The 144,179-nt window shown below is 39.5% G+C and overlaps 1 long non-coding RNA gene across 1 annotated transcript; it reads right to left on the reverse strand.

The window, feature by feature from the left end:
* Positions 1 to 35,366: 35,366 nt before the first annotated feature.
* Positions 35,367 to 114,115, reverse strand: LOC122793762. The gene is made up of 2 exons (XR_006363529.1): positions 114,007 to 114,115; positions 35,367 to 35,511 (listed from the first exon to the last, which is right to left on the reverse strand). It is a non-coding gene; the product is annotated as an uncharacterized LOC122793762 (long non-coding RNA).
* Between the last annotated feature and the right edge of the window lie 30,064 nt (positions 114,116 to 144,179).

Consider the following 144,179-nt stretch of genomic DNA (forward strand, 5'->3'; position numbering starts at 1 on the left):
TACAGTTCTGAGATCATCCCAGTGATTTGCCAGGGAGAAAGAGGAATAGGCCAAAATATGAGCCAATTATCTGGACATTCTTGGAAAGTCTGTACATTTGAGAGTTATGATTATGCATACAGCTTACTACCACTCCCAAGATACAAACCATGGCTGTGTGTGCTAAAATGCTACACTTTGTGTTTCATCCGAGTGAGCTATTTAGAAACTATTGTCTGTTTTTTTAGTGTTTGCTGTCTAAGTCTCTCTTGGTTTGTAAAATCTGACCTTGTACTTACAACAGTCTTATACAGATATTCCTAGCCATATTTTTTATGTAGCACAGTGTGGGTAACAGTGGTTAACACAACATTACTATTCAGAGACTGCAACACTAAATGCCATACAATACCAGAGTAAACACAACCAGTCCAGGATTTAGAACTGTATTGCCAGGCAGTTACGGTTTTATTTAAATAATCACCTATATGGGACTATTACTGTCATATTGTCTGGTTTATTCAGTACAACCCATATTTTTATACTACCAGGTGACTTTCTACTACTTTATATTTACTTGGTATGAATACTACAAGCAAGATTGTTACTCACCAGCCTCAAGATGCAGCCTTAGCAACCTACTGGCATGGGCTTCCTGATTCACAGCCCGCTCAGCTGCAGCTGTAAATGGAACAGAGAAATATTTAGGCATACCTATCCATCACATACACAGGCTGGACTTTGGTAAACAGTTACTGATATGAATACTTACACACTGCTGGGACATCACCCCTCTGCCTTGCTTCTTGGACCCACTCATCCAGGAGCTCCCGCTTCCTCCACTTCAAGTCAGCATAGTGATGCTGGACTTGGTCACCAGTCCATGGGATACCAGTGGCACTAGTGTGATCACGGGCAAGATGGTCCCAGGCTTCCACTTTATATTGGGAGTCCTGGTACTGGTCCTGCAGCAAATAAGGAATGGAATACATTTTTAGCATTTTCTGATTTAAAGAAACTAAAGAATGAAAAGCCAAGAGTAGTTTATAAGAATTCAAGTAATTTAAAACTTTTATTGGAAAATGGTACAAACCAAGAAGTTCAGAGATGGAGAAAAAGGAAGGGAACGTTCAAATGTGGACATTGTTGTCAACAGTGTGCATACATTAGCAATGAAGAAAGTGTGTATTTGGAAAGCAGGGGAATCACCTTGGAAGGCAAGGATTTTAATAATTGTGACTCCTTTGGGCTTGTATATTTAGCAAAATGTCAAACCTGTGAAACATTCTATATAGGGAAGACAGAGCACAAGCTCAGGAGAAGGGTATACGAACATATGTTTGACCTAGACACAAACAAACAGATTAATGCATTGTACAAACATAATCAAAGCTGTGAAAATGCATACTATACATTTTTTTGAGAAAGAAAGGGTGGAAAAGAGTGGCAAACGGGGTTTATGGGAGGAATGTTTGGAGTACAGAGAATTATGGTGGCAGATAACTTTGGAGGGCAAAAAGCCACCGGGTCTCAATGAACATATCTCCATAGCCCCAGTATTAAAATTGAGAGTGGCAAAACAGTGATATGCATTTGCACTTTATGCTGAATTTTATCATATTTTTATCCATGTTTTCCAATAGTTACAGTTGGTCTTTAAGCTTTTTTGTATTTGTATTTTTATTAAAAAGTTGGGTTTGTAATATGTTATAAACACAAGTGTTACACTCATTTATCAAAGGTATTGAATTTATTTTCCCTTATATTTTCCTGTTTTTAACATTCTTTTAACTGAGTGATGCTATACAATTTGCCTTTGGCTTGCAATGCAGTTTTTATAATATCTGTAATTTCACGATTTATCCGCTAGATGAAGGATCAAGTTCATTTAAAGTAAATATTCAACTTGGTAATTTTAACCATTGAGTCCTATTAAATGTGTTTTTTATAGTATTTTAACTTTATCATTTATTCTTTGTAGTCAAGTGTTTTAAGGATGTTTATTTAAAACATATTTTTATTCATACATATTTATTCATCGAACATTGTAGTATTAAATGTGTTTTAATTGTGGCAACACAGAGAGATACAACAAGAAAAGTTTTTGGTTTTAAACTAAATTAAACTTTTAATTAATTCATTAACCTAATCAATGTAATTAAGTAAATGTTATAAAATCACTAGTAGTTTGAACAGCCCACATCTGAGGAAGTGATTTCTAAAATGAAAATGTATGGTGGAGCATTAATGTGATGTGTTTCTGTGGAAAAAAGCGAACTGAAGTGTGCTGAGCCATCAGTGTTTTTTTTTCCCAATTTTCTAAGCTTGCCCTGCTCAGGGCTTTATTGTTTTGCCTGAAAAGCTGCTTCGTTTTGTGGAAAACTATATGTTTAACAACAATTTATAGACCATCAGGAAATAACATTGACACTGTTAAAAGTATCTCAATTGGATAGCTCAACAAATTAGCCATGAAACTATAACACTCGGAGACTTAAATACAGATGGGCAACTCATAAATTTCACTACCCCCACTGAATGCATAAATCTGTACAATGTCAGACAATTAATAGCCATACCTACTAGAATCAATAAATCTTCAGGGACACACTTAGCATTAGAAGGATTCTAACAAACAAACCAGACAAATTTACAAAAGTTGGCTGCCTCTCAGACACCATAAGTGGCCACATACTAACATATGGCATTACAACTCACCATAACCTAAATAAACATGTTATCTATAATCAAATACAAAATACAACCACTTTCAGCAAGAATATTTTCAATGAAACACTAAAACAATACAACTGGAATGTACTTAGTATAATGCCACTAGATACTGCTGTAGAATACCTTAATAACATATATTTACAAAAGTAATCCAGCACCTGTACCTAATAAAAGAGTAAAGTCCAACCCCACACCATGGATGACAAAATAAGCAAAAAAAAAATCAAGATAAATAGGGATAAAGCCTAGAAAAATTGGTATAAAATAGAACTCAAAATGCATTTCAGCAACGCAGACATCTTAGATACCTTGCAAAACTCTATGTCAAACAGGATAAGCAAACATACTATACCACTTTATAGGACAAATGTAAAAACAACCCAAAACTTTTTTGGTCATCACTAAATAAACTACTACACCCGGGCAAGATCATCACTCCCTCTCCAAAAGCAGACAATATGACAGACTCTGTCCTCATGCAGTTTAATTCCCACATTATGCAATCAATATTATCTCTCTCAGACACTAATACATTTGCCCCTCGCTCTACCTCTCCAATCAAAACCACCCACAGCTCCTCTGTTTTAGCCCAGTACCTGCCTCACTCATAATGAAGATTCTCCATAAACTAAATACTACTTCTGTAGCTGTAGACCAACTAATATCAGACTACCTAAAATGGCCTCACAAGTCATAGCCTTACCTGTGTCCATATTAATTAATAGGTCCATAGCAGAAAGATATATCCCATCACTGTGGAAAAATCCTACATCTTACCACTGCACAAAGGTGGCACATCTACAGGGTTTAATATCTACAGACCAATACCGATTCTCTCCCCTTCTCCAAAATATTAGAGAAATGCAACCATATGAAGCTGATATGATACCTAAACTCAGATAACCTGCTCTCAGAAACACAACATGGCTTTAGGCCCCAGCACAGCACCACTACTGCACTACTACATTTTTCTAATATAATAAACTAACATAGAAACAATGGACTACTTTTGTCCAGCATGTTCTTAAATTTGTCAAAGACATTTAAAACTGTCTCGCACCAGCAGCTGCTTGTTCATATCTCCTCAATAGAACTTTCACAATATTCATTGTTGCGGTTTCTTATTTATCTGTCCTGAAGGCAACAAGCTGTTAAATGCAATAAAACTACTCATCCTTTAAGCCATTTACTACAGGTGTCCCTCAGGGCTCTATACTGGGTGCCCCCCTATTTAATATATTTACTAATGACCTCCACACCTCTACTCACCATGTTAGTTTAGTTCAGTATGCAGATGACACAACATTAATATGTGCAGCTTCAACAATAATTAAGCTCCAAGACATTGGCTAAAATCTTTCCCCTCTGTAGAAACCTGGCTCAAAGAATCAAACCTCCTACTCAACTCCAAGAAAACTAAGTTAATACTTTTTATCTGAGAAAGTTGCCAAAATCAGAAGGAATATTTTACCATAAAGTCAGCAAATAATGCTGTCATTAAAACCATAGCTCACAATAAATTTCCGGGCACTATAATAGATGCCAGTCTTAAATATGGTCAGCATATACTTCACACTATTAAATCCTCACACCAGAAACTAGGATCCCTTTATAAGACCAATAGATTCCTTACAGATACTCCACGGAAAAACTGTAGCCATCACCTTCTTAATGCCAGCTCTCTTATGTACTTCTCCTATTCTAGCAAATATAAACAATACCCATAGAAAGAAACTTGCCTTCTACTATAACACAATACCTACATTTGCCACCAGTCTCCCTCATATGACCCACCAGTGTCATCTTAAAACAATTAAACTGGCTTGAACTACAAAACTACCTAACATATTCACAATTAACTACAACACACAATTCATCATCCAGAAAAATGCAATGCAGTACAAAACTTATAACTACCCTTACTGTCCAGCAAGGGACCTCTGCTGTAGTAACAAATTCTTATTACTTACAAATAAATACAATAATGTTACAGGAAACTCACTCTACTCCCAGTACAGTGCTAAACTCTGGAATAGAACCCCGCACAAATAAAATTCAACTACAAACTCAAAAGTTTTAAACCACTGCTTAAATAACATCTTAACCAATCCTGGTCCTGCACATGTTCATCATAAGGTTATGACTGTGATTGTGCTCAACATACAATTCTCTTCAATAGTCTCCTTAAACAGAAAGGTCTCAAGATCTCATTGAAATGACAAAACAAGTGTTATATGTAACTGCTTGTGATGCCCCTGCACTGGCCCAGTAATCAAGGAGCCTCAATCCTCACCACTAGCAGCAGTGAGGGATGGGCACATTGGGAGGAAGACAAGTACACACAAGGTAAAGTACAATTTCCCTTAAGAGCACACAGAGATCACAGTCAGTCTGGAGACGGTTTCTCCCTCTCTCTCCAGATCTTCAATAAGAATCCCCACTGGCACAGCTATAGGGCTAAGATCTCAGCTGAGTGATCAAGCCAAAACCTCTAGCACCCACTCTGTCCAACCAGTGCTTTGTGTCCTTGCCCAAGTAGCTGATGCACACACACTTTGAGATTTGATTTATATACAAATAGACAGACACTCCTGGGGAAGGCTGGCACAGGTTTACTAGCTATGCCCCCTAATGCCCAAAGTATAAGGTAGTAATCACTGCCACCATGCACACTTACCTATCAGGTACTATAAGACCCTTCCCAAACAGTGAACAATTCTACTGTGTAATGTTACTATTATCCAAATGGTAAGTGTGACCAACAGCAAGGCTATTTAAGAGTGGCCTGTACAGTGTCACCAAATACATATGCAAGTACACTAAGAACTTAAATATCTCTAAACAAACCAGCCACAATTAAAAGTTTAAATATATTTAATAAAAAATAATAAAAGCACAAGACAATACTCAATAACTCATCACAGTGACAACAGAGTTCAGAATCACAGGAAATATTTTAAAACAACATTGCAGGACAGTCTCATATAAATACAAAAACATCTAAACTAATCTTGCTGTATTCCTATCTATATCCAAGAGATACTATGCACTAAGTGACTTACTTACAGTGCCATGCAAATACAGATGAGAAGTTCTGATGAGAGGATGTTTCTAGGTCCAAAGACAAATACAAAATGCACAGACTCACTCTCTGAGATAGTTCTTAAATTACTATAAAATATTTCTTCTGGGTTATCAGATTACATCATTCTTTGTCACCTCTGTGTCAAAAATACTTATCTCTCAGAAGCTTGCCTGAAATTGGAAGTTGTAAAACAGTTACACACATTTATTTTTGAAACGTAATTATTTCTGTTTCCAGACAATAGAAAAAAATTCTAGCTGCAGACATTCTATCTCTTAGCTGAGATAAACACCATCATAAACAATTCACTTATTTTATTAGAGTTTGCAAGTTAACTCTGTTCTTTTCCAGTAGGGTACTCTGTGGTTACATTCTTGAAGCTCATTACAGAACATACAACTCAACACACACTTCTGCATCAGTAGTTTAATATACACATAACATATAGTTTTCTTACATTTGTAAGACAAGCATACAAATCATATTGCTATTCCCAAATGACATCGAATTATTTATAAAATTCCAGCTAGCTGAGCAGGCAGCCTTCACAACCCCCCCCCCCCAAAAAACTCAAGCTAGTTTTTCAAGTGACCTTTGAGAAACGTTGCTTGAAAGGGTTGAGCCTATCTGGGAATACCTAACCGCATTCCCTATTTTGAAAGCCCATCTGTGTTGGCAGTGCTAACCCCACTGCAGTGCTGCACTGTCATATCATATCCTTGCAACCCTAGGCTCCACCTTAGTAACTTGGCATTTTGCTGGCTGGCTCAGTGTAGCAATGTTAAGGGATTGTGATCTATAACTACAGTGAAATTTCTTCCATACAGATAAGGCTGAAGTTTCTGCAGTGCCCACAGTATGGCTAGACATTATTTTTCTGCATGTTCATAGCATTCCTCCTTGGGTAGGCGCCTATGACTGAGATAAACCAATGGGTGCTCTACTCCCTCTGAAGAAATCTGGCTTAGTACAGCCCCTACCCCATGGTTCAAAGCATCCACCTGCACAACAAGTTCTTTGCTGTAATCTGGACTGGCTAACACAGGGAATCCTCCCAAAGCTTCTTTAAGCTTCTGGAATGCCTGCTCACATGCTGGGGTCCACAATACCTTATGTGGCCTGTTTTTCCTTGTCAGGTCTGTGAGGGGAGCAGCTATGGTACTATAATTGGGGATGAACTTTCTGTAGTACTCTACTGTCCCTAAAAATGCCCTCACCTGTTTTTTGGTAACATGTGCAGGCCATGCCGGAACAATTTCTACTTTGGCAGGTTCTGGCCTGATCTTACCACTCCCCACTCTATGTCCTAGGTAGGAGACCTCTGCCATACCCACCTGACATTTCCTAGGCTTAATGGTCAACCCTGCCTTCTGTAGTCTGCCCAGTACCTCCCTGACATGCTAATGGTGCTCTTGCCAGGAATGGCTGTAGATGGCAATATCATCTAGGTACGCAAGGGCAATATCTCCTGTTCCTGCTAGGATATGATCTACCAGCCTCTGGAAAGTTGCTGGGACATGTTTCATCCCAAAGGGCATCTTTGTGAACTCATACAAGCCAAAAGGAGTCACAAAGGCTGACCTCTCTCTAGTACTGGGAGTCAAGGCCACTTGCCAGTAATGCTTGGTAAGATCAATGGTGTTAAGATACCTAGCCCCACCCAGGTGCTCTAGGGCTTTATCTGTCCTAGGCATGGGGTAAGCATCTGTCCGTGTGTGACTATTTGATTTCCTGTATTCCACACATAACCTGGTGCTGCCATCCTTCTTTGGTACTAGCACTACTGGAGAGGCCCGGGGACTGCTGGACTACTGAATCACCCCTAGTTCCAACTTTTTCTGTATCTCTCCCTCAGAGAATGTTTGACTCTCTCAAGCACCCTATAAGGAGCCTGCTTAATAGGCCTTTGGGGTCCTGTAGCTACATGGTGTTGCAACAGGTGGATGCACCCTGGTTTCCCAGTGAACATGTCTCCAAACTGTTGTAACACTGCTCGGATTTCTCAAACTTGGGTAGGGGATAACTGCTGGGACATTGCTACCCCTTCCATTGAGGTGTCAGTCTGAGCCTCACCTAAGGAAAGAAGTCACCAGATCTCCCTCAGACTCCTGCTACAATCCACTGCAAGTAATCAGCACAAGGGCCTCCCTATCATGGTAAAGTTTTGTCATGTTAACATGGTACAATTTGTGCCCCTGTCTTCTGCCTAGAAGTTCCAACATGTAGTTAACATCGCTGACCTCCCTTACTACCTTGTGGAGTCCCTCCCAAGCTGCTACCAGCTTGTTGTGTCTGACAGGAATGAGAACTATTACCAGCTGCCCTACATCATACTCTCTAGCTCAAGCATTCCCGTCATACCAGACCTTTTTCTGCAGCTGGGCTTCTGCCAGGTTCTCCTGGGCCAAGCCCATGGGTTCCCTGAGCCTTGTCCTGAGGTTTAGGACATATGTCATAACAGACTCCTTGTGGGATTCACACTCAACCTCCCACTCATCTCAAATTAAATCTAGAGGTCCTCTCACCCTATGCCAATACAACAACTCAAAGAGTGAAAAACATGTGGATTCCTGGAGTACCTCTCTGTAAGAAAACAACAGATGGGGCAAATATTTGTCCCACTCCCTCTTAAACTAGTCTGCAAATGCCCGTATAATGGTCCAGAGTGTAGAGTTTAACCTCTCAACAAGACCATTAGTTTAGGGATGGTAGGGGGTGGTCTTTAGGTGCTTCACCCCACAGAACTTCTACAGACAAGCCAGCAGGTCAACAAGAAATTGGCACTTCTGTCAGTCAGTATTTGTTTTGGGAAATCTACCCTGCTGAAAATCTCTAAAAAGCATTTGCCACCTTTTCGGCCTCAATAGAGGACAGAGCCACCACCTCAGGGTATCTGGTAGCATAATCTACTACCACTGGGATATACTTTTTCCCTGTAAAACTTGCGGTACTCAGAGGCCCCACAATATCCATAGCTACCATCTGAAATGGCTCTTCAATCACAGGCAAAGGCATCAAAGGAGCTTTCATCTTGTCTACTGCCTTGCCTACTTTTTTGCACTGCTCATAGGTCCTGCAATACCCTGTTATATCTCTGGAAATCCCTGGCCAATAGACATTCTGCATAATAGGTTTCTTTGTATGTTTTATGCCCATATGACCTGAAAAGGGAATATCATGGGCTATGGCTCGACGTGCCAGATGGTGGGTTCTGGGCACTACCAACTGCTGTATTCTCTCACCCTCTAGCCCTCCCTCAGGGGTCCACTCTATATACAGTAACTCCTTGTCCCAGTACACAAATTCCCCCTTCCCTTGCAAATCAGGTGGCTTACTATCTACCTCTCTCATGCCCTAAAATATGGGGTCTGAGCCTGTCTCAACTCTTTCTTTGTAACCCTTCCCAGCTCCCCTTCCACAGGAAGTCTGGTATCCTCTGACAGCAGTGCCTCACTGTCAGCCTGGGAACTACTACTCACATCTGTCCTTGCAGTCAGCCTCTCCAAGGGAACATCAGTACCCACAAGCAGCTGTGGGTCACCTTCAGTCTCACAGCTACAGGGTAGCTCCCTCCCTGCAGTAACCACCTCAACAGTCCTGGCTGCAAGTGTGTGGTCTGTCTGGGTCTCCCCCAGGCTACCACACCCAAATGCCTGTCTCCATGCTTGAGTGCATGTAACTGCACATGCTACTGCATTACCAAAATCATTCCCTATCAGGAGATCTGCAGGGTGGTAGTTTGGAACTCTTGTTTTCTCAAGACAACATACCGTTGGCATTTTGTCATTCCCACTTACTGGCTCTCCCACCTTTTATTCCCCACCTTGCCTCCATGGACATCTATATGCTACATGGCCCCACTTATTGCATTTAAAACATTTAACAATAGGTCCTGGATGTGTACCTGGACTAGTGGCTTCCCTTTCTACTGGTGGACTCTGTTGGAGCAATCTGGGCTGCCCACTATGGATTCCCTTTGACCCATGAGCAGCATTGGGTGTCTCTTTCCTGTGTAGTGATGCCCTGCTTTCTAGGTACAGGTCTCCCTTCTTCCTCAACTCATCTGCTGTAGTACATTGTCTATCAGCTAACAAGATTTTCATGTACTCAGGCAAAGTGCTAAGGGCTTGTTCCCTCACCAAAAGGTCTGCCAGCCCTTCAAAAGTGGTGACCTGACATCCACTCACCCACCTATGAAAATAAGTGCTTAGTTCAGCGACATATTCACACACACTTTCATCTGCCTTGCATCTATGCTCACAAAACTTTTTCCTATAAGCTTCAGGTGTTAACTTAAAAAAAATCTAGCAAACAATTCATTACATTATAATTTAAACAGTCAGTATCAGATAGTTTGGACATTACAGTTACAGATTTCCCATGGAGTAAGGGGGTCAGGAACCATACCCAGAGCCCTCTGTGATCATCATACTGTTTACATACCCACTCAAACATATGAATGAAACTATCAACATTATCCCTCTCTGTAAATTGTGGAAGAATTGTAATGACCTTTGTTGCTTCTGGGTTTCAGTTACTCCCTTCTCCATTACCGCCATATCTCTGGCAAAGAGTCAGCATCTCCTTTTCATGTTGCCTCTACCTTTCCTTCTTCTCAGTGTCCAGGCATTGCAGGCTCTCATTTTCCTCAGTCTTCACATGTTGAAGTTTCTCATTTTCCTCAGTCTCTAGATGCCTCAGTCTCTCTGCTGCTTCTGTTTCCAAACTCTTGGCCTCCAACGCAAGTCTCTTTAACTCCAGATTGATTTTTAAGTTCTCTGTGGAAAGGTTGAGCTGTCCATTTTCTGAGAGTTGTACATCTCCATGGCCAGTCTTATTGTCTTCCTGGTTGTTATTCTCTGATGCAGCTATGAATAAAGCTGCAATCATGTCTGCTTTAGTCAGGTTGGTATGCACAAGTCTTTTATCCTGGCACATCTCAGCCAACTGGATCCTTGTCAGCTTGCCATACTCCTCTCCTAACATACTTGAAGGCTCTCCCTGACTAACTAAGCTAACAATAAATAAATACAATAATTGTGATATGAACTCTGAATGTTCCCTGCGTAGCTGATTTAGAGTACAAAAACACATTCAGTAACCACTGTACACAGGTTACAGGAATTCAATATCCACACCACTACAAGTCAATTAATATGTGATGTGGCTAACTCACCACTATCAACCAATTAATATCTGATTTGGGTATCCCACCACTGCCAAACAATTAATATGAGAAGTGGATACCCCACCACTGACACCCAATTAATATGTGATACCCCTGCACTGGCCCAGTAATCAAGGAGCCTCAATCATCAACCACTAGCACCAGTGAGAGACGTGCACATTGGTAGGATGACAAGTACACACACAGTAAATTACAATTTCTCTTAAGAGCACACATAGATCACATTCAGTCTGGGGCTGGTTTCTCCCTCTCTTTCCAGATCCCGATAAGACTTCCCACTTGCACAGCTATGCAGTTAAGATCTCAGCTGAGTGGTCAAGCCAAAATCTCTAGCACCATTTTTGTCCAACCAGTGCTTCATGTTCCTGCCCAAGTAGCTGACACACACACACACACACACACACACACACACACACACACACACACACACACACACACACACACACACACACACACACACACACACACACACACACATACACACACACTTTGATATTTGATTTATATACAAATACACAGACACTTCTGGGGAAGGCTGGCACAGGTTTACTAGCTATGCCCCCTTTTGCCCAAACTACAAGGTAGTAATCACTGCCACAAACCACCGTTACTTATCAGCTACTATAAGGCCCTTCCAAAGGGTGACTAATTCTACTGTGTAACATTACTATTATCCAAATGGTAAGTGTGACCAACAGCAAGGCTATTTAAGAGTGGCCTGTACAGTGTCAACAAATACATATGGAAGTACTCTAATAGCTTAAACATCTCTCCACAAACTAGCCACAATTAAAAAGGTTTAAATATATTTAATAATATATAATAAAAGCACAAGACTATACTCAATAACTCAACACAGTAACAACAGAGTTCAGAATCACAGGAAATATTTCAAAACAACATTGTAGGACAGTCTCAAATAAATACAGAAAACATCTTAACTAACCTCACTGTATTCCTATCTATATCTAAGAGATAATATGTCCTAAATGACTTATTAAAGAGCCAGGCAAATACAGATGATAAGTGCTGATGAGAGGATTTTTCTAGGTCCAAAGACCAATACAAAATGCACAGATTCATTCTCTGAGATAGTTCTTAAATTGCTATTAATCATTTCTGCTGGGTTATCTCAGATTTCATCATTCTTTGTCATCTCTGTGTAAAAAATACTTATCTCTCAGAAGCTTGCTTGGAACTGGAAGTCATAAAACAGTTACAGTTTTACTTTTGAAACCTGTAATTATTTCTGGTCCCATACAATAGAAAGAATTCCTAGCTGCAGTCATTTTCTCTCCTAGCTGAAATAAATACCATCATAAACAATTTGTTTATTTTCTTAGAGTTTGCAAGTTAACTCTGTTCTTTTCCTGTAGGGTACAGTGTGGTTACATTCTTGAAGCTCAGTACAGAACATACAGTTCAACACAAAATTCTGCAACAGTAGTTTAATAAACACCTAACATATAGTTTTATTACATTTGTAAGACAAGCATACAAATCATATTACTATTCCCAAATGACATAGAATTATTTACAAAATTCCAGGTAGCTGGGCTGGCAGCCTTCACACTACTACCTGTACATTCCACAAAGTTGTATGGTGGCATTCACTTTAGTAACTTCCAGTAAAATCTTAGAATGTATAAATATAACTACTGTTTATGTATAAATGTAAATAGAAATGTAACTGCTTTTAGTTTAACTGGTATTTGGTATAATGCAATGTAAGCAAATCGAACATTTCTCCCAGACCTCCTCTGAAAATGGGTATTACCCAGTCAGACTTTCCCAATAAACAAAGTAAAAAAAAAAAAAAAATATATATATATATATATATATATATATATATATATATATATATATATTAACTGGGGTTAACATTTTGGTGAAGTTGAACAATTAATTATCAATAAAACAAATTAAGCAAATGTAATTAGTAAAACAATAATAAAGTACTAAGTAATTAGGATTTAAGGTACCTTTAAGAAAATTATAAAAAAGTAACTGATGTTATACTGGAAAAAAAAACAAATATATAAAAAAATGTAACTTTTTATTTAATTTGGAAGCAGAATAACTTTAACAAAAATGATAGCATTGTTTCAAATCACACATGTATATTATATACATATATATATATATATATATATATATATATATATATATCACGAGAGAGAGAGAGAGAAAGATCACAAGTTATGTAATTAAAAATTAATAAATAAATTAAAGAAACAATTTTTATCATTTCTTTGTTTTCCATCAAAAGCAACAGAAGCTTTCTAATCATATAATGACTTGATAAAATGGGGGACTAAGTTTTCCATACATTACAATAAAATGGTGTGACATATTAAGACATATTTAGAGAATGCAATAATTAATTAAAACTATACATCTTTCATTCTTTAGGACATCAGAAATTACATGCATAATTCTTCCATTACAAATATTTTGTTTGCATTGTTCCCAATAGCAAATACTTTGAGTTTTTTATAGTAGTAACACAGCTGATATGAAATTGTTAAAGGACAAGGGTTTAATAAATTGGCCAGACTGTTTCCAGTAAAGTACAATATTAAAAAATAAATAGTTGACAGATAATATAGATTTGAGCAGTTCTAAGCCAGTTTTGGCTTGGGGGGGGAGTTTTAAATTATAAATTATCAGTCTCATCAGAAGATGAAAACAAAGAAATTCCAAATCTTATATCTGTTTATCTGCTATAGTTAAATGAGAATATATTTCTTGAATAATTCTATCAAAATATGTAAGTTAGTAAGAAACAAGTGTAACAAAATAAAAAGAACTAATTATTTTTCAAGCATGCAATTAATCTGAATTAAAAAGAAAAATAGTATTTTGATATGGAAATCAGTAAGTCTAACATCTATCACTATATTCTGCAAAGCATTTATTTGAGAATATATAAATCAGGATTTATAACTCAATATAAAAATTAAAAAAAATATATATATATATATATATATATATATATATATATATATATATATATATATACAGAACCAATAATTGTTCCTGCAGGAGAAGTAAAAAAAGAGACTAAAGCAGATTGGATATATACTTTTATTATGAATGTGAAATGCTGCAAAATACTTCGTTAATATATAATATAACTTTAGTAAACCAGTGCAGTCTGAGAATTATAATCTAACAAGACAAACATTTCTTATGAATATATATCTGTATCTGTTAATAATACTGGTCTGGATTCAATAAACTCTGCTAAGGTTCCACACAAAGTCTACATGGAGTGTTTTTGCTTACATAATACTACTCATCGGGTGGCATAGTGTGCCATCATGCCATGATTATTAATAATGTGTGGTGCACATAAGCAAGGTTTCATGACTCACACCAGTGTTTCTATCTGTAAAACATGTAGTCTGAATGTGGAGTGTACCATCCAACCTTTTAGTGCAAGAAATCTGGACATACACTAAAGTAATAGGGGGACAAATGACGAAACAAAGGACAGCTCTACTATATTCTTCTGATAACTGTAAAGAGTACGTAGAATAATAGGATTTGCTTTAACATACATTTTTCTGAAGGATATGAAGTATGAAACTGAAATGCCTGTCATTAGGTATTGAATTCAGTCCTCAGTGATATCCCAGTAAACCACACATTTTAAAAGGAACAGCAAAAAAATATGATGTAAACATCTGAACATTCTGCAAAAAAGTCTGGATAGTCTCCCTTTTGTCTTTTATTTATTTTTGTATTTTATTTTGTGTATTTTTTTGAGAACAGTGTTTGTGTGATGCACCACTTGGCACAAATGGTTTGACTCTGCTTACCTGGTTTGCACAAAGCACAGTGGCACACAAACTGGAGGAATGGACCACCCAGTTTGCAGACAAGACCCAGACAGCCATAAACATAAACCGGATGCATCCAATTAATACTATTGGCTATTGCGCAAACACAGTAAGATAAGCCATATCATGTCACTTATCCTGTGGCAGCAGGTGTTGTGTAGGTATAAAAGTACATACAAAAAGCAAGGTTTAAAAGAAGAAACAGGCCAGTGCATGGCAGCAGGGGTACCACCAAAGGAATATTATGTATACACCACAACAAAAGGACTACAGTTGTCTTATGTGCCATACCAGTTAGTGTATCAATTGGTCAAATTAAATCGCCAAACATTAGGGCATCTAGGACCAGATAAGCTATGGGCAGTTGTAAAAGAAAGGTATTGGAACCCAGGCTTATAAAAAGTCTGTAGGCTAATTGTAGAAGAATGTCTAATCTGCAGGTAAATGCTAAAAGTAAAATACCTCATTTAGATAGGGTACAGCCAGCAGATGGGCAACAATGGGATATTACATATATCTACAAGTAATAGTGGATGTTTTTTTCAAAATGGGTAGAGGCAATTCCCACCAAAACCATGACAGCAAAGGCAACAGCAGAAGCCTTATGGAAAAATATTTTCTGTCATTGGGGTTGGCCAAGAATCATTGAATTGGATAATGGTCTGCTGTTTGTTAGTGACCTAATAAAGCAAATGTATAATTTCTTAGGAATTCAGCAAAGGTTTTATGTGCCTTATCAACCACAGTCAAATGGAATTGTAGAGATAATGAATCATACACTTAAGGAGCATCTCATAAAAGCATGTCTTGAAAAGAGAAACACATGGGTGCAACACTTGCCAGGTATCCTTATAGGCATAAGAGCAACACACAATAGTAAGACAGGAATATCTCCTTATGACATTATGACAGGGAGAAAAATGCCACTACAGTTACCTTTTGATCCTGACACACCAGACAGTAGACCTGTGTTAGAAATCAGTAAGCATCAGCAATGGTTAAAGCAGCTTACAGAAATATGTGGTTACTATACAAGAGAGCAAGTGTTTCACCTATGGAAAAAGATGCCAATATTACAGCCTGAAGAAAGCCTTCCCTGTGAAACAAAAGTATTGGTGAAAACATTCCAAACAGAAGGGCCATGGTATAGCAATTGGCAAGGCCCTTTTGAAGCAGTAGAAGAAACTGGACCATTATTGTATAAAATTAAAGGAAAAAAGAAAAACAAAACAATGTTGGTACATGAAGGTCAGTTAAATTTATTAAACCTAGTGAGCAATGTAAAACTGACTAAGTGTATTCCTTTGTAGGTTCTTCATAGATGAGGCATAATGAAATTGACATGGTTTAAAGTGCATTTTTTCAGATGTCCAAAGGTAAAATGATTCAGCAATGAAATCTCTATTTAAAGGATTTTTTAAACTAATCGTAGCTATCATTTTAGTTATCATTGTACTGCTTAGCATTACATTGTATTTACAACCTGTCAATCAAACTGTAAAGTTACACAAGAGAGATATAAACACATGTGGAAGGATGAACAACATTGGTCACCATATTTTAATACATTCTTGGCAAGACAATGTTGGTATGCAAAAAGTATGAATGTTTCTGATTGCTGGGTATGTAGTTTAATACATAAAATAGCAGGGGTCATGCCCTGGTGCTAATTCCACTAGATGATACTAGTAGTTGGAGGGTATTAATAAATGAAACAGGAGTTCAAACTATAAATGTACAATTACGTAAAGCAAGAGTACAATTGTTTGCTATAGTACGGGTAATTACATTCTTTCAGCAAAATAGGACCATTCAAGTGGGTAACAGTAACTGTACAGAAATTATTAAAATTGTAAACTTTCATGAACATATACCACAACGTGGTGTATTTTGTCATGGTTTTCTTATTTTACTAAAAGCTAAGGGTCATTTAATACTAAGTGACACAAGGGTATTTCATTATTCACAAAGTACTAAAGATGTCTGTAAAACCAATATTAAGTGTTGGAAAAACTAATAAATAAAAATTTTACAGCTGTACATGATAAATCTCCTACTATGGGACAGGTAAATGGCAGCATAGTAAATAGCAGCATTGCTCCGTCAGACAGGTTGTATTATATCTTTGGTAAATATGCTTATAAATGGTTACTCAAAGTGATAGTGTGCTACCTGCTATATAGGATTTGTAATACCAGCAATGCTTCATCTAAAAGAGTTACCAAGGGGAAGTATTAGAAATGCAAGAAAAAGAAGAGACATATTACCTGTAATTCAAACTCCATAGAATCCAGTAGACACCCTAGATGCATCAGGTATTTATCATCAAAATCCCGATTATTTAAAAATCAAAAATATTGATCTAGGAGATGGTGCGATTGCAGGAGAAGGTATTTTCCCATGGTATGGAGCACAGAAAGCCATGTGGAAGTTAAGAAAACTACCCAAACTAGTTGAAGTATTGGCAGATGCCACTTTCAATGCAATCTCTGACATTACAACCGAAATGACAGCCATACTAACTATAGTGTTACAAACCTGCATGGCGTTAGATTGCATACTAGCATCCCAAGGGGGTGCAAGTGCTCTAATAGGAGAACAATGCTGTACATTTATTCTGGATAAATCAGAGTCTCTCAAAACGCATTTAGCAGTTACTGCACAAGTGTCACAATATAGCAAAAAGAAATTGGAATGACAATTGGAGCGAGTGGTTTAGTAATTTATTCACAGGATGGACAGGAAAACTCAATGTATTTAATTGCTATTATTGTTATTATTATACTTGGCTACATGTTATTCATATGTGTTAAAGTTTTCTTAACAAAAGTCATTCAGCAAGTAACTGTTGCCAATTGTCATAATGAAAATATTCTACCAAACAATGATGAATTTGTATCCCTGGTTTAAAATAAAAAGAGGGAACTGGTAGAGTGTACTAAACATTAAATAAAGGATTAAAATAAATTTTGCTGTAAATAAGCTAAGAGTGTGCCAAACAATGAGTAAAGGGTTAAAATGAATTATGCTGTAAATAATCTAAATAAAAGCAGTGTTAGATAATCTTGGCATCCATTCTGTGTAGTAACATGTGTACAAATAGTAAGTTTGTGTTCAAAACCTAACATAAAGAAAACAACTGAAACTTGACTAGAAAAAAAGAACTATGTGGTAAAAGTAACTTATGCTTCACCAGAAAAGAACTTTGTAGCAAAAACAACTGAAACTTGACCAAAAAAGATTTGTGTGGCCAAAATAACTGAAATTTGACCAGGAAAGAAATACTGCATGACAAAACAACTCTTGAACAAAGCAAACATATGCTTGGTGGGCCTCAGAGAAACCAACGGTGTTCCTTGTAAAAACAGTATATAAAGACTGTTAAAAGCAAGCTCTGTTATGGTATGTAGGAACTTAGGTTCTGAGATAAATGGAGAATGAAAAGTTATTATCGATATATGTGTTGAGAAGCTAACCTTGTACATTAAAGCAATAGCTGTAACAGTACAGTATGTGTTGTCTGTTATAGAAATGAGTTTATAGTAACTGCACATAAGTTAATATAGTACAGTGCAGCAAAGTATATTTTCTTATCAGTGGCAACCTGGAAGACTCTTTGTCATAACCAGATTTTGATTCCAACAGCAGCAGAATCATAATTAAGTTTTCAAGTTGAACCTAAACAAGTATCATGATGACATGTGCAAAATTTAGAGCTATGCATAGGATATTTTTTTGTGGGATAGATGCCCATTATTTTTTTTGGGACAGAGACGAATATTGGGGAAGAGATGTAGGAATGTCTGGGTGAGGTATGTTGGGCAGGTGAGGAAGCAATTGCAGACAGACAAGACAAACAAAAGACAAGACAGGGATTGTAAAGGACACAAGACATGGGTGAACAACATGGTTGTGGTGAGGGTGAAGACATCGCTAACCCATGGAAGTCAAGGTGGGTGACAGTGAGAGTTGTCATCACCTAGTGGACTGTTATCACTGGCACTTCACTGCACTGATGGCTGCACTGTCTTACATCTATATCTCCTTGTGTTATTTAATATAGTGATGGAGAGCACTGTCTCCATCCGGCATAAGTATGCACCATCTGTGTATTCCACAATCCCACACACCAACTCTGGCACTTTATAGTGTGTGATAAACTCACCATCTCTGCCACTTCTTCCAGAAGGAATCAATGGCCTATCTTGCAAGGCAGAACTACCTAAGAGACCAGGTAGTACAGGGGGAGCAGAGGGGCTGCTACCAGATTGCACAGCAGATGCGCTGGACAGTGGTGCTGTAGCTGGTTGAGTGGGGCCAGAAGATCCCATGGGACAGACCTACCCCACTTTTCTCTGGGAAAAATAAAACATAATAAAAAAGTAATACAAATAGAAGATAAGAGTTGGGGTGAGAGGAGAAGAAAAGGATAACATTAATAACTTCATATGTGACATGCAAGGCATTGATACAATTATTTGACTCTACTCTGTTACCTTTACTTTTAACTCATTACATCAATGTTACACCTCCAGGTGCATCTGCAATTAATTCCTACTGATGACTCTAGGCATCAAATATTGCTTGTTCATGTTTGTATCAATAATTCCAAAACCATGCTATGTACGAGGTTTTAAAAGATTTCATCTTAAAACTTACACAATGGAAAACACAACTGCATTAATATTTGACCCCAGTCTCGTGTAGTTAAATATATATTAACTGTTGTTTTTAATGATACTAATTTATATAAAAATAATTTTCACATTCTTCTAAATATCTCAACAGCCAAGTTACACAGACAGAACTGTTTAGCCCTATATGAAAGCTCTAAGCTAGATGAATAACATTATGTTGACAGTAACAGAATACCATTAAGCATACCAATCCTGACTATATAAAGCTTTTAACTCTTACAAGTAGTCTCTCTAAGTGATACTTACACATCTGTGGGGTGTCCCCAGTCCTACACTCCTCGATCCAATGGTTGGGGGCATCCCTCTTCCTCATCCTGAGGAGGACTCTGTAGTAAATCCTACATTGTTCACCTGTGTGGGGGATATTGATAGCACTGGTCAGAGCCTGGGCCAGACTATTCCATGCCTCTACCTTGTAATTTAAACCATGATAGTCCTTCTGCAAAAGTATGGGCCCATGTTCATTCACTAGGAGTCCAATAAACACTTTGGACTCCTGGACACCCTTTCTTTGAGAAATGAATCTCAAAACCTCTACAGGAATGCCTGCCAAACCTACCACAGTCAAGACCAATGTGCAATGTTTTCCCGACAATTGCAGATATCGTCCTTACTGAGAATGCACATTTTCTAGTTTTGCAACATTTGAAAGTGTTGTGCATCGCTTATCATTGCGAAAACACATTGAGTGAGAGCGCACACTGCTGGGAAATGTGTTTGCATAATGGCCAATAGTATTAATTGAATGCATCCGGTGTATGTTTGTGGCTGTCTGGTTCCTGTCTGCTACCTGCGTGGCCCATTTCTTTAGTTTGTACACTGCTGGTCTACTTCCAAAAGAGATGCGCAAAGCCAAAGTTGCTTGTGCATTGAGCAAACACTGCCCCCACAAAAAAATATAATTATAAAAAAGTGAGAAATAGATGGAATGAGGAAATTCAGTCTATGACATACACAGCAGAAAATGTCAGTACTCGTGAGATATGACTATACACATCTGGATCTTAACTCTCATTGCAATGCACTGTCAGAAAACAAGAGTGGGGACTTATCCACCTTTGTCACACAGATGGCTTTGCAGAAAATACATAAAGTAATTCCTCACACAACCAAGTGCAACTGAATGTGCACTGATATCAAGGCATGCCCTGTTATTTGTAAATGTATTATATTTAATATATTTGGATGTAGTACACTTAGTGATCATACAACCTGTTATGATTATTTCTTGCAAATATGCAGCTGTGTCCTATCTTTCTGTGTTTTTTGGTCATTCATCAGATATCTGACCAGTACTCAGAGACATGCAGTGTGTAAGAATGTCTATATCATTTACCTTAAAATGTGTGAGGATATTAACTGGGGACACTATGATATGCAGTTGCCATCAAATGAAGGGCAGGTTATATGGTGCAAATAAGCATAGACTGCTGTTTTTTGGGAGGAGTAAAGGTGGGTTCCTGTCATGGCACATGTAAGGGTATACTGTTTTTTCAAGGTTGGTGGACCCAAGCTGAGCTACTGTTATGGCACAAACAAGGATATTTTGCTCTTGTTTTCCATTCTGTCTGATTGATCTTGTGAGAGTGGTGAAGCTGGAAACTGCTATGTGCCTTTCTAAGTTCTCTCTGTTATGATTCCTCATTACAAATGTATGGCACTAAACTGAGGGCATGGAGTAATCATCAGTACTTTGCTGAGGTATCAATGTCTGAATATTTGAGGACTGAGGCCAATTACTTGCCACTGGACACATACAAGTCAAATAACGCTCTGCTGTCACATGTTAAATTAATTTCTGTACAAATCTTCCGACTTGTAGTTGCTTACTGTACAAAGTCAGGAAGTCCTTCTGTGTGGCACATTTTATTACAAAAGGGTTTTCATCCAGGAAAAAATAAGTCATTGTTCCCTCTACTCGACATTCATTAGACGCATTATAGAGTACAATGCCCCTTTTAGAATGCACCTCACAAGAGATCTGCAGCAACTGGAAGGGCCACAGAAATGCCTCACAAAGAGGATTATTGGCCCCAAACAGATGCCCTACACTGACCGTCTCAAAGAACTCCAGCTTTACTCCATAGCATATCGCCTACTCCGAGGTGATCTCTGCCTAACATATAAAGCTATGTCAAACCCAGAGCTGTTGGACATGCTACACTTAAAGAAATTACAAACCCTCCAAGCTACATGCTCCAGGAACCTAAATCTTGTTACCACAATAAACAGGACATAGGTTCATAGGTTTATACTAGGCTATCTGCCCTAAGGCATTTATAAGCCTAGCCCAAAGTTTTGTGGCTTACGCCACCCCTTATATGAAAAAATACTGTGCCCATTAGTTTGTTGTGCCTCTGTCCAGCAGTGACACAGAGATGATTCCCAGGGTAAACCTACGATCTCCCATCCACAGGTCAAGATTTCTCTTGAACAGAGCCAGCGAGGTGCACTGCCTCACATGGACCGGGATTTTATTCCACAGCATAGGGAGTCTCTGAGTGATAAATCTATCCCTCCAGCACTTCCTATTTATATCCGTGCTAAGGTTTAAGTCGCTTGCTCTAGTGGTTTTGGTGGATTTGGATTTTTTGAGGTGGAGCATGTCCATTAATTCCAGGTTGGACATGGCCTTGTATGTCAGGCACATGACAACTCTGAGCAGACGGTATGCGACTGGATGGGATGCTGGAGGGATAGATTCCTGTCCCAGAGACTTCCCATACTCTGGAACAAGCTACCCATCTATGTCAAGAAAAGTTCCTCATTAGCACTCTTCAAGAAAAATCTTGATGAGTGGATAGGAAATAGGAAATACATCCTGGAGATCACTTCTGTGGCTCTGCTCCACAGGGGCACAGGAAAATAATTTCTTGGGTGGCATAAGCCAGGGAACCTTGTTCGCTAGGCTTACTTAGGCCCTTGGGCTGATAGCCTAGTACATACCTATGAACCAAGTGATGAAATACATGGACATACCATAATATTATTATACAGTACAGTGAATGTTCAGGACTTACCTTAAAAATGCAGCAGCTGCCACAGTGTTAGTTCAGGGCTTATTGTGATACAAGCAGTACACAGCCAATACATAGGGAGGTAAAGGCTCTGGCTCTGAGTTGAGGCCAGCAAAGGTCACAGAGTTCTTGTATTGTGTCCCTTTCCACCCTGTAGCACTCCACAATGTACATGTGTATGTTGTGATAAGTTAAATGTGCACCGAAAACTCTTCTCTGTCACAGATTAGGTCTATTGGCAGCAGCAGCATTGCCTGCAGCCTGTAGCACATACAAATGGAGTTAATCAGCAGCAGCAGGTCCTAACATTCTGTTTGTGTAGACTTTCTGTGTCTGTACTCCATGACGTCTCAAATCTATAGGAAAAAACAGCATGGAGTCTGCATGGTTGCTTTATAACTTATTGAATAGCTCCACCAGATTGGTTGATTAGCATGCAATTCAGCTTCTTATGCTATAATTAGCATCTAAGCTTAGACAGCTGAACTCCACTAATAATCTACTCCATTATAAAATGCTAGTCAAACTGATGTTGAGGACACTTGCTACGTGTTTGCAGGACTTGGAATAAAATATTTCCAAAGATATCTTTACAGAGAAGTATTGCATTCCAGGCAGTATGCTTCCACTTTGTTAACTACATAATGGATATGCTGCAATATATTACCAAATAATGTGAAGCAGAACTTTTTACAGTGTTCTGTATGCATTAGATAGAAGTATGCTGATGGCATGGCCATGTTTGTCAAGCCAATTCAGAGGTACAAATGATTAACAGTACATGAAAATAGAAAGCTGTGTGATATATATGTACAAATGTTTCAAGGACAGGTCCTTTGAAAGCACATTTAGCATTTCAAAGATATTTTATTAGCAAAATGGTTCATGTGCCTCTTCTTTTGACTTCAGTGAAGCCGAACATAATATCATGTTTGATGCTCTTTCCAGTGCTATCAGTAACCCCCTCACTGAGGGAGCAAAGGGAAGCTACTGTTATGTCACAAACTAGAATGGACTATTCTTTTTTGGGGGAGCACAGTTGTGTTACTGCTATGGCACATACAAGGATGTGTTGCTCTTGCTATTCCCCTTGTTTTGCATCCTGCCTGTTGTTAGTATTTCACATCTGTAGACAGTTTCATGTTTTTCCAGCGGGTACTACTGACTTCCTACCTTTACTGTTTTATCTGGTAACAGTTACTTGTAGTTATGTGGTACTTATGTGCATTATTATTCTGCTATCCTTTAGGATACAAAATGTCATTGAGGCAGAAACTCCACCATCAGTGAAGCTGAAAATAATATCATCTGTGAAGGTCTCCATCAACATGGCACATTTCTTCTAGAAAGGGGTCATCCCAATATGCCAGAAAGGCTCAGAGTTTGGCACTAGTTCATTACCAACATAAATTCTGAGGGCCACTACAGCGAGATGTATGAGCAAGTGCACCACAGGGCCATTTACCTCTGCACATAGGCATGTGGCTGTTGTTGCCTGAGACCAGAGTGTAACCAAGGGTGGGTCTGGTGCAGAATCACCTCTCACCCCCAACAATGAGGAATTACTGACAAACATCCTCCAACAGGACAACTCACAGCAGAGTAGATCACAACATGTCATTGACGTAGGTGCTAATCTTTTGCAGTCCCAGGAGGAGCTTTCAGGTAGACTTTGTTATATGACCAGTTGAATATTGCTGTGTAGTAAATCAACTGAAATAAAAGTTACTTCTGTGTCACGTCTTTTTTTTGGGGGGGGGTTTGAAGATTGGTACAGTGATAAGCTTATTTTGGAGTTGTCAGCCATGTTTTTGTTGAATGGACACCTAATGCAGATATAGAGGAGTACATGTAGTACACCCTGTCTTACTGTTAAACGTTATGGTTTTGCCCTTACCTCTTGATTAATTTATTTCAGGACCATCAGAAATCCACCAATGTATGCCTCCTGTAGATGATAAGCCAAATACATTTATTTCAGTACTGAAGATCAATTTAAAAATATCATATTATGTCATTTTAGGCCTGTTGTATGTATTGCTGTACTGTCTGTAATAGTGGCAGCACTGTTATTTGTTTAATATATATTGCACCATAGCAGTGCAGCAATTAATGTATGTCTGTGTTTCTCCCTTTTTATCACAGGTGATCATGACAGTGGGAGTGTGGACCCTGTGCCACCTGATGTTGGTGGCAAAACTGAGGCACAGTTAAGGGATACAGAGGTTGAATCTGACACAGAGGTTGACATCCAGCCAATCCCTTAATTTTCCCCAAGCACAGCCAGTAGGTCTAAGCCTACCCAGTCCACTGAGCCCATAGATATAGGACAGGTGGAGAGCAAGGACTTTGAGCAAGGAAGTGTGGATACTGTGGCTTCAATGCCTGTTGAGTGCCAAAGTGTTGGCAAGGTGCCACATAGGGGGGGTAGAGAGAGGTGCTCCAAGGGGGCCTGCTGTCCCTCCTCCACCTGGTACAGGTGTCTCTTCCCATCTCACTCAATATATGTTTAGTGCCATCATGGAAGCACACAAACTTTCAGAAATGTGCTCCAGATGAATGTTCAGGGTTGTGGAAGTGGCACTATCTGTCATGCTTGACTGCCTCCATCATATCACAGATTCACTGGATTGGATGAATGACACATTGGAACAAGGGGTGTCTAGGATGGACTGAGGGGTGCCTGTCATGGAACAAGCAGTGTGTATGTGATGGAACATCTGCTGAGAGGGAAATGGTGTCCTTGTGAGCATAGGTCAGTCACAACATCTGCTGATAGCCAACGTGGCCATGCCCAATCACTGTCCCGTAGTGGCAGCACTTCTGCTGGTCCATCTGTGAGTGTGCTGTCAACACCCAGATGTGGCAGCCAATGGGGACATAGTCCTCGGTGTTCCATTGAAGGTAGCATGTCAAGCAGACATCAGTCATGCTCAGGTAGCAGCACTGCATCTACCTATTAGTCTTGCAGCAAGTCCTGATCCATCTGTCCCACTTCCCACTAGTTACTATAGTATATACCTTCCACAATGGATGTACAGTTTCCTACCATTTCTCCATGCAGCCTGATTGACATGGGCATCGTGAGACAATGTAGCAATTGCCTCATGTATATTGACAACCAGTTACTTCTAAAACTAATCCAACATGTGAGAGATGTATCTATACTATGAATTTGGAATCAATTCACTCACATAACAACAAACCAAATACCAAACATTTTGTCAGCACACACACTTCATTGCTTGCAAATAACAAGCTCAAAAAACATAAACCCACATACATGGATGTACTCACTAGAAGCCTACCTAGACATCAGAAACCTCCCATGTGCAAAGCTACTGCACACACTGCAGACCCAACAGAATCCACTACACATAATAATACACACAACAGTGTCTCAGCCAATAAGCCCCAAAGACAAAACACCTCGAAACCAAATGTCTCAGTCAAAAGTGACTCCATAGCGAGACACACAAATGTCCCCCTCACCAGTCTGGACAAGAAGAAGGTCACAATCAGCTGCCTGTCAGCTACCAGGATCCATCAGATCATCGACACACTCAAGTCTCTCAACCACAAGTACCATTATGACTCTGTCATAGTCCATGTTGGAGTGAATGACTGGAGACACACCTCACTGTACTATATGAAGAGAGACATGCCTGAGCTCTCAGATTATTTGTCCCAGGCAGGTATGTCCCTAGTCCCAGATAGCATTCTACCTTCACCCAGGATGATGCCGCAATATAAACAAAACATAACTGACTTCAGCAATTGGCTTAGCTTCTGTTGTCAGCCCAGGGGAATCCAGTTTCTGTCAGCCTAGGAAGATGTAGTCTACAAACCATGCTGCTTTGCCAGAGATGCTCTTCACCTGTCACCTTTTGGTTTTTGGTTTCTGGCAAAGGTACTTGTCTCCCCCATAGTGCCTTTTTTATGCAATGTCAGAACAACTAAAATCGTGATGTAAAAATAATCCATTAGAGACAAACTCAAGGTTATGCTGCTTAATGCAAGGAGTGTAAATCAAAAACTGCACTCACTGGAAACACTCCTTACTTTGGAAGATGCGCATGTCTGTGCAGTCACAGAGACATGGTTCAAGGCCATAGAGAGCCCCCAGGCCATGAAAGGCTGCAATGCCTTCCACACATTCAGACCTCAAAATGAGCATGAAAGAACCAAGGACAGTGATGTATACATCTTCATTAAAAACAAATACACCTCAAGACTGCTCAGACAGTATGACTCCATAACACTACTCCAAGTCCAACTAACTGTACGTAAAACTCACTGCCATATCATTGCTAGCTATCAGTTCCCCATTGTGAACAACACAAACCACTCTGCCTACTTGGACCTACTTGAGTTACTCATTATACATCCAAACACCTTGGTCATGTGTGATTTCAACTATCCTTCCATCAGTTTGGAGTCATATATGAGCAGAAACACGCTTGCCCTAAGGTTCATGGACTTTGTTAATACAAATGCTCTGGAACAGATAGTCTGCACCCCCACAGAGGGCTTGAATGTCCTAGACTTCGTGCTTAACAATATAGGGGGTTTCTGCACTACCACCTGTGTGTTGCCCTCCCTAGTAAGGCCTGATCATAAATCAGTCTTGTTCAAAGTAACAATCAGACCTGCACCCTCCAAGAGCAAAACGGATGAAAAAAGTTTCCAAAGCAAACTATAGCCTCCTATGTGATGCCATAAATAGTTGCAACCCCCCCCCCCCTCATTACCACTGTCAACAATGACTGCTATACAGAGATGTACACAAATGGCCTGTATATATTTGGCTGAACATGAATAGATCCAAGCAAGGTCCTCACAAAAATGCAAGCCACCCTTGTGGGCAGGAAGCACATATAGCTTATACAACAAGTGGAAGAAACTAAAGTCTAAGAATAAGAGGGCACTGACTAAGCAGATGAAGGACACCCTCCATAGCTTGAATAAGCAAACTGGGTATCTTGTAAAGTCATCTAAAGCCAAGTATGAAGCTAAACTAGCATCCCTAGCTAAAGATAAGCATGAGGCATTCTTTAGCTACATTAGAAATCTAAAAGGGAAGGGCCAGCTTTGTGCCAAACTAGTAGTAGATGGTACCACTCATATTGACCCTGAGGACATTGGAACCTGCTAGTAGACAGATTTGGGGCAAAATTCACCTCCCCCTGTCCCCACCAGACATACCCCAAAGCATAACTTTCACCAGTCCTCTGCCTAGTATCTCCAAAGAGAAGGCCATAACCACACTCTCCATGGCCAGAATCACAGCCTGTATGGAACTGGATAACATCATAGACTGCCTACTAAATGGTATGAAACAGGACCTAATGTAACCAGTTAGCACTCCATTCAACCACAGTGTAAGTACTGGCTTTGTCCCGGCTGAGTGGAAAACAGCAACAGTAATTCCCTTGCACAAAAGAGGTCCATCAACCAACCCTGGAAACTATAGCCTCATAAGCCTAACCTGACTTATCTGCAAGGCCATGGAGAGAATCATCATGGATCTGATCAACAAAGAAATAGGTGACCTTCAAACTCGTGACCCAACACAATTTGCCTTTATTAAAGGTAGATCATGCTTATTAAACCTGGTGGACTTCTTCAAGAAAGTCAACAAAGCCCTGGATGAAGGCAAAACACTACATACAGCCTATCTTGACTTAGCCAAGGCTTTGGGCACAATCTCCCACTCAGCCATTATTGAGAAACTCACACAGCTGGGAATAAGCTGGAGGTTGTTGTTAAATAAAGTCATAGTGGAGAACTATAAAAAGGGGAAGAAAAAAAATATGGCATGGACTGACTACAAAAAAAAATTGATAGTATCCCACATTCATGGATAAAGGAGTACTTAAAAATGTATAAGATACACCCTGCACTGATCAACTACATTACAGTGACCATGAAACAGTGACAGACCACTTTGCAATTAATCAGGTTAAAGGACAAATTATTATTCCACGGATAATAATTCAAAGGGGGGTATTCCAGGGTGACTCTCTGTCACCGCTTTATTCTGTTTTGCCCTTAACCCATTAAGCTGTCTACTTAACAGCTTAAGCCATGACTACAATTTGGCTCCTAGAAAAACAACAGTGTAAAAACTTTTCATCTTCTCTTTGTTGATGATTTATAGCTGTATAGCTCATCAGATGAGGAACTGAAAGCACATCTGTAAGTTATTAAAAATTTTTCAGATGATATAAAAATGTGATTTGGTCTTAATAAATGTGCAAAAGCAACCTTTAAAGCAGGAAAACTGTAGTGCCAAGAAAACATCAGTTTGGGACAAGAATGCGATATAAAAGAACTTGAGCAAGAGGGAGTGTATAAATATCTGGGAACTGATGAAGGATCAACAATAAAACATGAACAAATGTGAATAAAACAGTAAGGAATATTTTAGAAGACTTAAATTAATCCTGAAAACAGGATTGACATATAGGAACAAAATTCAAGCTATAAACCAATTTGCTCTTCCTGTCCTCAATTACAGTTTTTGAGTGATTGACTGGCCCCAAAATGTGTTGGATAGATTAGACAGGAAAACAAGAAAGATGCTTCATGCTCACCAAATGATTTATAAAAATCAGTACATACCAAGATTATATATTCCCCATTCCGAAGGAGACAGGAAAACAAGAAAGATGCTTCATGCTCACCAAACGATTTATAAAAATCAGTACATACCAAGATTATATATTCCCCATTCCGAAGGAGGTATGGGGCCTCCTTGAAATTGATTACATGTATAGGTCTGCAATTGTGGGACTGCACACATATCTGCTGACCTCACAAGACCCAAATGTAGTGAAAGTTTTGAAACATGAGGAGAATAAATCTAAGATGACTTCCCTGCTTAGTGTAGCAGAAGCATATCGGCATCAAGCAGGAATGGAAATCAAACCAGAAGTAGATAAAAATCAGGTATCAACTGAATGTGCCAAAAAATAAATGAAAGAATATAATGTGAAGGATCAGATGAGAAGACTAGAAATGTAGAAATGAATAAGTATAGTTGCAAGTACAGAAAACTTCTGGAAGAACCTGATATTGATCTGGAACAAATGCAGGAATGGTTATGGAGTGGTGAATTCAAACCAAGAGATGAAAGGTTAGGACCAAGATAGTGAGTTATGTACATGTTGGTTTACAATGTCCATTTAACATATGGAAGAAACAGACAAATGTAGGTTTTGTAAAATAGAACTGGAAACAGTCGCACACCTCATTGCTGGTTGTAACATAGTAATAGCAGCAGGACTGTATACTGAAAGGCATAATAATGTGGCAAGACTGTTGCACCGGGGATTTTGCAAACATTATGGTACTGAAGTGACTGAAAAACAATGAAAACATGAGCCACAAAGCATCATAGAAAATGATGAAGTCTACATCACATGAGATCACCCATTACCAACAGTTCAAAAGACAGATGCGAGAAAACCGTATATAGTGGTCCAGGAAAATAAGACAAAAGTAGCATCGGTCATTGAAATCACCACATCCAGTGACTACAGTGCCTTGTATACAGAGATGCACAAAGTCATAAAATAACAGGACAGGATTTGCAGGCAGAAAATACAGCACTGTGGAAGAAAGACACCCAGACAGTTCCAATAGTAGTTAGAGTAATGGGTCATATAAAAAAATAATCTACAATTGTATTTAGATATGTTATCAGTACATGTAACCCCGTACAAATTGCAGAAGGAGTCATTAATGGGCACATTGTGGGTGCTGCATAGAGCACTTCTGGCTGACATCAAGGATTAGAACAATACTAAATTCATGAACTTTTATCATACTTTGACTTGGGAATGGGGTCCATTCCCACTAAGGTATTAGAAACCCAAATTATTTAGAGAAATTAAAAAAATGGGAATTAACCCATATGTCACTAAATGGGTAGCGAACTGGATCACCAACAGAAGACATATAGTCAAAGTTGAGGATTCCACTTCTACCAGCAGACAATTTACCACTGGTGTTCCACAAGGATCTGTGCCGGGCCCCCTACTGTTTTGAAATGTATTTCTCAGAAGTCCAGGGGAAAATATATGGCCTGTGGCTTACCATGTTTACCAATGACTGCAAATTGGGTGCAATCATTGAGTCCCACAATGATGCTGACATACTACAAAAAGGGCTTACACAGACAAATGATTGGTGCCAAAGCCACAGACCCAAAATAAACAAAACTAATGCAAAAGCATCCCTTCCACCAAAGGGGAAGTCCTTGCAAATTACAATATTAACAGTACCCACTTAGCTCAAACCCTGTGGTGACAGGATTGGGAGCTCAGGTTGTTAGCAACCTTAACTTCAATCACCATGTGTCCACAGTGGTAAGAAAGGCCTTCTGTGTTGCACATCTCATAAGTAAGGGTATCACATCCAGAGCTAAGGATGCTATAACTATCCTGTACTCATCCCTCATCAGACCACTAATAGAGTGTAATGCTCCCTTCTGTATGTACCTCACCAGACACTTGCAGTAGGTCACAAGACACCTGCATCAGCTGGAGAGACATCAAAGGTTTCACACCAAGAAAATTCAGGGCCTGCAACATGACCTCCTTGGACAGAATGAAGGCCCTGTCACTTTACTATGTAGATTATAGGCTCCTGAGAGGTGACTTGTGCCTGTTCTACACAGCAGTCTCAGACACTAGCCTAATGGAAATGCTGCACATCCACTAGTCCCACGAGACAAGATTAACTCTAATGTATGATATTAACATGATACGCTGGGGAGACAGATACATCTCCCAGAGATTGCAGTTCTCTGGAACAAACTCCCAATTTGCATAAAACAGAGCTTCTCAATGACCCTATTTAAGTGTATTTTAGACAGCAGGACAGGAGACTATAAGTTTACCCCAGGTTTGCCATCCATGTCCCTCTTAGATAAGGGCAGTTCGTGCTGATCATAAAGTTGTGCTACAAATATAGACCATACAACTTGGTCAATAAAGGAACAATAGTATAACATGGCTAGGCTTATAAAGGACCTAGGGCCAAAGCCTAGTAACCTCCTATCAACCTACGGTGACGTCTGCCTGGGCTATAGGCCAGGTCTGATCCTGCTGTGGTGGGATGGCTGCATATGCAATAATCTTATACAGCTGATTACATCAGCATTGTCTGTTGAGCATTTTGTGATAACAGTGTCCCACATGCTGGTGTAAAAGGGTCTCTGTAATGTCAGGTAACAGCACACACACACACACACACACACACACACACACACACACACACACACACACACACACACACACACACACACACAAAATTGACTGCAGTGAGTATAAAACCCATACCTATCTAAGTACATAGACTACAGAACACAGTACTTTATGCAAGTGTCACAGCACAAGTCTGACTTTTATATGTCTACAAGTCAACGTATAGTGCATAAGAACAGCAGGCCATGTGGGAGACAAGGAGATGGGAGGTCTGCATGAAATAGATGTGTAGGCTTGTGCAGGTATAAAAAGACTAGCAAGCTGGGCCATTTCAGAAGTAACTGTTGGACAGCACATCTCTTCGGCTGACTAGCTATATACACACACACACTTGACTGCAGTGAGAATTGAACCCTGCCTATGTAAGGAGCACAAATTACAGAACACAATACTTTAAGCAAGCACCATGGCACAGGTTTGACTTTTACATGGCTGCAGGTTAACTTATAGTAGATGACATCAGCAGTGCATGCTTGAGAGAAGAAGAATGACAGGCCTGCCTGAAATGGATGTGTAGGCAGGTGCAGGTATCAAAATACTTTCAAATGTTTGGGATTGAGGCAGTAACTGCAGGATACACACTTGGTCTTCTGACTGGACACACACACACACACACACACACATATATATATATATATATATATATATATATATATATACAGTTGACTATAGTGAAAACAGAACCTCTACCTATCTAAGTACTGAGATGAGAGAACTCAGTATTTTACACAAGTATCATGGCACCAGTCTAACTTTTACATGGCTGCAGGTGAACTTATTATAGATGACATCAGCAGGCCATGTGGAGCACAATAGGTTGTGAGGCCTGCACTGGCACATGGATTCATAAGTTCATATAAGGCCAGTAGTCTAACCTTAGAGTTTGTCCTAGGTGTGTAGAAGCCTAGCTGTGTAAAAACACAAGTACCCTTATTGAGCATAATTGGATGTTTGAGTTTAGCAGAACAGGATTGTCAGCACCACTGACTGACCCTGTTCATGAGGAAGCGCACAATATTATATATTACACTTTGTAGTGTGGTTGATATATGTGTGTAAAAAAAATGCTAAGCCCCCAGGGTTGTACTGCTTGGGGGGGGGGGGGCATGAATGTTTTGTGTATAATATGATGTATGCTTAGAATGTGCCCTGGTTTTGCAATGTTTCTATGTGTAGTTTTATGCCATACAAAGGAAATGGCCAATAAACACCAGTAAGAAAACTTCATATATACAGTTCCAATGCACAGTGAGCAGCGGATTTGCGAGATGGTTAGCAAAGTGTACACATATGGGAGTTACACCTGTTTGCCCATAGGTATGCAGTGAGCAAACATGAGCTGTTTTGCTAATGTCTGCCAAGCTGAATGGAAAAGTGGCAAGCAATTGCATGTATAGGCAGTTGTGTATGTGTTATTCAGAAAAAGCTAAATCCATGCTGTTCAAGATAACAGGAATACATTTACAGGACTATACTAAACAGTATACTGGAAGCCATACACTTGATCATAAATGTAATAATACATAGATTACTCTATCTGTAAAAAAATACTACAAGGAATATAATATTCAAACCCAGGACCATAGTCACTGCAGTCTTACACTTACATTTGTTGCCACAAGACTGTTGAAGCAACAGTTGTCTATGTTGCACTTCATTGCTGTAAACTGCAATGTCACAGTAGTAAAAGAAAGGTTGCACACACTGTACTAGAATCCAGTGCCATCTCTACTCCAGACTAGATTTTCACGAAGGCCAAGGGCATTAGTCGAATGTATCCAATTACTGTTTTTGGCCATCTGCTTTGTAGGTGACCCACTGTGCTTTGAGCAAACCAAATAAACACAGCCATTACCTGCTTATGCTATCTGCACTATGCGGCACATCACACAAAAAGTAAAATGAAAGACAAGAGGAATAAGAAAAGCAAAACCTCAGTAATGGACACATATAAGTAAAATAAGTATTTGCTGTCACATGTTAAAGTACTTTCTGTACAAATCTACCACTCTTTACTTCATTACTGCACCAAGTTAAGATATACAATGATATGCTATAATATTATTAAAGAATTCTGTCTAGGGTCAGGACTTACCTTGCAAATGCAGCAGTTGAGACTATTTTATTTCAAGAATAGAATTCCCTTGTCTCTACTCCCATGGTATTAAAGTATGCATGGAAAACCAAAATGTAGGCTACACGGATGCTTTATAGCTAGTTGATTAGCTCCACTGTACTGAAAATCACCTGTTTATGCTGTACTTAGCACCTATGATAAACACCTGCTACTTTACTAAATATATCAACTCTGTTGGTGGGCATCAGTGCGTGATGAGCACCTATGTGACTCTGTGTACACTGATGCTGAAATAAGGTGAACACAGGTGATCTTGTTAATGCTTTTGTCCGTACCTGTGATATCGTGCAAACATACAGCTCAAAAAGTGGAGGAAATGTTGCAGACCCTGTACTAGAAACTAAGAACTTCTATACTGTTGCTCTAGACATACACATGCTGCCACAGTAATAGTTATGTGACAAGCACTAAGAAAGCTGCCATTCATTCATCCATTTCCCATGGTTGCACTAAGCACCACATCATTCAAACAAGGACAAAAATTAAAAATTTAATTTGAACTAAAATTGGACAGAGACAATACCTATTAACAAACATTAAGGAGAAAGAGAATGAAACAGAATTTGTGAATTGTGCACTGCTTGCATGCACTTTTGCACTTCACAGACCTACATGTACACCTCTGTAGATGTAACATGACACACCCTGAGGTCATCCTTCACTGTTGCCATGCATTCAACATAGATGCTGTGGAAGTGCTTACACAAAATAAACATGCCTACATGGTTACAGTTTTTTTTTTTTTTTTGGATTAAGCAATTCTAATGAGTTTTGAGCTAATTTGCATCTTCACCATGCTGACAGCTGTAATTCTACACAGTTGGTAACCTTGTAAGCAAGGAAACTGAAGGGAAGCCAATGTTGTATAGCCAAGTGAGGGTATTACTGAGGTATATATCTGCAGAGAGGAATGCAAGTTTGAATTCTATGTTTCATGGTGTTTACCCTTTTTGTTGTCTACATTTGTTATGAGTACATTGTTCATTTGGGGGTGGGGGTGTAAAACTGCATTTATGTCATGGCACTTAAAAGGAATTGTTACCATTGTTAATATAATTTTCTAGCATCAAACATGTCTAATAATGTCATAATGTGTGTGGGGTTACATGTTAGGGTCTGCTCTGTACAAATGTATCAACATTTACTTGCTCTTGTTTCCATGTAGACTCCTTTCTGTGGCTATATTCGAAAAACTTTTGAATAAGCAAAACAAGCATGGAATATATTTGGTTGGGTTACAGCTTGTTGAATCACTCCACCATGTCAATTTGCTTCATTAGCATACAATTCAGCTATTTATGCTGTAATGTGCTGTAATTTGCATGCCACAGAAGGTTCCATGTTTGCACATGAGTACACACTGCTACACGGAGTTTACTGAATCTAATACTCATCACATCACACAGTCAAAAATGATTGTACAGGCTTTATTGAATCCCCCCTATTATTTAACAATGTTGTGGTTTGTACTGACAATTTCCAAGAAGGCAATTAACAGAACGTGTAAAAGCAAAATGTCTCCATTGTTCAAAGATTTTGTTGATCTTGTCACAATTCTCTGTAAAAAAAAATCAGATGTTGGATACTGAACCAGATTAGAATCTTTATTAGATAAAACAGATAACCATGATTACCAAAGACATGAAGTTCATGCTATGTTATATTTAATGGAACTAATTTTAAGTGGTAATGATGTTCTTTTTCTTTATAAACATTTTTTACATTCTGAAAACTTAATAAACATTTTTGGAAAATATGAACACAATAAACTTTAAACAAATGAAATGGAGCAATGCAGGTAGGGAGAGGGAGTGATTAAAGTGTATAGCTGTCCAAAAATACCAACTGGTTCTGTTTTTTTTTTTTTTAACTGTAAAAAAGCTACAGGAAGTTTGTCCTCGCCTCTACATATATAGAGCCAATGAGAGAAAAAAAAATTCAGTGCTTTTTGCATGCCAAAGCTAAGTATCTGAGTAGTGACTAGGTTGACAGATTCTTTTTTTTTTTTATAACATTTGTGGGCTCCCCCTCCCAGTTATCACTGAGCCCTAGGCAGCTGCCTAGGTTACATTATGCTGCATTGGACCCTGATGTACACTGCATTTTTATCACTATATCCACGTTAAAAAACAAAAAGTAAATTTCAAGACAAAATGGGTTATTTCAAGAAGATATTCTATGAAAAACAGTAAGTAAGTAAGTAAGCTATTGTTACAAAGTCTCCAGAAACAATAAATGTAATATAGTGTATTGCCAATATAACTGCAATATTTAGTTTCATTTCTAGAACACTATATATATATATATATATATATATATATATATATATATATATATATATATATATCTACTTTGAAATAAATTTTAAAAAAGAACCAGAAAATATTGAGACTAGAACGTCAAACACAGTATTTTCTGAAAGTTTAGTACATAGAATGTTAGAATGCCAAAATGTAGCTAATACTTTTGTGGTATATGTGTAAAGTATGTGGTATCCCTTTAAGGTTTAGTAGTTTGTGAAAAATTGTTATGGTGGCCATTAAGTTGTGAGGTAGTGAACCTTTGGGTAGGTACAGATTTTTACAAGCTTTGGAAGAGAATTTCTAGTTGTTTTAATTAAAAGGTAAGTATACTATATAGATCAGACTGTATAAATGAAAACATTTTCCATTTTAAATGCAAATGTGAAGAAACTGTTATGGGTAGAGGTGTTTCTTTGTGTTTAGTAAATGGTGAATTTTCAAAGAACTACATTGTTTATACTTACAGAGGGGATTCTATTGAACTTTAGACATGAAGCTGTACCATGCTTAACAGTATATTTACCATTTTGTTTGTGGGAGCGCGATCTCGGAGCTGATATATTTAATTAGCAGCGGGTAGGGGGTTGTGGGGGGGGGCTTGCCACCCTCCTTAAATTTAGAGGAGTAAACAGTGATTTGTTTTACTTGGTGGTGTATTTTATACTGGTGGAGGTCAGGAGGATAAGATTTGTTTTTTGTTTGTAAATGTTTTGAGAATCAGTGTTCTAAACTTTCAGGAAATAGTGTGCTCAGTGTGTTGGTTTCAATGTTTTGTGGTTCAGGTTTTTGGTAATTTGTTATTTCAAAGTAGATCCATACACACACACACACACATCTATCTATCTATATATAAATATGTATATATATATATATATATATATATATATATATATATATATGTGTGTGTGTGTGTGCGTGCATATATGTTGGGTCCCTATCAGTTCAGCAAAAATTAGTTAATTGAATGGCATTTTTCAGTGCAATTACATCGAACATGCTATTTGTCGAATTGTTCATACTGAGATTGTGGTACAGAAAAGTTCAGCAAATTTGCCTTTTCCCCACTGTAGCATGATCTCGGAGTTGGTATATATAATTAGCGGGGGGTATGAGGAGCACAGCTCCCCACATGAGTGGAATTCAATGAATGGCATTTCTGATGAAATGCCGTTTGTTGAAATGACAGTTCGGTGAAGTGATATAGACCACCCCACAACTCACTGAAAGCTCAATTCGATGAAAACACAATTCACTGAAACATATTTCATTGAAATTTATATATGGCCTTTCCCCAGTGTAGTGTGACCCTGGAGTTAGAATATATAGTAAGGGGGGGGGGGTGTGGGGGCATAGCCTCCCACCTATTTTAAATATTTTGAGCTATGCACATGGATACTTGCAATTTCAATAAATTACTCTTTTCTAAACTTAATATATAACCAAACTATGCGGGTGGTGCTCCTACACCCCCCCTTACTATATATACTTACTTCAGGGTCGCACTACACTGGGGAAAAGGCCATATATAACTTTCAGTGAAATGTGTTTCAGTGAATTGAGTTTTCAGTGATTTGTGCACAGTCATTTGACTTTCAGTGAAATGTGCTTTCAGTGAATAGTCCTGGACCCATATATATATATATATATATATATATATATATATATATATATATAGATATATATAGATATATATATCTATATTACAAGTACACTATCTACGTACTTATACTGTACCAAGTCTTCACTTTATCAACACAAAAAATGCGTAGATGCTATTCAGTTCCCTTAACTTTCTCCAGTTTTAACCTGTTCTTATTATCATGTCAGATATTATGAAGCATGGAGTTGTTAACTTGTGAATGAGCCTACAGCCCAAGCCCATCACAAACAACGTATCCTGAATTTTACTATTATGTGCATCATCATAACACTGGCATGCCTTAAAATATATTTCAATTAATGTTGGTGTCAAAATATATGGCATTTCAGAGCTTAGTTTCCAAATTCAGTAAACACCCTACTCCTTTTTTATCAAGTTATGATCCTATACCGATATGAAAAATACTGTGTAGTGGATACTGTAAAGTAACAGGCTTCAACAATTTACTAAAGACTCAGTATCCCTCTATTACAGTAAAAGTAACTGTAGACAGTGCTGTGTCTACTCTAGAAGCAAGTCATGTTTAGAAAATGATTACAAAAAGGTGATGGCAGTCATTTATTGTGGAAGAAGCAATGGTATTACTGTGTAAGCAGGTAAAACTGTTGTATTTTTAAACAACAGTTATGAAGAGGTGGTGGAAGCCATTTACTCTGGGAGTAGCCATGGTATTACACTGGAATTAAGCAAAGCTGTGGTAATTTGGACAGCGGACATGAGGTGGTAGAAGCCATTTACTGTGGACACAACTATGGTAGTACTGTGGAAGCAATCAAAATGCTGGACAAGTAATTTGGAAAGCAATTAGACACAGTAAACACAGCTTATGAGACTGGCTACATAGTCTCTGCACTCTTTCTCGACCTATCAAAGACATTCAACATAGTTTTCCAATCCCTTCTGCTTACCAAACTCTCCAGCTTAGGAATTTAACTCTCAACCATACGCTGGTTTTCTAACTATCTTACCAATAGGCAGCTGTCGACTATATGGGAACATTCATTCTCTTCCTTCCTCAATACAGCTACAGGGGTACCCAAGGATTCTATATTGGGTCCTCTCCTATTCAGTATAAGTGTATACTAGGCAAATGGCCCTGGGGCCTTTACAAGCCTAGCCATAGGATTACCCTTGGGTCTTGCCACCTGACCTTAGTTCCCAGTGCCTCTGACGGGCCACTGGAGTTATAATTTTGTCAACAGCTTCCACACCCCTCTTACCCACAGTACTGTTATCTAATATGCAGATGATTCTACTATTATCTGCACTTCTAGATCAGTCTCTGCACTACAACATATTACTCAAGAAGCCTTTACTTCAACCAAAAACTTGGATGTCAAAGAACCATCTCACTCTAAACCCCAATTAAAACAAAACTCTCAATATTTATTCCCAAAAAATCCAACCTTGTTAACAAGTCTGAATTCTTTGTTCATTCACAAAACACCACTATCATTGAAGTCGTTCCTAACACCAAACTGCTTGGTGTCATCGTTGATGAAAAATTAAACATTCGGCCTTCACATCCACTTTAACATCAAAAATATACATAGGTGTCCTTTATAGGCATGCTTGCTATAGCCTGCAGTAGATTTGATTTCAAAGTACCTGCAATGTAATGCAATCAGTTACTCAGTCAGACAATAAATCAATAAATAAAGACAGCTGTATTCAAGTGACAGGTAAGAACATTAAAATGTTGAAGTATCCGATTTTTGTATGGCGTGTAGTGATTGGTATATAGTGCAATAAAACCAATGTAAAACTAATAAATCATTATCTACCAATGGAGGGACATCACTTTTAGTTAGAAAAGTACAGATGTGTGAATCACCTTAATGATACACTGTTCAGTGAGTTTGTATGTTATTCTGTAAAGAACTAGCGCTGGAAAGAAAACAGTTGGACCTGTTTTCATTACTGTGAATATGAAGCTGCAGTAAAGTGATCATTCCATAGTAGACAGCTGTTTACCAGTGGCAGCTGGTGACTTCAAATTAAAAGGGGGCTGCAGCAGACAGCTGAATGGGTGGGGCCAATGGAAATGGGTGTGGCCAACTAGAAAGGGGTGGAGCTATGCTCAAAAGCACAATAACTGGAACTTTAATTAAACACACTGCCCTACATGCCAAACCGTCATTACGAGAGTCCAATCAAGACAAAATGAAGTGTAGAAGAAAACATATTTCAATGCATTGGCTACATGACAGTTTACTTAATATCTAGAAGGAAACAAAAAGGTTGTGAGGCATGATAAAATAAAATACTTTTTAAATACATTACTGAAATCAGTGGCAGCTGGTAACTTCAAATTAAAGGGGGGCTGCAGGAGACAGCTGAATGGGTGCGGCCAATGGGAAGGGGTGTGACCAACTAGAAAGGGGTGGAGCTATGCTCAAAACCACAACTGGAACTTTAATTAAATACATTGCCCTGGGTGCCAAACTGTCATTTCGAGGGTCCAATCAAGACAAAATGAAGTTTAGAAGAAAAAAAATGTTTCAATGCATTGGCTACATGGCGGCTTACTTAATATCTAGATGGAAACAAAAAGGTTGTGAGGCATGAAAAAATAAAAATTACTTTTTAAATACATTACTGGAATACTAGTCAAAATCAAGTATAAAAAAAACCAAGCTTCTCCTTGCACTGCAGTTCTAATTATAAGTTATATTCAGCTTTATAAAAGTACCAAGTAACAAGCTGAAAGTAGAAATCTCTGTGATACCCCCACTTGTAAAAATGTTTCTTATCCAAAAAAGACCTGCTGCCTGACAACAACTATTTGTTTCATGGGGAAAACATGATCAAAGTAAAAAATGAACAGCAGACAAGAAACAAGCTCAAGATAAATTGCTTAAAGGATTACTGCACAGGTTATAGACCACACATGATAGATTGGCACTTTGTTTAGTTTACGGGTAAAGCCTGCAAAGATGACTGCAAATCTCCAACAAATGTAATGAGCTTCTGAAAATACTGTAATCCTGTTTTTTATTACAAATGCTGTCATATGCATTTCAATACCTAAGGTTTGTACATTATCTAATTATGTAAATATTATCTGCATGGCAACAACAAAAAGGCTTTCAGTGTTGGTAATTATTTAACAGTATGCCTATTAAAGGTTACTTGCATCTTACAATCTCAGACAAGCTTACCCAATGGTCATTAAAGCATTGCTACTTAAACACAAAGCAACAGGTCACTGCAACAGCATGCATTTTTGAATAATAAGCATAAGTCTAAAAATATGACAGAAAACCAGAACATTCTGCAAAATCAAGGACAGATGAAAAGCCACTGTTGTACTTGTGTCTATTTTGGCTGGGGGAATACTCTGCACACTTACACTGCATAACTGCTCCTTGCCTTGCTTGGACACATCCAGAGTCACTACATGGGGGAGTGGGATGCAACAAGTATGTCACAATTTGAAATGTCTCTGGCTGATGGTGATGGCTCTGACACTCATGCCTCTCAACCTCAGACCAAGAAATCTGGACAAAGCCATACATAGAAGTGGTACACAGGCCCAAAAATAAGGACAATGTTCAAATATTGTTCTTATAAACTTAGAAAGATAATAGAATAGTAGTAGGTCTTGCATTAGTATGAATTTTCTGAAGGGTATGAAATCTGAAACTCAAATGTCTGCCATTATTTTCTAACTTTAATCTTTAATGATCTGCCACTAATTTGGCAGAAAACCACAAGTTTATGAAAAACAGGCCAAAAATGTGATGCAAAAATATTAAATTGCCACACAATACAGCTGGGAACCTGTCAAAGAAGGGACAACTTTTTAATATTAGTACTGTTGACTTGAGCAACTGACAAAATAAGAGCATCTACATGCATTTCTGAAATAAAAGTAATCTACAACTCTAATCATTATAGTTATTTATAATTGCAAACCCTCCACATTTTCTTCCAAGATTGCCATTTTGCGGAGGGGTTATTAGGGGGAGAGCAACATTTTGAGCCAAAATTGGGGACAGTTGAGAGGTTTGGATATTCCTAATTCTATAAAGCAATTTATTTGCATGTACCTCTCAACCTCTTAATGCAGGAAATCTGGACAAGGCCAAATAAATATATTGGGAGAACATACAAACAGTACTAAAAATGCTCTTATATAAACTTAAGACAGTTGATAGAATAACAGTTCTTGCTTTAGCATGCATTTTTCTGAAGGTTATAACTTCTGAAACTCAATGTCTGTCATTATTTAGTGACTTCATTCCTAAATGATTTGCCAGAAAACCACACATTTTATGAGGAACAAACCAAAAATAAGAAGCAAAACTCTATTCATTCTGCAAAAATCTGGACAGTTGAGAGGTATAGTTCAGCCGGGGCTGTCTGAGTTTGCTGACCTTCCCCCCTCACAAAATCATGGTAGAATGGAGCCTCCCCCCTGCAGCCATTACAATGTCCCATTCCTTGTTTTTTTTTACCCCATTTCTCTTAAACACTGTAATGTGCATACTGCTTCACTTCTGTGAATATTTGGATTTCATTTGAAAGTTTTATTTTGCATTTTACAGCACAGACCCTCATAGATATTTGCTAAGCAAAGCAATGCAGTCTCACAATGAAAATAGACTTAGCATTAAAACTTCTCTGCCCTTGAAACTCACATTCATTGAAACAGCAATGAAGACTCACATTCAAAGAAAATACATTTTGCCAGTGGCAGATAAAGATTAACTTTGGGCTGTTTTCAAATCATAGGCCCCTTAAACATGAAACACACACATGCTTTTTGATACACCTTCCTGATTGTATTAAATTATATTCCTTGTACAATACAGTACAGTTGTTAGAGTGCATTTTAAATTTATTGTTTTGAACATTTTTCCAGTAAACAATGAAACAAAATGCATGCACCAATAATGACAAAACTGCCCAATTCAGAACATTTCCATCATAAAAGTCTATTCAAACTTACATTTCCATCATAAAAGTCTACTCAAACTTCTACAGTCCACCAGTATCAGTAAATATGCACAATCTCTGAAGAAGTAAAAGTCATCTAAATAATTCCACATTAAAGAAATCTGTAACTAATGAAGAGGTTGCTGCTAGAAAACAACTTTATATGTCATCGTTTCATTTACAAATAAAATGGCTATTGCTCTTGAGGAATAAATTGCCCATGTTGCATTAAAAAATGATAAGCAGTAGGGAATGGATGGCAAACTGATAACAAGGTTATAGTTGCTAGATATCTTCACCAAAAATTGACTGCAGCATCCACCCCATTTACAACACAGTACAGTATCAGCAATGCAGCTACCTACTGTGGAAGTAGAACCCACAGCCTTCTGCATGAAAAGGAAGTACACTACCTGTTGTACTATTAACAATGCGAGTAGACTCATCATAAGCAGTACTAAACTTTTGTTCCCAGCTCTCATCTGCTTGTAAAATCTACTTGACACTCTGTTGTATCTCTGAACTTTGCAGCACAAGAAATCTGGAAAAAGACAAAATTTATTGGGGGGGGGGGCACAAAAGGCCAAAAACCAGGGACAAATTTTAAACATTGCTTGTATAATGTTGGAAAGCTGCTACAATAAAATGCTGTGTTACCATCATACATTTCACTGCCAAGTCTTGAACCCAGGGGAACTGTGTGTAAAACACTCAGAGCAACATACTACTATGCCAAATAAGCTGTTTTGTGAGAGAGAGGAAGACTGAAACTTAAATGACTACCATTTAGTGAATTCAGTTCTCACCATAGCTGTCAACCTCTTAGCACAAAACACCTGAACAAAGCCAATAATGGGGGAATACAGCCCCCAAACATATTCAGTAAATTCAGTTCTCACCATAGCTCTCAAACTTAGCACACAAAACCTCAACGAAGCCAATAATGGGGGAATACAGTCCCAAAAATAAGAACAAATTTCAAATATCCATGTTATAAACCATGTACGTTCTGAAAAATATGAAGTCTGAAATTCAAATGCCTGTTATTTTTATTTAACATTTGTTAACCAGGAAAGTCTGACTTGGAACAAAAGTCTGTTTTCAGCAGGGCAGGGAGAAACACTCCAGACATGTCTTTGTAAGATAGGAAGACATGCAGACTCCCCACAGAAAGCACCCCAGCCAAGGATCAAACCAGAGAACTTGTAGCTGTTAGGCAACAATGCTACCAGTGAATCACTGCACTACTGACTTTGCCAGGAACAACAAACATACAGAAACCTCAGATTTTATGAGGAACAGAACAAATATGGTGCAAAAACCTGCAAATTATTTGCAAATGGTGGTGAGTAGGGAATTCAGGCCCTTACTACCTGCACCCAAGGTACAAGGTTCAAGTCTGAGTATTCTCTACCCACCAGTATGTAGCAACTGGTGCATTACACATACACACACGCACCAAGCAAGAGCAAACAAGCAGGTTGCTACTGCCCCTCCTAAAAAAAAAAAAAAAAAAACTGTAGTCACATTCACTTATACATGACACAATACAGGCAAATCAAAATCAGAATAACCAGATATCAGGAAATTTGTCACCTGGTGATTTTACTGTCCTATTCCATCTTTAGACATATTTTTTATCTGCTACTGCTTCTGCATTCACTGATTTTGATTATTATTGATTCAAAAATGAGCAAAAGGTTAATGGGAAATGTGGGTGAAAAATAAAGAAGATTGATATAGAAATAAGGAATAGGTTAAAGATAATCAGATATGTCGATGACTGCAAATAGGGTAACATCATTACTTCACTGAAAGATGTTGACGATCTCAAGATGGTCTACAAAAAATACATACCGAATGCATTGTAATTGCCTTCTCATTAATGTGAATGTGTGTATTATTATGAGATATGACATAAAAGACATCAACTATCGTTACAAAATGCATGTCCAAATTATAAACAAATAGCACTATAACTAAAGATCCAGGGGCAGTGGTAGACAGCATTTTAAACTTTGACTAATGTGTAGGTACCAAGGTTAGAAAAAACATGCCCCGGGATTCATGAAGCTTGCGCCAGGCGCACGCATAGCGTATGCATTATAACGCCAAATATGCCCGCCGAGTGATTCAGGTACGATCTAATTCCACGTGCACTACCGGCGTACGCCAGATCTGCACAGCCCCCGGTGTAGGTATGCAAATCACCCCATGTGCAGTGTTGCACCATGCAAATGAAGGCATATAGCGATTCATGAAGTGGTGCAGGCGTAGCATAAGCCCACGGAAATGTAAACCAAAAAACACGGTTTACATTTTCCCAAATATAACATCGGAGCTATGGAAGAGGGCCAGACTCAGGTATCACAACGTGAACATATGCCAATGGCAAAATACACAGCCAATGGCATAAGAAAAGATGCACAACACGTAAATAACAACATTTAATGTCATGTCCACAGTAACGCACAGCAGAACCGCAGGGCATGTGTGCGGAAGCTGTAACATAAAGAAATAATATAAAAATGTCATAAAATCGCAACATAATAGAAATCAGGTTTACAGCATAACACACAATGGTAGGCATGGAACACCACAACCAAGGTGCAAGGGTTGCTAAGGGCTTGCGATAGTGTTCAACGCGGTAACTATGAATTAGTAGTCAATGCCATGCAAATGAGGCAGATAATACTGAATCGCAAATGTCCTGCCGGAGGAAGGTTGTACCATACGGCGCAGCGGTATAACACCGAGGAGTGGCTCAGAGGAGATACATGACATCAGCAGAGGGGTGTGCTACTGTAGCACTAAGCACATTGGAGCATTGCAAATCTGGCCTGTCCGTTGCTAAGCAAAGCTGCAGGATAGGGGTGGGGAGGAATCGTTTAGCTGAGAGCACACATGGTGGCCAAAAGCACATGTGTACGAGGATGAAAACGTGCCCGAAACCCAGTAATCGGACGCACGCACCGCAAACAATAGCAGAAACAGGAAGGTCAGGGGAAGGAAAGGAAATGCGGAAGTAGGATAATTGGAGTACTAATGAGCAATCAACACCAATCAACCCACGAAGGCCATTCGAAGGCAGCTGACAAGTCCGCTTGCAGAAAACTGCAAAACAGGATAGGGGATGCATGTGAATGCAAAGAAAGGAGGGGAGGTATTGGATTGCAAAGATAGGAGACCTGACACAGCAGAGCAAAGCAAACCGACAGCAGACCGGCAGTAGCACACATAATGCAAGATATGCCAGGTGCAGGAAAGCACAAATGAAAATAGGCTGCAGGATGCACGCCAGAAAATGGTAGGTGCAACGCGCAGAAATGTAAAGGGAAGGTCAAGAGGTAATCCACGGCAGGCAAATGTAATTCAAAACAAAAGGCATCACAATAGTAGTTCCGGCAGTAAAACACATGATATAACCTGTAGCTACGGACGTACATACACACCCTATGACATCATCGGTCTTCACAGCACAATAGTATAAAGTGTGTAAGCACCCAACACACACCTGTGTATTCCCAAACACTGCACCATAGGTGTAAACACACGGGGAACTTTTAAAATGTACATGTTGGGAGCTGCCATAGCTGTGATTCATCAGCATGCGTTAGAGACTGACGGTGTTGTGGAGGATGATGCCGACAACCACCGCAGGCCTCGGAGGAGAAGGAGAGTGTTCAGACCAAGGGTAATCTACCAGGGGCTACATGACCTGGAGATAGTAGAGCATTACAGGGTGGACAGGGACATCTTACAGCAAATAGTGGAGCTGTGCCGGCCACGCCTGAGAACCAGAAACAACAGAGGGGAACCCATCCCAGTGGACACAAAGGTATGTGTAAGCCTGCGAATACTGGCCACAGGTACCTTTCAAAGGCCAACTGGAGATATAATGGGTATCTCACAGGCATCAGCATCCAGGGTACTACACCAGTTCCTGGATGCCATGTTACCACATGCCAATGAGCAGATATACTTCCCCAGAACTCAGGAGGAGTTGGCCAGCAATATGCGTCACTTCCACCATGTGGCATAATACCCGGAGGTACTGGGTGCGATAGACTGCACGCACATACAAATCAAGTCACCACCCGGTGAGCAGGGTATGCGCTACATAAAATGCAAAGGATTCCACTCCATCAACTGCCAGGTCGTGTGCAATGCCCAGGGCATTATCATGGATGTGTGTGCTGGCAGCCCTGGAAGCTACCATGACTCCCATATCTGGCATGCCTCACAGCTGTATCAGGTATTTGTCAGGGGGGACATCCCACATGGTCATCTCGTGGGGGATGCTGGCTATGGACTGGAGCCATGGATGATGACTCCCATCAGAAATGCACACACACCCATGCAAGAACGCCATAATGAGTCACACGCACAAACCAGAATTAACATAGAGCGTGTGTTCGGGATGCTGAAATCACGGTTCCGGTGCTTGGATACATCTGGTGGAGCCTTGCATTACTCTCCAGGCACGTGTGCCCACATCGTCATAGTTTGTGCCATGCTACATAATATGATCCTGCGGAAGCAGCTGCAGCAGGGACAAAATGGTGAAGGCCCTCATAACCCACCGCAATTGCCAAGGACAGTACAGGCACAGAGGGATTCAGACCATGAACACACTGTGCCAGCCCCAGTAGGCAGACAGAGGCATGTCCAATATGCCTACGCCTTGGCAAAGAGGGAACGTATAGCACATACACTGACCGTGTAGGCCCCTATGGACTGACACCTCTCCACCTGCACACACAGTAAAATGGATGGCACACAAACATGACCACCTGTAAATTGTAATGTATAGGTGGCCCATTGTGTGACTCCTACATAGGCAGCCCTCAAACATTGTAAACACAACAGCCAGTGCAACATGGAATGCCAACACCTGAACAGTACATGAGTCTTACAGCATATGGTGGTGCTGTGTGCCTGTCACGTTCCCCGCCAGATAGATATATATATATAGATATATATATATATATATATATATAGATATATATATATATATATATATATATATATATATATATATATATATATATATATATATATATATATATATATATATATATATATATATATATATAGATATATATATATAGATATATATATAGATATATATATAGATATGTACACATATGCATATATATAATACAGATAGAAAGGGCAATAGAGGGATATATGGTGATATAGATGGATTCAGCTATATCTGCAAATAAGATAGATAGTTCAACGACATTCATAACATCCTGGAGGTACAAATAAATAGGATACCGCCAACCATGGAATGTGTAACATACCGATATGCGTAACCACGAGGCTGAAAGACCGATAGAACACAGTACCGGAACAGTACATCCGCGAGTAACAGTATGATGATATGAAGGGACGGTTAGTCACAGCTGACGGTGTCGCGATCCACATAGGTACTGTGTTCAACCGTGTCTGTGAGTGCCGTAGTCTGTGTAAGTGTGCGTTGAGGGTGCCGTGTGCGTTTCTGTGTGACTGTAATGTGTGTGTGTGTCCGCAACATGTGTATGTTGGTGCCAAGTCAGAGGCAGACCAGTATGGTAGGTGTGGGTATAGCTAGCCGTAGGCATATGGTTACTACCTGTACCACAGTAGGAGGGACATCCCCACCCTGGGCAGGTGTGTCCTGACATAAAACAGTACAAAGGGCAAATGTCCGAGATGGTAGAACATAAATATGTCCCATATATAACGTAACAATCGTATTTAATACTTATGCCTGTATGTAAGAAACTTAAATGTTACATGCAATATGATAAGTATCCAAAGTCACAACAATAGGTATGTAGTGAGGATAAAAGTATGTGCTACCTGTGTACTGACCGTGACTACGTGTTGGCCTGTAAACACTGCTTTGTGTCCCACAAGTGTCCAACAATGACCATATGATAAGGTGGCAACCCATGGCAAACAGGCTCTTTTAACAAAACAACCACAATGACTGCAAATATCTGGGACAGAAATACAAGGGATAGCTGTCACCTACACATATCCCCTGATATATCGCTGCAATTACGGAGGTATACAAGTAGCAAGCTCACCTGCAGACGATATAGAAACCAATTAACAACGGCCCAACATACAATCCCGTAACATAAGTCTACTAACTGTTAGCTCTCTAATCAGGGACAGAGCCCACACACATATATACGGATTATGTAGAAATGCAAGGCCCACAAACCGTATATGTTACGTACAACCACCGACATCCCCCACACTAGAAACTAAAGCAATACAAATTGTAATAGCAGCACAAACATCCAGTCAGTCAATTACATCTGCAGAATCCTCAACATACCGTGTGAGAGACACAATTAAAGGCGACATGCAAAATTCCAGGTGTTGTATAATGGAACAAATAGCCATGTTACAGGTATTGATTGCAATACTCCGTTAACAGACGTCGGGATGACAGGTACACCCACATGTTGAACCAAATACTCTACCTGTCACACACAATCCACGGGGGACATGAATCCAAACTATACTTGTCTCCATGCATAGCAGTTGCAGTTACTCATAACAAAACACGATACAGACCGTCTCCCCGAAGGTAGGGCAAATAGGCAACGCCCAAGTGAAGAATCCAATTATACCCCACTGTCACCGCGTAATGTGCGAATGGAGTAGCTGCACAGCTGATATGCAAGTAATTAGTCACTCAGGAACACCAATTGGCGGGATGAATCCACATGTTTCAGGTATCGACGTATATAAGGATGACTTGCCAGACCTTCAAACCGTATGCTCATACTGAAAAACAGTTGAAACACTGTGAGAGAGATAGAAACGAAATGCCGTAACGACAACAAGGTATGTAGAACGCCCGATATGTAAGGTTATGTATAGCATGATCTGTATTAATTAGTTTTACTGTATGTATAGCCTGGTTTGCATTAATTAAACATGTCCGCAATGCATAAAGTGGGGAAAGGTATTGATGTAGTGATGTCTTGCTGAGCATACTAACGCTTGCAGAATCTGTGCGTCCAGCAGTGGGACACAAGGTACACAGCACAGACACCAGAAGGGATGCTACATGAGGCCATTAAACAGAACAATGCCATACAACCCGCCATCAGTGGTAGGGTATGTCCAACAATGACATGCCATAGCAGGGGATAGTATATGTTGATATACTGTCACAGCACGCATGTGTATGGGTAAATAATGTTAATGACATATGTAAGGTGGTCCCGCTGAGCAAGTATGCTTTGCATCATGGGATACTATGTGAATTATGTGTAATGTATAGTATTATAGGTAGATATGACAGATAATCTACACAGCATAACAGGCATATCATGCATACCACAGGTATCGTCTATTGGTATGTACAATAACAGGATACATATGGCCTGTAGGTATGGGACATAGTAATAGCATGATAGCTAAACTAAATGGAAGGGCTACCAAGTAACCATGCACAAAGGACATGTAATAGCTGCACAGGTGCATAGTGGGGTACTATGCAGTCTGTCAAGTCCATGTGTAAGCACAACTACAGTGTTCACACTAGTGGCACCTCTCCAGGGTAGTGTCCTGTGAAGAGCAGAGCCAGGTGTCATCTGCACCACTGCACAGTACAGTCACTGCAGTGATCCCAGGCCTACATGTGTCTCCCAACCACCAAGGGAGGTATCACATGAACAGTGCTACTGAGTGTCCCTGCATGATGTACAGAGGACTTATGTTCCACAGCATGGTGAGTGTCCTGTTTGGGAATGTAACCCAGAAGCACATCCCACTCACTGTGGCGTGTGTGCACATATCCATGAGCATGTTGCTCACAGTGGCCTCTGCTTATGTTGCGTATGAGGAGTATATCCATCAATAATGTTGTGGACATGGGCCCAGTCTGATCAGCAGAGGTCACCCCTGAGTATGTAGTATGCAAATGTGTACAGATGTGGTGTCCGTAGTGCAGCCGCATATTTAAACTGTCAGAGCTCAGTAAACGTCATGGCGTGTTAATGTTGTGGCATATAAAGCTGTAGCTGTTGTGTAAGGTACACCCTAAATGGGGTGGTGTACCCTTGAATGTGTGTAGATGTCTTGGGTTCAGAAGTACAATAGGTGCCTATGTACCAGTTACACACCCAGTACAGATAGGTGTGGCCACGTAGGAAGATATCCATACCACAGTGGCAATACAGTAACCACAGGAGTGGGTGCGACATATGTGTGTACTGCAAACATGTACAATGTGATATGTATGTAGGGGACTACCATCCATGTGATAGTCAGTGGGTGAATGGTGTAATGCAAAGGTGATGTGCACGCACCTTGTGTCATGCAGCTTGATGCCATGATAGTCATATTACGTATCTGTCACAGCGACACCCGTATGGTTGGAGTCAGTATCAGCAGGTGGAGCAATCATGGCTCCCGGTATGTAGGGGTTCTAAAGCTAGGCAGGGAAAGTCCCCTGTGCCAGCCTGTTCCACAGGGAAGCATATACTTAACATGAGGGGCCCTATGACTGAGGACTGTGGTATGCCAAAGTACCTGACATGTAGTAGGTACTATGGTATGCTGGACTCACTGTGTGTCCTGTCCATGAGCCACATAGCATAACATCCTGAGACACAGGGTACGATGTGCAGGTGGATGTGTATGTTGTCAATACCAGAATGTGGAATGGTGCTGAAAGGCAATGAGAGGACAATGTAGGATGTGTCGACTCCCGTACCATCAGCAACTGCCCTGGTAACTGTATGAAAGGAGTCCACCATGTGTAGGGGCCATGCTCTGGCCTTAACAAGCCCATCCTGGGTGGCAGCAGAGGACAGGAGACCAATAATGTCTCTGAGAATGACGTCCTTGACGATGTGCCCCACAGCCACGCAGAACAGTCCAGTCAGGTGTGTAGGACTATAGTCCCACTCGTGCAATACGGTGCCACCTGTGTGTAGTGTGATAAATGCTGCTGTGTGCCATTCAGGGTCTACAATGTCTGAAACAAGGCTATTACTGAATATGGTGGCCTAGTGGGGAGACAGGTAATTCAGAGGTTGGTGGACATCACAGCCTGGGACATTGGAAGGTGACATGGGGCCAGTGTCCCAGGACACACAGAGTGTAGGTCAGTACTGTGAAGGTGTGACCACAGGGACACCACAATGTTCATGTATGGATTGCGGCCCTGTAGTGAGTGAGAGGGTGTACTGTCAGCATTGAATCCATCCTCCAGCATGTTGCCAACAATACCTGGGTCTGCAATGTTCCTGAGTGACTGTTTACGTGACAGCAGATGTGGGTGTTGCTATCGAATACTGACATACCACCATAATGCCTGGTGGTACACCCCGGAATGTGTGGCAGTCATGTTTACGTAGCTAGTCTTGGAGTATGTGATGAGGGACCCTGTGGCCCCACCACGGCTGACCAGTGAGCCACCCCACACATGGGAATGTACACCACTGTGCAACAGCCTACACCTGTTGTTGTACATCATATGTCCATGGAACATGACCACCAGAGTGGCGTGTGTTATCTGGTGTGTACCATCATGGCTCTGTGTGGAATTGCATGATCCATGCAGTTGTGTACATGCTAATTAAGTGCACTGGGGTATGTGTCAGCATTTGTATGTGCATTGTCCATCTGCATGGGTGCCATGATGTTAACAACCGCTGTCAGCAGACGTCTGTAGTAGGTGTAGTCGTACACATGTACTGTGTATGCTGTGATGGGTGCGTTTCCGGGATGTGGCTAACAAGGTAGATTAGCATATGTTCGGAATCCACCAATGAGGGGATAACCCCAGGTGTGTAACACCAGTCACATGGTGGTAGTGTTCATGCCAAGGGTAATGTAGGTCTTGGAGGTGGTGTGTATGTGTTGATCCAGCAGAGTGGAGGGTATGACTCATGGATGTGTCGGTACATGAGTGGCTATCCCAGTGAAATGTGGGGTAGTGTCAGTCACACATCAGTAGTAGCTGAGGCCCACTGTCCACTATACCACCATAGAAGGTATGTTACCCGTGGGGTATGATGTTGACTCTGTCGCTTGTTACAATGTGTATAGCGGTCCCGGACACAGTTAGTTGCACATAGAGCACCTCTGATGCATTGTGCTAAGCAACTTGCCAGGATGTGTGCAAAACATAGTGGGATATGGGAACCCCTCAGCTGTGGGTGTGCCGGTCCAGGTATGTGCCTGGAAGGTATGGTCCGTCTATAACCTGTCATTGCAGGTGTGGTCTGCAGACCCTACAGGCAGGTCCCAGTCACTGCAGAGATGTTGGAGTGGTGCACTATAAGGTGTGCCTTGCCTGCGTGCGTCACAGCGGAAGATGCAAGCAATGTGTCACATGACCCCATGTCACGCATGCCAGTTACCGCCCTGCCAGTGACAGTTATAGGAAACTGTGCAGGACAGGCAGTATAGCAACAGCAAGAGCCTAGCATGTGAGCTGTACTCCCAGGGCTGACAGGTGCAAGTCATCTGTGCCACAGCATTGTGTTTGACCAGGACAGTCATAGCGGAAAGATACCACATGCCTGTGGAATGACAATAGGAGCATAGGCAACTGCTGAAGTGACACAGTCGGTCATTGTACAGTGGTATCGTGTCTGGACAAATGCAAAATGCTCCCCAGGGCTAGGCCCACACCCTCAGGGCTATAAGACTGGTGAGCTATTGTATGTCCCTGCACACGTAGTCTGTGAAGTGGCATCATAGGGCAGTCACACTAACATGGCGAATGACAGACATATCGTACCTTATGAGGTGTGGCATGGGTGCATAGGTTATGTTGTAGAATCAGTTACCCGACAGCAAGATGTAAGCGACTAACGCCTTGTGTAGCCTGCTGTGTGGAACTGCAGTGTGACACCCTACAGAGTCAGCTATGACTGGTGTATTGTGAATGTTATAACACACAATTGGCTGTATGTGGTGCGCACACATGAGTCTGTGGGCTATAAGCTGGTGATGTTGTCTTCATTGATGGGGGCTACCTCTGGTGCCTACACTGAGTATGGAGACGTACTGCACAGGTTGTCCTCGTAGGTGTGGCCAGTGGTGTAGATTATGTGAGACTATGTGATGGGTGGGGTGTGTTGTGAATGTTACACATCCCCAAATATCTGTCAGGTGCAGTCAGGGTTGGCGACAGCATTACCCCCAGCCATAGCTGTCAGCCTCCTGTCCCCAAAATGAGGAACATTAGCCCTCATACAGTGTGACAAATGGGCGAAATGTGGAACACTTACAACTGGCTTACTAACAGCGTCAACTAGGAAGGGCATATGATGACTAAAATAGGCTGGTGTTACATATAAAACAGACATTCCAATGAATTACTATGATTCTCATCTATCTAGCCATGGCTAGCAGGTAAACTATGTACAACAATGAATGTGTGACAGACCCTTCCAATGTGGAACCTTGAGGAACATGCACCTTTTAGAACCCCAAATGAGGTACGTTCCCCATAATGAGGTACACCTGAGAGCTATGGGCCCAGCACGGCTGCAGACGTGCATCCCCCACAGGCTGTAGTGCTGTATGTTGGGAAGTGAGCATTGAATGTGTACACGAGACAATTGCTCTATTGCCACATGTATGACATATCCCTCATATAGACAGGCAGTAGCACTGGTACGTGACAGTTGGACATGCCTGCATTTACAACCATGTCCCACAGGATATGTGCGTTACATGTGTACAACAGCTGTCGTACCTTAAGCAAGCTGGGAAGTGTAGGACAGCCAGTGTACTTGTGGAAAATGGTGTGGAATGGGCGCTATAGTAATCATTAGCTCATGACATGCTCACATGTTCTGAACAAGTGCCTAGCATGACCATACAATACAGATAGGGTGTTGGATAATATCAACCCACAAGTGGTGATGACAGTAATTTAGGGTGGCACCGCACTATAACCCTGCTGAGTATGGTGTGCATGTCCATGAACTATTAGCACTGTAGATGTTAGCAGTACAGATGTACAAGATAGCACGGATATTTGATTACAAATACCTTTGCATGTCACAGGTGTGTTCTACCAGTGGCCTGTTGACAGACCCACAACTACAAAAGGTGCAAGAGTGACATGTGTACAGCACATCTGTGCCAGATACAGTAGAACAGGGTTAATGTGTTGTACCCCACCCTCATTGTAGCCCATACCACACACACAAATGTTAGGCATCTGTGTATGTAAGGCTGTGAATGGCCATGACCTATCAGTTTAGCTGTGTCAGTGTTGTGAACAACATACAGAATGGGCTGTGTGTGTGAGGTGTGTGACATATGTGCACAGTCTGATGGATGATACCAGCAGTGTCACCGCTAGGTGAACATCCCTGTACCCATAAACTGCTACCTAGGCTGTGGTCAACATTATGGACACTGTGTAAGGGATGGTGCTGTGCAGTGCACCCCCGACATGGTGATGTCTCCAGGCCCCTTAGGTAGTCATCTGAGGTACCCATGTCATGTCAGGGTGCCAATCCATGAGCACGGAGATCAGTGGCCAGGCATATACAGCACTGTGGTGACCAATATTGGATCACATACCACCTGTAAGGGGTAATGACTATGCATGGATGTGCAATAACAGCCTTCACAATCACACCTCCACTATGCAGCATGCTGTCTACCTTGCAGAAGGACATTTGCTACACCATGATAATGGACATGCTACATGTCCATATCCTGATCTATATGACATATGTCATGGACAGCCACCATCCTAATACTAGGATCGCCACAGGCTGGACAGATCCCTGTGCCATATATGTGACATACTCCCACCATACCATGCAACTCTGTCCATCAAAGCTGCAGATGTCATCCCAGTCATGCATGGTGTGATGGCCGCATGGTAGATGTACTATCAACTGACTGGATCAGTAATGTGGCACTGATGCAGCTTGCGGTGGCACAATGTCTGTAACAGCGTGGAAACCGTGCCCGTACATGCTATGGTTGATGACCATCCCTGCGAATGTCGTCTGACTATCTATTGTCCCATGTCTATCACATGTGTAATACAGGCGATCCGAGTCAGGATGTTGAACAGTTGTACAGTGCTGTGTAGATGTATATGGCAAAACACATGCATGTAGAGGTGTCCATGCGTATGTGTGCACTGTCACTGCTCAAGTCCATTTCGGCTGTGTCTGTGTTGATATGTGACATATACACAGCATCCAGGTCAACAGTAGTACCGTGGACACATCGAGGCATGTGCAGATAGGAAAGAACACAAGTGCAGGCAAATAGACATACCCACATCAAGACAGCATGTACATGGAGTATGAACACTGTAATGAGGTGGCACACATATATGGTGATGATATCCATTGCATAATGGGTGTGACATGTGTGACACAAACACGTCAGTCATGTCAGTGTCATGGTGCTTTGCAAAGATAACTGTGCAGATGCAGAAGATGTCATAGAAATGTATGTGCAGCAGTATCTCTGTACATCTCTGAAACTGTGACCTGTCACCATCATTATGTTTTACAGATAATGCCCCGTACACGCCTCCCAGCATACACCCAGCAGGAGGATGATGTCCTCATCCCACAGCTCCATGACAACTATGACTTGCTGTTCAGCCATGTGCCACAGCATGCCCAGCAGCGGGATGACCTGTGGCAGGATCTACGCAGGAGGGTGAGCGATGTGGGTGGCCATAACCGCACCTACCAGCAGGTGCGCAGACACTGCACGGACCTGATACGACATGCAAAACAGCGTGCCACTGCAATCGCCAGGGAACAAGGTGGAACAGGTGGTGGGCCACCAACCCAGCCCCCACTCACACACACCAAGGAGCTACTGGCCAGTCTGGGGACACCCAGGGAACAGCATCTAGAAACACTAGCTGCCATCATGGAGGTGGGTGTCTCCCAACCAATGAGCCTGGAGTTGCCTGGTTAGTCAGTAATACACATATGGCTATTATATCCCATGTAGTTGCATGTGTCACTGTACATAATGTAAAGTAACAACATATGCCAGGTATGTGGACACACATGCTGCATACTACAGTATTCTACGTTGTGTATGCACACGTGCATACTATATGCTATTACACAGGTGAATGTGTGCACATGCACAGTGCAACCTGTGGCTGTCATACAGTCATGGATAATGTTCATACTGGTGTGTCACCCCTATACAGGTACCTCTGGCGTGCCGCACAGACATGGGTCTGTTGCAGGTGAGACTGTCATCAGTATCAGGCATGTTACAGTGTAGATCTATTTGCCATGTGGCCAGTTAACACTTGCACACCTGATGTTTGTTCCAGTCACGATATGCAGGTTGCACCACCATGCATTCACACACGCCACCCATGTGCAATATATTCACACGTAATGATACACAGACATGAAACCACAGTACTTGTCATTGTGACATGTGTGGTCAGCTGTGCATACAACGGTGGAAGTGTTCTACAATGGAGGCATATGTAGTATGCATTGGAACAACATGTGTAGTATGCACACAGTACCACCCAGTGAGCTGTGATATGGGCAGCCCACAAGTGTCACCATTGTGTCATGTGCCCCTGCATCGGCTGCACACATTGTGATGTGCCACCTGACATGTCCCAGACATGTAGTGTTCTGTCTGCAATATTGTCACACTATCACATGACCTATACCCCACATACCAAACATACAACCCATTGTCTGCATAGACCTGTGGAATGTGACATATCTGACATGTATGGGTGTATGTCATCTGGGACTGCACAGACATGTGGAGAAGATGCCCATCACACACAATTGGCCACCACATGTGCACACATGGCCATGGGGGATGGCCAGAGACATGTAGCCACACAGTACATGGGATGTGTATACACCCTGTTGCACATTGTCCACACATGGTACAATTATAGCCTTAGTTGACCGATTATACAGTTGATGTGGTACAGTGGACAACCTAAAAGCCTGTGCACAGCTACTGGAGGTGTCACTGAAGTCTACCATATACGATCTGTCGAACATCACGACTGTGTTGCAGTTATGGCTATGCAATGTGTACATATTATGCATTCTACAGCAACATACATGCCTCATGTTGCCATGCAATGGCACAGTGTCTGTACTTCACACTGTATAGCAATGTAGATGGCTCACACTACCCTCCCGTGCTCATGCACATTTGCTAAACATGCATTCTATCTGTAGGACATACACACAACACTGCAATGTGAAGCCCATTATGATGCTGTACATGTGTCAGGACACCATTGTGTCAAATATGTATACATGTTAATGCACATGTCAGCAAATTACATGTCAAGGTCACATCAGCCATGTGTACTGTTATTCTGTTCTGGGCCACATGGTGTATCACGGGGATGCATGCATACTACCATGATTGTGTGAACTGCATGGCTACTGATATGACACCTGCTTGCTGTAGTGTGCACCCCAGGGAGGTATGCTTACTAACACTATTAATGTCTGAGCTGCATGCCCTCTGCTCTAGTGCAGGCATGCTGTATGCCATCTGACAAATTACATGCATGGTGTGTCTGTGTGTCTGTGTGTGTCTGTGTGTGTGTCTGTGTGTGTGTCTGTGTCTATTGTACTTTACAGTATTTATTTGCATTCACAGGTGATGTAGGTGCGTTACCCTCCTGCGGTCCATCTGATGTTAGTGTCCCCACAGATACTAGCAGTGATGAAAATATGCATGAGGTACAGGCAAGGTTGTCAGGGGCTGAATCTGTGCCAGTGGTTACCATCCCAGCTATGTCCCCCTCTTCCCCGTACACAGTTCTGCCGCCAACACATACTGCATCACCGGTGGCCATAGAGGAAGGACAGTCAGCGTCAGTTGGCATGGAACAGGAACGTGTGGTGGCTACAGAAGGTGTGTCTACACACCATAGTGTCAGTGTAATGACTGCAGATGTGCCACACAGGCATGTGGCCGGTGCTGCTCGTAGGAGGACCTCTGGCAGACATGCACCTGCAGGACAGAGTGCAGCAGCTGGTATCACCAGATGCATGTTCCAGACTGTAATGGTGGCACAGGCATGTGCTGAACGGCAGAACAGAGAAGGGCAGAGGCTGCAGAGGGCTGCTATCCATACCCTAAATGACAACATCCAGGCATTGTCAAATGCTCAACAGCAGATTGCTAATGTTCTGGATAGGCAACTAGGTGAAATGGTCGGAATCCTTGACCGAGGCATGGCAAACTGGGAGCGGGAGCTGTCTGTGCTGGAACACCTGGTAGGAGTGAGGTGTAGGCCACGTGGACATAGGCCAGCAACACCACCTAGTGTAGGTCGACGTGAGCGTGCCACCTCACATGCCCGCTCCCATAGTGCCGGTAGCAGTAGCAGTGCAGCTGCTGCTGCACTGTCAACACCAGGATACAGCAGGCCACGTGGACGTGGCCCTGGATGGTCTCAGCAGGGACACGTTTCCAGCGAACATGTGTCGTTGGACAGTAGCCACTCTGTACCTAAACCTGGTAGTGCCCGTGCAACCCCAGGCAGGCACAGGTCACGTGGCCGTGGACGGACACAGTGAGCTGTACAACCTGCACTGTACAATCTGGGGCTGTCAATTATACCCTGTGTAGGCATCACAAATGGCAGAACTGTGTACACACATACACGCACACAGCAAATTAACTGTAGGGCTCAACAACATCCACATGCATTCTGCACAGACATGTCCAGTCAACTCACTGGCCCTTACACACAAACATGATGTTATCCATTGGTGCAGCCTATGCCCCTGGCAAACATATCACCCTGTGCATATGATGAAACCTGTGCCGCATCCCTGCCATCCACACCATCGGTGCAAGATTATGCACAAATATTCTGATGCACAGGGTGAACAGCATAGTGAGAGGTGTATGTAATACCTGTGTATGCATAGTGAGGGATGTGTATGTTGCAGTGGTTGTGTGCAGCCTATGCCCCTGGCAAACATATCACCCTGTGCATATGATGAAGCCCGTGCCGCATCCCTGTCATCCACACCATCGGTGCAGGGTTATGCACAAATATTCTGATGCACAGGGTGAACAGCATAGTGAGAGGTGTATGTAATACCTGTGTATGCATAGTGAGGGATGTGTATGTTGCAGTGGTTGTGTGTGCATACTGAGTTGTGTATGTGACATAGGTTGTGTACTGTTGACATGCACCAGTCACACCATGTAGTGCAGGTGCAGCATGCATTGTGATGTGTTCACGGTATGTGTCTCGGTTACATCTGTAGCACCATGTTGGTTGTGATACCCTAGTTCCGTCCTATGGTGTACTTGCATGTGCCTACAGGTAGCAGTGTTTGCAGTCCCCCATGTGTAACTGTGGAGTACACACAGGCACGTCTGGCAATATCAGCATGCTACATGTACCTTCATCCTGACTGCTGGACACACAAACATGACAAAGATGTCCGCACATATACTGCACCTGACGCATGTGGTCGGTGCCACAGGCTACACTGGACAGAGACGTGACATACATAGCAGGACACATTACAGGTATGGTGACATGGTGCAGGGGTTGTACACAGCGGCCTGGCCGATGATGATATGAGGTGTCACTTGGTAGCTGGAGGCCACACTGTGCAGCAGTAGGACCCTGTAACAGTACATGAACATGGCAGCAGTCATGGGGTGTACACCACTATAACGCACACCACATAGTGTGCAGCTGGGGACCCTTGCCTTTGTGGTCATCGCCCTCACAGTACTCTGCACCCACACGATGTGTCACAGAGAAGGGACATGCACAGGTAGCCAGTATGGCTGGGACCTATGGCATCAACAGGGTTGTGCAATGCATCACCATTACGGGTTGGTCAACACGTGGGGCCAGTGATAATTTCCCACCGTATATTAGCAAACACACCCACACCAAGCACCAGACATACATACAGACACACACACACGCACACACTGTGGTGACCACACATGTGTATACAGACAGCCGATGTGTGTGATGCACCTCACCGGTGAACGTCATGCTTCCCACACTGACATATGTACAGTCCTCTACAATGGTGTACAGGGATGTGTAGCAACTGGGACATATTCTACGCGATATGTGGCATCCCTGGTCACACATTCGGACACACATGGCAGTGCTGGGAATGATACACCAGCCATATGATGACATGTTTGATGGACATGCAGTGGTATTGATTGCATTATGTGTACCAACGCTATATATGGCAAATGTGCTGCTATATACACACGAGAGGTTGTAGGTGTTACAGGTGCCATATGACATATAGTTGTTAACACCTGACCGCTGTGTATGCATTATGTCAGCACCGTCACGTAACAGCGACATAGCGTACAGTTAGCACATGGCATGATAGGATGGTATTTGACACAACTGTGAGCCACCCCCTGCACACATACATCAGGACAGGTGGTTCACCACGTTATGTACACACATCCCTCCATACGTGCTGTTTGTATGTCACCGTATACAGATGTCAATAATGGGTCTGCATTGCGTCTACATGTCGTACGTAGGTGCAACTATGTTACGGACATCGGCCACTGCACATGCATGTTTGCTGCATGCACAGTACAGATGTCACATGTGTCTCCTGTTGCCATGTTTGTATGCATTGCTATTGTTGGACATGTGTGTTGACATACATAACACATGGACTGCGGTATGATATCACGGGTGTCACAGGCGACCAGTACAAGGGTATATGTTCCGGTCAACACTGCTACCCCCTGTAGTGTGAGCATTGAACAGACATGGGCCCACATTCAATTCGCGAGTGTAGCATTGATTAGGCCAGTGTTATGCATGAGGTACATCAAAGGCCATGTATGTATGTGTTGTGTGTGCAGTCCATGCACACATCCACACAATCACATGTATGACATACCCAGACATGTGTTCATTCGTGTACAGCAACAGTCATGTGTCACAGCTGTGTAAGGGCCATGGTATGTCTTGAGCCGACCTGTTCATGTATACTGGTATCATTGCAATGCATAACACCCATTGGATCCCTGCTGGTACGTGTGTACTCTGCACAGCTGGTGTACACCACTGTACAGCCCAGTGGTCATGTGTCACATGGTGTTATTGGACCGTAAGGCTGTGTAGTGCTGCACCAATGACATGGTGCTGACTTGACAGCTACAGTGTACACTGCAGTGTGTACGTGTGTGACCTGCACCTGTGACAGCTGTGATGGCAGCTGTGTGTATACAGGTCACTGCATGTGTGACCACCCTGTGCATGAGGGCAGTTATACCTTACTGTGTCCTTCTGTGTGTACACTCCATCTGCATGCAAGATTGCCCTTTGCAACAGCTAAGTGTGTGAGCATGCCCAGTACGCCATTGTGTAGATGGACACACAGTACATTCCACACTGCGCCTCTCCGTGATTAGACTCCATGTGCATGCAAGATGGCCCTTTGCAACAGCTGTGTGAGCATGCCCAGTATGCCGTTGTGTAGATGGACGCACAGTACATTCCACACTGCGCCCCTCTGTGATTAGACTCCGTGTGCATGCAAGATGGCCCTTTGCAACTGCTACATGTGTGAGCATGCCCAGTACGCCGTTGTGTGGATGGACACACAGTACATTCCACACTGCACCCTTCCGTGATTAGATTCTGTGTGCATGCAAGTTGGCCCTTTGCAACAGCTGTGTGTGTGAGCATGCCCAGTACACCATTGTGTAGATGAACAAACAGTACATTCCAAACAGACATGTGATACTAAGCGTGTGGGCATGGCCATTGACATCCTGTATAGCCATGGTGGTCATCCAGGCACCAGATGTCCAATTTCAATGTCACGATGGATGCCTACATTGAACACACTTGTTGCTCTCTCGAAGGGTTTACTGTCTGTGGCGTATCCCATATCTATTCAGTGTTGTTGTGCTCCGTAGATATTTAGTTGGCCCGTTGACAGCACTGGCGTGTTTGTGTACGTCTACCTTGGGACGGTAATATGCTTTCAGACTGCTCACTCTCTAAACATTCCCTATCGGCATCTTTGCCTTTGCGGATGATGTCACCCATCTAGAAGTATGCCTCTGGGAGTGCTGTGTTCAGTAATCTTGGTAGCGCATTCTGTAAATGTGTAATGCTGTAGTGTGTTAAGAGTAGGTAGGTGTGTGTTCAACTCCCGGCCCTTCCAAGTGTGTGTGTGTTTCCAGCTGCCTGGGGACACAGTAAAGCTTTTAGATGCCTCACAACACATACACTCCCTATCGGCGTCTTTGCCTTTGCGGATGATGTCACCCACCTATCATTATGCCTCTGGGAGTGCTGTGTTTAGTAATCTTGGTAGCGCGTTCTGTAAATGCATAATGCTGAAGTGTGTTAGAGTAGGTAGGTGTGTGTTTAACTCCCGGCCCTTCCAAGTGTGTGTGTGTTTCCAGCTGCCTGGGGACACAGTAATGCTTTTAGATGCCTCAAAACACATACATTCCCTATTGGCATCTTTGCCTTTGTGGATGATGTCACCCACCTAGAAGTATGCCTCTGGGAGTGCTGTGTTCAGTAATCTCGGTAGCGCGTTCTGTAAATGCGTAATGCTGTAGTGTGTTAGAGTAGGTAGGTGTGTTTTCAACTCCTGGCCCTTCCAAGTGTGTGTGTGTGTTTCCAGCTGTCTGGGGACACAGTAATGCTTTTAGATGCCTCACAACACATACATTCCCTATCGGCATCTTTGCCGTTGCGGATGATGTCAATAACCTAGAAGTATGCCTCTGGGAGTGCTGTGTTCAGTAATCTCGGTAGCGCGTTCTGTAAATGCGTAATGCTGTAGTGTGTTACAGTACGTAGGTGTGTGTTCAACTCCCGGCCCTTCCAAGTGTGTGTGTGTGTGTGTGTGTGTGTGTGTGTTTCCAGCTGCCTGGGGACACAGTAATGCTTTTAGATGCCTCACAACACATACATTCCCTATCGGCGTCTTTGCCTTTGTGGATGATGTCACCCACCTAGAAGTATGCCTCTGGGAATGCTGTGCTCAGTAATCTCAGTAGCGAGTTCTGTAAATGCGTAATGCTGTAGTGTGTTAGAGTAGGTAGATGTGTGTTCAACTCCCGGCCCTTCCAAGTGTGTGTGTGTGTTTTCAGCTGCCTGGGGACACAGTAAAGCTTTTAGATGCCTCACAACACATACATTCCCTATCGGCATCTTTGCCTTTGCGGATGATGTCACCCACCTAGAAGTATGCCTCTGGGAGCGCAGTGTTCAGTAATCTCGGTAGCGCGTTCTGTAAATGCGTAATGCTGTAGTGTGTTACAGTAGGTAGGTGTGTGTTCAACTCCCGGCCCTTCCAAGTGTGTGTGTGTGTGTGTTACCAGCTGCCTGGGGACACAGTAATGCTTTTAGATGCCTCACAACACATACATTCCCTATCATCGTCTTTACCTTTGCGGATGATGTCACCCACCTAGAAGTATGCCTCTGGGAGTGCTGTGTTCAGTAGTCTCGGTAGCGCGTTCTGTAAATGCGTCATGCTGTAGTGTGATACGGTAGTTAGGTGTATGTTCGATTCCCAGGCCTGCCAGATGTGTGTGTGTGTGTGTGTGTGTGTGTGTGTGCATGCTCCTGTCCACCTGGGGACTCAGGTTATGCTTTTAGACGCTTCGCAACACAGATGTATCCTGCTGACGTCTTTGTCTTTGCGGATGTTGACATGCACCTAGTAGAATGCCTGTGTGTCTGCTGTGTTTAGTAATCTCGGTAGCGTGTTCTGTAAATGCGTTATGCTGTAGTGTGATAGGGTAGTCATGTGTAGGTTCAATTACCAGCCTTGTCACATGTGTGTGTGTGTGTCTGTATCTCTCTCTCTCTTTATATATATATATAATCTATTTTCTTCCCATAACTCTGCTCTTGCATGGACAGCTGACTGTTTAATGTATCGCATATTTGCATAGCTTTCACATACCAATGGGGTATGTTGCAACTCCCAACATTGTCCATGCAACGTCCATGTTACGGGCGGTGTTACACGCCCTTACAGGCATTTGCTGTATATCTTGGCAGACATCTATCCTTGCTGTACTCTCACTGTACTCGTACACGCCGGAGGCTTCAAGTATCATGGCCTAGTTTTGATGTGTGTATGTCTATTTGTGCTGTGTGCATGGCTCTGGGTATGTCCCACTATCATCATTTGTAAAGGTGACAGCCCTATAGGTTCTTCATGTAGACTGCTGTGTCATTTGACATGTCAGCACATACCTGCGGACAGTACTGCACGTCCTACTGCAGCGCATTTCATACCTTCTGCGTTATCTTGCAGTCGATATTTCTGTTTCCTCACACATGGATCTGTTTCTGTTCATACCACTCCATCTCCTAGAGCAAGTTGCTGGACAAGGCCTTATCTGATAGTGGGACACATAGGGGCAGTATTGACATGTTGCTCTTACAAACGTAGATAGTTGACACAATAATAGGTTTTGCATTAGTATGGCTTTTCTGTCGGATTTGGTGTCTTACTCACATGTTTGTCATTATTTCATGTCTTCAGTTATCATGAAAGTGCCAGAATGTTACTGTTGTTACGTGGAACACACCAAACATATGAGGCAGAACCCTGTACATTCTGCGTAAATCTGTACAGTTGCGGAGTATGTGTCTGTAACAAAATATCAACTTTCTGACACCAATACACACACTGTATGGCGGCATCACAGGCCACATGCCATTACATTTATATTGCAGGACACACCCACCCAGACAGTTGTATTCCTCACACAGGCCAACAGCTGCTTATCCACACTAATTGGTCTATCATGTACCGTATGTGTGCACCAGTATTTGCGCTTTCCGTCAGTGGCAGAGCTCATGTACGTGTCTGGGGGACTTGGCATTGTTACAGTGACACTGCATGACACCCTGAGGGACACATTATTTTGTGTCTATTAACCTTCCACATTGACATTCACAGGGCATACGTTGTCATTCACATTTGTCAGAGTACATGCGTGTGTCTAGTACATGTTTACTCATTTGTCCTGCTGTCTTTCTTCTCACCTGTCCACCTAGTATCACTAGTTCTGTACATGTATTTTGGACAGGTTTCCTTCATACCTCTAACCTGTACACATTATGGGTAAACGCCCTGATGTTTGACCTTGTTACATTTGTCAAAGTGATGCGCCTTTCGGGTAAATTGCTGACAAGGCATTACGGACTGTGCGGTAGATAATAGTGACTGACATTTCCATTACATGATTAGTAACACTCATAACATCCATATTCATGGGTACGCCAGCATTCTCACGACGTTCTGACTTTGTCTGGGGGTATATCTAATATAGTCCCTATTTGTATTTCATGTACTATGCCTTAGGCAGCTGTGTTATTCTGACAGTTTGCCAGTTATGGGTACCATCTTGGTCGTACGCATGTCTATCCATGATAATCGCCTACATGACACTGATATAGGGCCCTACACATTGCCAAAATGGTTTCCGCAATATCCAGTGGATGGTTTGCCCCTTTATTGAGAATATAGGCGTGTGCTATAGCCACATCACTCCCACGGGGCGGGCCTACGAAATCCCTGCCAAACAGCACCTAGGCCCATTTCTGCATACCCATGATTCCCATACCTGACAACCCTCTACAGTACCCATTACACATGTTTAATGTGTGTGGTACTGAAGTGTGGAGACACTTATATGCACTCTCCACTCTCTGGATATCAGTTCGTACGTCATACATTCTATCGACACATGTGTCGTCACCCTTGCACCTGATACTGTTGCATGTACAGCTATTTCGTATTTGCTGCGGTCACTTCTTTTGCGTCAATGTCGGTTGACACTACGTAAGATTCAATTTTTGGAGTCCTGCAATGGACACCTATCTGCATGTTTAAAGTGTAGAACTTGCTGGACTGTCACTTTCTGGCCAATGGTTTAGAATGCTGTGGTTTATTCACCTTTCCTGCATGTCTGTTTGTCTATCCATATTAGATATAATGTCGACTATTTATGTACATATGTCATATCTACGGGACATAAGTCTGTTGTGTATACATATATACATGTACAATCCTCATTTCATAACTTGCTTTGGTTTACGTCTGTGGATTATGTGTATACACATATATCTATATCCATATCATACCTTTCCACTATACAGATTGTCGCAGAGTGTACAGCTGCTTGCCCCTTTATCTTCGCTGTGTTTTAAATAAACCTGTGTCTATCTGGCAATGTCGTGGCAGTTCATTTGAGACTTACAGTGGGGATTTCTGGCACGCAGTTCAGGTTACGACTGCACACCCTTCAGAGAATCCATGCTACTGACACACCCGTTATTCTATCCACTTTCTATGTTTGTTCTGGCACATATCTGGTGTTGGTCCCTATTTGTACTGGTAGTTTGCATGGCTTTGTCCGGTTTCATACTTTACGAGGTTAACAGGTTTGAGCCATGTATAACTAACATGGGGGAAACAGCATTCATTTACTATGCTGTGAGCAGATCACACACTCACAGGCGCACTTACATTTCCTTATTGTGGATTACGCGCAGGCGCGCATGCATATCCTTATTGTGGGTTACATATGTTTACTAAGTCTTTGTGCTTACGTGGGCTTTATTACTTGTGACAGTCTGTCACTGACTTTTTGTTTTTGTCAGGGCTAAAAACAGTTCTCTGACCACACAACATATCCAGTTAATAAAGCAAAATATACACAAATATACACAATATACACAAAAGCTGCTATCTCTTCTAAAGCATCTGCAGCAGTGTAAGGATAACTTGTTTAATTTATAGCAGTGACTAGACAGCTTGACTTGTAGTGCTTGTTGTTTTATGCATGAATATAGTTCAACATTTTACAACAGAACAGGCACTTAAAAGCGCATCTTGTCACTTACGGAAGAACAGAAACACCAAATGGCAGTTAACATTTCCCTAAAAGTGAGTTACTGTTTATTTACTAGATTTCATATGGATCAGCCAAAATACCATATTACTACACACACACACACACACACACACACACACACACACACACACACACACACACACACACACACACACACACACACACACACACACACATACACACACACACACATACCTCGTGAAGATTTATTTTCATTTTTTTCAACAATCTTATGAATGATGAGCAAAATAAACTGTAATTCTTACAATCAGGGACAGATGTCCGACAGTCCGACTAAGTAAATTAATTAATTTTCTTTTTAATAAATATTTTGACAAAACTAAGTAAGCTAAGATAATAGGTTATTAATTTATTTCGTTATTTACAGTACTTGCAGCAAAAAAAAAAAAGGGTACAGAGCTGATTCCAGCAGACCAGCACCTACCTCAGTTAGTTTATGCATCTCGGTCTTCCTCTCTGCTCTCTCACGGCAGTCAGTGCAAGCCCTTAGCCACCCAAGAAGACAAAAAAAATAAACGAAGTAGTAAAGCACCACCAACGAGGCAACGACCTCTTGATCAACACAAGTACAGTACTACTGTGCTGGTGCTACTGATTGTTTCTCACTCTCTTGTTTGAGAAGAGAGCGAGAACCAATCGGTAGCAATCCAGCCATCCACATCATGTACGTGCCTGCGGACGTGGCAGTCCGAACCCCCTTCTAATTATGGTGCCGTTAAACCTGCTTAGACTTCTGGGCATGACATTGATGCTTTTTCTTTTATCTGGACTGCCTTTTACAGCAGTCAGATATTAGATGCTGCTTTATTATGTTGTTAAAAAAATGGAACTCGACGAGCATGCGCAGTTCGAGTTCCGGCCGGGACAGAGAAAACGTGAAATAATGGAAATATTTTTTTTTTGGCAAATGAAATGAAATAATGTATTAAATCATGTCAACAGAGTCAACTACACTTTCTTCTTTTTCCTAGGAGGGCTGCAGTCCCACAGTTGGATAGCACGAGCCACCCCTGTTGTTTACTACAGTGTGACATCTGTGTTATTACACTGTATGCCAAGTATAATAAACTTTAGTAGGCATTAATTTGTAGTACATGGAATGCCCCAAAACTATTCCAAAATCAGGAAAAAGATAAAAAGATAAAATTGCTATACACTTCTCTAGGGTAAGACCTGAATATGAGAGCCATCAAAACACTTTTATTAAGCACCCCCTAATACTATTAAGATTCCAGCAAAATATGTTGTTTTCTATTTCTAAAAAGTTAAAGATTGCATGTATGGAGGCTGTTTCTTGGCACACGTACCATACTTTCAACCATATGTGGACAATATTGTTACAGCTGACCCTGGGTGATTTCACTTATTAGTATTAAACACACACACACACACACACACACACACACACACACACACACACACACACACACATATATATATTTATACAATTTGTCATCAAACAAATAGCACAAACAGAACACTTCCCTAAATAAAATGAAAAAGGAAATTCACATGACTGACAAAATATGCATAACTAATGGAGTCATATTTTACATGGGTAATTTTGCCTCCATGACCCCTAAGTTACACATACTAGCTCAATAATCATACAAACATGACCAAAAGGAAATTGTCTAGAATTATGTTATAGATGACAATCCAACCTAACCAGTGATACATTGTGAAGGAAAATTGGAAGATGATGAAACAAGCCATGATGAAATAAAGTCTTACAATATATTACATTGACACATACATACACACACACACACACACACACACACACACACACACACACACACACATATACATGTATACACACACATAAACAAACACAACTATGTCTGCCAGGTTAAGTGCATAAAAAGTCTTCATTGAGTGCATATTTCTTTTCATCAATCAAGGTGATTATTTGATAACCTCTCAGGTCGTTCTTTCCCTTTAACTTTTTTACAGATAACATGTCATTGTTCTGTACAAGTGAAAAAAATGACATTGCACTTGGTTCAGTATGCAGACATAAAATACAAAAAAGGCATAGTCAGAACATACAGAATATAAAAAAATGTAATTATCTCAGAACATATGTCATAAGGGGCAATTACAAGTCTAAAAGTTAGAAATTCTAGTTAGTAACTTGTGCTTTTTTAACTAGAACAGAAGTTATTCCATGAGCAAGCCTGGCAGGTGACAAAATGAACTCCTGACCAATGATTGCCCTAAGCAATGGTGGGGCACAGTTATAGGAGATTATACTAATTGGATGGTGATAATGTTGTCATTTAAAGGCTACAGGGGTATATGTCCTGAGGGCAGAGATAAATAGCAGTTATTACTCTGCTCAGACTAGGTTATGGCAGTTTAAGGCATGCACTGTCTGTTACATTTTCCTGCTGTCTAATTGACAGTCGGTACTCTGGATGCCAGAAGCATGTATTAAAAGTACTAAAAGGTATGACAATTCACGTTCAGTCATATACTCACAGGGACGCACACACACACACACACACACACACACACACACACACACACACACACACACACACACACACATGCACACATTTTTTCTTACTCTGTGTGAGTTAAAAAAATGGAAAATGTCATAATTATGATAATGTAATTGTGTCAGTCCTAATATAATTGATTTTGTTTGACCTATTTACGACCTTGTCCCAGCTGTATTACCATTTATGTAACATGCAGCCTTGCAGAAGTGGGCATTGTTTCTCTGTGGAAAACCTGACTGTAAAAGGAAGTTGTATTGAAGTAGCTAAGAAAAAGGAGCAGAACTTGACATATTTTCTTAACAAAAGTAGGGACAATTAGTGCAAATAAATGGTTTTATAAAATTAAAGACAGTAACATTTTTGTAATGATTTAGTAATTCCTTGTGTCTAATTAAGCAGACAGGCCATAGTGGCCAACATAGAGTGATCTTGGAGAAATAATGAATGAGAGATCCCAGTATCAGCAATAAACAAATACATTTGCAAATATCTTGGTGTGTGTTTCATTTGAGATGGTCTATGAGTCTTTGATGAACAGCTTAGTACATTAGTGTCAGATGTGACCAGAGAATATCTGCATGACAAAATATACTGACTATGCAGACTTACAGTATATCCACATATAATTTATGTTATAGAGAATTCTGAATTATTCACAACCATTTTAGAGACCTTCTTGTTTCTTTATTGTATTTGCTCTGTGAGTTCTAAGTAGGGGCAGAAGTGAACAGCGGCTATTCCTTTATTTGTTCAAAAGCTGTAGTTCAGATTTGTGTTTTATATCTGAAGGTGTTTACACTGTTTATTTTTTTCCTAATAGCTACTGGGAGATGAAGCATGTTAATTAATACAGTGTATATCTAGTGTTTCAACCATTTCTGTAAACCTGTATACAATGTAGCTATGCAGTTTTTGTCTGGGTTCTTGGATGGGGACTCTATTTTTGTAGGTGTTTTCTTGTGTTTCATTTACAAAGACTTGAAGTAGTTCTAGTGGAAAGGTCTATTTAACATTTTCTTATGTATATTCTGTATTTAGTTCAGTTTACAACTGACATTACAGGTCCTAAATGACGCAATATTTTTCACCAGCAGGCATGCTGTTCAAGTTTACTGTGTCATCTGCTGCTCATAAAGCTGCTGCTTACTATCTAAAACAGTCTATTATAGACCATGTTCCAAAAGGACTCGGGCATTGCATTGGCATGCTAGTGTGAACAATTGATCTGTCTCCAAGTTCAAAATCTAAGATTTCAACAGTCTTCATTCACATATATTACTGGAGACTGCTGAGGGTTTGATACTCTGAAGTACTTCAGAGTAGTACTTTAGTGAAGGCAACTAGTCTACAAACCTGAGCAGCAGAGTAGCCTATTAAAAGCTTTGGTCAGTTTTGGAGATGCTACTGCTACAATATCATAAGGGACTTAATGATCTTCTTCTTCTTTCGGCTTTTCCTGGTTAGGGGTTACTACAGTGGATCCCCTGTCCGCTCATGATTGGCAGTGGAGTTTTACGGTGTCGAGTTGCCAGCCAGATGCCTAACCTTCCAGAGATGGCACATCATAAGGGACTTAATGATATTGTAGGCAATTTCTGTTAGGAATTCAGACTGCCAATAGTACCAGTTTCCATATACAGGTGGAGCTGTGGCACCAGATTTCATCTAGATTCATCAGGCCTGCTGAGTTCCTTAGCAGTTTCAGACTACTTCAGGAATGGGTAATGATATTCATTGCATAGAATGTCTTAGAATATATTTAACAGCTCAAGGAATTGTGTGATTCCTAGTCAATTGGTTCCTCAGCTGAGTGTCATAATTGCAGTACATGAAGCGATAGCTATGTGTGTAGGTACATATCATATCTCTCAACCTGGAAACATCAAACATCTGGAAAAAGCACATGAAAAATAGGTACAAATCTGTAAACTGGTTAACATAAAATCTGCATACATAATTATGTAACCCCACCCACTCCAGTGGAATTGTGGGATACCAACATTAAAATGCAAACTGAAGAACAGACAACCAAAATATGGCCCCAGAGCCCAGATGCTATTGTAAATGATAACCATTTTTTTTAAATGTGTAGCAATGATGTTCACTAGGAAGAGAAAAGATGATGAACCTTAGGATTTTGTTTTTGGTGACTTGCAGTATGTGGGTTTTGTGGTAAAAGTAAAGCATTTAATGGTAGGCAATAGTCTAATCTTAGCAAAAGAATAATGTAGTTTGCTAGGACCTGCAAAAGTCATTCTCCATGGCCTACTGATCAGTGGCATAGCTAGAGTTTGTGCCTTCCTGCACTGTCTGAGTTTGCCGCCCTTCTTCCCTTACAAAATCATGGTAGAATGGGGTTCATTCATACACAACCCTCCCCCCTGCAGCCATTCTAATGTCCCATTACTAGGCTATTTCACCCCATTTACCATAAATACTGTAATGTGCATTATGCTTTACTTCTATGATGATTATTTGGATTTCATTTAAAACATTTATTTAACATTTTATAGCACAGACCTGAATAGACATCTGCTAAACAAAGCAATACAGTCTCACAATGAAAACAGACTTGGCATTAAAATTCTTTGCCCTTGAAACTCACCTTCATTGAGACCTACATTCAAAGAAAATGTATCCGGCCAGTGGTTGATAAAGATTACCTTTGGGCTGTTTTCAAATCAAATGCCCTTTGTACATAAAACATACATGTGTTATTTGATACACCTTTGTAACTGTATTAAATTATATCCCTTGTATAACATAGCACACTTGTTAGAGCGTGTGCTCAATTCATTGTTTTGAACATTATTCCAGTAAGTAATGAAACAAAATGCATGAACCAATCATGACAAAACTGCCCATTTCAGAACACTTCCATCATAAAAGTCTACTCAAACTTCTACAATCCACCAGTTTCAGTAAATATGCACAATCTCTGCAGAAGCAGAAGTCATCTAAATAATTCCACATTAAAGAGATCTGTGACCAATGAAGAGGTTGCTTTCTGCTAGAAAACAACTTCATATTTCATTGTTTCATCTACAGATAAAATGCCTGTTGCCCTTGAGGAATAAATTGCCTATGTTACATTAAAAAAATGATATGCTAATAATATTGCAATAAGGAATGGATGACAAACTGATAACAGGTTCATAGTTACTAGGTATCTCTGCCCAAGAGGACATTCTCAGGACTGCAGCATCCACCCCTTCAAAAGTATAACACATAGCAGTATCAAAAATCCATCTGAGTACTGTGAGAGTAGAACCCATAGCTTTCTGCATCAAATGCAAACATTCAACTTGTTGCGCTACTAACAACATACACTTACTTGGCATAAGCAGCACTAAACTTCTCTCCCCCTGAAGAACTATGCAGCACAAGAAATCTGGAAAAAGCCAACATTTAATGAGGGTGGGGGGACAAAAGGCTCAAAACCATTGACACATTTTAAACATTGCTTGTGTAATCTTAGAAAAGTTGCTAGAATAAAATGTTTTGTGTTACCATGCATTTCCTGAAAGATAAGAAGACTGAGACTTAAATGGCTATCATTATTTAGGGAATTCAGTTCTCACTGATTTGCCAGAAAACCACAAATTTTAAGAGGAACAGACCAAAAGTATGAGCCAAACATTTCAAACATTTGGGTAGAGACTGGCTTAACAATACAGCTGTTCAACTACGCATAGAACAGTAAACAGGGAAACACACACTCTCTTTCTGCTGGCTTAACAACAATACAGGCGCTCAAGCTTAGCGATGTATTTCTGCCGTTTGAACAAATGCAGCTATTCCACTATGCACTATGCATGGGAAGGTAAACAAATGCTGCTGTTCCACTTAACTTATGGAAAAGTTAAACTTAATGCAGCCGTTCTACTATGCTTGCTTCACAAAGAATGCTGTTCTATCACACATGCAGCAGTGCCTTACCGTAATACTGGAATGCATGCCTGCTGTTTGTGGAAAGGTAAACAAATGTAGCAGTTGAAAGTTAACTGCACTTAGGGAAAGGTAAAAAACAAATGAAGCGTTCCAAAGTTTAATGCAGCCCAATCAATCACATAACATAGGGAAAATTTAAAGAGCATGAGAGTTCCACATAAGCTCAAGCTTAGCGATGTATTTCTGCCGTTTGAACAAATGCAGCTGTTCCACTATGCACTATGCATGGGAAGGTAAACAAATGCTGCTGTTCCACTTAACTTATGGAAAAGTTAAACTTAATGCAGCCGTTCTACTATGCTTGCTTCACAAAGAATGCTGTTCTATCACACATGCAGCAGTGCCTTACCGTAATACTGGAATGTATGCCTGCTGTTTGTGGAAAGGTAAACAAATGTAGCAGTTGAAAGTTAACTGCACTTAGGGAAAGGTAAAAAACAAATGAAGCGTTCCAAAGTTTAATGCAGCCCAATCAATCACATAACATAGGGAAAATTTAAAGAGCATGAGAGTTCCACATAAGAAAGTTTAACAAATAACATGATGCTGGCTTAACAAATAACAATACATGACCCACGTTCGTTCACAAAACAGAAGCCTGCTGTGACTTAACAGAGCACAAAGACTGCTGTTTCTCTAGCACACTTAACTTACAGAAAAGTTAAACTTATGCAGCTGAAAGTTAACTGCGCTTAGAGAAAGGAAAAAAAACAAATGCTGCTACTCCAAAGTTAAACTTAATGCAGCACAATCACATTATATAGGGAAAACTAATCACATAACATAAGTAAAACTTAAAGAGTGCGAGAGTTGCACATAGTGAAGTTTAACAAATAACAAGAAGCTGCTTCTGGCTTAACAAATAACAATACACGACCCACGTTTGTTCACAAAACAGAAGCCTGCTGTAACTTAACAGAGCACAGACTGCTGTTTCTCTCACACATGCAGGCACCCCAATATTTTGCCCTCAAAACTGGTATTTACCAAGGAATTTGGTACAGTTGAGAGGTGTGGTATACATTAACACATTAATCTTAACAACACACATGTACACACACTCACACATATTTTGAGAGTGTGTGTGTGCAGATGTGGGCGTGTGTATGAACTCAGGTGTGGGGATCTGTATATTTGTATATACTCTATCTATAGATATCTCCCCCCTCTTTGTCTCCATCTATCCATATATCATATATGTATTGTCATCAAATAGCTGGGTTTAGATGTAAGTCTGAGAGTGAGCTAAACAAGTCTGGATATATTCCTGATAGGACTAAAATGGAATATGAGATTGCTCAGTTTAGTTAGGTATGTGGAGGGTGGGGATCGGGAAAGGTAGCTAGTTTGCATGCATAGGCCTTTAGAACTAGGTGGGTTTGAAAGTGAGTTCGGTTAGAGAGTTTCTGAGTCTTGGTTAAGTGTTCCAGCGAGCCACTGTAAGAGAGCTGCATAAAAAAAGGGGTTTCCTGCTGTATTTGCTTGTTAAAACTAGGAAACTGTTTGCCTAGTATAATCTGGAAACTAAGAATGGGCTGTTTATCTAGTAGGACTTGAAAGCTACAAGAATGTGGTTCTGCCCTGTGAACTAAGAAGTTGCTTTCTGCCTTGTAGAACTAGGATTCTAGAAGAGTTTCAGTATTTTCTCTAGAGAATAGGGGACTAAATAAGGCTGATGTTGTGTCTTGAATAGAGGAAAGAAATTACTCCATCTGCAAATACTCAGGAGTCACTAAAATTATGTATGAGCTTATCATGATGTGCAATGCATTAAATGGAAATTGCTGACTAAATTGTGCAGAAAGCTTTACCTTTCCAGCCACGGAAATTGAACATCAGAACTGTTTGTGAGATCAGCATATGGAGTAATGACTTTCAGTTAAATGAATTGACTAGACCTAAGAGTGGCGACATCTCTGTTTCAGTGTTTATATACCAAATAGAGTAAATTGCTTGCCTCATGTGTGACCAAGCCAATTTGCGATGGACTGTAATTATTATATTTGTGCTGAACACTGGTAAATGAATTACCTGGTTTTATGCCAAGAATATCCATTTTGTGTGTCTTTCCTGGATGCCAGAGGCATTAACCTTGTTACATATTGCACTGAGTGCTGGGGGGACTTGGGAACTATCACTGACCTACAGAGACTTTTGAACTTTGTGTGGGGAGATGGTACACATGTGGACATTTGAGAATTATTAATCAGGCATAGTCAGCTAGTCCAAGCCAAATTTTGGAAGAAGTAGTGATGGCATACAGGTTTTTTTTTCAGATCATGACTACCATGCCGCAAAGTATTACCATGATGCAAAAATATTTGCAACAAAATATTTCTGCACAATAGGAAACAAATGGTCAACATCAAAGGACTAACAAATACTTACTACAGACTGCTACAAATCTGCAATGCAAACATGGGAATATATGTGTTAAACATGTAAAGCCCTATCTGAGTTTTGTTTCTCTAAAGAAAGTGAATTAAAGGGCAAAGAAGGAGAAAGAAGCTGCAGTAACTAAAGTTGAAAAACACCAAATAGAAACAAGTTACTCTAATATAAAAAAAATGGTGGGGGGGTCAGAAGCTGCAAAGACAAAAAGGTACAGAATCCACTGCTGCAGACATAAAGAGGTCAATAAGAACAGACTACATCAGGCCAAAGGGACCCTAGATGTGCTTCATTTATGGGTAGTTTAGAAATATTCAAACTGAGAAAAGTTTTTGCAGACTGAAGGGAGAGCAGAAAGGTTTGGTAAGAGCGCTTGACCAACAAAAGTGATAGCATGAAAGCCAAGGTACCATTTTATGCATGCAGGATAATAAAATGCGATGATGTGGGATCTGTGCACTGTTTTCAGTAAGTATCAGATACTGTTGGCTGAATGAGTATAACAGAATAAAACCCACGTGAAAACTAATTATTAAAAAGTTCAACTAACAGAGACCAAAATAAATTTCAGCCCTAAAAAATAGGTATTAACTCACCATTAGGCACTGTTTGAGAATAAAAAATGGCCCTAAGACAATGCAACACCTTTTTTCCTAGCTAGTACAGCAAATAAAATCTGTAGTTTGGAATATAAGTATATAAGTTACATTTCTGTATGAAATAAAGGAGAGAGATATTCAAGAAAAGGAGTCTGCTTTATTGCAATATGAATGTTTAAAATTAAAGAGACACATGGAGTTTGAGTTAAATGCACTCAATCAGCTGGTAAAAGGCATATAATAAAACTGTAAGAGGAAATGAATTAAAGTTAGTAGGTTATAGTAGCAGAAAAAAACAGTTGCCATTAAGGTTGGTGAATATAATATTGCTATTTGTGAAGTAACTGCTAAGTGCAAAAACTTTGGAATTGACAAAAAGATTCAAACCAATGTCCACATGGAATCTTTGAAGATAATAACATGTATTTTACATGAAGCCAACAATAAAGTGAAGGAATATTAAGAAATACTTTCTTGTCAGAGTGAGTTGACAGAAGAAAATCATGCTTCAAGGCACGGAAGTGGAATCTTAAATAGGTGGTAAAAAAGGGAGGAGCTTAAACGAAGGATAAACTAATGACAAATACAAAGGTTCTTATCCAGCTATCTGAAATCACTGAAGAAAATGAGCTCTATGATACCTAGATCATATTCTTCAATGGAAGCTGCATAAACAAATTAATGAGAGGAAAACACAGGCTATTTACCTATTAATGGAAGATGAGCACGAAGCAGTCACTTGAGCTGTTGGTTACAGCCATTAAATTAAACCATTGTGTATTTATGTTGCATGCCAAAAGTGTTTATTTGAATATGCAGACATCTAATGTAGTTGTAACAGACTGTGATAACTCAGATTCTGCTCTTACATACATATGACAGAAGGATGAACAGATTTTGTAGTCACAGAAAAGAAACTGTCCTAGATATACCTGTGACTTATATATGGACTGTGCACCTGGGATAGTAGCTTGTGTATTTATGTTGCATGCCAAAAGTGTTTATTTGAATATGAAGACATCTAATGTAGTTGTAACAGACTGTGACAACTCAGATGCTGCTCCTACATACATATGACAGAAGGATGAATAGATTCTGTAGTCACAGAAAAGAAGCTGTCCTAGATATACCTGTGACTTATATATGGACTGTGCACCTGGGATAGTAGCTTGCTTGAAGAAATGTAACTTGAAGAAGTACTAATTCAAATAATACTTCAATACAGTGGGAGACTGATGGACTATAGTTAAGAAATGCTACCCTGAACTTTAAACTGAAGAATGAAGAATAAAATGGAGAGGAAGTTGAAAGTGAATTATGGTCAGCTTGTTTGCCCTTAGTGTCTGCAATCCATCAAAAAGGAAAATACCGATAAAGACCCTTAGTCCAGTCTGCATAATCAGTTAACAAACAAAATAAAGAAGAAAGAAAGAAAGAGAAAGAAAGAAAGAAAGAAAGAAAGAAAGAAAGAAAGAAAGAAAGAATTTAGATGGCAAAACCTTAACAAAAAAATATATAACCCATGTAAAGAAGCTATTGTTTAAAACATTTCAGCTGGAGAAAAAAAGAATCAGATAGCAACTGTAACAACATCTCAGCAATTTTGCTGTTTGTTCTGTAAACATTTTTAATTTCAGCAGATACAAACTTGGATAAAAGAATGTTTTATATATATATATATATATATATATATATATATATATATATATATATATATATGGATTCCCTTCACAAGCTTGAAGTTTCAAAACTTCGAACTGCAAATGGTTGAGACCATGACATCGAAGTTTTGAAACTTCAAACGTTTTGAATGGAGATTGCCATAAAGCGAGGAACAGGAAATTTACCTCAATCTCAGAGTTGGTATATTTATTTAGCAGAGGGTGTAGGGGGTGCAGCAGGGCAGCCCCCTGCAAAAATCCAAACAAATTTTGTTTATTACAATTTCGAAGTTTCAAAACTTTGATTTCTCAACTCTCTCTCTCTCTCTATATATATATATATATATTTTTTTTTTAAATTAAAGTAGCCAGTCATACTTGGTGGTGTGTGCACAACATTTGCAATTTAGCATTAATGTCTTTATATAATCTAGCTCATTATTAGTGTTACCACCTTACGTCACTCTCATATTCTAGAGCAATAAAAAAAGTAAAAAAAATAAAAGTACAAATCTGTCCAATGCTCTGCATATGATCATGATTTCACCTAGTATTACCTCATCGAGGGGATCAGCAGCTAGTAAACCCAGCAGGGACAAGTACTGGGTTGCTGCTCCAGTAGAATGATGAATGGTGGAAAAATAAGGAAAAAAAAAAGAATTACTTCTTCAGAGCTCCTGAGATCAGCCAAGGGGAAAGGGATATGCTGTTTGCTGTTTTTTTATAATGAGCCTAGAATAAATGGAAGTTTAACATACTTGTTTTGGTAAAATAACAGTCCGAAAAGTAAGTCCCAATAGGTTAGGTGAGCAGATAAGTGCAAAAATATCCCTCCAAACCAAGTAGAAGGCAGCTATGGCAAGTAATAGTAGCCAGAGAACTCCAATCAGAATGTAAAAAACTTAATAACGTACCGTAAGTGCTTTCATAACATCAGTTACTTCCTCAGACACATAAAAACAGTGCATAAAGATCATATGTATATATATATATATATATATATATATATATATATATATATACATGATCTGGAGATAGTAGAGCACTACAGGATGGACAGAGACATACTTCAGCAACTCATCGAGCTGTGCTGGCTTCATCTCAGACCCAGAGCCAGATAACAAGGTATGTGTAACCTTAAGCATACTAGCTACAGGTACTTTCCAAAGACCTAGTGGGGACATCACGGGGGTCTCACAGGCATCTGCATCCGGGGTACTCCACCAGTTCCTGGATGGCATGCTACCATATGCCGGTGAGCACATTTACTTCCCCGGCACACGTGACGAGAAGACCAGCAATATGCACCTATTCCACCATGTAGCAGACTACCCGGATGTACTGGGTGCCATAGACTGCACGCACATCCACATCAAAGCACCACCTGGTGAAAAAGGTAGGGTCTACTTAAACCGCAAGGGCTTTCACTCCATCAGCTGCCAGGTCATGTGCAATGCCCAAGGCATTATCATTAATGTGTGTGCTGGCAGCCCTGGAAGCTATCACAACTCTCACATTTGGCATTCCTCACAGCTGTACCAGGGATTTGTTTTGGGAACATCCCATATGGTCATCTGGTGGGGGATGCTGGCAATGCACTGGAGCCATGGATGATGACTCCCATCAGAAATGTACACACACCCACTCAAGAATGCCATAATGAGGCACACGCACAAAGCGGGATCATTATAGAGCATTTGTTTGGGATGCTCAAATCACAGTTCTGCTGCCTTGACATATCTGGTGGAGCCCTGCAGTACTCTCCAGCCACATGTGCACACTTGTTCATAGTATGTGCCATGCTACACAATATGAGCCTGTGGAAACAGCTGCAGCAGGAACAGCATGGGGAAGGGGCATAGAGCCCCCCACCATTGCCAAGTTCCCCACAGCCACAGAGGGACTTGGAGGAGGAACCCCCTGAGCCAGCTCCTGTAGGCAGATGGAGGCATACCCAGTATGCCCTGGCCTTGGCAAAGAGGCAACACATAGCACACACACTGACACTGTAGGGACCCATGGACTGACACCTCTCTCTGACTTACATACACAGTAAAATGGATAGCAGACACATCACACCATGTGTAACTTGCCATGTGTAGGCAATGTACTGAGTGCATATGACATAGGCAGCTCTCAAGCACTATCCTTACAACTGCCACAGGCACAAGGTAAGTCAGTCTTCTTACCAACAGATTAATGGATTAGTATGTTTTGGTAGCATAGCTATGGTATTGCTGCATGCATGCAAGCGAATGGGGTGGCCTACTGGGATAGCAGTAGACAACTGACAGCTATGTGGGACACCAGGGAATGTTTGCCCAGTACTGGCCTCCTCACACTATGCAGTAGTCCCCAAGGTGACAAATCCCACTGTAGTATATGTGAGGGGGCCAACTAACTGAGGAGTCATAGGTCACAGGTATGGATATCATTGTGGGGGTCCCATACTCACCCCTCAGCCTCACCCAGCAAGTCAACCATAGAAAACCATAAAGAAATGTCTGGCAAAGGCCCATAAATGGTGACAATTATTAAATACCCCCCTACACACTTGTACAGTGATAGCACAGCAGGTCTTGCAGTTGTAGTAAAGCTCTGTAGGGTATGAAGTCTGAAACTCAAATGTATGCCATTACACTCTGACCTGTAGTCTTTAGTGATATGCCTCTAGTCTCCAAGACAGGGCACAATACTATGCTAAATCGAACCAAAATGTAAAGCAAATAGCACAGTCTGTGCAAATATGTACAGTTGACAGATGTGCCCCCCATACATCCATATCCACACATAAATCCAGTAACATGTATGTGTGCAGAGAAATAGTAGCAGAGCACACATTGCCAGGGCTGTCCCAATCAACATGATAACTTGTTGCATGTCCACACTATACAGGGGTCAATGAGCTATGTATATGTGTGACTAATACTGTCAGGATGTGGCCAGCACTTACTCCCGGCTGTTGTGTTGTAGTGGTTTAGGTACAATGCTGTCTTTGACAGGGTCATGTTCCAAGAATGGCAGTGCCAAGTATTCTGCATGTCAGCTACACCTACGGTAAGAGTTTTGTACACTGCCCAGATGTGAATATCTGTTAATGCAGGAAAGCTGTACAGGTCATAGACAGGGGGCCGCACATATGGACAGTACACAGCATGGAGTAATCTATACAGTGCATACCATACCTCTCAACTGTACAGACCTATTGCAGAATGTCCAGAGGTTTGTATCATAAGTGTGGTCTGTATAAGATGAAGTAGTGGTTGTCTGGCAATTCACTGGCAAATCACGCAAGACTAGGGTCAGAAAATGATGACAGATTGTAGTGTCAGACTTCATACACTATAGACACATGCATGCTAATGTAAAATTTGTTATTGAATAATCTTTGTGGGTCTGTAAGCCAATATTTAAAAATGATACCTATATTTAGGACTCTGTCCTCTAATCACTTATGGCTCTGTCCAGATGTCTGGCTCTCAGAAGTTGAGAGATATTATGCCTAGTAGGACAGCAGGTACCTGAAGGTCAGTGTGCTGCCAGTGTATAAAAGGCTACCACCTTTCTGTGTTAGCACTGACAACATGTCACTGGCCAAAAGCCATACCCCTGGAATGACACAGGTTGTCACAGAAGGAGCACAAGTATGCCTTGCATATCTGTTCTGCTTGTCCTAACATTGCATTTGCCTGCCAACTATTTGAAAAACAAGAAAGGGTCAGATCAAAAGAGCAATGGCAGACAGTAGGGAAGCAGACATCAAACCGATAAGAGCAAACAAGTAATTACCAAACCAGTCTCCCAACTATCTATGTTTGGCAAAACAGTATTAACACCCTGTCCCCATGTGTGGGCCTTTGTCTGACAGTCATCTTTGGGCCTGTGCAGATGTCAGTCTGTGATGGTATGACAGCTAGGCCCACATGTAGCCTCATAATGACATATAGCAACACAAACCATCTAAGGACAACAGCAAATGGAGTGGTGCAATGATGAACAACCTGCTAAATAGGTACACTCAGAGATGTGAAGTCCACAACCCTGTGTGTGATATAATGGCATGTACCCCACCCACATCAGAATTAGAAATACATAACAGAAGCCACTGTGGCCAAAGCCTGAGACTGGACTACAGAAGGACATAAGAGACACACATAAGGGGAACCACTGTCCAGACAAATGGAGAATGGGCACAGAAGAACAGATTGTGCAGTAATATAGGTGCCATGCAGTGTAAGGAGTCAGTAAACATCACCTGCAAATACACAACACACACCCATATAAGTGGAGGTCAGCAACAAAACAAAACCCAAACAATGGACACCTCAGCGGCAAAAATCACATGAGAACTCCACAAACCTACACACCACAGACCATGTAGACTCCACACCAGGGTTTTGCAAACACTAAGGCCTTACCCCAAACCCCAAACACCTACCCTACACATATAGGCTAACAGCACTGTCCCTCTACCCCATTCCATACAGACTCTGCTGAGGTGAACCCTGTCTGGCATACAAAGCAATCCAGACCCTGCCTTGATGGGACTGTTGCACATCTGGAACTCAAGCCCACTCCATCAACCTGTAGGCACAGCATCAACCTGGGATGTGATATCAGGACAGCTTGTTGGTGTGACAGATACGTATACCACATACTACCCCATTTGTGGAATACACTCCCTGTTAACAGCAAGCCAAGTGCCTCAATACCCTAGTGATGTATACCCTGTATAACTGCATGGGAAACACAAACTACAATCCTGTGAACCCACCTGTGTCTCTGCTGGATAGGGGCTCTGTGCGCTGACATGTTCTAACATGGGCTACACTCTCATCTGCATGGGTTATAAGGGCTTCAGGTTCAATACCCTATTAATGTCATAGCAACCTATCAACTGTCTGTCAGTGGTTCACCACATTAATCTGTACTGCTCTGCCACTGATATACTTGGAAGTCACAATGCTATGTGGAAGATACTACACATATAATGGACATTTCTGCACAGTCGAATGCACTCTGTACCCACACCCATACCTACCACCCTCTGACAGCAAGACATCTGGACAAGGTCATAAATAAAAGTGGGACAAAGGCACAATGATAGGCATGTGCTGTAAATATTGCCCTTACATACTGAGAATGTTGGTAGGATAAATGGTTTTGCATTAGCAAGAATTGTCTGAAGTTTATGAAGTCTGAAACACTAATGTCTGCCATTATTTTGTAACATCAGTCTTCAATTATATGCAACTAAGTCTATGCAGACTGGATTAGACCTCTAGACAAACACTTGGACTTTCTGCCAAAATATGTACAGTTGTGAGGTATGGCCACACCAGAATATGACTTTTCAGGTAAAAAGAATACCACACAAGCAGGAGATCCCCAGCCAGTATATCACCAAGTTGCTGGACTGTTTACACAGCTTCATCAGTCAACTGGCTGTAGCCACACCTCTCAACTGGCCTTTCTGGGCAGGAATGTATATAGTCGGGCTCATAATATTGGTCTGTGCATCATATATCTTATATCCCTTGGGTAAAGCACTGTGATGATCTCAGGATGTCTGTCATTAGGTAATGACACAATACATTGCAGTGTCAGACTTCAGATATGTCAGAAATTGTCTGCTAAAACAAACCCAGTATCTCTGTTTACTTTTGAGAGGTATGGGTCTAGCATCCAAACCCTGGACCGGAGTACACCTATCTCTGGAATGGAGTCTCACTCTCACTATAAAAGGTCACACTGGGCATGGTCCTACACTTAGAGAATCACAGGCCATGTTGGAACCCACATCGGACTGTGTAACTGTATTGTGCATATATGTCTTTGCATACAGACAGCTATGTACAGCTTAACTGTCCATACACACACCCATCAGACAGGATTACCCCCAGCTAGCTGTAGGTGGCCCATATGTGATATAGCTGCATCTGATGGGTGTGATACATAGACATATATATGGGCAACAGATAACAATATGTCAAGCATACACACACATAGGTGTGGGGAAGAGAGACACAGACAGTGAGAAAGAGAGAGAGACAGGGGGACACACACAGAGTGAGTCACACACATGGATATCCTGAATGGAATAGAGTGATGTCCTGCCATGGACAGTGGCATACCAGTTGTAACCAGTCACATGTGCCAGCATGAAGGTGAGCTACACTGTGAAATAGTACTGAAGTGGGAGTTATTATATCACATCACTTGCCTGTGTGTGTGTGTGTGTGTGTGTGTGTGTGTGTGTGTGTGTGTGTGTGTGTGTGTGTGTGTGTGTGTGTGTGGGCCAAAGTATTAGGAGGCTGTTCCCACTCAGTTTACTTCCCATTACCCTACTTCACAAGATCTGCTGCTGTCACTCACATTAGAAGAACCATTGGACATCTATCAGCCTATAAGCTCTGTAGCTCGTGTGATAACTGCATAACACTATAGTAAAAATAACTAGATAGGTAGGGGTTCTAATCTCAGTCTTGACAAATGTAAGTGTGTGTGTTTGTAGGTGATGCAGTTGTAGGCCATTTCCACAGTCTTTTGCAAGGAAGAGTAGGCAAATATTGCCAAATCAAGATGTGCCATACTGATAGAATCCTACCCAAGAAGACTGAATGCTGTAATTAAATCAAAAGGTGCTTCAACAAAGTATTAGCTTAACGGTGTGCACACACAACAAAGTATTAGTTTAAGGGTGTGCACACATGCAACCAGCGTATTGTATGCTTTTTTATTTTTTATATTTTTCCCCTAACAGATTTGTTTGTTTTTCAATTGAATTGTACAGGTTATATATAGATCACATTAAGGGGGGGGTTGAAATTATTTATTGTGGTCTCATTTTTTATATATATATCACAAAAACCTGGCATTTTAACAGGGGTGTGTAAACCTTTTATATCCACTATATATGTACAAGAGCTTGTAAGTCTCTGTGTTTGTAGACTAAAGTATTTTGAGGACATCCCCACCCAGTACACATCCCAGTGCCCAATTTTAGCAGTCCTGCTGATGTCATTCACCTTAGAAGCACCTTTGGGCACATGTTAGCCCTTTAAGCTCTGGCAAATGTGTGTGTGTGTGTGTGTGTGTGTGTGTGTGTGTGTGTGTGTGTGTGTGTGTGTGTGTGTGTGTGTGTGTGTGTGTGTGTGTGTGTGTGTGTGTGTGTGTGTGTGTGTGTGTGTGTGTGTGTGTGTGTGTGTGTGTGTGTGTGTGTGTGTGTGTGTGTGTGTGTGTGTGTGTGTGTGTGTGTGTGTGTGTGTGTGTGTGTGGGTGTGTGTGTGTTTAAGTGTATGTACAAGCATTTGTAAGTGTGTATGTTTGTAGGCTGAATTATGTTGAGGACTTTCCCACCCAGTACACAATCCAGTGCCCAGCATTAGCAGTCCTGCTGACGTAATTCACCTTAGACGTACCTTTGTGCACTTCTCAGCTCTGTAAGTGCTGTAGTGTGTGTGATAACTGTGTAACACTATAGTACAAATGACTAGATAGACAGGGGTCCTATTCTCAGGTCTGGCAAATGTGAGTGTGTGTGTATAAGTGCATGCACAAGAGTTTGAAATTGTGTATGTTTGTAGGCTGAAGTATTTTGAAGACTTTCCCACCCACAACACTTCCCAGTGCCATACTTTAGCAGTCCTGCTGATGTATTTGCTCTTAGAAGCACCTTTGGATAGCATTCAGCCCTATAACCTCCATGGCACATGTAATAACTAAGTAATAGTATATTACAGGTAACTAGATAGGCAGGGGATCTACACTCAGTGTGCCAAATGTGTGTGTGTATGAAGGTTTTTGTAAATATGCATGCTTGTATGGTAATGTATTGTGATGCCCTTCTAAACTAATACATTTCCAATTGCCATACTTTACAAGGGCTTTTGAAGTAATCACCTTAGACATAAACTGCGATACTGTTAAGTCCTATAAGCTTCATGGCATGTGTGACAATTGGTAAAACTCTAGTACACATAACTACACAGGTAGGGATTCTAAGCTCAATTATAGTTTCATAGGTTAATACTAAGCTAACTGCCCTTGCAAGCCATTTTAAGCCTAGCCAATTATCTCTTGTGAGACTCAAACCCTGCACCTTGTGTTTGTAAGACAAACCCCTTAACCATTAGGCTACCCTCCCTGATACTGTGTGTGTGTGCGTGTGTGTGTGTGTGTGTGTGTGTGTGTGTGTGTGTGTGTGTGTGTGTGTGTGTGTGTGTGTGTGTGTGTGTGTGTGTGCATGCGCGTGTGTGTGTGAGACCCACATCATCTATGTGTGTATGTTTGCGTGAGTATCATATCCTCTGGGGTGTATGTTATAGCATTTTGAGGCATGTGCCACTCAGTACACATCCCATTGCCCTACTTTACAAGGCCTGCTGATGTCATTCACCTTAGATGTACCTGTATACACTTGTCAGCCCTCTAAGCTCTGTGGCATGTGCAATAATTGCTTAATACTGTAGTGGAAATACTTAGATAGGTATGAGTTCTAATCTCAATGCCGCAAACTATAGTAGTGTGTGTGAAACATATCCCTATGGCTGGTGTGTGTGTAGGTTATACCATTTTAAGGCCTGTTGACCACCTACCCATGACATTACTTTAAAGACCCTGTTAATGGCATCTGCCTCACATGCACCATATAACACTATACAGCCCATACCAGTCATCTGTACAGATATACATTGGATATCCACGTTTGCAACCTATATGTGGTCTGTGTCCCCTGACAATGAGGATTCCTGTGATATCATTGCCAAATAGGTAACAGTTACTGTACTGACACACATGCCAGCATCAGACATTGTACCTCACACACATCATGACACATCATGCTGATATAAAATATGTCTCTCTATCACTTGTGCAGGTTTGTACGAGCAGTAGAAGAGACCAATTGCTATGTCTGGTGGGTTATCCCACCATCCATGAAGGCATTCCCAAAAGTAGCTGTTGTAAGAGGTTGTGTCCCAGTAATATAATCTATGTGGAGCATGCCATTTATACACAGCACTATAGTACATACAGATGGATATGTAGGGTTACTAACATGTCTATTGGCAACTGTGTATGTGTTTCTGTATGCACAGCCTATGTATGCTGTCTTCAGTGTGTGTATGTAATGGCTATACCATTTAATGTGCCTCTTTCACCTTGTCAACTCCCTATTTCCAACCTAGTGTCAACCCATATAGATGTCATCCACAGTACAAGCAGAGTTACACAGTTTCTAATACCAAGCCACTGTGGTGCAATGGTCATATCACTGTGAATTGTGTGTCTCAATGCATGTCCCCATGCAGCAGTGTGTGTGTGTGTGTGTGTGTGTGTGTGTGTGTGTGTGTGTGTCTGTGTGTGTGTGTGTGTGTGTGTGTGTGTGTGTGTGTGTGTGTGTATGTCAGATGGCTCTAACATGTTAAGGGCCTCTGAACCCACCATTGGCAATCAACACATTAAGGGCCTCTGAACCCAGCATTGGCAATCCTAACCACCCCTGCAATTGTTAGCCACTTCAATAGTAGTGTCAGACACTGCCACACTACAGTATTGCTGTGCTATCTGTGTTATCTATCTAGCGCTATCATTCATGAGACTGTGGAGGTAGGGCCTGTGCTCAGTCCTTCATCCGCTGACCCATGTACAGGACTATGACTTTATGTGCACTACCAGCACGAGAGGCCAGACATGCATATGAAATACCAGACACACATGTTGGTGATTGTCAGGTTAGACTAACACAGGCTGACCTGTGTCAGGAATACATACCCCAAACCTGTCATATACAGTATCAGGCATACCCTCATCAACTGCATGATGGTCCAGTGGATGTGACAGAAATGGAAGGGGCAACAGTGTTGATAGCTGAATCTGTTGCAGTTATAGTACTGGCTAAGCTTGTGAGGGACCTATTACCAGTACTGAAGTAACCTCCTCTGTATGTGTGAGCCTGCAGTCCTACAGAGCACTCAGGTGACATGTATGAGGGCTAGGTGGCTGTGTCAGGGGTATGTATGCAAGGTCACACTGTCTGCCACAATTGCCCCTCACACACTGTTGCATGTAAACACACCTGGTAAACATGTACATATACAGCTGTACCTTGGCTATGAAAAGGTCACTGTGTTTCCACTCTGCCTTACTCATCATTGCTACTGTCAGCAGGCCCACAGCCTGCAGACACACAGACACCTGGAACACAACCAAAATACAGTACATGACACTACAGTCAGTCAGCAGTACTAACAGCAGTACTGCATCATGGCTATCAAGGTACATACACCTCAATGTGTACCCATAACTACTGCCAACAGACAGCACCTTACACAGCATGACATTGCTACACTGTACCATAGTCACCCTGTGTATCAGACCCATATGAGCATGTCTGTGCATAGACGGTTTGGATAACAGGGCTGTGGCACATGTATCATCACTTGCACAGGGTGTAGTGTTGGATTGCCAGAGGCCTAAGATGGGCCATATGGTTGACATAGTGTGTGTGTGTGTGTGTGTGTGTGTGTGTGTGTGTGTGTGTGTGTGTGTGTGTGTGTGTGTGTGTGTCTGTGAGTGTGGTTGTGTATCGGAAAACATAATACTGCAGGGTATTAATTCAAATATGCTGTCTTCTCCTCGCAGATGAACACAGGGGTTGGTGTCCCACCCCTTCACAAACTGATATCACTGTCTTAGATGACTCCCATGATGATGGTGGTCATAGTGAGACACAGGTGGGGTTGTTGGTGCCATAATTTGTGCCATTGTTTGATATCCCACTTTCACCCACCATGTCCCCACACACAGTCAGTATGCCCACACATACCAAGTTCCCAGCAGCCACAGATAATGGACAGGTTAAGGGTGGTGGCATGGAACAGGCTAGTGTGTTGAGTATGTGAGTGTAAGTGTAGACACCAGTCATAGGCAGAGAGCAGGTGAGGTCACACACAGGCAGCTGGACAGGGGTGCCAACAGAGGACTGCTGCCCAACATGCCCCCTGTTGCAAGTCCCACAGCAGGTGTCACCAGATGCATGTTATGGTTCATCATGGAGGCACAGGTGAGTACTGACTGCAACACACACACACACACACACACACACACACACACACACACACACACACACACACACACACACACACACACACACACACACACACACACACACACACACACACACACACACACACACACACACACACACACACACACACTCCTGGTACAGTCTGGCACAGCTGTGATGTCTATGGGCCCTTCAGGGCAGACCTTACTGTAGTTCTGCCTGTCACAATCCATCTATTTCACTGCTACTGTAAGGCCCACAGCAAAGGGTGACAAATCCTACTGTGTGATGGGCCTAGTAGCAGAATATTAATTGTGGCCAAGACCAAGCCTATTGGAGTGAGCTATACAGTGTCACCAAGTGCATATGCACATACAGTAAGAGCTGACCTACTGCTATACAGACCACACACAATGACAAAGTGTAATGATATGTGATGATAACTGATGAAGAGACAAGAGTATACACTATCAGTGCAGTACCTGCACAGTTCAGACTCACAGGGATTCATTTCAGACAACATTGCAGGACAGTCTGCAATACATACAGGAAACGTAAAGTACTAGGTACATAGCCTTATAAGATGATACCAGACTATTGACCCTGATGCCCTCATAAGCTTTGCCCAGACTTTTGCCTATGTCCCTTGCAAGCTAGCACCTGTTTCCCTGTACAGCTGGTAGACCTGTGGGATCCCAGGGGTGTCCCTTCCATTTCCCATGCAGTTGTCCAGCCTCTTCTTCAAGAGGACTATACACACACTCTGCTAGACATTGGGAGGGAATGTATTTTACAGACAGTGTATTGTGTGGGATACTATCCCGCCAACAAGTACTATATATGTCACAGACCAGGTGAGGACTTTGTGTGCATGATGCATGAGTGGGTTTTGTCTTACTGATATGCAGAAATGCCATCAATGCTGGTTTGGAAATGGCCTTGTATGCCAGACACATGTCACCTATGATCAGTCTGTATGAGACTGAGTACAGGGACAGGGCTTTCATCCTACCTCTATTGGATAGGTGTTACAGACCCTGGATTTGCCTGGTCAGGAATCTCTGTGATCTCTGTAACTGCTGAAATTGCTTGGCAAGATACATGCTAAAGGAGCCATTGTACTTGGTAATGCATCTGATAAGGGTGGAGTACAGGGATGCTGTGGCCTCCTGGTTCCTGGATGACATACCCATATTTGTGAGGTGGGCCATGTAGTCAGTTTTCCGTATAATGGTTCCCACATGGTGGGAAACTGTCAGGTTGCTATCAACCTTGGTGCACAAGTAGCCTCACACCTGATTTTATGCTCAGTACATTATTACTGTCATAATTAGTGTAGATTACATCTATCACAACAGGGAGAATGATACCACTCCTGGCATTCAATTTCTAGAAATGCTTCTTACAACAGTCAATAATTTGGTGAGGGCCTTTTGGAGGATGCTTACATCAGTAGGGGAATGTAAGACAGTGGCCAGCTTTCTAGCAACTGTACACCTGGTCAGCCACAGACCACTGCTTTTGTCCTGTACCTCAGATACATATATCACAAACAGTGGAGGCCCCCAGTCCAGTCCTTGGGGTACATCGCTTTGGAGGACTCAGCTACTATAGGAAGGTTCCACCACTTTGACCAAGTTGATACTATTATTGGGCCATTTAGCTTTCCATCTGGTAATATACAGGTTGATATCTAGCTGTGTAGGCGTACATATGCTGGCCACCTGGAGATTATTGTGAAAGAAGTGGGCTAGGTGAAGGTAGGCATTGTTCACCATCTTCCCCTTGGCCTTGTGTTTGTTGACCACTTCAGAGAGGTCGACCAGGTTTAAGAGGCCTGATCTTCCTTTGACAATACCATGCTGTGTGGGCTCAGGCATTTTGATGTTGCCAATGTCCCTGTTCATAATGTCCTTGATATTGCCTTCCATGCCCTTGCAGAGCAGGCTTGTTAGGCTGATGTGCATATGAATGGCTGGCTCGGTGGATTGCTCCACTTTTGTGTATAGGGATGACAGTGGCTGTCCTTTGTGCAGATGGGATGACACCAGTGCTCAGAGTTTGGTTGACTACAGTGCAGAATGGATCTGACAGCCCATGCCTGTGTTCATGTAGGAAGCAGCAAAGGATGGTATCAGGCTAATGGAGACTTCTGTGTGTTGCCTTTTAGAGTGCATTATGGACCTACTTCCTGATGATGAGGGGAGGGGGGCAGGTTCTGTGCATGCACATGGGTACTGATGGGGGGACAGGGGGTGATCTTTACACTTCAGCTGTCTGCAGCTGGTTGCCTATATCTATGCCGTCTGTATATGTGGTGTAATTGACCACCACTACAGAGCAGATTTGTGTGTTGCCTGTGGGATTGCAGACATGTGTGCAAGGCCCAGAGACTGGCCTTGGTGGATGTGTCCAATTTGCACTCAAAGTTACCCTTAGGGTAATTCACCTGTTACTTTATTTGCTTGTGCATACCAAGGTGACACTGCTTCCAGTAAGGCACCTGTTCCTTCTTGGCTCTGTCCAGCAATTGTTTCCACCTATTATGGTGTTTGTGAATTGCTGCTGTACTCCACAGATGTTTAGCCTACCTTGAGGGAGATGATGTTGTCCTGTCAGGTATTGCTGAGTCCATACAGCTATGTAGGTGACCACATAGTATTGTGGTGTGGCCCTGGACACTACTGCTAGTTACAACAGATGGGAAGTTGGCTGTAAAGTTACTTCTACCTGTTCTGAGGAGATTTATAGTAATTTGTGTAAAGATAAGTTTGTTTGACTCTGACAAGGGGGGGGGGCAGGGGAGATGGTGACCAGAACAGTGATGGCTATGTGGTCAGATCTTATCAAGGAGAATGGCACTGTAGGAGTGCTACAGTGGCTACTCATGTTGGTTAGGACCAGGTACAGAATATTTCCACCTGTCGAAGGAGTGTTGACCAGCTGATCCAGTGCATTGCCATTGACAAAGCTGGGGAATCTATGTGCATTCATGTTCAGGTGGCATAGGTCATACACACTATGGTTGGGTAGTTGAAGTCACCCAGAAGCAGGGTAGATGACTGAACCCTGACAGATTCCAGCAAGTCCCAATAGGTGTGGTGGGTGTCCATAGTCATGGTTGGAAACCTCCAGCTAGCTATGATCTGAGTAGGTATTTTGTCAACAGTTAACTGCACCCAGGATATCTCTCATGTGTCATACTGTTTGGCCAGCCTGGAGGTGTGTACGTGTATGATAATGTTCAACACTCCACCTCCTGTGGCTTTGCAGCCCTCCATTTGGGATCTAAAGGTATAATGGGATGAGTAACCTTTCAAGATTAGTGTGCTCTCCACAAATACAAAGCAGGTGTCCATGACTGCACAAATGTCAGCATCCTACAGGACAAGGTACGCCTGCATTGACATGGATTTCATGCTAAGACACCTAGCTCCTGTTAGAGCAAGACATTTGTAGAAAGGCACACGTCACTGGTGGGCAAAGACCGGAAAATAGGGTCACTTCATGAATCTAGCTGAAACACAAGTAGTTACCAGCAAAGACGGTGTCGCATTCACAGGTCTCCTCCAAAGGATATGACATCCGACAATCAAATGTATGCTATTATGTTATGACTTCAGTCTTTAATGGGTTGTCAGTGATGTGCCAGACAATACACAACTGTATGATGGACTGACTGCAAATATGAGGCAGACATGTGGTCAGTCTGCAAAACGTTGGACAGTTGTCAGGTATGGGCTCAGTATATAACATACAGTTCAACACACACTTCTGCACCTGTTGTGTACTATGCACATACCCTATATAAGTCTCTTACATTTGTAGAACAAGCACATGTATCATAGTAGCATTTACAGATGACATATGAATATGTACAATATCCCAGGTAACTGGCCTATCAGTGTCACATTCAGTACTGGACAACAGACACTCCAGTAGTAGTCATACATGAGATGACTTTTGTTGGAGTGACTCATGGGCCAGAGAAGTGATCCATGTCAATGCAGACAGGGTAAACAGGGATGGCCATGGGTGCCGGACAGCAGCATGTGAGTCCAGCAGGTCTTGTTGCAACCTAGTGTTTAAATTCCTATTTGGCATTATTACATCCCCCTTCTGCATTTCGTTACTAGCTTACGTGATTGACATACCTCTTATAGTGCTGAAGAGTTTCCTCATAATAATGGTAATGGTTAGGTTTGTGTAGCCGCAGTCTGTCTTTCTGTGGATGGGTTCAGACCTGTGTTGCATAGGCAGCATCTTACCTTTTGTAGATAATGCTCATGAGCAGGTGATGGCTTGTGCACCAGTCAGTGTCTCCCACTTGCTACTTGCATCCAGAGCAGCTGGGTTGTCTTCCCATTAGCCAATTCCATAGGAACACAGTACTATAATTAAGTCCTTCATGTGGGCCTTGCCCCTTTTCCTTGCCTGTGTGGAGGACATTATGGAGGTGTGGGGGCTATGCATGTATATCAGAAGATCGAATGCTAAAAACAGCGAACGCACTTCTAGCACACTTAAAAACGCAAAACATTAAAATGTCAAAGGAACAGATTAGCGAATTTTTTCCCAGGGAAAAAAAATTCTGATCCAAAAGAAAAAACAATGTAAAGGCAAAATAAAGTTGGGGGCTTTGTCCCCCACACCACCCAATGTGGGGGGCTCTGTCTCCCACCCCCCAATTTAAATATGCCAACTCTGAGATCACACAACAGTGGAGAAAACAGCACAGTCCGGAGAATGGTCCATCGAGTTTTTATCCTGGGAAAAACATTGATGTTCCGTGCCTTCGACATTTTCAGGCTTCGCATTTTTAAGTTCGATATAAGAGTGTTCAGTAATTTAAGCATTCACTCTTCTGATAGGAACTGGGGGCCACAGCTTCACAGATGGTAGGTAGAAATACGTCTCATGACAAGACATGTGGAGACAGCCCAACAACATGGGGAACAAAGCTCCAGAATTGGGTACAAATTATTGCTGTTATACACATAGAGGTTTGCTAGATTACCAGGGTTTGTCTGGACATGCATTTTCTGCATGACTTGATGTCTGGCAGTACTATGTCTCTGACATACCTCTCAACTGTCCAGATGTCCACAAACTGCCCAGAGGTTTGCCTGTTATGTTTGGTCTGTTCCTCAGGCAATATCTGTTTTTGAGAAATCAGTAGGATAACGTGAGGATTTTAGTCAGTAAAGGTTGACATCTGTTAGTGTTTCAGACATCATATCCTTCTGGGATGTTATGTTATAACAAATCCTGTAAAACCAGCAACTGTTTCAGTTTATAACACCATTATGTGAGATATGTCCCTCTTTCCATCCCCCTGTCCCCCAAGTATGCAATGCTTTGTCCAGATGTCTTGCAGTAAGAGCTTCAGTGGTATTTAGTGACTGCACTCCTGATATCATCCCAGTGACTTAGCAGTCTCCTGGAAGTGGTATGCAGCAGGTCCCACACCCTGGACATTCTGTGGAAATCTGTACAGTTGAGAGTTATGTATGTCTGGCCATTAACAGACTGCCAAGATCGTGTAGCAATGTTTGTTGGGCTGATTAGGGAGAGTAGCAGATGGGAGTATCATAGATCCATTTCTATCTGACTTTATATGCTGCTAGAATTGCTGTTGGTCTATCAGGTGTATATGCTTGCAGGACAGACTGCAAAATGTCCTATAACACCTCAGGATTCCCAGTAGACTGTGAGTTGGGCCAGTATATGTCAGTGTAGTGTGTGACTGACAATCAGAATATGTTTATTCAAACAGTCATTGTACCCTAGGGTTAATTTGGGGTACTGGTATGTTGCTGTGACTGTGGTACAAATGAATGTGGGTGGACATTTCCACACCAATATCTGCTTTTCCCTACAGTTCCATCCCTGTAGTGTATGATATATATGGAAATACATGGGTAATTCCCCAGAGATGATTTGGGGTAGTGTTGTGTTGGTCTTACTGTAGTTCAGAAGGTGCTGGGTGAAATGGTTGCACCTCTGTCTGTTTTTTTCTCTTCTGTTACATGACAGCAATCATACCTCTCCACTGTCCAGATGTCTAGACACTGTCCAAATGCATGACTCATACGTTTGGTCTGTCCCCCATAAAAGATGTGGGTTTCTGATAAATCACTGGGATGATGTCAGCATTGACATCAATAAATAATGACATTCGTTTGTGCTTCAGACCTGGAATCTATCAGGAATTATATGTTAAATCAAACCATGCAACTCTAGCAGACTTCTATGTGTATAACAGCCATATTTCGAAGATGTCACTATTGTTTGCCCTTTACCTCCCCCCACTTTGTCAGGCTTTTTGCAGATATGTTGCAGTAAGAGGTTATCTCTCTCTCTCTATATACATATATATATATATATATACATACATATATAAATATATACACATATATCTATATATATCTATATCTAATCTATAGATACATATAAGCATATATATATTTATGGGTTCACTACATAATCTCAAAAGTTGGAAATACCGAATTTCAAAATCTCGAGACTATATAGCCGAAAGCCCTAAATGCCGATAGACCAGAAGCATGAAATTCAAAATCCCAAACGTACGACACACATACAGCACACACATGCACATACACCCAACTTCCCCCCAAAATCAAACATATCATTCTACAATACAAATAAGTAGGGGGCAAGTCCCCCTGCACCCCCATGTGGGGGGCTGCACCCCCACCGCACCCCCTACTTAAATATACTGACTACGAGATCACACAGACACACAAGGGAAACTCACACCCACACATTTTACAGTCCCTCACACACACACATCACAGTCACAACACACACTGACACACACTAAAGCCCCAAACCAACACACTTACACACAGATACGTACCTGAATTCCACCTATCCATCCTCAAACTGCAACACCAGAAGCGCTACTTCAATATCTCTGTACATCGGGATTTGAATTTCACGCTTCTGGTCTTTCGGTTTTTATGGCGTTTGGCTATACAGTCTCGAGATTTTGAAATTTGGCATTATATATATGTATATAAGAGTACTACAGATATATATTTCACTTATGTTAAATGACTGTAGTGCATGATATGTTTGTAAAAACATTCCAAATTCTTACAGCTCAGATGGTGTAGAGGTATGTTGCTGTGATTGTAGTGCACAGGGTCCTGGGCTCAAGGCTTGGAAGTGATGACTTTTTTTTCATTAATGTTAAATGACCAGAATGCATGATATGTTTGTAAATGCATTGTACATTTCCACAGTTCAGATGGTGTAGTGATACATTGCTGTGATTGTAGTGCCAGCATCCTGCGTTCACAACTTGGCAGTGTTGATTATTTTATTGCTGGGTAGAACAAGGACTGATAGAGATAGAGTGATTAAGGCAAGTTTAAGCAGTTGTAGGTGGGTTTGCATGGCTTTGCGTAGAGCTAAGCAATGCTAACAGACAGTCAGGCCCTCTTTGCATCACGTAGCACCGCTTACTCCTTACATTGCTTAACAGTGCGCAAATTTATTTAGCTGAGATGACTGCTGCTTAGCATTCACAGTTAAGCAATGCTTACACCAACTAACCGTAGCTGAGCACTGCTCACTTTTCATTTAAAAAAAATATCAGGATACTGACTTAATTAAACATTACTGACATATCTGTAAGTGTATATGATTTACTTTACATGATGTCCCTCTATATGCTTTCATTACATTACCATGGGGTGTGAATATAATGTATGGGACACTTGTGGATGATTTCACATGTTATATGCACTCACACATACATTGTAGAGCATCTACACTACCCTGGTTGACAAATATCAATTACTACATAATTTCAAATTAAAATAACAATTTTAACACTGCTTTTCCATGTAAAAATAAAGTGCCTCACTTGGTATTCAAACCATGAATACATGCATGCAAAGTCAGTACTCTAACCACTATGCTATCTTGTTGTGAAGATTTTAGCTGCATATTTTTATTTATCTCCTATGGGATGTTTAAGCAATGCTGAGCAGATGGCCATAAAGCGCACATCCACTCAGCTGTGCTTAGACATATCTTAGAATGGTTAAAAAATTTTAATCAACCCACTTTATTTACATGTATCTGTACACCTTGTCAGTCACAGTTACGGAAATTGTAAAGGGAGACATAGGGACAGATTTTAATTATTGCTCTTACAAATGTAGGAAGTGTGACTGTGGTTTTCTAGCAAATCATTGGCAAATCACTCAGGGTTTAAGTCAGAACATACTGACAGACCTTTGGGTTTCAGACTTCATACTCTTCAGGAAATATGTGCTAATGCAAACCTGTTATTCTATCAGCTTTCCAGGTTTGTAAGTGCAATATTTAAAAAAGTGTCCCTATTTTTATTCCTTTGTTCCCCCCATTATTTATGGCTTTGTACATCCTTCTTGCTCTAGGAGGTTGAGAGGTATGTGAGGCAGGCATCTGGGCATTCTGCAGAATCCTGTATAGTTCAGGGCTATGGCCATACATCACTTTTATAATGCCAGATATTTGGGTTTCAGTTTTCATACCCTTCAGGAAGTCTGTGCTAATGCAAACCTTTTATTCTATCAACTTTCAGGGTTTGTATGTGCAATATTTAAAAAGTGTCCCTATTTTTGTGCCTTTCTCCCCACATTATTTATGGCTTTGTACAGCTTTTTTGCTCTAGGAGGTTGAGAGGTATGTGAGGCAGGCATCTGGGCATTCTGCAGAAACCTGTACAGTTGAGGGCTACGGCCATACGACACTTTTACAATGTAGGGGTGTGCGACAGAACCTGTCACACACCCCCTGCATTGATTTCTTGCTCCCCTATCCATTTCAGTGTCTGTGGATACTGAAATACTCATTCTATTTGATTTTAGTGTCCGCGGACAATGAAATACTTTTAAAAAGTGCCATACAGCACTTTCTTAGTGCAGGGGGCATGTTAGATGTGCGTGCACTACCTAACCATGCCCCCTGCATTCAGTAGTGTTTATATCCATTTAGCATTAGCAGCAGCATGCCTTCATAAATATGTAAGGTGCTCTGCTGTTAAAGCTAAGGGTAAATGGACATGGTTCACTCTGTGTAGGAATAGCACTACACGGAGTTTATTGAATCCAGGGGAATATCTTTTTCATTAGGCAGCCTTTATATTTATTTATTTTATTTATTTATAACACATGTTGACTGGAATAGCCAAATGGGCTATTGTAGATCCTTTCTGGTAGTAGCTCACTTATAAAACACGTAATTTTATACAACCGAGAAAAGTGTCAAGCTTAAAATTACAGTATGCACATACAAAACTGCCAGGCAGCTGTACTAGAGAAAATCAGCAAGCAGTAAAATATAGACATATCAATAAAATAAAGACTTATCAAGAAAATAGTGTATACATATATATATATATATATATATATATATATATATATATATATAAAAAACAAAGTTTAAAATTTAATTTACAATTTTACATTTATGGGTAGGTGAAATATAAGAAAGAGGGTGTGGGAGATAAGAGCAGAAAGCAGACAGAAGGTTTATAATATGCAGGTGGTATGTATATTTCTTAACAGCTAAAGTGATAAAGGAAGTTGTGGTAAAAATGAAATGGATCTGGGAGGCAGTGAATGTGAGTTGAAATTTTTCTGGAGGGGAAAAAAATAGCCATAGGCTGAGTAGAGGCAGTAGAAGTGACAGTAACAGCAAAAGAGTATAAGGCATTAGAAGAGTCATATTGAGAATTTGCTTTGTTGAGGTATATACAGGTAATGTAGGTGCATGAGGGCCAAGGTAGGCTAGCCTGGGGAAGTACAAAATCAGAGCCAAGAATTTGTAAAGTTCTGATTTAGCAAGTAGTTTAATCTGTGTAAGTCAATTTGTTGTCTGATATTGGTGGGGCAGAATTCCAACATTTTGGAGACATAATTTGAGTACAAGGACAGAACAACAAAACAACCCACTTTTTACTATTTACAGCACACTATTCGGAAGCAGTGGACATAGAATGTTTTATGAGATCTAATACTGGAAATTAAGTACCAGGACTTAAAAAAAGCAGGCAGATGGAAAATCATGTTTACTTACATTACAAGTGCTCATCCAGAACTCCTAAAAATGAATATAGTGACAGATCAGATGATCGGGGTTTCTAAGCTGGCCACTGAAGGCAGATTTTGAAGATAAGATGAGAAAATTAAAAAAAAAATATTTATGTAAAGTTGCTGTGTGGAAAATGTTAATGATACTGAGGAACAAGAGAGGAAAGAGAAGACAGGGAAATTCCAAACTGAGAGGGAACAAAGTGTGCAATGTGTGATTAATGATGACAACAAAAACTATATCAGGTTGGAACCCTGAGGATGGGAATATATTTCTGTGGTCATGATTTTACTTTAAGATCTAGTAAGAAACAATTGGAAGTTCAAAAACAGTGTCTGCGTTTTTCTTCCTTATTAATATTATCTCTACTGTTCACCTGCTAGAAAAGATTTCTCTGTGCTGGTGATAGGCCCTAATTCTGTCTCTGCACATGCAGATTTACATATCCTACTGTGATTATCATCTTCTAGATATATTTCCTAGATGAGATGTTTAGATAAATGTATGCATGCTATTTATAGATTGAGATTACTTTCAGTGAATTTGGAAAAATGTAGCTTGGCTATTTTGTGAGAAATTTCACTTTCCAGTTATATTTTATGTGCCATGTTTACATAATGTATTCAAAAGGGAATCAGACATCATTTTTGGTGAAAAAAATTTGTTTTCATCTGATTTTAATAAAAAGACAATGGGCTGGATTCATAAATGACATACTTATGGTAAGGTTTTGCAATTCAAACTGCCCTAATGTGGTGCTTTTGCATGAAGATGTACAGCACCATGATGGGCTTTCCCAGAGACTGTGCAAAATGCTAATAAGTCCGGGTCAGAGTCATATGCTGATTAGCCATGTGCCCCACCCTGGAACTGCAACCATGATGGCATCCATGAGACTAGCAATTTATAGAATTACTTAACTGTGTGTTGATTAGCTTGGTCTCTCCTTGCACCATGTAGAACTGAACACAAACATAAGGTTGTCTTCATCCATCAAAGTAAAGGAGTATGTGTGAAAGTGAGTCTATCTTGGAGGTAACAGAAAGTGGGGGGTTATGTGGGGACATGTTAGGTGTGTGTGTGTGTGTGTGTGTGTGTGTGTATGTGTGTTGTGTTTGAAGGTGGGTTGGGGTTGTTGTCATACTTCAACACATGCCTAAACTAACAAACAGACTCTGCAATGTTGGAAGGAAGGAGCCACCGGGGATAAATGTTAAAAGTTGCACCTGAGTCTCACTTAGAATAGTGATTAGAGGGGATGGAGTGGTCTAGACACCAGGAATAACACATTTATCTCATGCCTTACTGGCACTTTAACAGTATGGAGACGAGGGAGTAATTATCAGTAAATTATGTGGGTCTCTCTACTGTCTGGCATTACATTTGTGACAGCAATTTTCCATGCTTTAACAGGGCAGTAAAAAGACTTCATACAGTACATTGTATAAGTTATTGCAAGCTGCTTGCTAAACTGTAGCAAGTGGTTTATTACATATTTTAAAAGTTCTTTTAGCGTCTATTGGATTTTGAGTTGAGGGCACAGATTTGGAAATAAAAGACATGTCTCTTGCTGCTCCTTAGGTATGAAGCACTAGATTGGAGTATGTTCCCTTTTATTTTGTTCCTCAACTTAGAGTTGAGGGGTTCCAGATTGGCGAGCAGCACCAGATGCTGCATGTTCACTTGTTTGTTTTTATTCCTGCAGGATCACTAAGTAAACTACATAACCCAGCCAGCTGTTTGTTATTTTTATGAAATGAGAAAAGCTATAAACTTTAGGAAAATAAATATCAGATGGCTTTATGGCACAAATTAGAGCATGTTGTGGTGAAGATTAGTTTACCTTTGATACATATTACTTTATAAAAGCAATTAGTAAACAGAGAAATAAACCAAATATTTACTTCACTGAAGATTTCTTAAACCACACAATTAGAAAACTGAGATTAATCATAGTTATGCATATTGGAGAACACTGTAAACATTCAGCTTCTAATTAGTAACTGGGCTTTCTAGGTAAGATATTGTCATATTACTCCCTTATTAGTCCCCACAGTGTCAATTAGTACAGTAATGTAGAAAAAAATAACAGGCATCCAAGATCACTTGCATTTCTTATTTTCATTTTACTGCAGTCAAAATGATGTTATGCATTAGCTATATCAAAAGAAAACCTGTTTTTATTACTGAAGAAAACATGTATTTTAGTGGTGTGGTTCTTTCAAGGGCTACCACTACATTATCACATTACTTGTTCATATTGATCACTTCTCATTTCTGTCTCCATACAGGAAGATACAAACCTCAATAAAGGCTAACAAACACAAGTGAAAGATAAGGATCTGGAATAACATTAGAAGTAATTTTCCAGTATATCCTTTTAGCTTCCAGCTCACTAAGTCATCATATTTTAAGCTTAACTGTTTATGCACTGCTGTAGAACATTTTTTCAGTATTAAAGTACAGTTTTGTATCTTTTTCGCTATGGCCTTTTCTCTCATGCATATGCTTGATCACGTATGCTCCTACCTTCAGGTGCAGAGATTATGTACACAGGAAAATATTTGCTTTGCAATTATTTCAGTTAATTAGCTGGCACAGTCTGAATATGAAGCAGTAATTCTGACCTCTAAGTCAATGCCACTGAGGAATAAAATGGAACATGCAGATGCAGTGACATCGCATATTGCAATATTTGAAATTTAAAAACATGATTCTAATCCACATCTATGAATATTAAACAATGCAGTCATGTTTTAACAACCTGGGTTACTACTTAAGATGTTAACCTGGCCAAGTGATGATAGCAATACTGAGTTCATCTGTTATGCAATATTAATTATTAGAATTCAACGTTGTTTACAAAATAAAGTGGGAGAAATGAAAGAGGGAAGGCAGAAAGGAGGGGAAGCAAGGAAGGAACTGCCTGACCTACCTGGGAATGCTCTCATATCACAAGAATAGCATACACATGATTTAAATATTGAGATGTTTATTAAGATATTTGTCCAAAATTTTCTGCACTAGTACTTCAGCATCAGGTTTCACTTTTATGTGGTTCATGTGATTTTACTGCAGTCCGAATGGCAATCTTATGTGTTAACTCTACCAACAGAAAACCAGTTCTCGATACTGAAGAAAACATGTATTTTAGTGGAGTGGTTGTTGCAAGGGATACCACTACATTATCACATTACTCACCCTTATTGATCTCTTTTCATCTGTGTTTCCATATAGCAATATACAAATCTCAGTGAAGGTCGATAAATATCAAGCAAAGATAAGGATATGGCAGTAAGATTATTTCATTTCATCAAACTATTTAAGAGGTATGCACTTAATAATAGCATGTGTTGTTTTGAACTTTCAAACATACTCCGTATTAAAGTCTAGTTAAAGTAGATTTGTCAGATGCTGCCTATGATTCATAGAGATACACTTCAGTGAGGCAGATGGCTTGCAACTCTAAGAGAAACAACACTACAGTACAAAATACACACAAATAACATACTGAATGAGCAGACAAGATGCTGGCCTTTAACACGATCGAATGGGAATAAAGAAAATGCTGTAACTGAAGCAGACTGATATGGTTGAGAATGTACAAAGAAGGGAAGTGGGTGTGCACCACATTGAGAGAAATTCCTGAGAACATGTACAAGTGATAGAGCAGGTAGCACAAGCTCTCTCCAACAATGACAGACTGCCAGAATGCACTACAAAGAAAAATAATACACAGGAGGCATGAAGAACCAGTGATAGACTGCCACAGTACACTACAAAGAAAAAATAAATACATAGGAGGCATGAAGAACCAGTGAGAGACTACCACTGCACACTCCAAAGAAACAAAATATATAGGAGACATGAAAAAAAACAGTGTTAGACTGCTACAGTGCATTGCAAAAATATATAGGAGGCATGAAGAAACAGTGAAAGACTGCCTAGCAAGCTGGACTTCTTACAGATTACAAGAGAGGGGAAGAAAGTGGGAAAGTAAGAAAATATGTATTGCAAGGCAACACACAGCAAGAACACAATAAGGTAATGGAGGGTTAGGGTAGGGTCATGTAGTACTTTTTTTGTGAAGAACAGAAGAGAGTAGGATATGGAGGGGTATAGTCAGAAGAGCCACAATAGTCACACAAGCAAACATAGAAAAATGCAGATGAACAGATGCAGATAGCAGAAACAGGAGGGAGAGATAAGATAAATATAAAAAAGAGAAACAGAGGTTAGAGAAATGGCTTGGGACAGGGGTGGGGGTGGGGAGTACAGGTACTATGATAGCTGCTGGGTAGTCCAGTGTGATATTATTGGGAATGTATAGAACGTGGTCCTGGATCAAAATGACCTGTGGTGTTGAACACAGCTGCTTCTTGTAGCATAATGGCACTTTCCAGTCAGTTCAGTGATTCCAACATCCATTGTCTGACAGGCTGACGTATGGTGATCCAGTGTGCACTCATTTGGTGAGCTGCTGTCACCACTATACCAAAAAAAGAAAAAAACTTTAACAAATTCACTATTACTACTACAAAGTGAGTACCAGCTTACAAAACTGATTTAGGAAAATAAGAAGGAATCGTATGAAAATCCAATATGGACAGTGTAGGAGAAACATGAAGACGTGAGATATAACAGAAAACTTAGTTGGATGTTACATTCAAACAAGGTTAACAAAATTGAGAAACACATGGTGCAATCAAAAAACAGTTCCTGTAGGAAGTGTGGTTATAGAGGGAAATAAGCTATTCCCTAAGTATCTTCTGCAAATCAGTATATAAGCAAATGGGAGGACAACAATGGCTAAGTACTTCTTGTCTGTTACCCAAACTGATGCTTTTGTGATGGCTTGGTAAAACACATACATAGTATGGCAACCACAGGAGAGTTCTTTTGATGGGAAACATTATGTTGTTCCATGGTATGATGGTTGGCACTCTGGATTCTGAATTACTTTATGAAAATTCAAATCCTGTGGAACCCATTAGCCTTTAAAACAGTGTACTTTCTTTAACTGTCAACTTCAATGTGTCCATGTTATTTCTGCTTTATTGGCTCAGGTCAGGCTGATGGGACCAGCCCACCTTCCCAGTTTGGAAAACAAATAGATGTTTACTGAAACACCTTGGATGTAGTCACAGCTAAGGGAAACAGCCTTCCTGAAGCCCTGCAATGAGTAGGAATGAGGCATATGGTAGAATTATCCTATGAAACAACAGTGTGGGATTTGCTTTCCTAACATCATGACATATACAGGATATCAGACCTGGGATTGGGTAGACATTTGAGAATAAGTGGGGCAGAGTTCACTTCCAAAGGAATGGCTCCAATGTTACAAAGATCTGTGCAAATACTGCCAATTTCTACATTGGTTCTGCAGAATAGTGTGACTGTGCCCTGACTATGACCCAGAAAGTTTGGAATTGATTAGTGATGGTGGTGTTGATGGATATGACTGCTCGGGGAGAATAGAAGGGGTCTGAGTGAGGAAAGGTATGGGTACAAGTCCAGGAATTGTGTTCCATCTAGGGTACAAGTCCAGGAATGTTTGTTCCATCTGAGTTCCTCAGTAGAGGCTGGTATGCCAGTGAAAAGGTTTACCTAAAGGGGAAGTTGAATGTATGGGCTTATGTCACATGAGTGACAGACCTGTGCAAAGCCAATTTCATGCCCAAGCCTCAAAGTGCCACATTACGACATAATGAAAAATACAGTCCTCTACAAAGGTGATGATAGATTACATCATGCTGAGTATGCTTGCCCTCATACCAGTGGTAAGAAAGGGACAGACAACACTCAGTCTAGGACAGGGCCAAGGGAATATTCAATGGTTAGGGGGAGACTGGAGCAAATGGACCACAAAAAAATGTATACTTATGTTTGTGTGAATGTTTGTGTATGCATTCCATTCATCAGTTTGTACATGTATGTATTTTTGGAGTAAGTTCAGATTTATGGTGTAATATAACCTAATGATCTAGACCAAAAATCAACCTGACATCTGGAGAAAATATACTCAACATTGGTTTTGCACATGTTGTTGTTGTTGTTGTTGTGTCTTTCGGCTTATCCCGGTTAGGGGTCGCCACAGCAGAACTCCAGTCCGCTAATGTTTGGTAGTGGATTTTTACGTGCTGAGTTACCAGCCCTGACACACAACCTTCAACGAAGGCGCACCCATTCATGCATGCCTCCACACAGAAGACACTCTAGCTGAGAATCGAACAGGACAACATCTTGCTGTGAGGTGACAATGCTACCACAGTGCACATAAAATCCAAAAAATCCAAACTGTTTTAAAAAAGTCTACCTTCTTATTATTCCTGTGTCTTAGTTATCCCATGAAGAAATACCATGGGGGGGGGGGGGTTCTTGTCAGTGCCAGTACAGTTCCATAGGCCTGAAACATTAGAACTTCTGCCAAGGCTAACAATTTCACAGCAGAAGTCTTAAAACTTAATTTCTCTGGCAGTTAGCATAGACGACTAAAGCTCTAAGCTGTTGAAGAGATAATTCTAGTGACCCAGGAACAGGGTTTGATTCATTCTACCTCAGTTTGCCCACTATGTGACTCTGAGCAATGCAATTAACCAGACACTGATCCTGCAACAAAGCTGGAAAGGGACTCTTGTGTCCATTGGGCTTACCCAGACAACAGATATATAAAATAAAAAAGTACCTGTAGACATTTAATTCCAGCCAACAGACTGCACTCTTGCTAAGAATCTGGAGACCACACTAAGCATGCAGCCTAGTTGCAGGACTTCTTTGTACAACTTTGCTCACATCATCAGGATATGTTTCAGCTTTTAATAGGAAAGGGATAGCTTGGAAAGAGGGATCTATACAACAGCACCTATCCCAGTGGAATAAAAGACAGATGTAATGCTATCAGCATTGTCAAAAACTTCAATTATCCACTCCTCTAATATCTTTGAGCAACAGGGCCTTAAAGCCATGTACAGCCATTGGGAAGAACATTTAAAAAAAAAAGCTTTGTACATAAGGAATTTGTATCTGATATTGCAAAAGAGTGAAAATCATTTTATCTTAGAGGATCAATGGTCAAACTATTTCTAGATTATAATAAAAAGTGAACGGCTGCTGTGCAAAACAATGAAGGGTGCTAAAAAATCCCAAAGTCTAAAACAGAATCAGTGTAACAATCCAAATGTTCACTGTAGAATGCTCCAAGGATGAAGTAGTCAAATAGTATAAAAAACTCAGGTTTATTGTGACAGAAAGGTAAGCGCTTTCGCAAACTTGCTTTTTCAGACCTTACTACATAAAAGACAAAGAACTAATAATTTAAATACATAAAAAGGCGCCAAAACCAAATGCAACATTTAAAAAGACAGAACTTATTTACAAAAAGAATTTAAAAACATTGCAATGAGGTCATAGCCGACCATATAACTATACAAAGTCTATAGAAAACTCTTAATCAGTCAGGACACTATGTAATTAATAATAAATAGATAATCAATAAAAAATAAAAAATAACAAATTAACATTTCTGATGTCCTAGTCTTCTAGATTTCAAAAGTGGACGTATAGGGACTTTACCATTCAACCCTGGTGGTAAGTCAGCCCTGAACTTAATGACATGCAGTTGCATGTCCAAGGATGTGGTATACCTTGCATCCTATACCTCATGTTCAGCCTACTATGTAGGCAAAACGAACCGTGTTTTGAGAGACAGGATACGTGAGCATGTATACCACACAAGGAGGGGCAATCTTCACAATGCACTAGCCAAACATACATGTGAAGCAGGTACACAACATCAGTTTAAGTTTAGAATTTTAGAGCAGATTTTTACCACCCATAGGAGGGGGGATATAGACAATTACACGGAGACTAGGGAAATCAATTGGATCATTAAGTTCAGGGCTGACTTACCACCAGGGTTGAATGGTAAAGTCCCTATACGTCCACTTTTGAAATCTAGAAGACTAGGACATCAGAAATGTTAATTTGTTATTTTTTATTTTTTATTGATTATCTATTTATTATTAATTACATAGTGTCCTGACTGATTAAGAGTTTTCTATAGACTTTGTATAGTTATATGGTCGGCTATGACCTTTTTGCAATGTTTTTAAATGCTTTTTGTAAATAAGTTCTGTCTTTTTAAATGTTGCATTTGGTTTTGGCGCCTTTTTATGTATTTAAATTATTAGTTCTTTGTCTTTTATGTAGTAAGGTCTGAAGAAGCAAGTTTGCGAAAGCGCTTACCTTTCTGTCACAATAAACCTGAGTTTTTTATACTATTTGACTACTTCATCCTTGGAGCATTCTACAGCGAACATTTGGATTGTTACACTGATTCTGTTTTAGACTTTGGGATTTTTTAGCACCCTTCATTGTTTTGCACAGCAGCCGTTCACTTTTTATTATATTTTTTTCGATTCTTGCTGCAAGCTGCTGAGCATTTACTCCGCAAGGCTTTTTTTGTTTTGGTTATTTCTAGATTATGCTTCAGAATCTGTAAAAAGTCAGATGATCCTTCACTAAGGTTTTCAAAGTGCTGTTTCCAAAAGGCATCACCACTCTTCTTAAGTAGCTTATGAATCTGCACATCAAATGACAGAATAAAAATCACACACTATTTTGCCCAGAAGTAGCCATTCATTTATTCATGGACAGTCTCCTGTTGCAGGCTTTAGATAATATCATACCAAATTCCCCTTCAGATGCTTCAGGAGAGACACATATCATGGCCGGTGTGAAAAGGATAACACATCCAAACAAGTTGCAATAATACATGTTCCAAAACCCTATTTTTATATCCATATTACATGAAATGGTGATTTTACCTGAGATCAAAAGGAAATGCAAAGAAAGCCAGGAACTAGGCAAGTGTCCCAGCCAATGATCACATATCTAACAAATGTGAAGTACTGGCATCAAGAGAAATAAAAAAGAAGGATGTAACTGTCTCATTGTGCCCTGAGACTCGCCAAGGGGCAGTATGCCTTCAATTTTCAAGGCTCATGGCCTCCATACGTAAAGAAGGACACAATCAGCACACAAGGAAAGCAAAATAAATCTTCTTTGATATGCCCTCATACTGATGCACCCAGAACCCTTTCAGTGTTACTGATCAAACAACCACAGAAACAGCTTTTATTCTGTAGTGACTTGCACCAGTAACAGATATATCACTTGTAGGATGCCAGGCTTTGCTGCATCTTTGACGTGCTCATGCTGTTTATTTATTTTTTATGATGCATATGTTTGCCTTCTAGGTTCATAAGTTCAAAGGTAACTACTAGGTTAGCTGCACTTGGAGGTCATTTTAAGCCTAGCAACGTTCCCTTTTTCTGCTCCATATGCTCCAGCTAAACTATCCCACTTAGTTAGAGATTGCCTTATCCATTTCATGGTGGATAATTATATATTATCCCTAATGAGAATAACTGGGATCATACCATAGATAATTTGAGGAGACCCATCCATGAGATAAAGGATTTAGGAGCTGCCTCTGTCCATGAGTAGTGGAGGGGCAGTCCTGGGGTAAATTTTCTGTTTCCCATACATAGATCCATGTTGTACTTATATATTGACAGGGAGGAAATTTGTTTTATGTGGATGGGGGGTTTATTCCAAAGTAGCAGTATCCACTGGGAGATGTACTTGTTCCCCAAACTGTTCTACTGAACTGCAGAGGAGGTTTAGATTCCCAAAGTATTTCTGATGCCATTTGACTTGCTGAGGTGCAATAAATCCAGACGTATTGGGTTGGGCAATGTCTTTTATGCCAGACACTGGTCACCTGTTACCAGTCTGTATTAAATATTAAATAAATATTTGGGGGCTGAAAACCTCTATGAGATACATTTATTTAAATGCAATATAAGGATAGGGAAATGGGATATAATTTTCATGCAGGAGTTAAAAGGTAGCCTGCAAACAAAAAAAAAAGTGACATTATAATTTCTGGCAGTGTCAAATGCTTCAAGTTTATCTTAGGCTCTGATGCTTTTTTTAAAAGAATGCTTAACTGATATAGATTAAAGACAGTTGCAACATCAAAAAGTCCCATAGCGTTATGTAAAATGTAGGTGTCCAAATGTGATTGCCTAAGATTTTATTCAAAACTGTACCAGTCCATTCAAGCTTTAAGCAATGACAACATTTCTAGGGTAATGAGCGAGGGGGGTTCTAGTGCAATTATAGATGAAACACTGGGTATGACAAAGTTAAGTTCTAGATTTATTTATTCAGCATTATTTCTGGCCTGAAACTTTAGACAGCCTGAAGACCCAAGCTTCATTTTTATAACACTAAGACTGAATGCTGCTATGAAGATATCTACTTTCTGTTATCGTGCCATCACATGTTATAGCCTATGTTATTTTTGTTTATATGCTTTGCAGGATCATGAGACTACAGTGCTTTCAGTTGTTTTAACTGTTCAAATCTGAAAAGGATATATATAGAGAGAAACAAAGGTGCTAAATCTTTACAAGTTTGTAGTATAAGACATTTCCAGCAGTGTAATCCTATTAACAGCATGCCCTCACTAATATTGTCAGAGTTACTGTAACTACCACTGGGGTTAATTTTTTGTTTCCCATACATAGATCCATGTTGTACTTATATATTGACAGGGAGGAAATTTGTTTTATGTGGATGGGGGGGTTTATTCCAAAGTAGCAGTATCCACTGGGAGATGTACTTGTTCCCCAAACTGTTCTACTGAACTGCAGAGGAGGTTTAGATTCCCAAAGTATTTCTGATGCCATTTGACTTGTTCAGGTGCAATAAATCCAGATGTATTAGGTTGGACAATGGCTTTTATGCCAGACACAGGTCACCTGTTACCAGTCTGTATTAAATATTAAATATTTGGGGGCTGAAAACCTCTATGAGATACATGCATTTAAATGCAATATAAGGATAGGGAAATGGGATATCATTTTCATGCAGGATTTAAAAGGTAGCCTGCAAACAAAAAAAATGACATTATAACTTTTGGCAGTGTCAAATGCTTCAAGTTTATCCTAGGCTCTGATGCTTTTTTTTAAAAGAATGCTTAACTGATATAGATTGAAGACAGTTGCAACATCAAAAAGTCCCATAGCGTTATGTAAAATGTAGGTGTCCAAATGTGATTGCCTAACATTTTATTCAAAACTGTACCAGTCCATTCAAGCTTTAAGCAATGACAACATTTTTAGGGTAATGAGCGAGGGGGGTTCTAGTGCAATTATAGATGAAACACTGGGTATGACAAAGTTAAGTTCTAGATATATTTATTCAGCATTATTTCTGGCCTGAAACTTTAGACAGCCTGAAGACCCAAGCTTCATTTTTATAACACTAAGACTGAATGCTGCTATGAAGATATCTACTTTCTGTTATCATGCCATCACATGTTATAGCCTATGTTATTTTTGTTTATATGCTTTGCAGGATCATGAGACTACAGTGCTTTCAGTTGTTTTAACTGTTCAAATCTGAAAAGGATATATAGAGAGAGAAACAAAGGTGCTAAATCTTTACAAGTTTGTAGTATAAGACATTTCCAGCAGTGTAATCCTATTAACAGCATGCCCTCACTAAGATTGTCAGAGTTACTATAACTACCACTATAAAGTGTATATAGTGTATTTAGAGCAGCTAAGGTGCTAGGTCTGAGTAAGCATGAATGTTTAACAAGGGAAACAAATGAGCAAGTTTGAATACCTTATGCTCAGTTCCCAAGATACTGATTTAATTCTAAATTACTGATACATATATATATATATATATATATATATATATATATATATATATATATACATATATGTGTGTGTGTGTGTGTGTGTGTATGTATATATGTATATATGTATATATATATATATATATATATATATATATATATATATATATATATATGGATCTGGGACTATTGAACAAAAGTTCAATATTCCAAATCCACAATAACCGAACGCACTTTAATGAAATCGCTTTCAACAAAAAAGCGCTTTCATTAAAGTCCGTTCGAAACAAAAAAAAAAACAATAAATCCAACAGCCCCTCTACTTTTATATTCTCACTCTGAGGTCGCACTACAGTGGGGGAAAGGGGAATTCTCCCTTAACCGCATCGTAGTGCGACCGGCACAACCAGCATACATAACTAAAAGTGCTGCTTCGATGAACAGCACTTTCGGTTATGTATGTTCAGTGATTTCTGCCTCGGCAGAATGTGCGGTCGGGGATCTGTATGGATCCCATATATATATGTTTATGTGTATATATATATATATATATATATATATATATATATATATATATATATATATATATATATATATATATATATATATATATATGTTCCCTTCAGAAACCCGAATGTTCATTTACCCAACTTTTACAACGCCAAGATGAAAAGACCGATGACCGCACAACACTGACATCCTGGGACACCAACTTTCCCCTCCAGGTAAGTACCAGCTTGGCCATACTTTTGAACTTGGTTCCTTAGCCCCATGATAGTGCAATGTCTGAGTTGGTATATTTATAGGGGGAGTGGAGGGTGCAGCCCCCCCATATAGGTGGGTTTGCTTTTCTTCAGTTTACGTTTTTGTTTAGGATGGTCAAGCAATTACTTACCTTAAGTCAGTGTACCGGGATGTTAGTGTGGTGGTGCTGTCAGCCTTTTCATCTCCATGTTCTGAGTTTTGGGTAAATACAATTTCATTCTTGTAAAGTATATATATATATATATATATATATATATATATATATATATATATATATATATATATATATATATATATATATATATATATAAAACACAGAAACCTTTTTCAGACTTGGAAGAGTATAAACCACAGCCAGAACTTAAAGGAGAAAACTTTAATTGTCACTTTCAAAACATACAAAGCTTAAAACTTTGAGCGCTTTTGTTTGTTCATGTTAAAAGTCGAACTTCTTCAGAAATTTAACAGTTATAAATTATATAAACACCTGTGGATGTTTAAGATTCCTTTTTCCTACCCTACCTGTTCCATTTTAGAATGCTTTTTACATTTAAATTAACATTTAAGCCAGGTTGCAACTCCCAGCTCGAAGTGAAAGAACTCAAATGACAAATTAAACTGCAAGCAGACACATCCCCTGGCTTAAATGGTAATTTAAATGTACAAAGCATTCTAAAATGGATCAGGTAGGATGGGAAGAGGAATCTTAACCATCCAAAAATGTTTATATCATCTATAACTTACATTTCTGATGAAGTTCGACTTTTAGCATGAATGAACGAAAATACTCAATTTTTTAAGCTTTGTATGCTTTGAAAGTGACGATTAAAGCTTTCTACTTTAAGTTCTGGCTGTGGTTTATGTTCCTCCAAATTGGAAAAAGGTTTCCGTGTTAATAGTTGCTTTATAACCTTTGACAGCTTTATCTTTGATTGATATACATACATACATACATATATATATATATATATATATATATATATATATATATATATATATACACACAGAGAGAGAGAGAGAGATTATAGTTGTGAGTACCACACTTAATAGAATGGTAACATACAGAATGCAGATGGTACTGAAACGAGCAGTAAAATAGGCTTGCATGATAGGAAACAGATGAGGGAGTCTGTTAGTACAGAGGTAAAATTATCAGGGAGTCCAAATTGATAGGAAATGGGTAATGGAATCAGAAGAATCACAGAATCAAGCACAGTAATATCAATGAGGCTTTTAAATGCTTGTATTAAGAGCTGCATGCCAAATTTAAACTGTAACAAGGAGTAAACTCATTTCTGCTATTAAAATCACTCATTCTAGACCATGTCAGCCATTTAACCTCTTAAAACTTGACAGTGCCATCCAATCCACAAGAAATTCAACAAGCTCTTAATACTCTAAAAGGAAAAGCCTTGAGACCTGATGATCTCAGTGCAGATACATACCTCCTTCCAGTCCCACTCTTTTCTTGTCCGTCTGACATACTTTTTATTTGCTTTCAGGAAGATGGGATAATCTGTCCTTCATCCCACATCTCAAATATTCTCATATCATTCTGTTCCCAAACCTAGGAAAATAAAGCATTTGTGGCTAAATATTACCCTCTATCACTTATAAACAATGACGTTAAACTATTTGCTAAGTTCGTAGCCAATAGCTTACTTCTTATCTTCCCTTAGCAGATCTCTCCCACTCAAGCAGGCTTCATGCCAGGAATGCCCAATGCAGAACACGAGTGCTCTTACTACTTGGATACAAGCTATGCAGTGCTCTTTAGGCTGACTGGATTAACTTCATTAATTTCAAAAGTCTTCAGTTCACTACAGTGCTCACATGTCTGTGCGGTATTGACATATTTTGGCTACCTCTTCAGCTTCCTTAATGCTATTCTTAAGCTGTTCTCAGTTCTGATATTACTAGTCCAGATGAACTCATATATATTGCCTCCCTTTTTCCTGTATGGAGGTGCTCATCAAGACTGTCCACTATCCTCCCTCACCTTAGTAAGTACTTTTTGTTACTGAGGTATTGGCAAGCAGGAGTTTGGTGATTACCCTTTTAAGTGTGAGCTAGTGTGCAGGGGTGGGGGAGGGGGTGCTGAGTACAAAAAGGATAAAAAACAGTTATTCTCAAATGCATGGGTTATATAAATCCAATATTCAGGAAGACATTCCTATTGTGTGTAGCATTTTGAAATAACTTCATGCTGACTGTGGCCTAAAGATTAACGCTCATAAAATTAAGTAATTCTCATTCAGTTACACAGTTTCTTCATTCTTTATGGCTGATTATCACTTCCTATATCTCTCTAGCTTCCTGTATAACTTGAAATATTTAGCAATTAGGTTACAGACCTCTCTCATAGAGATGCTGTCTCTTAACTTAAACCTTATATGAGATGCTGCTCAGGTGACATTGAGTGATAAAGCCCAGACTATAGCCCAGCAGACCCAAGTCTGATAATAGATTTGGTAACTGGTTCACTGGGAGGGAGGATGGAAGTGCCAATTCTGGGGTTCAGGACATGGTAGACCACTAACCAATGGACTATTGTGGAGGTCAGAGTCCTTAGATATAATCCATCCACAGCCTCTTTTTCCCATTTTGGCAAATGGGGTTGGGGTGTCACTTCAACGGTGACAATCATCTAGTGCCAAGGTTCACACCACTAGCCATATAATCCTTGTTCTTGCATACCACACACTTGCATGCACCGTCACACCTATGACCAATTTAGAGTGTCTAATCCACCTACTGCATGTCTTTGAAATGTGGGATAAAGCCAGTGCACTTAGAAGAAACACGTGAACACAGGGAAGACATGCAAATTTCATAAAGAAGACACCATAGATAAGAATCGATCTGGAGAACCTCTTGCTGTGAGGAGACAGCACTGTCTGCTGCACCACTGTTTTACCCATGAGTACTTAAATATGATGCCTGGCTGGAGAGCAGAGGAAGCAGAACAGGATAGACTCACCATTTAGCTAGGATCCTCCCATTGCCTGCCAATCTTATGTAAAGACGCTGGTTTTATAATTATTGATGTACCATCAGAATACTACCAATATAAGAGATTTCAGGAAATCTTAACATTTCACATTTAGAAAATGCTATTTTCATTATTCAGTCACATGTCTGTCTAGCTGCAGAATGATTATACGCCTTGCTGCTGGTTATAACAGCAAACAGACTACAGGTTACTCTACAAAGCAGTGGTGTCCTATGGAGCACTGCAATATGCCACTGCTCTGTAGTCTGCTTTTCTATGATATAAACATAGTAAATGGTCGCTGTATAACCAAATATACTAACGACTGTAAACTGGCTAAACCTAATACTTCAATAAAAATACCATACTTCTCCAAAACAGCATACAAAAATATAAACATGTTAAAGTAATAATGACATCACCATTATTGTCCATAAAGTTAGTGCCATCAGTCTTGGTAAAAGTGATTTTAAAATAATTGTCCTATTGTAAAAGGTTAACACCATCATTAAAGAGCAAGGGATGATGAAAGACAGTATGATCGGGAAACCATATGCTACAACCCATCTAATTCCAAAGATGTCCAGTTAGTCCAGGGAGGCCATTGTGCCACATTTTATTTTTGACCGATTATTGAATACAGTGTTTTCAGAATCTAAATATTTTACAGAGAAAAATTGTGAAAAAAGGTACAAAGTATCTTGACTAGAAAAATCAATGAGCTGAAAAACCTGAAGTTTTCAAAATGACACCAGAAAATGTTTGCTCAAACTCTGAACTAAAAACCTATGACAATGCCCAAGTGTCAACAGATATTCAGTATTCATTCTAACTCAGAATTACTTCATGCAGAAAATATTCCACTGTCTTGTATTTTATACAACAAAAATCCAACACAATAAAAAAATGCACTGAGCCCTGGGCCACAGTTTTAATAAAGAGCAAAATTCTATCATTGTGATGTATGTTCTTATCCATCATCTTGTGATCATCCAAGCCAACCTTCAGCATGACTGCTGTCTGAATCCTTAATGCATTAGCCTCAGCTTTTAGGGTGGTTCTAACTTCCAGCTAGTAGGACTATGTTATTTATACCTTAAGATTAAATTATTCCAACAAAAGTTTTGTTTAGGTGAGCTCTTTCTTTGCACTTGATGACTCATAATTTATTGCTATAGCTTTTTTCACATTATGCAGTTTATTGATCTTTGTTTTCATTCCCGTGTGCTGAAAAATTGAATTAATAATTTTACTAAGCTATGTTCTCCTTTTCTTACAGACATGTGAAGAGCTAAGCTCTTCTCCCACCACTTATCCTGAAGTCATCAGTCTATTACAAAGGTTGTGTCATTTTAAACTGCTTATTGGGGGGTATTTATAATGTCCATATACATATATAGATATAGACAGAGAGAGATTTTTACACATCATTCTTATCTCATTTTAGTGTTTGATCATATATTTGCATGCTAATATCCACCTGGATAACTATCATTTGATGAATGCTAACTAGATGAAGGAAATCATCTGTCCCAACTATTTTATTGCTTAAGTCCTGAGATCTCTTTCCATTAATGACTACATTATACCTGGCAATTGTGAGAGTCATTTCTACACCTTTGCAGAGTGTTTCTGTTTGCCACAGACCATGGAGTTATCATATATCACTAACTAATAAAAACATTTCTTGTCACCTACAGTTTTATCGGGTGTAGTGTGAGAATTTGACTCATCCAGAGTCACATGAAGATAGCCAGTTATGCAGGAAGCCTGCATCAAGGAGTATTTAGAAGAAGGGTACTCTAGAAGAACAATATATGACTCAAAAATGAAGCTATAAGTATGTAAGTTATTCCAGGTGAGTTGGGGAGAGGTTGAGTTTCTGGAGGTGAGTTGTAAGGAAGAGGTGAAATATGGTGGTCAAACAGCTTTAGGAGTGAAGATGGAGAGAGTGGGTGCAACTTGAGTCAGAAAGCTTTTGAGGAATGGTAGAGAAGGGGTGTGAAGCAATACTTAACTGGTGTAAATAAACTGTGTGAGATGCCTAAAGTTACTCACAATGGGAGAACACAGCACCAATATGAATCCAAATGATTTTAAACTACTTGTAAGGAGATCAGTGAGAACTGATGCAAAAAAATAAATACAGAGGATACAATGTACATAGAAATGCCTGAGTGGTCTTGACATACAGTAGGTGAAATACATAGTGTGAACATGCAGTAGGTGGACTGGACACTCTAAATTGGCCATAGGTGTGAGTGTGCTTGCAAGTGTATGTATGGAGGAATAACTGGGGCAAGGCTAACCACCTGGAGGTGGAAACCTTGGCTCAAGCTGATTGCCAGTTTTGAGGTGACACCTCAACCCCATCTGCAAAAAGTGGGAAAAGGGGTTGTGGATGGATGGATTACATGCACAAAACCTAAAAAATAAAAACAAACAAAATACAATACTTCTAGGACTAAGAAGATAAGGGGAAATGAGGAAGGTTAAAAAGAGAAATGGGCCTTTAAATTTTTGGAAAGTCTAGTAACACAGTGAGATCCAAAATTACTATTAGCAGTAAAGACAATGGACATTCAGGAAGATTGAGATAGTGTTATTCTTATGAAAGAGAGTGCTATTGCAGTGAATTTAGGTGCAATGCAAGCTATCATTGGATATTCAAGAAAAGAGACTCGAAGACTCAAGCAAAAGATACAGGAGTAGGAACTGAAGGTAGGCAAACAACTGGAGGAGGTGGAAAGACATGAAAAGAAATTACCTAAAATAAAAGCTAAGGCATAAAAATGGATGTCTTGGACATGTACAATATGGCATGAAAAGATCATTTCAGAATTCTAGGAGTGACAGGACGAACGGAGGGGGAAATTTTATGAAATATGTGCAGGCCCATGTTTTGAACTTGGTGAGGAGGAGTATAGACCTGTGCACACAAGCTGACAGAACACATAGGTTTATAAAGCCTAACATAAATCCAAGTGTCAGAGGCAGATATATTACCATTACAATGCATGGGCACCAAACTAAAGAGTGTGTTATATTGGCAAAAAGGGGGCAAATGAATAAACATAATGGATTTTTTTCATCTTAGCTGATCCAATGAGGAATGGACAAAGGGCCAATGTTAAATAGGAAGGGGTACTTCATAAACTGGTCTACATTGCCATTTTTTAAATTAAATGAAAGGGAGGTTTATTACTGCCATATGACAGATGAAACTATTAAACTTTACATAGATACAATGGAAATAATAAACAAATTGTTGGTGTAGCCACAGCTAAATGGAGGAAGGAAAGGTTTACCATTGGTGGTCCGAGGAGGAGTAAGAGGTTCACCATTGGTAGTAGGAGGAAAAATGAGAGATGCACCATTGGTGGTAGGAGTAGGAATGGGAGGTGAACCATTGGTGGTAGGAGGAGGAATGAGAGTTTCACCACTGGTGGCAGGAGGAGGAAAGTGGAGGTTCACCACTGGTGGTAGGAGGAGGAAAGTGGAGGTTCACAATTGGTGGTAGGAGGAAGAATACATATTTTTTCATTATTGCAGCAACGAATGATGCAGTCATGTCACTAACAGTGGCACTTGCTAGTACCTAAAATGAATTATAGGAGGGGAATGAAAAATAAATGCTATTTGAAAGTAAGAGAAAAGACTGACAGGCCTAAGTCCTCACAATGTGTGTTTTAATAGGAATACGTAAGACAGGATAAAGTCCACCTGCAAAAGAAGTAGAGGTAGAAGGAGGGGAGAATATAGAAATGTTACTCTAAAAACCACAGAAACAAAAAATGATGATCACTATGGATTTGCCAAGGGGAAATGAGACAGTAGGATGATGTAAAAGAGGAGTAGAGTGATATGGATGGGGAGGAGATGTTGGCCACACCAGGAATGAATGAGGGGGAGAAAAGAGGCACAAACACACCCAAACCTGGGCAGACAGAGAAGAACCCCAAAGGCTGCCTGTTGGAATAAAATGTTGTCCCAAACTGTAACCCCCTCCAAACTGAGATAGACATGACAGTGGAGTCCAGTAAGGGTGAGACTTGTGCAGAGAGCCCAGGAAAAATGTGTTTCACTATGGCTTGTTTTATTTTGTTCTTTATATATTTGCTGGGTGAAAGTCATGTAGAGATAGAGATGGAAATGTGGTGATAATGGGAGGAAAATGGAAAAGTATGCTAACATTTTGAGAAAGACAAGTGAAGATGATGAGTGGTAATAGGACTAGGGACTGGTGGCAACTAACACTTTTGATGTGAGGCAAGACTTTTGATTTATGTAAGAATCAGAAGAGGCAGGAGCCCTCTAGTATGGACACTGCCCCAGTGGGTGACAGAAGGTTGTTCACATGTGGAAAAATGTTTTGGACATTTTTATGGATTTACACATTTCTTGGAGTGTAAACACCCTTCAGGACTGCGCCAAAAGGGAGGAGAGCAAGGCATGATGTTGGTACATGATGGACAGTTGTTTTGTGGGTAGCCAATGCTTTTTCCAGGGTTATCATGTACAGCCCTGCTTGATTTGAGAAGTGAACACTATTAACTGCTTAAAAACGGTCTGTTAAATGCACATATGGCCAGCATATGATTCCTATGACCACTTGTTAAGTATGTTCCTATAGTCATATACAATTCAAGTGATATTTTTGGCCCTTTGTGGAAAAATGATGAACACATATTATGGACAGTAAAGTCTGAGTAAGTTTTCTGATTATAGGTATGGTAAAATCCCTGATACAATGAAAAATGCAGGTTTATAAATTTTTAGTAAAACTGATGGACTTGAAGGTTTAGCTCAATATTGTTTTAGCCTAAGCCTTATATGTGCATACGTAGTAAGAGATAATGTTTTGAAATGTTATATATTTCTATGACAATAATTATAGGATACTTTGTATTGTTTAATGAATTACATAGGTGAGACTCGTAAGCCCAGTAAAGGTGATTAAAATATGGGGGGGGGGTCTATAAGCTTATGCTTTGTACATGTTTCAAATTATACTAGCAAATTAAAGAAATCAAATCTTTTTCTATTTAATTGTAGATTAATGCCCAGATTTTCTTGAGACAACACAGTATGTGTCATAGTAATAAAAACCTTATGGGGAATGTGAGGACTCTAGAAGTGTAAAATGCAGAGATGTAGGATGTGAAGCCATGTAATGAAGGTAATACTTAAGAGAAATGTGTGCGGTGTCTGACAGAACTAAAGAGACAGCAGCAGGACAATAAACAGAGCCAGGTGGAAGGAGAACATTATGCCTGGAGATCAATATTCAAGGGTTTGTGAAGACAGATGAATATGACATTGACCTGTTTTGTTGGGTGAGGGTCAGGACATTGTCCAGCCGATGGGATGTGACTAAAGATCACTGAAAGCCATCTCCTTTGGAGCAAAGAGTAATTCTAAATGGCAAGATGGATGAGGGAAGGAAGCTGGAATGTGGGAAGTTTAATAACCCAATTAAGAAGTAGTGTGCTTTGAGTAAAACTGAGAAGGAAGGACTGGCTATATTATGTTTACAGGAACTTAAGTTGTCAAGGAGAGAAAAAAGGAAAATGCAGAAGAAGGATATCAAATTGTGGGGGAAGACTGTATACCAGGAGGGGGAATAAGAACAGTGGGATTATTACTTAAGGAGAGAGGAGTTTGGTTACAGGAAATAATTGTGACAGAAAAGACTGGAAGATGAGTACTATGAAGAGATAACGTTGTGGACGAGGGAGAAGTGATATACTGGTATTATGATCCAAATGAGGATGAAGAAGAACCAAAGACAAGATGTGATGAGGTGGCAGAAAAAGTAAATGAAAATATGATAGGGTAATATGGTAATGTGATTTTAATGTAGTGCTGGATTAGTTCCCTTCAGAAGATCAAATTTTCAGAAAATCGAACTTAATATGGTCAAGACCATATAACTGACCTTCTGAAAAGTCTAACGTTTTCTACGGAAAGGGGAGGGCACAGGGGACTTGTCCCCCTGCAAAAAAACACAGAGATTTCTGGGTTTTTTACTGTATTTGTTATAGAACATCACGGATATAGTCTTTACAAAATGCAGTTCAAAATTCTAAAATGTTGACCCATTCTGGAGCCAAGTTTGCATTAGATAATTGGGAAGGCAGAGTTCAATCTGAAATATTAGAAGCATCTAAAGAAGTGTATGCCAAGGTTAGGAGTATTGGACATAAGGAGTTAAAAGTCGGGTGGGGTGTGAGGCAGTATAATGTTAGGGGACAGAACAGTAAGCAGGGAAAAAGACAGAACAGGATTTTGGTGGATGATGAAACCTTGTTTGATGGTAAGGAAATACATATGTGAATGAGGGTTTCCAGACCACTCTTTAATTACTATAGTTTAAAAGGAAGGAAGGGAAGGATTACATATGTGGAGACAGAATCCAAGTAAGTGATGATAAAAAGATTGGGTAGAGTGTCTGGCTAGTGGTGTTGTCCGAAGAAATAAAACAGAATACAGGGAGGCTGGATTAAGGGAATGGGATGGAATTAATGTAGTCTGAAGTCTGATAGAAATGGGTTGTAAAGGACTGCAGAATACTTGGTGGTAGAACAAACTAAAGAAGTGAGAAACAGCATTCAAGTAGGCAAAGGCAGAGATAAATCGATAGGAGTAAAAAATTATACAGGGGGAGATGGTGGTTAAACTGGAAAAGTTAAGGGAGATGCCAGACAAATTGGAAGAGTTTCAAGAGGATTAAACAGAGGCTGAATAGCAGAGGACGTGGCAGTGGAAAAATAAGGGGGGGGGGCATTAATGTGAAATTCATAGTATATACACTCAAGGATCTTAAGAAGAAGACAATGGTGTCAGAAACAGAAGTGAAGGAAGGTAGGAGGCTCAGGATATAAGGTAGGAGTTCAGAATGCTCTTCAAGAAGTTATATATATATATAAGACAACAGATGGGAGGAATGTTTTAGGAGTTGGAAATTCCAGAGGAGAGGGAAGACTATACAGAGAGGATGCTTAAATGTTGAGATCATGAGAGGTTAGATCACTGAATAAGATAAAAAAAAAGAAAGCAGGTTGGACAGGTGGCTTTTTAACTGACTAATATAAACAAGTATTGGGTGCAGGTAGGGGAACATATAGCAAATCTGTTTAATAAGGTAGAAGAATAGGGGTGATGAAGAGGTCCGGCATGTGGATATGCTAGTGCTATATAAGGAGAAGTGAGAAAGAGGACACAGAAAACTATTGGCCAATTGTTTGGGAAATAATAATGACAAATATTGACTAGAAAATATGTAGCTAGACTGGATGCTCTTGTTCATAAGTTCTTGGGTTCATGGGTGGTTACTAGTCTATTGGCCTTACAGACATTTTAAGCTTAGCCAAACATATGCCAAATGTAACAAAATATTGCAGACATGCATCAGTACCCCATGGAATTTTACTGTTGTGATATAGGCTTACACACATTATGTGTCATAAGCTACCTCTGTCTATTAGGGACATAGGTGCCAAACCAGGGGTAACTTTGCAATTTCCAATCCTTTAGTCCAAGTTACATTTGAATAGGGTCAGGAATGAGCTTTGCTTCACATGGATGGGAAGCCTGTTTCAGTGAAGGGGTAGTCTTTGAGACACATAACTGCTTGTCCAGCATGTCTTAATTATGTCGCAGATGAGATTTAGGTCCTTTGGATGGGTATATCAAATGCTATCTGTTTTACAGATGTGCAACAAATCCATCACTGTGGGATCAAAGGATGCCTTGTAGGCTAGGCATAGACTGTTGTGCAGTAGTCTGTAGGAGACCAGTTGCAGGGATAGGGCAGTGAGACTTTTAAGATTTTTTTGAGGCTTTTTATTACCAAAAGTAGCACAGGTTTCTCACGTGAGGTTTGTGAAAAGTACGGTATCTAAAGGTTACTAGGTGCTTAATCAAATGTTATGAGCTTTCTTGACAGCAGAAGATAACTTGAATAGCAGTGCTACTTAGGGATATATAGAGTTGGCTTTTGATTTGGTAAATATGGAATTTATGCTGTCAACTTTGGAGCAGGTCTTGGGGAAAAGATTGGTTGGACAGATCTTCATACCTCGTTATTAGGAACCAGATTCTATAATTATGGTAATTGGGTGTTTCCTGAACAAGGTATGTTTACTGAGAAGAACAAGGCTGAGTTTTCCTTTTTCCCCTGCTGATTTTTTGTTATAACTATGGACAAATTCTGACATCAAATAAACAGGTTGATAGAAAGTTGTGGAGCTAAGGAAAAATTAGTATTAACCTGTCTACTGATGACTGTATAATTTTATTAGTGGGTATAGAAGGAATGTTGTCTCTTGTATCAAAATTTTTGAGGAGTTTTGCTGGGAACCAGGTATGGTATTTGGTTTTTCATAAAAAGAAATCTTTAGTAACAGGGTTGATCAAAGGAATTTGTAATAGAGTAGGACTACCACAGTTAAAAGGAGGTGAAAAGTATCTGGGTATACCCTCGGGTGGAAGATATAATGTGGAAATATCAGGGAAAGTTCAAATATATGGTTAAACCTCTGCTGGACACTGGTCAGCCAGACTGGATACAATGAATGGGGGAGCAGAGGTGGTAAGGATGGTGGTGTTACTATAGTGATTTGCCAGTTAAGTCATATTCATATTAAGCCATAGAAGAATCATCAGCGTAGTTAGAGGAATTATAGAAGGTGCGTGTGTTAAGTTTGTTTGGAGAGGGAAGCAAAGTAGTATTGGAGAAGAAGAATAAGAGTGAGTAAGGTATAAATCTGGTGAAAACCTGAGGAGTTTAATGAATTAGAAGTTTAGATGAAATATGTGGAAGACAATGAAAAAAAGGGTGGGAGAATATATTTAAAGTATTTAGAGAGGTAGGTCAGCAAAACATTTGTGATGAACAGTGTAAGGGTCATGGAAAAAGAGGGAGCTAGGATTATGGATGTAATAAGACAGTGACAGCAGCAAAAGTTTATAGGAATGTGTCAGGGGAAGAGCAGTGAAAGGATTAAGATATATGGAACAGTTGCAGAAGGATGGGAGAGAGAACAGCTTAGAATTTTGAACAGATAAATGGGAATGTTGGCCTGAGAAATTGGGACTGGTTGGAGAACAGAGAAGTGGTCTGAAAGACAGTGGAGGAAATGAAAGGAAAGGGGAGGGTAGGAAAGAAGGAATGGTGAAGGTAGGAAGAAAAGGTTATGAATGAGGAAAAATAGAAAAAGGAAGGATAGGACAAAAATATAACGAACTGGTGTAGGAGAAAAACAATGGTTAGTTTTGGTATACTGAGAGAGAGAGAGAGAGAGAGAGAGAGAGAGAGAGAGAGAGGTGTGTTCTAAGAAAACTGAAGTGTGGGCAACTGATGAGAAATTGACAAAGGCTTGGAAATCAGTGAAGGCCTTAAAAATCTCAGGGCCAGTGCCAGACCAGGTCCTTTGAGTGTTAAGTAGAAGGAATAGGACTTCAAAAAGATTAAGTAAGGATAGTCAGTAAGAAGGTCCAGATTGTTGGAGATGCTGAAAGAACAGGTACATAAGATACACATGTGGAAGGATTCTAGAGAGGCACAAAATGAGTGCTGATTATGAAAGAGATAATGTGCACGTTATATAAAAAAGTGGTAAAGGAGAGATAATCACTATGATTATATGGACATGGTCTCAAGCTCAGTGCCAAAAAGTGCATTGTCATCCCCTTTGGTAAAAACTCTATACCCATGAACTACCACATAGGTGGTAGTCTACTTAACACTGAAAGTGTGATAAGAGACCTTGGGACACAGGTGGACAGTAGTTTCTCCTTTGATAATCACATTGCCACAGTGGTCAGGAAATCCTTCTACATGGCACACCTCATCACAAAAGGTTTCTCATCCAGAAAAAAAGAGGTCATTGTTCTCCTCTACTCATTACTCATTAGACCCATTATAGAGTACAACGCCCCTTTTGGTATGTGCCTCACAAGACATCTATAACAACTGGAAAGGCCGCAAAATACCTCACAAAGAGGATTACTGGCCTCAAACAGATGCCTTACGCAGATCGTCTCAAAAAACTCCAGCTTTACTCTGTTGCGTATCGCCTACTCAGAGGCGATCTCTGCCTAACATACAAAGCTATGTCAAACCCAGAGCTGTTGGACATGTTCCACTTAAAGAAATCCCAATCCCTCCAAGCTACACACTCTAGGGACCTAAACCTTGTCACCGCAATAAACAGAACATGTTGGAGGGATAGATTCCTGTCCCAGAGACTTCCCATACTCTGGAACAGACTACCTATCTTTGTCAAACAGAGCTCCTCATTAACACTATTCAAGAAAAATCTTGATGATTGGATGGGTAATAGGAAATTCACCCTGGTGATCACTTCTGTGGTTCTGCTTGACAGGGGCATAGGAAAATAATTTTCTTGGGTGGCGAAAGCCAGGGTACCTTTTTGGCTAGGCTTGTATAGGCCCTAGGGCCAATAGCCTAGTACCTACCTATGAACCTATGGAGTATAAGAGTTTCAGAACATGGGATAGGGATGAAAGTAATGCAATATTTTTGACAGGCTAGCTGAAAAGGGAAATATAGGACATGGAAAGCAGTGGATATAACTTGATAAACGATGATGGATAAAAACGTTAAAATAGAAAATTGACAAAGTATGAAAAGGAAGATAAAGTAAAGGGAGGGAGAGCAAAAAAAAAGAGAAACAACAGAGGTAAGTGTCATAATATGAAAGGAGGAGGGTAGATAGGGACTGGAGAGAAACAGCCCTGGTAATCTAGTAAAGAATCATTAAAGGAAGTGGGAGGTATATGGAAATGTGGTGCAAAATTATAACAGGTGTCTGATGTGGGATGCTAGTACATGATATTTAAGATCAGCAATCTTGAATGTGGTACAAAAATTGAGAACTTAGTATGCATGAATTGGACGTTTTATTTTTATTTGTGATAAGGATAGGACAATTTAAAGACTGGTTCTGTGTTGATGTTTCTGGTTTGCAGTAATAAAGGATTAAGAGAAATAATGAATTTGGCTCATCTAGTTTGCTGTTAAGAGGTTATGCATGTACATTTAGAAGTGAATCTGTATCCATCTGACTCAGCTTTCCGATCAGGCCTCACACCTAAATATTAAGAATCTGTTATTTATACACTTAGCTTATGTCAACCCACCACACCTCTTGTATTGTCCAACTGATTAATTCTCCAGTTGTATTCAAGTTGCGTGTGATCTTTCTTTACTTCACAAGTCTAGACCAGCATTGCATCACTCCCTTCCTTAAAATATTTTAATTTTTTAATGGAAATCTCCATAAACCTACTCTCATCATATACTACTCAACCTATTAGGCAGATATGTCTTACTTTCACTTCATCAGTGCCATTTCTACATGCCAACACACAATAGAAGTCTTTTCTTTATAAAATGTAAACATTTTAGAATAGGTATGATTTATGCTCCTGCTTGTTCAGGCTTTATAGCATTTAATGTTGTACGAGTCAGCTTGCATTGTTTACTCTGATCTCACACAAATGCTTGTATATTAAGTTATGCATATAGAAAATGTTGTGTATCTTTTACCATAAGCATTTCTCTAGAGCTTTTCAATCTGTGCCTTAACTAAAAATTGGACTAAACCCATTTGGACAGCATATATTATAACAAACCTTGCATACCTGCATGTCTTTCTTTCTTCTTTTTATTTTATTATGCATTTATTTGTTTCTTTATTTTTGTGTCTTTTTTCTTTTATTTTATTATAGCTAATCCTTCTTTACTACAAGTTTCTCATGTCTGCAACTCTATTGTCTCAGACAAATGACAAATCCAAAGTTGAAGACCTATTGTTGTTGAAACTGGTTTCAGTGACAGTTTCCTTGTCCAGACTCACATGTGGAAACATTTAAATGGGTCACTGCTCAACAGTTTGGTGTGTTATCACTGACAGACACAAAGACTTATCATAGAATTCTCAGTTGATCCAAGCCTGTTGTATAAACAGTTAATTCAAGCAAAATACTGCATCCCTCTTCCTCAGATGTAGCACGTTGGTCATGTTTATGTTTAAACTGTGGGTGAAGCGAGATGTAGGGTCCTTATCATACAGAAAAAAAGATCTTTGAAAAATAGTATTTTATAAGTATAGATAAGTGTCTTTTTAAAAAAATCTACTTCACAGTATCAGGATTCACAAAGCTGCTTTATGGAAGACCGGGCTATATTCTTTACTATAAAGAAGCGGAAAGCTCAAGTGAGTAAATCCAAGCCAGGTAAAATAGAAGCACAAATAAGGAAAAAAATCGCTCAAAGAAACAGGAAGAAGCATGAGCAAAGTTCATTAACACAACAGAACAAGACTTCAAGCTTTTGCAAATACACTTTCTTAAGTTGTTAAACAGTGAGCAAAACCATGTAGCTTAAGTATTAAGAGCAGTATTAATTAAGAATTATCATTGGTTAAAACTCACCTATTAATATAATGCATTAAAAAGATTCAAAAAATAATTTCAAAAATAAATTAAAACCATTTAAAACACTTCAATTTCAATACAAATTCCAAAGTATTATTTAAAATGCTTCATTTTCAATACAGGCTTCAAACTTTTTATACCATTCAGCCCAGGCCTTTTCTTGCCTCTCAAAATATTAATCCATTTACATTCTACATGTGCTGTCTTCACAGTTCTGTCTTCACCCCTCAAATTTAAAGACATGTTTTGTAATAGCATAAATTTAAAATAATGTGTCTCTTCAGTTTCATTTATATGTTTATAATGTGCATTACTACCAAGTTTATGTTTTATTTTAGGCAAAAGGATCACCTATTAATTCCTTAAGCTTTTTACTGGTTTTACCTACATAGAAAGCTGAACAAATAATACAAGAGGAAATGTATACTATAATTAGACAAGTACAATCTGCATATATATTATTGTTATATTCACATTTTTAACTCTCTCTTTCTCTCTCTCTCGCTCTATATATATATATATATATATATATATAGTGTTTATATATGTATCTGCAGAATGTACACTTGTTACAAGAGAAAGTACCCTTTCTCTCTCTAAATCTTGCATTTCTGGTTATATTCTATTCCCTATAGCAATGTTTCATAGATTTTTTATAACTAACATATAGCTTAAAAAAATATATACTGCGAGTAAACCAATAAGTGCTGCCACAGCCATAGCTTATCAAGTGTATGATTCCTTAATTCTCCTACACCATTTAGAATGCGCCAATGTCTTTGTATAATTTCTGTAACTCGCTCTATATGTCTATTGTATGACAGTGTTATTCTCATTATTTTCCTATGGCAGTTTCTCTTCTGTTGTAATACACTATCTGAAAAGATTGGTTTACTTATAACCAGGCAAGTAGACATAATGAATGATTTATCTTATTTTAGGGATATTTCTTTATAACCCCTTTTCTTAAGATTAAATATACGTTCGCTCATTTGATGTTCAAGAACGGTATCACTCATATTTTGTCTAAGTGTTCAAAGCATTTGCCCCTTAGGACATGAAAAATGCAACTTCAAAAGGAAGTTCTCCCTCTTTATTACACAAAGAGTGGTCAAAGGGGATTTGCAGCATGAAAGATTTTTGAGTTTGCTAACTACTAGAGACAATACATTCATGTCATCTATAGTCACTCCTGCGATGAATAACGTATGAATGATACTAAGGAACTGGAGAGGTTTGTTAGAATGCATGATAACAAAGTGCAGTCCTTCATAAAGTTGCAGTGGCAACATTTCAGCTTTGATGCCTATATTCAGCTTAAAGTTGCTCCTATGGGGTCTGTATAGTTTGAAAATGCTGACCTACATAAAACTGATGAATGATTATTTTGAACCTACTGAAATCAAATTAAAGGTTGAAATTTTTATTTTACAAATTAGATTTGTAAACCATGTTGATTACCTCAGGGTCGATGCTATGTATGTGAAAATGCTGGATCAGTTTACAGACTGTGAGCAGCTTATTATTGCCATAAAGAAGAGGAAACTTAAAAGAGATTCTGAAGACTTTAAGTAGGGTAACGTCTTCTCCTAGCCTAAAATGGAAAGACTTGATGTACATCAACTACAGTATAAAGGAGATCGTGGTATGTATGTAACAGATCCTTCTACTTAAGCAAATTTGGATCGACAAACTCCTCTAGATGGATATATCACCTCTGCATCAGACCCTTTGTATTTTCTTTTTTTTTTTCCAAAATGTTTTTATTCATTTTATAACACAATACATTAACAGTATAGTAACAAGAAAAAAAAAACAAATAAACTATAGACAATGTCCATAATAATTAAAAAAGCATTACTGTTGCAGGAAGTACTGGTACCGATAAGGTGAATGAGAAACCAAAGCAAAAGCAATCAAGGAGAAAGAGGAAGAAGACGAGATCAAGACTATGAAGGACTGATAAGTCACAGCATGTTGTCCAGGCTGTACATGTGTTAACCATATGGGGCATTGTTATAAATGTGTCCTACAATCAATTGACTGTCGCTATGCATTCTTTATTAAATAAAGGCATGCCATTTTTACTGGCAGTGCAAGGCAATGTTTCAAATTGTTTTCACTGAATTAAGACTTTTTACCAGACAGCTTTATTTTAAACCTATAGTTCCATAAACTGCCAATGTCATTACTAAATTCTGTAAACATAGTGCTTTTATTCTTAAAGGTAATGCTGTTATTCAAGCATTTGAAAACGCTCGCAAAAATGATTTGTATGAACTTTTTCTTAAAAGTAAGGAGTGTGGAACATCATTTTATAATATGACTGGTGATGAGAAACAAGCATTAGATTCCTTGATTTCTAACAAGGAATTTTTTTCAGATACCTTTATTGAATTATCACTTGTGACATAGGCAAATGTATATTCATTTAAAACTAATCAAACTATATTTAACATAACAAACATTATACTTCACATATATTGTTATATATCATATAACCTAAGCAACATTACAAAATGTATTAAATTCCTGATTTTTTAAAGCAAGAAACCTCTTTATTAAACCATTACTTACTACATAGACAATCATACATTTATATAAATGAAAAGGAACCACACCGACACAATCCTAGTTGCAAGTATTTTACATCACAAACCATATTGACACACTCCCAGTTGCAAACATTATACATCACTTATAAGCTACCCAGTAATTTTCAGTTTACTATTATATAGATTATCTAAATCCTGCCACCTTTTAAATCTCATTCCTCCTCTGTATGTATTGTACACACAATTCCCACTTTTTCCTATATAGTTTGCTCCTACCCTTTTCTAACTATCTCAATTCCCATTGTTTTGACTCTGTTACTATATTCACTACTTATAGTATAATTGGTTTAGATTTTGATTTCCATTTTCTAGTAACTGCATTTTTGGCAGCCACCAGAATTAGAAACAGCAAGGCCCTAGCATGTCTTGGAAATTCCGATTCTGTATCATAGCTCAGAAAAATCATCTCCCTCATCACACCAATCTGCCCACCCAGCATCTTCAACAGTGCATCCCAAAGGGAATCCTTAAAATTTGCCAGTTCAATGCACTCCCAGAAAATATGTTCCCAATTACCTCTTCCTTCCTCCAACATGTGCTGCCTGCCTGAAGAAAATTATCTGGAGTTTACTTGGGGTATAGAAATATCTATGTAATCATTTCCAGGCAAAAATCGTAAATATTCTACATTTTGTTGCATATTTTGTAGATGTACATATATCCTCCCATTGTTTTTTTGAGAATTGCTTATCCAATCTCTCTTCCAAGTCCTTTCTAACCTTCTCTGATTGATTCTTATAGTTATCATGGAGTATTTTATATGCTCTAGTAATTATTCCTTTTTTAATGGCAGCTTCTTTTCTAGATTCTACTAAAAACTCCACTAGTGCTGGTCTTTCATTTAGGACCGCCTATTTCTTTCTCTTTGCCTATACTCTGATATCAGTCCCTGATAGGGAAGGCAATATCTAACCTGCAGTCCAAATAAATTCATGGTGTCTTCCCATTCTATTATCTTTCCCTCTTTAGTTATTTGCTCCCTATACCTTGGTCCTTTGCCAGTTTTTTCCAATAAATTCCAGTCCCCTCTTGCCTAGTGTCTATATCCCTAATTGCAGTCATCCCTACTGTCAGAATCTCCTTTCCCCAATCCCATGTTGGTTTAATTCTTAGAATACTTTCTACTACTTTATGGATATAATATTCTGTATGATTATTGTTATTCTTCTTAAAGGCCTACATCCAAAATCACAGTCTCTCCTTATTTTTGGAGCTTCCCCCATGTTTCAACATCATCTCTTTCCACTTTTATTTATAGTTTTCTGCTTGTGCCATGTATAGGAGCCTTAACTGTGTAGCCCAGAAATACCTCTTCAAATTGGGTAATCCCAATCCGCCTTGTTCTACTTGACGAATCAGCTTATCCCACTTAACCCTTTCTGTCTTCCCTTTTTAGATAAACCCTTCAGCTCTTTATTAATTGCTCTCTGTAACTTCTCCTCTGGTTGTTAAGCATATGCCTGACCTGTGTATAAGACTAAAAGGACTAAAAACAGTTTAACTGCTTGTATCTTACTGTGCATATCCATATAATTAAGCTTCTCTTTTCTCAGTCTTGGATTTATCTTTTGTTTAGTCGCTTCCCACATATCTTTAACTGCCACACTAGAATCAATTTTAATTCATACTCCTAAATACTTAATTTTGTCATGTCCCCATAAATATGGATATTCCTGAACCAATTTGTGTGTGGTTACATAATTTACAGCTATTGCCTATGTTTTAGCTACATTCATTTTGTATCCTGAAATGATATAAAACTGACTCAAAATGTTCCACATTACTGTAATGTCTCTTTCTGGTTTTGTTAGGTATAAAATAACATCATCTCCAAATAAAGCCAGCTTTTCTTGACTACCATACCAATTATATCCTTGAATTTCTGAGTCCCTTATTTTTTTGCCAATGGTTCTTAATATAATGCAAATAATAAAGGGGAAAGAGGACACCCATGTGTGGTTCCTCTTCTCAAGCAGAAATGATCAGAGAGGACCCCACCTACTTTAATTTTCACAACAGATCCCTCATATATCCTCCTCATCAACATTATACTTTTTTCAGGAAATGCAAATGCTTCCATTGCCTTGCTCATAAAGTCCCACCTTACTCTGTCAAATGCTTTCTCTGCATTAAAACCCACCAACAGTATTTTCTTACATTCTGCTTCCTTTTGGATGATCAATGTTCTGTTAACAATGTCAAATGTTTGCCTCGCCTCCATAAAACCACACTTATTCATATCTATCATTTTGGCATTACTCTTGCCATTCTTTTAGCCATTATAAGCATGAGCACTTTATAACTATGGTTTAATATTGAAATGGGTCTGTATGAAACTGGATCTGATGAATCATTATCCCATTTAGGTAATGCAGCTTACCACTGGATTCTTCCAGGACATTGGTACTTCTCCACCAATCTATTCCTCAGGACTTTCCTGTAGATTGGTTACACATTTCAATTTTTATCAGATTTCCTCCTATCCTAACCGTTAGAAATTGAGCCTCATCTACCTCTCACCTTGGCATATTTAATTTGTCTATAAACATTTCCATTTGTATTGTTTCTTGCTTTTCATATTTGTCTGCTTTATAGAGACTCTCACAGAATTTCCAAAAAATTTCTAATACATCTACAGAATCTCTTGTTACTTTCCTTGTTTTAGGCTCCCTAAGTTTGGTGACAGACATTTCTATCTTCTGTTGCCTGACTCATTAAGCTAAAAGTTTTTGTGATCTAGTGTTATTATCAAAAACAGTTGCTTAACAGCAATCTTTCTAAACTTGTGCATATGACTGAGGTAACCTTTATTTTCAGTATAGCATTCTGCAGTTGATCCTGTTCTTGTAATGTGAGATTCCCCCTATTCTGCAATACTTTAACATTTGTCAGTCCCTCTAAATAATCCATGTTATTTCTTAACCATAGCTCCCTTTTTTTTATTTCACCACTATTTTCAAACTCCACTTTAATTTTATTCCACTCCCTAAATATATTTTCATAAGAAATTTCTATAATGTCTAATAACTCCTTAATAATCTGCTCTACCCATTCCTTAAATTCCTCTCTTTTCAGCAGATAGGTGGGAAAGCCCCAATGTCTCATTTTTATTTCATTACCATGTGCTTTTATTTTGGCTATTATTGTCACATGATCTAAAATAGTTATTGGGTGAGTATCAAGACCTTCAATTAAATGCGTGTGTTACTGTGAAATGTAAATTCTGTCTAGCCTAGCCCAGTTTTATATCTTTTGTGAATAAAATGTAAATTCACTCTGAACTCCTATTACTTAATTCACATCTTCCATGCCAAATGTTTTCATAAATATCTTCAACAGTCCACCATCCTTTGTTATATTTTTGCTCTGCACCCAGCAGTCACATCTTGACTGCAGCAAATCAAATTCCAGTCCCCACCTATAAATAATATTCCTTGCTGAAAACTGACTATTTCTCCCAGAATTTTCTTAAGCTCCATTATAGCAGTTTTAGGTGGAATGTAATTATATGCCAGTGTAATCTTCCTCCCTTACCAGTAGCCCTTACCACTACAAATCTACCATTATTATCTTTTTTTTTATCTTCTTCTATCACTATTGGAGCTCTTCTTGCAATTAATGTAAGTACTCCTCTTTTCCCTTGTCCCAGGTATTCCGCTGAATAGCTGTCCAGAAAAACTTTTCTTTAGCAAATTCACATGTTTATTTCTTTCTAAGTGTGTCTCCTGTAACATAGCTATTTTCACTCTACATTTTTATTATAGTTCACTACTCTTTCTTTTTTTTTTGTATTTATCAGAGAGGCCATTTACATTTAAAGACATTACAGAAACCATCAATGTATTAAAAAGTTATTATTCCCACATTTTATATATAACACTTTTTGTTAAATATCTAGTTCCAGTTTGTCTGTTACATGCATGCACTATTTCGTAGGTTGAACTTTTATACAGTTGTTTCTTGTCATATCCATTTCAGCCTATGTCACATCTTATAAAACTTTTTGTTTTATTGAAAGCCCTCAAAAAACAAACAAGCAAACAAACAAATAAACACACCCCAATCCCCCTATAAGTTATTAAATTAATACTAATATACAAAACTATGTACAACTTCAAATACTGAAGTTTTACCCTCCTAATAGGAACAAAAGTCTGAAACAGGCAGCCACACTGACAAACCTGAGTTAACCTAAAAGAAAGGTTATCAATGCTAAGATGCATGGTGCAGCCTGTGCTTGTACTAAGTGCTGATTGATTTTATCTTATCTTTATACCTCTCCCAGCTGGGAAAATTCATGAATGCATTCAGAGAACATTTGCTACACTGAGAAAGCCCCTGAATGCTTTAAGAGAACATTATCAATCACAAAAGAAAAACAAAAACCCTGAATGCTTACAGAGAATATTATCTCCTTGCCAATTTCTCTTTTCTTAATTTTTTCCTTAGGCAATCACTCTCCACCAGACTGTAACCAGTTCTCTTTATCAGATTATTTCCATGGAGACATGAGAACCACGCAGCCAGCTTTTTTTTTTTTTTTTTTGTTATTTTTATCAGGTTGGTTTAATGGAAACATGAAGACCAGAATTGTTACTGAGCATACATGTATTTGCTAGAAAAAAAAAAGAGTTCTGTCAAGGAATTTATGACTAAATCAGCTGATAAAGGAGGTGGAAGAGTAATAATGGATATGGGAATGTATTTACAAAGAGTTGAGGTTTTTTGTCTGATAAATTGACATATGATAATATTACTTTCATTGATCTTAATTATATAATTATAAATGTAAATATTGATGCATACAAAAATGCATATGAAAAATTATCTTACATTAGAGCTTTTAAATTATTTTTTGTTGAAGATTCTGTTACTCTTATTTATTATGGTCTGCAAAAATGCACAACGATAATGTTAACCTGCCAGTGAGGTCTATAGCTTCTGTAAGAGGATAGATAATTATTTACAAGGTATATTAAAAGAGTTTTTTGAAATTCTCACCTAGCTTTATGTGAGATAGTAATGACATCTTAAAACAATTATATAATTGGTAGAAGTGACTGAGGATTTGGAGCAAATATTTGAAACTTTAGATGTAGATTCTCTTTTATATGGTTATTCTCAATGATGTTGGTATAGATTCAGCAAGGCAATGTGTATATATATATATATATATATATATATATATATATATATATATATATCGTGACTTTACTAGTAGTGAAATAAATAAAGTTTGTGAACTTGTATACCTTGTTCGTACTAATAATATTTTTTATTCGAAGATAAAGTTTATCTTTAGAGGCAAGATGTAGCCATGGGTACTTCAATGGCAAACACATATGCTAATATTGTATTAACATTGTGAAAAAAAGAATATTTATATTCTGAATCTAGTGCTTTCGTATGTCATATACTCTTTTACAGAAGATCTGTGGACAATATCTTTATACTTTGGAGTGCTAATGAAAGTTGAACTAGATGCCTTCTTAAAGTATCTGACTGATACTGGGATTTTATTGTTTATTTTTCTGTTTGTTTCTTTAAAATTTAAAAGGACATTAATTTACTGATATAACTTTTTGGGATATACAGTTGGCAAAAGTACATAGTAAACTTAACACAATGTTTCACGCAAAAGATACCAAACAGAATACATATTAGCACACATAAAACATGCATCTAAAATGTATTATTAAAAATATATCTAAGGGAAAAATGCTTAGAACAGCTAAACTAAATACAAATTATATAATTCTTGAACATCAAATGAGTGAACTTATAGTTTATCTTAACAAAAGAGGTTATAATGAAACTTACCTAAGAGAAAATAAATCATTCATTATGTCTAATCAACTAGATATAAATAAACCGATCAATTCTGATGGGATGTTAACACAGAAGCAAAATTGTTGTAGGAAAATAATGAGGATGACACTGTCATATAATAGACATAAGGATAAATTAAAGAAATTATACAGAGACAGTGGCACATTCTACATGGTGTAGGGGAATTAAGGAATATACTTGATAAATGATACCTTAGTTATAATATATCTAAGAATTTGAAGTAGAAATTATCTTATAAGGAACACAATATAACTAGAAATGTAAGATTCAGTTAGAGAAAGGGTACTTTCCCCTGAAACAGTTGTACTTTCTGCAGATGCATATTTTCAAATAATGTATATATACATCCAGTTATAAAATGTCAGTATAAAAATAATATGTACACAGATTATAATTCTATGAATATACTATATATTTCCACTTGTATTGTTTGCTCAGCTTTCTATGTGGGTAAACCCAATAGAAAGCTTAAGTAACAAATAGGTGATCATTTGAAATAAGAAGTAAACTTGGTAGCAATGCACTTTACAAACATATAAATGAAACTGTTGAGACACATTATTTTATATGTATGGTATTACAAAATGTGTCTGCATATTTGAGGAGTGGAGACATCATTTCAAAGCCTGAACATGTAGAATATAAATGGATTAATATTTTGAGAGTCACCAAATTGTTGATCGGACCTATGATGGGAGACAAATTGATTTACTTACCCAGCTGATGTTGATTATTTTGGACAATAATGTATTGAAGTTTCAGCATAAGATATACTTGCAAAAAGAGGGCGTAGCTATGGGCACATCTTGTGCCCACAGCTATGCCAACTTAGTAATGGCTAGTTGGGAGAAACAGTTTGTATTGTTGAACAGTATGTGGGAGAAACAGTTTGTATTGTTGAACAGTATGTGGAGTCAGATTATCTTTTACAAATGCTTTGTAGATGAACTCTTTATCTTATGGAACGGTGACTTAACAGGATTGAACAATTTTTGTGAATATATCAATAGCACCACAAGTTTCCTTGAATTTGAGGTCTGTTTTTCACATGACGAAATGAACTTCCTTGATGTATGTGCATATTGGGATGATAAAGGGACACTTTCTACCAAGATACATAGGAAAGAATGTCACAGGAATCATCTATTGCATAGGACTAGCATGCATCCACACCATGTTTTTAGTAATGTGGTTAATAAACAGGCACTGAGAACCTCATGGTTGACTACAGAAGGGAGATTCAACACTGAGATCAAGGTATTAGAAGAGAGGTTTGTCAATAGGGGATATAACAAAGCAGAAGTTTTCGATGTAGTTTTTAACATCTGGGAGCTTAGGAGTGATAGAGGGAAACCTTATTTCTCTGAGAGGGAGGTAGTCAGCAATGTTGAGTATGCGATAGGTGGAAAATTTAAGAAGAGACATGTGAGAGTGCCAGTTGAATATTCCAGTGATGTCACAGTAGTTACTGATGTCATTCGGAAATACTGGCCATTACTGATACAGGATCCTCAGATAGAACCCATAGTGGATGATAGACCATCATTTTCATACAAAAATAAGAAATCTTTGAAACAAATGTGTTATTCCAAGGGTAAACAAGAGTTCAAGTGTCATGATAAGTTGGGGACGGTCCCATGTTTGAATTGTAATCAGTGTCAATATATCGAAACAAGTAATGTGTTTTCACATCCTGCCCTTAGGAGAGACTTTTTCTTCAAGGTAAAGGCAAACTGCAATAGCATCAACACTGTTTATTTGGCCATATGCAATAGATGCTCCGCTTACTATGTGGGTAAAACCAATAGAAAGCTGAGATATAGAATCAGAGAGCATTTATTGAAAATTAGAAACAAAGACAACACTAATGCATTGGCAAGGCATGTTGACAAGACTGATGCCAGTCACAGTTTTAGGTTTCAGGTAATAGAAATGGTGTATGGTTTATGAACGAGGTGGTGATATAGTGAATTTGACTGAGACAACAGAGAGCAGGTGGATATTGAGGCTTCGAGCAGACAAGGGGAGGGGGCTGAATGAAAAGATACCCCTCAAACCCATATTGAAGTCCAAACCATTACAAAGGTAAACCAGCTGTTTTGAATTCTTGTATAGGAGTATATATTGCTTAGGATAATAACATTCTGTTATGAATATAATGTTGCATTTTTTCAGTATTGCTTATACAGGGAGTTCTGCCTTGATACATTGTCCTTTTTTGCAGTGCACATTAATAATGTTAGCATAATGTCTTTTTTACATTTTCTGTAAGTTTTAAAATATGTTGCACATCGGATACGTATTTATTATGATGTGTTTTTTAGTTTTCATTTTTATTTTTATTGTTGGGTCTATATCTATATGATTATTGAGTATAAATCTGTTTTTAGATAATGTGAGTTTAACTAGCATATAGTTGAATGATGACATGTGAAAAGTTTTGGGTGTGTCAGTGATTGAGTGGTATTTAAGCAGAGAGCAGTAAGTTGTTATTAGGTCTGAAGAAGTGGTGTTTCAACACCATGAAAGCGCTCACCAATAAATCTACTGTTTTTATATGCAGCCGTTGAGTAGTTCTTTGGATGTGTTTGTGGCGAATAAATGGATTAATATTTTGAGAGTCACCAAATTCCCTGAACTAAATGATTTTAACATTTTGAAGCCTGTATTGAAAATGAAACATTTTAAATGGTATTCTAAATAATATTTTGGAGCTTGTATTGAAACGGATGTGCCTTAAACTAATTTATTTTTTTTAATTATTTTTTGAAATGCGTTTAACAGACATATATTGGCAGCTGAGTTTAACCAGTGAGAATTCTTAATTAATTATGCACTTAGTACTTAAGTTACATGGTTTTGTTATTTCTTTAAGAACTTGAGCAAGTGTATTTGCATAATCTTGAAGGCCTATTGTGCTGTATTAATAACCTTATTCCTGCTTCTTTGAGCCATTTTATTCCTTATTTATATTCTTTATCTCAGGTCACTGAAAACTGTCTAGAAGGCTATTCATATATTTGATACATTAAAATTTGCTTTCAACAGTACAGTCATAAAGAAGATTCATAAAAATAAACCACTTGATGGTTAATGGGAACTCCTTTAAATAGTTCTTTTTTTCTTTTGTGTGTGAGGTTTAGTTGATTTTTTTTTTCATTTATGTTCACAAATCTCTGATTTTAAATTGTTTTATAATTATTTAACAAATTGAAAATCCAATAAAAACTTAAAAAATAAACCACTTATGCTATGAGTTGCATAAAAACAATAGTTATAAATAAAAAAAAACATTAATATCTTTAAATACTACTTGCAAGTTTTAGTTGAAGCTTATATTAGTTTATTTGTTTAAATGATTCAGTTAGTTTTAATTGCATATTAGGAGTCATAAAGTGTTGACATATTTAATGGAAATTTATATTCGGTACATTTTACACACTTTTCTGTTGCAAACATTTTAATCAGCTTGGTTTAATTTTACTGGTGTTTATATACCACATGATTCATTCAAAAGTCTCATAAAGATGCTTTCACAATTATTTAAGCAGTTAAAGGATAATATGGATATGCAGATTAACTTAATTTCTTGTTTATTATAATAATTCAGTATAGTTCACTTATCAGTTTTACCCCCCTGTTGAAGTGGACTAGATATAATTTCATTGTTTTCATACACTGTAAGCATGTTATGAATATTCATACTCAATTTAATCTGCCTTGCAGAATCGGTGCTAGAAAACTGCACATTTTGCTAAAATACATTAACACAAAGACACTTGCTTTCAAAGGGAATTTCATGCTGTTAAACAAAAGTATGAAAATGAACAGTATCAACAAAGATCTTCATTAGTACTATGGAAAAGAGAATATTTAATTCCATAAAGTTTTAAAATACATCCAGGACACTGAGAATGGAAGACATGTCAGACTGTTGCAGCCAAACATTCCACTGACACTTAACTGATGAAATCAATAAAAAGGCTGAAACATGCATGTCTACAGCTAATAGGGTTTGGCTTTATTGGCCTTAATCTATTCATAAAGAGATAAAAATGAAAAAGTCATGGGTATTCAGAAGCTAAGTAAATGAAACACTTGATGTCCTTAAGGGATCATTTGCATATATCCCATGGGTCTCCATTACAGCAGGTAAGGTATCTCATAGTGAAAAATCTAACTTGGTTTGGTTTTTTTTTTTGGAGTTTTATTGAATCGTTTGTCTCTATAACCTTTTTACTTTTCTGTCCATTATAAGGAAATATGTTTGCAACAAATATTTTTATCTTATTAAACTTAAGAAAGAGAACGAAAAAAAACTCCACACACTCACAAATCCGAAAGGAGAACCAGGCAGCTGTTCGCAATGACTGAAAGCCACAAAGTGCTGAAAACATTAATGTATAACTAGTTTATTTAAAACAAGACACATTTTCATCTCTCTAAAAAAAGAAACTTCATCAGAAATAAAGAGAAAACAGATCTGGAACCTTTTAAAAGTTCTGCTTAAAAACAATTAGTGCTTTGAGCCAATCAGCTAGTCCCATTTGGTTAAATAAGGCTCAATATTTAAAGTAGTATCAAGAGAAAAAATACATATTAAAAGTATGAATTAAAAAATGTGTGTATATAAAAGAAACAACTCTAATGTTCAAACACAAGTCCAATGTTCAAAAAACAAATACAAATATTTTATCAACATCAACTACAATGATGAAAGCAGTTACTGTAATCTGTAATAAAGTGGTGGAAACTACCTTATAACAGTATTCCTACATTTGATTAGAAATGAATGAAGAAACAAGTAATCTGTTTGATGTTATAATATAATAAACAAGACTAAGAAGTCAAAGTTGTTAAAATTTAGTGTCACAAACAACTCTTTTTGTTTCAATAGACAAGTGATGTTGCAATTGTCATTAAGACCAGGGTGACAGAACGCGTTTAGTAACAACTGCCATTCAAGTTCGCTGCATTCCAATAATATAGACGTAGGTCCTCCTCTAATATTATGCGCCAACTGGTCAATAGCTAAAAATTGAAAAGAATGATCAGGTTTAGTATTGATATGCTTAGCTAAAGCGTTGTCACTCTTGTTTTTAGAGACCGCATACATGTGTTCATAGATTCTGTCACGAAATTTGTGGTCAGTTTTGCCCACATAAAAAGCATTACAGTTTTTACACATAGCCAGATAAATAATACCATTAAAATTACAGTCAAGTTTGTGCATAATATAATATTTTTTACTAGCTATTTCAAAAAATCTGCTGCTTTTTACATGTTTACACATTCTACAAGCTCCACAAGAAAAGGACCCACATGTTCTGTTGTTTACTCTAAGTTTTTTACATTCAAGGAGACTTTTTAAATTGGCACCTCTCCTATAAATAATAGTTGGATAGGGTCCGATTCTCTCCATCAGTAAGTTGTCTTTGTACAGTAAGTACCAGTTCTTATATAGGGGCAGTTTAATTTGGTCAATGTCATTATTAAAGGTTGTAATAAAACAAGACTTATAATGATGGTTGGTGGAACTAAGGTTTTCCACTGACTCGTTACTGTTAAAGTGCAAAGAGTTAGTCCATCTGTTTGTGAGATATAAGTCATTATTCATGTCAGCTACAGTAGTAGATACCTCATTGTAGGTGGTCTTATAAGTTAAAATAGCGATGAACAGACCAAGCTTACATTTGTTTGCTACTTCTACTATTAGTTCTTGGACAAGATGGATAGGGTATCCTCTATTCACAAACATGTTTTCTAATAGTTGGCATTCCACAAGAAAATCTGTTTCTGCAGAGCACATCCAAGCTGCTCTGACCAGTTGGCCATTAACGATAGAACGTTTCTGTTTAAAAGGGTGTGCACTAGAATAATGCAAAAAAGAATTACAATAAGTTGGTTTCCTGTAAATAGTGGAACACAGCTTGTTATTAGCAGACACTTTAGATAGTTTGACATCCAAATAGTCAATACTAAATGTGTCAAATTTATATGTGAATTGAAGAAAGGTAGTCATGGATTTGAAATATTTAATAAGTCTATCAGCTGCATAACTGTCACCTCTAAAGATGATAAAAATACCATCTAAAAATCTTGAGTAGAACACAAGAGAATTTAATATTTCTGCTTTATCAAAAATAAATTGTTTTTCCCAATAAGCTACGAAAAGGTTTGCTAGACTTGCCCCACATGGGGAGCCCATGGCTACCCCATGCTTCTGCAGAAAGTACTGACCATTAAATGTAAAGAAGATATTTGTCAAAATTATGTCTATGACTTCAGAGACTACATCTATATCATTAGTTGAAGCATTCAGTTCCTTCAACAATAAAGGCACCCATTCCACTGCCTCCATATGTGGAATAGAAGTATATAGATCGACCACGTCAATAGTCAAAAAATTGAAATCGTGGTCGATGAACAAGTTATTGAGACTCTCCAAAAATGACCAAGAGTCCTTGCACACTTGTGGGATTTTTCTCAGGTATTTTTGGAGTATGGAGTCAACTACTTTGGCACAAGGGTACGTTAAAGATGCTCTACCATCTATGAGAGGTCTCATTGGTGGGTTCAAAGTGTCCTTGTGCATTTTAGGGATTCCAAACATTATTGGTAACTTTGGAAAAGAGATGTTAATATAGTTGAAGGTGTCTAAATCTATTTTAGCTTCAATAAATAAGTCTCTGAAATATTTTTTAACTCTAGACAAAGCTGTATTGTATTCGTTAAGCGATACCCTAGAATAAGCCGAATTGTTTAATACTACTTCCATCCTGTTGTTATAGTCAGTGGTGTCAAAAATGACTAAACCACCCCCTTTTTCCAGTTTAATACACCGTACCATAGATGATTTAATCAAGTTCAATGCTTGAATTTGTTCAGAACTTACATTACAAAATCTAGTGTGGTTGACATACTTACAAGTAAGTGCAATATGTCTAATATCAAGGTCGCAAACTTTCAAACACACATAACAAGGCTTGTAGCGGAGGGTTAAAAGCACTTAAAGGTTTAAATGAAGCATCAGACAAGTTGTAGTTACATGTTACAACAATTCTAATAAACAGAACGGACACAATTCCAATAATGCTGGCAGCGAACAGGTGGGACCAAGTCTCAGTTTACCATCTTTTCCTCCAGGACAACACATCCGCGAACCCAAACCTAGCTTGATTCTCACAGACTCTGGAAATTACATGAATGACACAGAGCTTATTGGCGCTCCTTCGCTTTTGGAGTCGGTGAACAATACGGGTCATTTAGCTACAGGTTTCACCCTTAACATGGAACGACCGGCTTCAGTGTCTACATCTACATCTGTGAGTACCCAAGTTATTTCAGCTAAATTAAAACTTTTAGATTTTAAACTACTTAAACTAAAAAAGCTCCAGCTAGAAAATGGTTTACTTTAAACAATGTTTAGCTGAGAAGCTGGTGCCTAAGGGCTTGCGTTACCACCAATTCCCGACAGGGTTACTACCTGACTCTTCATTTCATAAAGAACTGCTGGACTTGTTCAATTCTTCTGTTTTTTTACTGACGGAACTAATGATAAAACATTATTCTATTCAAATAGAAAGTATTATTGCTGAAGTGAATGAGCTTGACAAGAACATTAAGACAAATGTTGACTTTCCTAGATACAAATATGACTACAAAAGGGTTTTTACTAGTATTGAGCAATTCTTGG

The sequence above is a fragment of the Protopterus annectens genome, chromosome 2.part0 (genome assembly GCF_019279795.1).
Source record: "Protopterus annectens isolate FY-2018-M chromosome 2.part0, PAN1.0, whole genome shotgun sequence".
Lineage (NCBI taxonomy): Eukaryota > Metazoa > Chordata > Ceratodontiformes > Protopteridae > Protopterus > Protopterus annectens.